The 144179-nt window shown below is 42.2% G+C and overlaps 5 protein-coding genes across 8 annotated transcripts in view; 2 read left to right on the top strand and 3 right to left on the bottom strand.

Annotated features, from left to right (window-relative positions):
* Window positions 1–866: 866 nt before the first annotated feature.
* LOC110515141 (myotubularin-related protein 11) lies at window positions 867–37361 on the bottom strand. Its single transcript, XM_021594161.3, has 17 exons — window positions 36108–37361; window positions 28498–28567; window positions 22733–22869; window positions 22420–22489; window positions 22041–22180; window positions 13467–13551; window positions 10788–10935; window positions 10473–10560; window positions 9887–9975; window positions 9397–9521; window positions 7482–7560; window positions 6934–7004; window positions 5105–5277; window positions 4763–4933; window positions 4242–4460; window positions 3585–3911; window positions 867–3242 (listed from the first exon to the last, which is right to left on the bottom strand). Exons 1-17 carry the CDS (start codon window positions 36162–36164, stop codon window positions 2820–2822), a joined length of 2472 nt encoding a protein of 823 aa, XP_021449836.3. The 5' UTR covers window positions 36165–37361; the 3' UTR covers window positions 867–2819.
* An 879-nt stretch (window positions 37362–38240) lies between these two features.
* Window positions 38241–72620, bottom strand: LOC110515154 (OTU domain-containing protein 7B). Of its 2 annotated transcripts, none has more exons than XM_021594163.3 (12): window positions 72187–72620; window positions 50662–50868; window positions 50195–50377; window positions 49718–49945; window positions 49425–49526; window positions 48882–49009; window positions 48675–48781; window positions 48330–48457; window positions 48044–48193; window positions 47206–47320; window positions 44498–44576; window positions 38241–43613 (listed from the first exon to the last, which is right to left on the bottom strand). In XM_021594163.3, the coding sequence occupies exons 2-12, from the start codon at window positions 50744–50746 to the stop codon at window positions 42150–42152; spliced, it is 2769 nt and encodes a 922-aa protein (XP_021449838.3). In that variant the 5' UTR covers window positions 50747–50868; window positions 72187–72620; the 3' UTR covers window positions 38241–42149. The 2 variants fall into 2 exon arrangements, with proteins under 2 accessions (XP_021449838.3, XP_090085213.1); XM_090229087.1 differs by having other exon boundaries at window positions 40741–43613; window positions 50207–50377; window positions 72187–72468.
* Window positions 72621–81533: 8913 nt separating this feature from the next.
* LOC100305168 (RNA binding motif protein 8A) lies at window positions 81534–88599 on the bottom strand. Of its 3 annotated transcripts, NM_001165072.1 has the most exon segments (7): window positions 81536–82001; window positions 82255–82272; window positions 82275–82391; window positions 87032–87168; window positions 87392–87469; window positions 87603–87662; window positions 88451–88539. In NM_001165072.1, coding segments are annotated over 7 exon segments (546 nt in total). In that variant the 5' UTR covers window positions 88518–88539; the 3' UTR covers window positions 81536–81932.
* A 2033-nt stretch (window positions 88600–90632) lies between these two features.
* Window positions 90633–92365, top strand: LOC110515164 (uncharacterized). Its single transcript, XM_021594172.3, has 4 exons — window positions 90633–90773; window positions 91127–91195; window positions 91496–91613; window positions 91953–92365. Exons 2-4 carry the CDS (start codon window positions 91150–91152, stop codon window positions 92230–92232), a joined length of 444 nt encoding a protein of 147 aa, XP_021449847.3. The 5' UTR covers window positions 90633–90773; window positions 91127–91149; the 3' UTR covers window positions 92233–92365.
* A 27773-nt stretch (window positions 92366–120138) lies between these two features.
* Window positions 120139–144179, top strand: part of LOC110503966 (high affinity nerve growth factor receptor) — a 30745-nt gene continuing 6704 nt past the window's right edge. The window contains exons 1-14 of the mRNA XM_036973032.2: window positions 120139–120538; window positions 125649–125723; window positions 126304–126375; window positions 131341–131409; window positions 131774–131928; window positions 132192–132334; window positions 132656–132794; window positions 139824–140156; window positions 140353–140373; window positions 140629–140687; window positions 140811–140913; window positions 141997–142149; window positions 142309–142439; window positions 142555–142727. Coding sequence (XP_036828927.2) covers window positions 120345–120538; window positions 125649–125723; window positions 126304–126375; window positions 131341–131409; window positions 131774–131928; window positions 132192–132334; window positions 132656–132794; window positions 139824–140156; window positions 140353–140373; window positions 140629–140687; window positions 140811–140913; window positions 141997–142149; window positions 142309–142439; window positions 142555–142727 — 1820 coding nt within the window. The 5' untranslated portion in view covers window positions 120139–120344. The remainder of the gene's footprint in view (window positions 120539–125648; window positions 125724–126303; window positions 126376–131340; window positions 131410–131773; window positions 131929–132191; window positions 132335–132655; window positions 132795–139823; window positions 140157–140352; window positions 140374–140628; window positions 140688–140810; window positions 140914–141996; window positions 142150–142308; window positions 142440–142554; window positions 142728–144179) is intronic.

Consider the following 144179-nt stretch of genomic DNA (forward strand, 5'->3'; position numbering starts at 1 on the left):
GACTTAACATGGTCAGCAACACCTTTTCTCCCTCAGGAGGCTGAAATGATTTGGCATGGCCCCTCAAACTTTTACAGCTGCATCATTTGAGAGCAGCCTGACTGTATCACCGTCTAGTATGGTAACTGCACAGCCCGCGACCGGAAGGCCCTCCAGAGGTTTGGTGCGGACAACACAGCGTATCACTGGGGGCGAGCTCCATGCCATCCAGGAAGTACATGCCAGGCGGAATCTGAGAAAGGCCCGAAAAATTGCCAGTCTCCAGCCACCCGAGACATGGACTGTTCTCCATGCTCCCATCTGGCAGACGGTACAGGTGCATCAAGGCTCAGACAGCTTCTATCCCCTGGCCATAAGGCTTAATGGCTAACTAACTGCTCTCCCACAGACTATCCACACGGACTCTATGCCTATTCACAGGTCTCTACTCTACCCACTGACAAAACCTATGCTAGAATGAGTATTGATTTGATGTATTACTCCATTACGCTGCTGTCCATTGACTATTGATTGCTATTACCATTAGTATTTATCTATTTATACTGCTACTGGTCACTATTACTCCTGTTTACATGTATATCCTACTACCAGTCACTTTTCATGTTTAAACCCACCTCAACCACTCCAGTACCCCTGCACATTGAATAAGGTAAATACTGTAAATACTTGCATTCTCCTGTTCTTCAGCTCTCGTCATAGTTCGAGGTTTTTATTCTTACTTGTATTTTTTAATTCCATTATCTACTGTATATTACTTTCATTGCATTGTTGGAAAGAGCTCTCAAGGTAAGAATTGAACTGTTCTGTTTTACACCTGTTGGATCCTGTGCACGTGGCGAATAAACTTTGAAACTTGAAAGCAACGATTTTATGAACTTATAATAGTTTATTAATCAGGATCCTAACATGCTGATACAAAAAATATGTACATCTGGCAAATCATTGTGTCATTCGTACCAAAACATTTAAATATATAATGGTGTAGAGACACAGGAAGTGGGGTTGCATGCTGAAAGGGACATTTCATTTTCTCTCTGTAGAGCCAATGCCATTAAGGAATGTGATGACCTTGTTTTTTCCATGGAAGACGAGAGCAAAAGTACTGGCATCAAATCCAAAAACACAAACAACCTGATATTCAGTAACTGATATCAGTGTGCTGTGATATTCAACAATGAATATTTACAGCCATTGAATAATTCAAAATGCTCTCGTACTGAGGCATAGGAATGACTGTAGGTAATACAGACCAATGTAAGTCACATACATTACCACCTTCAGCCTTTATAGTTCATAAACATAATGAGACATTTCAGTGAGAAATACATTGTATGCCAGCCAGAAACCCTTTCATCCTATGTCACACAATACAAGTACTTCTCGGTATGGAAATGCTAGTTTGGTATAAACACACAGTACATCCCTGTAGTCTTGAGTGTTACAGTATATGGAAATCATGCCAGTGTATTTGCTGCTTAATATCCACATCATGCAAACAACAATCTGGCTGGACTGAGTAGCCCAGTCCCAATAGCTCACTGGGTTTTGAATGAAATGACGCATTTAGAAGTCCTCGACCTGAATGCAAGCTGAATACGAAACTAGCAGTCAGGACAAGTCATGAAGAAATACACTATTGAAAAAAAAGTTGCTTACCTTAAAGCTACATCTAGAAGTACCAAATAAAAGTAAATTATAAATATGAACCATCAGAACTTATGGTTTGCACAATGACAGCATAAGGGGAAAAAAAAAGAGTAATACTCATCTTGGTCACGATCACTTAAAAATGTATCGTTACAATTTCTGAAATTCTTACGCAACCAAAGTTGGTCAATAATACTTCGAACTCTCAATAGAGATGCACAGACAATAGAAATATTAGCACTTTTATCCCAATCATGCACACTTACAGCAATATTAACTGACCATGGCCATATTCTGAAAAACAGGGTTATGATACAGAGTCACACAACTCAGCTTATGCCTCTCATTGTTCACTACTAGCATGCATGCAAGTATAAAGATATGGGAACGGCACCAAAATAGCTCCAGTGCCCTAAATTCCAGGTTAAATTTGCTGGACAAAATGCCTGGAGTTAAAACTGCATGTTTTTTGTGACGCCAATGTCTCTCCCTAGTGTTTACTTGGTGAGCAGCTCTCTGTATTTTTCCTCTCAAGGCTGAGTTGGTTTTGGAACTGGAGGTTGTAGTCACTCAAAAGGACTAAGAGACCGAGTCAGGACAACAGTCCTATTATAGCCGTCTGGTCAAGAATGAAGGTTGTCACTCCGTTGAAATCATGATTCTAAAAACAGCTGAAGTCTGATCAATAGAGGTATTTGATTCCATATTTCAGCCAACAGCTCATTATTTGTGCCCTTATGTCATTAGCTTATCAATCATCATCAGCCCTTATTCATTTTGGGTATTAGCTTGCTGCTTTTAAAAACACCAATACGTTCTCAGGGATGCTGACCAGAACCTTCAGTTTGGGTGTCATATTCAGTAAAACAGACAATTTGTTACAAGTTAAACAATCTTTCAAATACTATTTGTGCTTTGCACTGCTCAATGCATTATTACTGCAGTTTAGACTCTCCTCCCTGCTCAGTACATGACCCTCCTCGTCTTGTTATTGCCTCAAAGCCACTCAAACAGGCCTTGACAGGAAAATCACATCTGGTTCCACCCAGAGATCAGGTGTCAGGGAAGGAAATAGAGTCTTGGAGGGTGTGTATAGGTGATCTCATTCTAGAGTTCAGAGCCGGGGGAACAGTTTGTACCATTTGTGCTAACTGACAGGGGACACCCAGAGCTCAGGAACCCAGTGAAGGACCGTTGCTCTTGGGCAGCTTGGCATTATTATTGGGCGCGGGCAAGTAACGCTGGTCTGGACGGGACTCTGAAGAGGATGGGTGGCCAAATAGGAATGTGTGCTTGCTGCTGTCTCTGTGACCAGCTCTAGAACGAGCTGGAGGAACCCTGGGTTGGAGGTTTGAGATAGGGGGCGTGATTCTGGAGGCAACCGGCCCAGGGGGTCTGGAGGCTGGGAAGAGGAAGGTGCTATTGTTGGTGTTCTGGTTGAGGTTGGAATCTGTCCGACGGGGCTCCTGTGTCTTGGCTGGGACTGTGTTAGTGGGGCTGGAGGCCAACGTCAGCTTGTCTCTGAGCTGCTGGACCTCCCAGGCTAGCTGTTCCACTGGGTGCTGAGTGGATGAGGAGATGGGGTGGGAGAATGCCTGAGGACACAACATGGCCAGGGTTTCTGTTAGTTTATAACACCATCATGACTACAGTCATCCATGAGCAACTAAATGTAGTTTCTAATGTGACCAACAAAAATTAGGAGCTTTTCCAGTACAACATTGCACTATTCAGTTGAATAAAAATATGAATTTCAACTTCTTACTACATTTTTTTATGCAATACCTCTAGTTGAAATCCTTTTTCAGTTACCGAGTTCAAAGTTCATTTTGATCACCCACCCACATACCAGTAGAGTAGGCTATTATAAACATCCCCATGGCAACAGTGTTTTAGGCTCTGTATAGTAGTGAGAATGATAATCCTTCCCTATATACCTGAGCATGAAGAGCCCCACGGAGGTAGCAGTCCCTCCACACACCTAAGCAGGGCCCCAGGAGCAGGGGCAGCAGAGGCTCGTAGGAGTCCAGGGGCCCCTGGAGACCGGATGTGGTGGTGGTGTGGCCCTGAGGGAGCTCTGTGAGGGCCCAGGCCTTCAGAAGCCTCTCCAGGCCCGGCAGGTTCTCTGAGGAGGACCCCCCTCTCCGGTGGCTCTTCCGGTAGACGCCTGAGCCCCCTCCACTGCGCCAGGGCAGGAGGTTAGCAGAGCAGGAGAAGGAGCCCCTGGAGAGCAGGAACACAGAACCTGGTGCGCTGTCACTCAGCTGAAAGAGGGATGGAGAGGAGAGGAAGAGAGAGTAATATGTTTGACTATCCCTTTTCTGCATTAAGCATGTTGCAATACTGAGACCTACCACACGGAGGTGCAGTGGGCCTGTGTTCATCCCTCATCATGGTCGTTAATATTTAGTAAGTGGATTTATGTGTGTGTGTGAGCGGGGTGGCTTTTGTAAGACAGGAGCTCATTGAAATAGCATTTGAATTACTAAGTACCCTAACATGAATGATCAAATGCACGATTTGCATTTATATAGTGCTTTTTACACTCCTTGCGCCTGACTGTATCCCCCATAATATCATCCTCTCACTCCTACCATGTGTGCCTCAGGGTTGGTGTTGAGGTTGCCGTTGAGTAGGGGCTGTGGCAGGGTGAGCGGGGGCACTGGCTGGGTGAAACGTTCACGTCTCTGGCTGCTGTACTGCAGAGCCCAGTCCCACACAGGGGGCAGAGGGGGGTCTGAGGGGTCTGGGAAGGAGCCCCTGGGTACCAGGTCTCTCCAGCCATTCACTGGAGTGTAACTCTGGGATAGGTTCTGGGAGAGAGAGGAAGAAGAGGTGAGAGAACAGTGATTCGTCTGATTCAATCTGAGCTCATTCAAGAGTTATCGTTGAAGTCAATATGAGCTGATGCATGTGTGGGATTAAAAATGACGTGGACTCGCCTCGCAAATCAACCGCTTTAATCTGAGATGGTTTACAGAATTTATGACTTTCAAACTTTGATACAGGTATTTCCAACATTTTCCATGTTAGCCTACAGTAGCATACCTACAATGTATCTTCTCTAGTACTACAGCTTCAGCATTAGCGGTGGTGTTGCTGAACATTGGCCTACCTGTGAACGTTTGCACCTCTCCCTGTGGCAGTTGGCCAGGAAGCTGCTGAAGAGGGGCAGGTGGAAACTGTCATGGAGGGCCAGCAGGAAGTCCCCTGTCAGCTGGAAGCGGCATGGGTATTGGACCCAAAGCTGCCACACACAGTCCAGGAAGAGCAGGAACACTGGCGCCTAGTGGGGAGAAAAACACAGGGTTAAGAAAGATGGGAGAAAGAGCCCCAAAGACATATGACTGGCATTAAACACTGTGTCCTAATGCAAATAGTTTCCTTTCCTTGCCCCCCCCCCCCCCGTGACCACTGATAGGTGAATTTACTGATAGGTTGCAGCTTATCGTCTCACCTCTTCCTTATCGCTGTCCCTGTGGTAGTTGATGCGGCTGAGGAAGCGGTGTCCAGCCATCACCCACTCCTTCTGCACCAGACCCTGGAAGCCCACCCTGGTCCTGCAGTGGGGGTCACACATCACCTGGACCAGACTGGACACCACACAGGTCATGTCTCGGTCCTCCGCCTCTGCACACAACAGGAGGAAATAGACCATCAATAATCAATTGTAATTGAATACAGTAACAGTATGCATATTCAAGGCTCAGAGGATAAGAGACGTGTCCTTGAGTTTATCATCTACCCCAAAAACACACAAAATAAAAGATTTGAGAAGGGTAATGCCTTGTATAAAAAAACAACACAACATGACAATCCAAATGCTACAGTCTCACATCAGCCCTTTCATTCTCACAAAAAGTGCCCCCCCTCTGTGGACTTGAATAGAACTTCTCCCGAATCCCCACATCTGGTTGGCAGGTTTTTTCTAACCACAGGCAGTAGGGAGTGTTGTCTGGGCCTGTCTGAAAATGCCATTGGGTCATTTCTCCAGTCATTTACTTGTGTTTAGGACACAGTCAGCTCTGTGGTTTTATGGGGGTGATATACAACCCTCTTCTCCAAAAGGCCCACTTGAAACTGGCCAGGCAACACAACTCATACGGGGGAAGGGAAAATCACAGGGCAGTAGCAGCCATTGTTCATGTGACACAGATTCCTGTTGACTTTTCAGTCTGCGGTAGCTACCTTCGGTATCAACAGACTAGGACTGACTCTCACAGCCCAATTATATGTTTCAGTACATGGAGTCATGTAATAATAATGTATGAACATAGTTGTATTTAGTCAAGGATGTCTGTATGTTTGCCATAAGACTGTTCTCCCTATAATAGACCGTAATATTACACTTATCTCTCCAAGGCCGTGGTCTCCAGCCTGGGTGCCAGACTATTTATGTTCAACATCGCTAGTTCGCTGCGTCCTTGCCTTGTGTGGCAAGACAACCACAAGCTGGATAAAATAGAAACAGACAGACTGGCATCCACCTTGAACTTCCAACACACTCCTGTATACTTCCACAACTAAGTGAGCCAGTCAGCATGACAATATAGTACACTATCCTAACACAATCTCAACAGACACAATAGACTACCACCTGCTGTATTAGCTGTGGTGTAAAGTACTTAAGTAGTTTTTGGGGGAATCTGTACTCTACTTTACTATTTATATTTTTGACAACTTTTACTTTTACTCCAATACATTCTTAAAGAAAATAATCCACTTTCTAATCCCTACATTTTTCCTGACACCCAAAAGTACTCATTACATTTTGAATGCTTAGCAGGACAGGAAAATTGTCTAATTCACGCACTTATCAAGAGAATATCCCTGGTCATCCCTACTGTCTCTGACTTGGCAGACTCACTAAACACAAATGCTTCGTTTGTTAATTATGTCTGAGTGTTGGACCATGCCCCTGGCTATCCGTAATTTTAAAAAACAAGAAAATCCTGTCGTCTGGTTTGCTTAATATAAGACATTTTAAATCATTTATACTTATACTACATTTAAAACCAAATACTTTAAAGCTTTTACTCAAGTAGTATTTTCCTGGGTGACTTTTACTTGAGTCATTTCCTTTTAAGGTGTCTTTACTTTTACTCAAGTTGGAAAATTGGGTACTTTTTCCATCACTATGTATTGGTGTCCTAGTAGAGTAGTGCATCTACAGTAAGAGTCTCCTTCAGGGTAAGCCCTAACGCCGCTTTAATGAGGGACGCAGCGTGAATAATAAATGAACGGATTGAATATTCGGTGCTGCTTGGCCCTCGTCATGTGACTCACCTTGCAGCACCACGGTCAGGTGACCTCCGCGGAGCAGGCAGGCCACCTCAGCAGCTTTCCTCAGACAGCACCTGGGGAGGGAGCAGAGCAGCATGCGAATCAGGCTAATGCTATGCTACTATCACAGTTCTAGCTTGTTTCAGCACATAGACGCTTCAACATCCATGTGTGTAAGCCTGTAAAAAAAGCTATGCACTAGGTCTTGGTCTACTGTGTAGATATAGCAGGCTCACGTGTTGAATATATGAGAGCTACATTCAACATCCATGTGTGTAGGCCTATTATAACCTCATGCTAACGGTATGTTCTGTAACAGTATGTTAGAGCATTCTAAATCTGCTTACAGCTAATGTAACACAATAAAACCACATATTCAACCAGGGATAGGCTAATGTGCTATAATGGTACATTCATACTACATCAACATTGCGCTATTCACGATCATTGCTAGGTAGACATAAAAAAAAATCAGCCAAATCAATGTAGGCCCGGCACATTTATTACAGATGATTTATTGCTTTGATGAGAAGCCAATCAGGACCGCTCACCTGGTGTAGTCCAGCCAATGGGTGCTCTCCAGCGTAGACAGCCATTTGTCATCTGGCACCGACACAGATGTGGAGATGTCTGTGGACCAACACAGAAGACAAAGAAACCTTGTTCATGTTTTTGTCGAAGGAGCTTTATTGTACATAAATTAGAGTGGGGATTTGACAAGTTTTAAGATATACTATTGCACCTGAAATCTTTAAATAAGATCCATAGCTCTGCATATCAAATGAGTTTGGTTGTAAATAAATATCTTCTGAAACATATTGTTTTAGTCTTAAAAAAATATTTCACAATTGTTAAGGTAGTTGAAGCATGACATGATGAGTGAGGCCCATAGATGTGTGTGGTTGTTGTCTATCCAAATCCCTTGGCCTTGTGTAGAGGTATCACACAATAAACCAAACAATGTGAGCATTGTGTTGGCAATGTGTGAGCCAATGGGAGTCAGTGACCTGTGGTGTGCCCTGCCCTGTCCCTGTGAACTCCACATCAGCACAACAGAGAGGGTGTTGTCTAGGAAACTAGTTGTCTCCTAGTCTAGGAAACAGTCTCTCAAAGATGTTTGACATCTCACAGCATTAGAGGAAGAAGCGTCAGGAAAAACACGCCACCATCACATGGTGCTCACATATCGTAAAATAAGAGTAGTGTACGCCAGTGATCGGAAAAGTACCTCATTTTCATACTTGTAAAGTAAAGATACCTTCAAAGGAAATGGCTCCAGTAAAAGTGAAAGTCCCCCAGTAAAATACTACTTGAGTAAAAGTCTAAAAGCATTTGGTTTGAAATGTACTTAAGTATAAAAGGTAAAAGTATAAATCATTAAACATGTCTTATATTAAGCAAACCAGACGACATAATTCAATTTTTTTATTGACGGATAGCTAGGGGCACAGTTCAACACTCAAACATAGTTTACAAATGAAGCATTTGTGTTTAGTGAGTCTGCCAGATCAGAGGCAGTAGAGATGACCAGGGATGTTCTCTTGATAAGTGCGAGAATTAGACAAATTTCCTGTCCTCCTAAGCGTTCAAAATGTAATGAGTACTTTTGGGTGTCAGGGAAAATGTAAGGAGTAAAAAGTACATTATTCTATTTAGGAATGTAGTGGAGTAAAAGAAGTCAAAAATATAAATAGCAACTCCTTAAGTAGTCCTTTAAAGTATTTTTACTTAAGTACTTTACACCACTGGAGTACACTTATATGAGGGGGTATACATTCATTTATTGGGGATTTTGTCTTGAATCCAAATCCGTAATTTCAGGAGGTAAATTGGTGTCTGGGGTCTTGTCATCTGGATGTGATCTCTACTAGCCCACCATCTCTGTCTCAGTAGCATTGTAATGGGAAGCACATGGAAACAGATTAACACCACTTTATGTCCTCTATAAAATCTGCATGCCCACTGTCCCTCAGGGCTAGAGTGCCCCTCCATAGATGCGGCGTAAAACCTGTGCTAAAGCGAATTAATTTGTCAACAAATAAAAAAAGACGGCACGGGAGAGGCAAGGGGAGGGCTTGCCAATGAAACTGGCAACCCCACTCAAATGTCACTGGTTACAGGCTATCATGTGAAACTGGCAACCCCACTCAAATGTCACTGGTTACAGGCTATCATGTGAAACTGGCAACCCCACTCAAATGTCACTGGTTACAGGCTATCATGTGAAACTGGCAACCCCACTCAAATGTCACTGGTTACAGGCTATCATGTGAAACTGGCAACCCCACTCAAATGTCACTGGTTACAGGCTATCATGTGAAACGGAAACAGAATACACTCCTATGTTTAAATGCACTGTAGCAACATTTTGACCAACATTTTATCCAATGTGGGTCTTGGTCAGATACATTAAAACACAGACTAATACACTTGACTTTCCAAAAGGTGCAGAAGGTTTGTACTGACCTCCCAGACACAGAGCCCGTAGGCGGGTGTGTGCCAGCTGTATGTCTGTGGGTGAAGGCATCTCGTCTCCCAGCTCCACCACCACACATAGAGACTGGCCCCCAAACAGGATCAACTCCAGGTTCCTACAGTAACACCCCACAGGACAGACACACAGGGAGCCCTTAGCATTATTCTCTGTGATTAGACATGTCACATTCCATTACTTTGTAACCATAGCCCAGGGCTAGTAAACTGTCTTGCCCCCAGGCTAAGCTCTGTCTCAGACATGCACAAGGAATAGCATTTCACAAAAGCCTGCTAACCTGTCCCATCTCAAGAATGGACGGGTAACATGTACATGATTACAGGTTAGTTTTGACTTAAACATTCTGTTGAGAAGCAATAGCCTTTGCCATAAAAGCAATCAACAACACTATGACTATGTTTATCTCTATCTTCCTCTGTCTCTCTCTCTCTCACACACACACACACACACACACACACACACCTGATGTCATCCTTCTCATGATAGATGTTGTTCTGGAAGCTGGCCATCCGTAGCAGGTCACTGCCCCGAGGATGACGCCAACACCAGCGCTGGAGGACAACAGTCACACAGATTTAGACACAACGTGGTCTCAATAGTAATGGTTTTTGGATATGTTCTAAAATCCCTGTATGAGTTCTTAGTGACCAGGGCATGAGATTTTAACTGGGTTTTCTGACCTGACTGATATTGAGGGGTCATATGATGAGTGGTAAAGTTCTACTTACAGGAATGACTGATATTGATGAGTGGTAGAGTTCTACTTACAGGAATGACTGATATTGATGAGTGGTAGAGTTCTACTTACAGGAATGACTGATATTGATGAGTGGTAGAGTTCTACTTACAGGAATGACTGATATTGATGAGTGGTAGAGTTCTACTTACAGGAATGACTAATATTGATGAGTGGTAGAGTTCTACTTACAGGAATGACTGATATTGATGAGTGGTAGAGTTCTACTTACAGGAATGACTGATATTGATGAGTGGTAGAGTTCTACTTACAAGAATGACTAATATTGATGAGTGGTAGAGTTCTACTTACAGGAATGCGTCCCTCGTTGAAGTGGGCAAAGGTCTTCTTCAGCTCAGTGTCTAGAACTTTCTGAGGGACCACGTTGAACTTGGGCAGACTGACATGAAGTAGGATAAAATGACATTAACCATTGCAAGTTTAATGGGCATTTGGGCTAGGACACTGACTTTACACTAGGAGCACAGTGTGCGCAGGCTTCTGTTCCAGCCCAACACTAACAGGACCAGAGTGGGCAACTATATAACATATTTTATATTTTCCACTAATAAAGTTCCAAACAGGTGAACCACCAGGAAAGTTTCAGGTGGTGGGTGTATAGGCTACCTGGTGGACATCTCAAAGCGGTCATTGACAGAGCTGACCCTCCAGCCGCAGGCCCCGGTCCTCTCCAGCTCCTGCTCCCAGTCCGAAGAACTATCAAACCAGTTCATGTGGGAGTCACGCCTACGGTTGCTCAAGAACTGCTTCATCTCTGGGGGGAAGAGAGAGGGGGTGGTAGAGAGATTTAGCTTTCCTTGAGAAAAGCTACACTGAAATATTGGTTATGCTGATTTGATGTGGATCACCATTAACCTGTTAGATCTCTAGGGGCGCTATTTCATTTTTGGATAAAAAACGTTCCCGTTTTAAGCGCGATATTTTGTCACGAAAAGATGCTCGACTATGCATATTCTTGACAGTTTTGGAAAGAAAACACTCTGAAGTTTCAGAATCTGCAAAGATTTTGTCTGTAAATGCCCCAGAACTCATTCTACAGGCGAAACCAAGATGATGCATCAACCAGGAATTAGCAGAATTTCTGAAGCTCTGTTTTCCATTGTCTCCTTATATGGCTGTGATTGCGCAAGGAATGAGCCTACACTTTCTGTCGTTCGCCCAAGGTCTTAGCAGCATTGTGACGTATTTGTAGGCATATCATTGGAAGATTGACCATAAGAGACTACATTTTCCAAGTGTCCGCCTGGTGTCCTGCGTCGAATTCGGTGCGCAATTGCCAGCTGCTTCTACTTTACCATTTGATTCAGGGGAGAAAGCATGTGTCCAAGAACGATGTATCAATTAAGAGATATGTGAAAAACACCTTGATGATTGATTCTAAACAACGTTTGCCATGTTTTCAGTCGATATTATGGAGTTAATTTGGAAAAAAGTTCGCGTTTTGAGGACTGAATTTTCGGATTTTTTTTGGTAGCCAAATGTGATGTATAAAACGGAGCTATTTCTAATACACAAGGAATCTTTTTGGAAAAACTGAGCATCTGCTATCTAACTGAGAGTATCCTCATTGAAAACATCAGAAGTTCTTCAAAGGTAAATGATTTTATTTGAAGGCTTTTATGTTTTTGTTAATGTTGCGTGCTGGATGCCAACGCTAATGCTAACGCTAAATGCTAACGCTAAATGCTAACGCTAGCTAGCTACTTTTACACAAATGATTGTTTTCCTATGGTTGAGAAGCATATTTTGAAAATCTGAGATGACAGTGTTGTTTACAAAAGGCTAAGCTTGAGAGATGGCATATTTATTTCATTTCATTTGCGATTTTCATAAATAGTTAACGTTGTGTTATGCTAATGAGCTTGCTGATAGATTTACACAATCCTGGATACAGGGGTTTTTTCATAGCTAAACGTGACGCAGAAAACGGAGCGATTTGTCCTAAACAAATAATCTTTCAGGAAAAACTGAACATTTGCTATCTGAGAGTCTCCTCATTGAAAACATCTGAAGTTCTTCAAAGGTAAATGATTTTATTTGAATGCTTTTCTGTTTTTTTGTGTAAATGTTGCCAGCTGAATGCTAATGCTAAATGCTACGTTAGCCATCAATACTGTTACACAAATGCTTGTTTTGCAATGGTTGAGAAGCATATTTAGAAAATCTGAGATGACAGTGTTGTTAACAAAAGGCTAAGCATGAGAGCTAGCATATTTATTTCATTTCATTTGCGATTTTCATGAATAGTTAACGTTGCGTTATGGTAATGAGCTTGAGTCTGTATTCACGATCCCGGATCCGGGATGGGGAGATCAGAAAGGTTAATACATTTTTTTATATCACACTTAAAGCTGCATTATGTAACTTTTTAGGCAACCTGACCAAATTCACATAGAAATGTGTGTTATAGATCTGTCATTCTCATTTAAAAATAGTCTAAGAAACGGTATATCTGTTTTATGTATGCTATTTCTATGGTTCCCGTTCTTAAGTTTAGTTTTTGGTGTCTTTTACCTTGGGTTTTGTACACCAGCGTCAAACAGCTGAAAATACTAGATTTTTGCTTATGGGGAATATATTTCACATCGGTTTACATGGTACAGTATTTTCTACACTATACTTGCTTGTTTTGGCAGTACTGGCAGCTTCATAAAATACTACCCGCAAAACTCCAGTCTCAACGTCAACAGTGAAGAGGCGACTCAGGGATGCTTGCCTTCTAGGCAGAGTTCCTCTGTCCAGTGTCTGTGTTCTTTTGTCCATCTTAATCTTTTATTTTTATTGGCCAGTCTGATATATGGCTTTTTTTTTGTTGTGTATATATATATATTTTTTTTTTATATTTGATGACAAAGGCCCAACCTTCTTACCATTTAATACCAAACAAATACAGTAATACAGTTTCTAACTTGTCTGTTTAACAAACCCCTATAATGCTTTCATTATGTGAAGAGCTTCAGTGCACTGTATTAAAAACAGTATGTTCTTTATTTTTTTTGGGGGGGGGGGGGGGGGATCTTTGAGAGCCAGAGAGAATACCTGTAAGCTTGAGATCTTATCAAGGGCCTGCATGCAATAGCAATTATTTCCAGCCCCATAATCCTTCAGACAAAAACAGTTGTGTGTCTGTGTGTATTTGTTTGTGTGTGGATGTATGAATGACTCATAATGAAACGATTCCAAGTATCCCTATGACCTTTAAAATACTTTAGTTCTTTGTACTCAGAATGTACTCTCGTCAATGTGACTTTTTGAATAAAGTATTCCAGCGTGTGTGTGACTCACCAACGCTCCCCAGGGCTGCATTCTGGAACGCGAGGACAGTCCCTGGCTTCAGAGGCTGGTAGGTCTTGGCAATGGTGTACGTTATCTGAGGAGGAGGAACACGACTCATTCTGCTGATCAGCATGACAAAGTGCATCAGCTTTCAACATGGAGGGAGACCCTGTGTGCATGATCACAATGACCTAGCAGACACATCAGTTTCTCTACTCACAGGGTACATGCTGCATAATAGCCATTTGAAACTCAAATCACAACCGTCTGAAGTCAACCTTCAAATCAGGAGACGCTGGGCATGCTACATGGTAATTATTATATAGGTGCTGAATATGCTTTGAAGGTAATTTTGTATTTAATCACAAGGACCCAGTATACTAAAACATACACACACTTGCTGACAGTGAATTTGGAAAGTATTCAGACCCCTTGACTTTTCCCACATTTTGTTATGTTACAGCTTTATTCTAAAATTGATTAAATTAAATGTTTTCCTCATCAATCTACACACACTACCCCATAATAACAAATATATAAAAAACTAAATAAAAACGTATTTACATAAGTATTCAGACCCTTTGCTATGAGACTCGAAGTTGAGCTCAGGTGCATCTTGTTTCTATTGATCATCCTTGAGGTGTTTCTACCACTTGATTGGAGTCCACCTGTGGTAAATTCAATTGATTGGGCATGATTTGGAAAGGCATACCTGTCTATACAAGGTCCCACAGTTGACAGTGCATGTCAGAGCAAAAACCAAGCCATGAGGTCAAAGGAATTGCCCGAGGACCTCCGAGACAGGATTGTGTCGAGGCACAGATCTGGGGAAGGGTACCAAAATATTTATGCAGCATTGAAGGTCCCCAAGAACACAGTGGCCTCCATCATTCTTCAATGGAAAAAGTTTGGAACCACCAAGACTCATAGAGCTGGCCGCTCAGCCAAACTGAGCAATCGGGAGAGAAGGGCCTTGGTTAGAGATGTGCCCAAGAACCCATTGGTCACTCTGACAGAGCTCCAGAGTTCCTCTGTGGAGATGGGAGAACCTTCCGGAAGGAAAATCATCTCTGCAGCAATCAACCAATCAGGCCTTTATGGTAGAGTGGCCAGACGGAAGCCACTCCTCAGTAAAAGGCACATGACAGCCCCTTGGAGTTTGCCAAAAGGCACCTAAAGGGCTCTCAGACCATGAGACAGAAGATTCTCTGTTCTGATTAACCTAAGATTGAACTCTTGACGCGTGACTTGACCTTCGCCTCTCCCGAGCCCGTTGGGGAGTTGCAGCGATGAGACAAGATCATAATTGGATTGTCACGCTGGGGGGGGGGGGCTTTACTTGGCTCATCGTACTCTAGCGACTCCTTGTACCGGGCCGTGCGCCTGCAGGCTGACTTCTGTCTTCAGTTGAACAGTGTTTCCTCCGACACATTCTTCTGGGTTAAGCAGGCGGGTGTTAAGGAGCGTGGTTTGGCGGGTCATGTTTCAGAGGACGCGTGACTTGACCTTTGCCTCTCCCGAGCCCGTTGGGGAGTTGCAGCGATGAGTCAAGATCGTAATTGGATATGACGAAATTGGGGAGAAAAATAAGTCAAATGTAACAAATCACATATTAATAACTTATATGGACTCACTCTGTGTGAAATAATAGGGGTTGACATGATTTTTGAATAACTACCCCTTCCTCTGTCCCATACATACAACATCTATAAAGGTCCCTTAGTCAAGTATTGAATTTCAAGCACATATTCAACTAAAATGACCAGGGGACTTTTCGAAAGCCTCATAAAGAAGAGCAGTGATTGGTAGATGTGTAACAATAACAAATCAGACATGAAATATATCTTTAAGCACGGTCCAGTTAATAATTATGCTGTGGATGATGCATTAAACTACTTAGACACATCAAAGATGCAGTCTTCCTCCTGAACTGAGCTGCAGGACAGGAAATAAACTGCTTAGAGATGTCGCTATGAGGCCGTTGGTGATTTTAAAACAGCTGCAGAGTGGCTGTGATGGTAAAAAAAAAAATGAGGATGGATCAACAGCATTGTATTAACCTAATTGACAGAGTGAAAAAAATTGGGGAAATATGTAGACAGAAATATTCCAAAACATGCATATGTACGCAACACGACACTAAAGTAATACTGCAACAACAACAAAAATACTCTAAAGGAATAAACATTTTGGCCTAAATGCATGGTATGTGTATGCCTGACAATGACAAAGACTGGAGAGTTTTTCAGTATGAAAATTAATGTGATGGAGCTAAACACAGGCAAACTCCTAGAGAAAAAACTGCTTCAGTCTGCTTTACACCAGACTGGGAAAGGAATTCACCTTTCAACAGGACAATAACCTACTACACAAAGCCAAATCTACACTGGAGTTGCTTACCAAGAAGACAGTGGATGTTTCTGAGTGGCCAAGTTACAGTTTTGACTTAAATCTGCTTGGCAAGACTTGAAAATTGCTGTCTAGCTATGATACCCAAAACCTTGACAAAGCTGGAGGAATTGTGAAAAGAACAATGGGCATATATGGCACAATACAGGTGTGCAAAGCTCTTATGAGACTTACCCAAGAAGACTCACAGCTGTAATCGCTGCCAAAAGTGAGTCTAACATGTATTGACTCAGGAGGTGAATACTTATCTAATCAACGAATAGTAGTGTTTTATTTTTCATTCATCTTAAAAAATATATCACATTTTTCTTCCACTTGGATATTATAGTATTTCATGTAGATAGTTGCCAAAAAGGAAAATTAGTCTAAATCTTATTTTAATCCTACTTCGTAACACAATAAAATCTGAAGATATCCAAGGGGATTGTAGACTTTTATAGGCACTGTAGACATATAAATCAAATCAAATCTAATTTTATTGGTCACATACACATGGTTAGCAGATGTTAATGTGAGTGTAGCGAAATGCTTGTGCTTCTAGTTCCGACCATGCAGCAATATCTAACAAGTAATCTAACAATTTCACAACAACTACCTTTTACACACAAGTGTAAAGGAATGAATAAGAATATGTACATATAAATATATGGATGAGCGATGGCCGAACGGCATAGGCAAGATGCAGTAGATGGTATAGAGTACAGTATATACATATGAGATGAGTAATGTAGGGTATGTAAACATTATATAAAGTGGCATTGTTTAAAGTGACTAGTTATACATTTATTACATCCAATTTTTAATTATTAAAGTGGCTAGAGATTTGAGTCAGTATGTTGGCAGCAGCCACTCAATGTGATGGCAGTGATGGCTGTTTAACAGTCTGATGGCCTTGATGATCTTTTTGGCCTTCCTGTGACATCGGGTGGTGTAGGTGTCCTGGTCTAAATTCCAAGCGTCACATCTGGAGGAAACCTGGCACCATCCCTACAGTGAAGCATGGTGGTGGCATCATGCTGTGGGGATGTTTTTCAGCGGCAGGAACTGGGAGACTTGTCAGGATTGAGGGAAAGGTAAATGTAGAAAAGTATAGAGAGAGATCCTTGATGAAAACCTGCTCCAGAGTAGGGCTGTTACAGTGACCGTATTACTGCCACACCGGCAGTCAAGAGTTATGAAGGCAGTCAAATTCCACGTGACTGTTTAGTCACGGGAATTGGGTTTCTCCAAGCTCTAATGCTCCAAACTGCCTGGTACTCAGCACTCGATTGTCCCTCTAATTACTCTGACATCAATGTAAATGTAATCGAAAATCTAATCAAACACTTCATGAGAGCCCATGAGCTTATGTTTATGCAATTGCATGAGAAAACAGGGTGATGGCCTCTATTAAAAAGAGGAGGATCCTATCAGCTTTCTATAGGCTAAACCTACTATATTTTTTACTCAACATTACTAATATGAAGCACATTGCTTCTCTTTACAACAGGAGTATAGCCTACCTAACTGGCATGAAAATTAACTGTGGGAAAAGCTGCTCCCGTCGCTATTTAAGTGCATAGATTACATGTATTTTTTCCCTTTCCACTGTTTCGAGACAGGTGCAGGATAATGATCCATTCTAAATCAAAACAAATTTCACACATACAGTGCCTTGCGAAAGTATTTGGCCCCCTTGAACTTTGCGACCTTTTGCCACATTTCAGGCTTCAAACATAAAGATATAAAACTGTATTTTTTTGTGAAGAATCAACAACAAGTGGGACACAATCATGAAGTGGAACGACATTTATTGGATATTTCAAACTTTTTTAACAAATCAAAAACTGAAAAATTGGGCGTGCAAAATTATTCAGCCCCCTTAAGTTAATACTTTGTAGCGCCACCTTTTACTGCGATTACAGCTGTAAGTCGCTTGGGGTGTGTCTCTATCAGTTTTGCACATTGAGAGACTGACATTTTTTCCCATTCCTCCTTGCAAAACAGCTCGAGCTCAGTGAGGTTGGATGGAGAGCATTTGTGAACAGCAGTTTTCAGTTCTTTCCACAGATTCTCGACTGGATTCAGGTCTGGACTTTCACTTGGCCATTCTAACACCTGGATATGTTTTTTTGAACCATTCCATTGTAGATTTTGCTTTATGTTTTGGATCATTGTTTTGTTGGAAGACAAATCTCCGTCCCAGTCTCAGGTCTTTTGCAGACTCCATCAGGTTCTCTTCCAGAATGGTCCTGTATTTGTCTCCATCCATTTTCCCATCAATTTTAACCATCTTCCCTGTCCCTGCTGAAGAAAAGCAGGCCCAAACCATGATGCTGCCACCACCATGTTTGACAGTGGGGATGGTGTGTTCAGCTGTGTTGCTTTTACGCCAAACATAACGTTTTGCATTGTTGCCAAAAAGTTCAATTTTGGTTTCATCTGACCAGAGCACCTTCTTCCACATGTTTGGTGTGTCTCCCAGGTGGCTTGTGGCAAACTTTAAACAACACTTTTTATGGATATCTTTAAGAAATGGCTTTCTTCTTGCCACTCTTCCATAAAGGCCAGATTTGTGCAATATACGACTGATTGTTGGATTATGGACAGAGTCTCCCACCTCAGCTGTAGATCTCTGCAGTTCATCCAGAGGGAGCATGGGCCTCTTGGCTGCATCTCTGATCAGTCTTCTCCTTGTATGAGCTGAAAGTTTAGAGGGACGGCCAGGTCTTGGTAGATTTGCAGTGGTCTGATACTCCTTACATTTCAATATTATTCCTTCCATTTCAATATTATCGCTTGCACTGTGCTCCTTGGGATGTTTAAAGCTTGGGAAATCTTTTTGTATCCAAATCCGGCTTTAAACTTCTTCACAACAGTATCTCGGACCTGCCTGGTGTGTTCCTTGTTCTTCATGATGCTCTCCGCGCTTTTGACGGATCTCTGAGACTATCACAGTGCAGGTGCATTTATACGGAGACTTGATTACACACAGGTGGATTGTATTTATCATCATTAGTCAATTAGGTCAACATGGGATCATTCAGAGATCCTCACTGAACTTCTGGAGAGTTTGCTGCACTGAAAGTAAAGGGGCTGAATAATTTTGCACGCCCAATTTTTCAGTTTTTGATTTGTTAAAAAAGTTTGAAATATCCAATAAATGTCGTTCCACTTCATGATTGTGTCCCACTTGTTGTTGATTCTTCACAAAAAAATACATTTTTATATCTTTATGTTTGAAGCCTGAAATGTGGCAAAAGGTCGCAAAGTTCAAGGGGGCCGAATACTTTCGCAAGGCACTGTATATGTAAAGACAGGATTAAAATCAAGAATTGTCTGATGGGTGACAATATTAGCCAATAATATCACTTGTGAATTATATATTATCACTTGTGAATGATGCCCAGCTTAAGGCAAGTGTTACGTGTGCACTGAGAGTCGGGAAGCAAGTTCAGGGAATGAGTGTTTAAATAAATAAACATAACATACTCCAAAACACGAACAATGCACAGACATGAAACTGAAACACAAAACTTGACGCCCGGGGAAGAAACCATAGGGAAGGTAATCAGGGAAGTGATGGAGTCCAGGTGAGTCTGACGACACGTAGGTGTGCGCCATAATGAGCAGCCTAGTGACCTAGAGGCCGGAGAGGGAGCACATGGCAGTACCCCCTTCCTAACGCGCAGCTCCAGCCGCTGACCTAAATGACGATCCCGGGGATCAGGAGCAGACCAGTCACCTCTGCTGAGGTGCGGGAAACCTGTCAGTCTGGCTGAGATGCGAGAGCATGGCGACCTAGAGCGCCGGAGAGAGAGCATACGCCCCTCCCCGGCATGTTCAGCGCCAGCCGCAGGACGCAAACCAAAGGGACGATCCCGGGGATTAGGAGCGGACCGGTCACCCCTGCTGATGCGCGGGAACTTGTTACCGGCTGGGAAGCGGGAACCTGACAGACTGGTGATCCGGCTGAGGCATGAGAGCCTGACGAGCCGGTGGAAGCAGGGGAGCCTGAGTCCAGATGAGTCTGATGACACACAGGTGCACGTAATGATGGTGACAGGTTTGCGCCATAATGAGCAGCCTGGTGACCTAGAGGACGGAGAGGGAGCAGGTGACAGCAAGAAACAAAGCCTTTATTTTCAACTCATCGTCACACACCTCATGTAGCTTAGCCCATAGGCCTGTATGTTTTGAAAAGGTTTGTGCCAAATAACATCTTAAAATTAAGCACATTAATCCGCTTTACAAAGGGTGTAGAGCCTAACTGGCATACATAAGCAGTGCGTGAGTTTCACGTTTAGGGAAGATAATTTCCACCATAAAAATGTACCGTTATGATAAAAGCATTACATTTGCGGTGACTTTTGATAATGGTGTTTTCCCGCTAATGGAACATTCAAGCTTATAGCCTACTGCCATGTGCACATTTCTGCGCTTAGAAATAATAGTTTATCAAAATTTTAAGCTAAACGTTCTGATCTGTTGCGTCAGCCTCATTGCATAAAAAAGCATTTTTTTATGCTAGTGGTTGTATTAATTTGGGATCTATCGCATCCCACAACTGTCCAAGACTATGTTTGGAATATTTATTTCTCTCACAGAATATGTCAACTTTTGTACTATGGGGGATAGTAGATTGACATAGGCTAATGCTTTTGCTGTTCGTTAGGCCTACTCATCTTGTTGGCTGATGAAACGTAAATGTGAAAGTTCTTTCAATATCTTCAATATGGAACTCGGAATTGGATAAGGACACCCTCAGTTGCGTCTCCGTTGTGTCTGTCTTCACTTGTAGCCTGTGAGGAAGACCCGATCATGTGATGAGAGAAATGTGACTGAGAGGTGCTACGGAGCTTGCAGCACTCAGGGAGAAGGGGATTAGAATTATTATATTTAACCCAAGAGCACAACGACCACTGGGGCATTATGGCCACACAAAGGGGATGCCGCTGGGAAATTCTAGTGCTTGTCAAATTATCAGACTGATGAAGTGTGTACAGCCTTAGCAAATAACAAAGCAGAGCTCATGCCTTTCAAGCAACGTTTTTCAAATCATCATTAGAGTCGAGTCAGGTAGCCTTACAATTAATACAAATTCGAAATATATAGCCCAACATTTGTAGAACAACTGAAGTTAAATGAATAACTCTAAATTAGGCATATAGGAGTACCAATTTCTTTGTTAACCGCTCAACACAGAATAGCTGCATGTGCGCAGTTCCTCAAATAGTTTGGAGAAAATATCCTTTCTATTTTATTCAGCTTTGTTCAATTGTATTCTTCATACTATAAATTAATGGCACAGAATTCTAAGCAACTCTTGTCTGCTAAATGAACTAGCGTAGCCCACAGCCATATGGCATAGCCAGATCAGAACCTAACATAAGGACATACATGGATTTATTGTGAAGGAGTAAGCTATATTACATGGATTTATTAGACTTCATAAAATGTAGATGTATCGGTGGCTTGTAGGCAGTGTGGAAGCCCGGAGTTGCTAAATGTGTTTATGTTAATTAACAGTAAATTACCGTGAAACGGCAGTTATTTGCTTGACAATCACTGGATGACTAAATTTCGTGACCTCCACTGCCCTACTGCAGAGCGCTCAGGACTTCAGACTAGGGTGAAGGTTCACCTTCCAACAGGACAACGACCCTAAGCACATAGCCAAGACAACACAGGAGTATCTTCGGGACAGTCTCTGAATGTCCTTTGAGTGGCCCAGCCAGAGCCCGGACTTGAACCCGATCAAACATCTCTTGAGAGACCTGAAAATAGCTCTGCAGAGATGCTCCCCATCCAACCCGAAAAAGCTTGAGATCTGCAGACAAGAATGGGAGAAACTCCCCAAATACAGGTGCCAAGCTTGTAGTGTCATACCCAAGAAGACCCGAGTCTGTAATCGCTGCCAAAGCTGCTTCAACAAAGTACTGAGTAAAGGGTCTGAATACTTATGTAAATGTGATATTTCCATTTTAAAAACCTGGTTTTGCTTCGTCAATTTGGAGTATTGTGTGTAGATTGATGAGGAGTTTTAGAATAAGGCTGTAATGTAACAAAATGGGGAAAAAATCAAGGGGTCTGAATACTTTCTGAATGCACTGTATACACGCCAGCACTCATTCACACACGCACGCACACACGCACGCACACACACACACGCACACGCGCAGACACACGCACTACCTCCACAGCCTGTGTGTCGGGGGTGAGGCGGTCGAAGAGGAAGCAGAGAACACGCAGGTCCCGGCAGTACAACACCAGCTCCTCAGGAGTGAACTTCAGAGAGGAGCTAGCCGTCACCAGCTTGGTCCGGGATGGGCCCACTGCAGCACAGAGGTTACACAACCATCTTACAGTCAAAACCCAGGTACACAGAACACAGTACACCACTGATGGTTCACAGCTAAAGCTTCCTGTGTCAAGCCCATACTTGAATTGGGTTTAGGATATTACGATTGTTTATTATTTCATCATATTTTTTTACAAGTACATCTCGTGGCTCTCATAGCACAAAGGACTTTGGGAGCACTACAGCCTAGTAGAGTTGTAGAAGAAGCCTTACCAGCTACAACCTTCTCAATGGAGGCCAGGGCCACGTCATGATCCCCCAGGAGCACAGGGTCTGCGTTGTCCTACATAATGAGGGTTAGAGGGATGGTTCAAATATAGGTCAGTTTGTCTGATCAGGATTTTTTTACACCAATGAATGGATGGTCTGAAAACATTCTATATGATGTTGTTGATTGTGATGATGATGATGATTATGCCCACAAGCCTTCTTCTAGCAATAATAGGGCATCATTACTACTTTCCTACTACGATACCAGGCGAGCTGTCCTTCAACAGTCCATACTCAGAGCTAGTCCAGCACTCACGTCAGGTTTGGGGCTGTCCTGAGGCACAAAGGCCACTCTGAAGTGGGTACAGAAGAGAGTGCCAGACAGCCATCCACCCCCCTCCTTGGCAGTTAGCTTCTTCCTCACCAACAGAGCCCTCTGCAGCACACACTCTCCTGGGAAACACAGACAGGGGGTTTAGGCTGGAGCTTACTGAATAGAATACAACAACTATATTGTCCACAGAGTGTTTTAAATGGGGTTGATATTGAAAACAATTTTTAAAAAGTAGACAATTTTAGAACATCATGAGAGTTTCATCGTCAAGACTGAGCATTCCAAGGTAAAGTGATAAATTGTGGAAAATACCAGAATGATTGTGTGTTTGAGGGAGATGGTAACGTTGAATATTACATATAACAGAAATGTGAATGAAAGTAAACTTCTGCATGGAGTTTATCAAGGGTCTGGGAGGTGCTATTTTCTCAGCTATGTCAGCCACTGAACGATTGAGTCAAACAGATGTAGTTGCCTGGCATCCGGGTCCAGCTTGGCATTCGCCTCATATTTCCGATCACATTGACATTTCACATACACATGATAAAATACTGTGTGTGCAACGAATGTGATGACAGTTCTAGTGTACATAACATTTAGCTATGTTGTAAATAACAGACCTTACATATAAGACCTCTCTCATGTACTTTGATCCGCAATCACAATACATCAGCTTGTGATAAAATCAAAATCACTGAAAAGGTACTCAGACACTAATTTTCTCTCTAAAACGGCACGCAACATTCAACTCTCTGAATTAGTATCTATTTCTTTACCTTCATACAAATAGTTTAGCTCAGTCTGTCTACGTATCTATCAGTCTGTATCAAAATGGCAGCTGCTAATGTCTCAGTAGAGAAGGACCAATTCTCCTGTCCGATCAGGTCTGGATCTACTGAAAGATCCAGTGACTGCCTAGGGACACAGCTACTGTAAGGACCGTATTGAGAGCTACTGGGATCAGGATGATGAGAAGGTGGTCTACAGCAGCCCCCAGTGCAGACAGACCTTTATCCCAAGGCATTTTCTAAACAGAAATACCATCCTGGCTGATATGGTGGAGAAACTGAACAGATAATTCCAAAGTGTTTCCTTTTATGCTAGACCCGGAGATATGCAGTGTGACGTCTGCTCGGGGAGAAACCACAAAGCGGATACTTCCTGCCTGGTGTGTATGACCAGCTACTGTAGGACTGCCCTCCAGCATCACTATGAATCTTCTGCATCTAAGATGTACACGCTAGTCAAAGCCTTGCCAAAACTGCAGGAGAAGGTCTGCTCTCGTCATAACAAACTGCTGGACGAGTACTTCGAAAAACAGCAATGTTTCTGTTATCTGTGTAGGTGAATATAAAGGCCACGATAGAGTCTCAGCTGAAGCAGAAAGGAGTGTGAAAGAAATTAAGGTGAAAATACGGTGGGAAACATTCCAACTGAAGAGAAAAGAGAAGACATGGGAGATAGAACAGCTCAGAGGAGCTACGGCGTCACTCGAGAGCTCTGCACAGGCAGCAGCAGAGGACAGTGAGAGGATGTTTACTGAGCTGATCCACTCCATTGAGAGAAGGTGTTCTGAGGTGAAGGAGTCGATCAGAGCCCAGGAGGAGGCTGAAGTGAGTCGGGTTGAACTGCTCCTGAAGAGACTGGGGCAGGAGGTGGGTAAGCTCTGGATGAGAGAAGCTGAGCTGGAACAGCTCACACAAAATATCAAATATATTTCGTTCAGATGTACAAGGAACATTGTAACCCTGTCTCTGAAGATTTGCTGTGATTTTGGGGCGGTGAGGAAATCAGACACTGAACTCAAGAAAAAGTTGAAGAGCTACTAGAAGGGAGGGGTGGCGATAATACCATGGCAGTGAAAGCTGTCCAAATGCTAGTGCTACTCAAACATATTTAAAGCAAGTGAGGAATCATTCCGTCATCGCAATTGTTGATATCAGTGCAAACATTGTCGCAAATACAAAAAGCAGCATGATAACAGAGGCATGTCTGTGTCAATTATTACATTTTCCTATTTAGATTAATGGACAGTCCCCTGCCTTTTCTCACTGTGGTGTTTTGGCCTTAAATGAAGCTGCATGTATCAACGCCAGTCATATACTATTCCATCTCAGTCTCCAACTTTATCGCATCAATATACTGTACTTATGTATCCTCATTACACTTCAGATGCATTTTCCAATCCAAATGCATGACTTCCCTTCTGGGCAGGGATGCATTGGTGCATATTTACAGAGCCTTTTTTTATGTCAATAAAACTTGCAACTTAACCTGCTCTTGTCCCTTGGGATACAGGGCCAATATATTTTCCAGATTGATACAGCTTGGGCTCTACAGCTATCAATATTAGTCTATTACCATGTTATTATGCCATAAATGTGTTTAAATGCTTTGTTGGGAATTATGAATTTATGCAACATATTTTGAAATCTGTTTGTAATATTTAGTTCATGCTTGAAAATAAAAATTAGATTCCAGAACTCTAGAACTCTAGAACAAAGCTTCCAAAAACAAGCCCATTCACCCATACAGCTTTCTCACATCTAAACACACTGAGCACACAGACACACCTTATTTCACACAGCAGTGAGACAGCACATTTGTAATGCTCCCTGGCAGCAAAACAAAGCCTTTGCCAGCTAGACTTGGGTTTCCATGGCAACAGAGTCCAGGAGAGAGTAGAGGGGGAACATGGCCTTTTTGTCTCTTGCAAGGGAAGTGTTGGGCCAGACACCATCATGGTGGAGAGAATGTTTTCATTTTCAGTTTTTAGAACAATAAAAAGGATTTGGTGGGTTGTTAACAGGGCTGAATTCCTTCAAAACTAATTTTAAGGAACAACTGAATTCCTTCAAAATAACGTTTAAGGAAAACAAAAAATGAATAAGTCAAAAACATAACTGCACAAAGCATGCCATTTTTGGTACAGCTCAACCTCCTCAGATTAGACCTCAACCTCGGTTAAGAGAAGATTTTCAGGGATACCGAATTGCATAAAAAGAGAATTACAGGAAATCTTCATTTAACACATCAAATGCTTGTTTATCCTATAAGAAAGGGAAGTGTGGTTGTAATCACGGTCATCACAGCTAACACTCCAATACTTCGCCCATTGCGCAAGATTAACACCAAAGCCTGGCAAAAGCTACAAAGAAATCTTCAAAGGGTCCCTCAGCGAAGCCACAAGATCTTTGGGGTGTGTGAGCTGAAGACTGGAATCAAGCAAGGCACTGAGATTAGGCTACGTTTACACCGATTTCGGTCTCACGACGCAGGATCAAAGTCACAAACCCTCAGCACAAGTATTCCCTTTCTAAAGTCTCAGACATATAGCTACAAATTAAACTCTTGAACCAGGCGCCCTATGGACAATTTAGGTTGTAGGATTGCCTGTTACTCTGTGGCCAATCAGGCTCAGTGGGATTCGCGTGCTCCTTTTAATGGCTCCGTGGGTGCAACAGTGTTGAAGACATTTCTCAGGCATTGTGGCTCACAGATGTGAGAGAGGGGACAGGAAGTGTCTGTTTCTGGTTTGAGATCTGGACTGGAGAGTCTGCAGGTAGTTTACATTCCCACAGCATGGGAAGCTGAGGATCGAGTCACTCAATACTCTGTATACAGTGAAGCTGTTTATGAGACGACACTGGTAATTTAACATTTTAAACAGTTTTACTGTCGTCCTACAGAGTGCAGGCCCCACCCCCACCACACACACAACGCTCAAGTGCCTTTGGCGCTCTCTCTTTCTAACCCTCTCTCGCACACAAAAACACATGTACACACAGACTCACATATGCACGCAGACAAACACATACACATGCACAGACACTTTCATGCAAACACACATAAACACTGGAAAATCCCCACTGTGGCCATCTTTCTCTTTGTCCATTGGTGTTCTGCCAGTGGATTGAAAAACCTGAGAAATCGGCCAGAGAGAACACAGCTGCATGTGATATGAACCAAATGCTCCATTTTCAATTTCATTTGTGTCCAACCACATTTGTTCTCCATTTTGTTCCTATGTGTGTGCAGAGCAGACGTTTCTGGCCCTCTGCTAACCGATGGGAGAGATTAAGACAAATCGGTTGTACCAGAGCAGTGTCATGAGACGTCTGATGAAACAACACACAGCTTTGTTTTCCTGAACTTACAGGACGTTTTGGGGAATAGAAATGTATTCCCATTCAAAAATCCTATTCTCCCTAACCCTAAATAGAACCCTAGCTTCAACCCCAAAACTTAGCACTTAAGCCTAAAATAGCATTTTAACTAAATTCAGGACATGCAAAAAGTTCTGACCTTTCAAAATGTTTCTTGTTTTCCTTGTGGTCGAGATAATGTGGGAAAACATGTATACACATGCACACACAGAATGCACAGAGCTCTTCGCTACTTCTTTAGGTAGTGTGCTATCCAAACTGAGCTCATAAAGCATACAATTGTATATTCTTTCATTGATATTGACCTGCTCTTCTCTTGTCACTCAGCAAGGCCAGCAGTGACAGTCCAATGCTTGACACCAACCCAAATCCTGTGTAACATAAGCGCATGGATCAGGGGATTGTGGTTATGCTCTGAGGAGGGTCCTCAGAGGAGGGTCCTCAGGCCCCTCACATTCAAAAGGTACACAATCTATCTATCTATCTATCCACCCATAGCTGTTTGCGCTGCCCTGATCCATTCACCCCCTGGAGCCTGTTCTGGTTTCCCCTGTCCTGTGTCTGAGTGTTATCTGAGAATGTGATGAATGGCACGCAGGGTTGTATAGTATACAGTACACTGAGGCCTGGGACTGTTCTGACCGTCTGTGGGATGCTGCATCGTGAGCCCTTTCACCCTGTTTGCTTCCACAGATTTCCCATTCCCTTGCGTGGTGCCTCTGAAAGTGTGTGTAGCACATTTTTCAGAGCCGAAAGTCAGTTCTCCTTCGCAGAAACTGACAGTGTTTCCCATTCGGATGAACCCTTTCTGCCTTAATGTGAGGCAGGTTTCCATGACCAGCTGTGTTTCAAATCTTCCATGACATAGAAAATTGGTCAGAGAAAGGGAAGAAGAGGGATGTGAGAGCCGGAGAGAAAGAAAGACTGTCTGTCTGTCTGACGGACAGCATGTCACAGTCACACGATAAAAAAACAACAACTCAGAATGGGACCATAGTGATCCTCAGACAGACTGGGAGAGTCTGGAAAGAATGAGATAAAAACAGTTTCTGAATCAGACAGAAAAAGTGAATGAAGTGGAAAGTGAGAGAGGAGGGACGGGGAGGGCTGTGTCTAGGTCAGCGGTACAAGGTGGAAGTGAGAGCTGAAAGTGAAAGGGACAAGGAAACACACACACACTGCTCCCACAGAGGTGCTGTGAATAACTGCTGATATGAAACGGTAGAGATTAGCATGGCTCTGGAGGGGCCCTGGCCTGCCAACATTCCTGTTGGAAAGCTCATGCCACGCGGCGTGCTGCTGAAACTGAGATTATGACCAGGGGCAGAGGCCTACAGCACTGCTCTCCACAGCACACAGACACACTGTTCTCACAGAGGCTACATTACAGTAGCTTAGCACTAGGATTTAGTAAGAAAACAAGAGATATAGATGGGTGCAGTTTCAAAAGATGGACTTGCCTAAAGAGATGTGGCTGACACTGTGTTTTCAGACCCACATGTTATGATATGCGTATGGCTACTGTATTTCTGACATGGAAATAGCATCATATTCATCAGCGCTCTGCAGTCTGGGACTTACCTGGTAAGCAGCGCAGTCCAAACACATCTCTACCCCGTGCGTTGACACCACTGTGACTCAGCATCCTCTCCTGCGGGGGGGGGGGGGGGGGGCAGAAAACAGACCTGGTGTTATTACTGCAACCTTTCAAAAAATAATTAGAGAACAAACACTCATGTGATTTTGCTTCAACTCAAGATCTTCTTATTGACCACATTCCCCAAAACCATAGCCAATCCCACAATGCTCCATGTTGACTCTCAGTTTCCATGTTTTATTAGTTGTTTTGCTCTGTACTGTATGATTTGATGCGGTCTCGAAGTACTCCAGGCTGTTCTGCTAGCGGCATAATCCAATCCCATAGAACCACAGGTTGCTATTACCGGACTACTGGCTAGCTGCTAGAACATATGGGCCCATTTAGCCTGAGCTCCCACCCCCCACAGAAGACCATTTACACAGGGTAGAAATCACACAATGCACAAGACATAGGCCTAGGCATTGAAAAAGGAACTGTTTGTTCTGGTAATGACCACTCAGGCGGTCCAGTATAGAAACATGGAGATTGCTTTGGACTGAGGTCAAAGTATACAATGAATCCTTATGGTACTGACTACTCACTCAGCAATTCTTCACTGCCTACAAGGCCGCTATTCACAATCATGTTACATTTTTGCGCCAGTTTAGTCACATATTTCTTGGTAGAACGAACTAAAAACAACTTACTATAATGTGTGACAAATACTCTTAGGCTACTATAACTCTTGTGACACACACAATGTAGTGGTGAAGTGAACTGCGTGCTAACATGCTAATGAAAATGTATGGCACTCTTCTGGTTAACTTTAGATTGACAGTGGCTAAAACCTCACGAGAGTGTTAAAACAAAGATAACTGTTGCTCCATCAAAAGGTTGTAAGTTCCATTCATTCATAGCATAGCTGTTTGCCTTGTCTGTGAAACACATATGCCCAACCGACCATATCAACAGAGGCCTAAACTCACGAGCACTCCACTAACATTAGCATGATGCTAGCATCATTTGGTTTTCAGCTTCTTTCCCATCATCAAATCTCACAGCTTTTAAATTCTTGCCTCAGAATGCAAGTGACAATTCTCAAGTGAAGTCATGTGGTTAATACATTTTCCAAATTCATTGGCTGCAGTTAGTGTGAGAGAAACCCCCAACCCCAAACTGCCAACCCCCCCTAACAAATACCTCAGAAACGGGCTAACAATCCTTACTTTCTCAAAACAGAAGATGAAGTCCTGGGTCATACCAAGACATCCTGGACAGGGTTATTGTTCCACCAATTTTATTGACTCAATCCTCCTCCCAAGACCTGAGTTAGCAGAAGGGAATGGTGGAAAAACAAGCCTGTTTTTAAATTACAAGGGAGAACACTAAAACTTTACAAGGTTCTTGGTTTCTGCTTGCCAGCAGACCATTGTTCATTTTTGTTTTCATCTGGCTTTTCAAGTCATTTGTTTATCCATTGTTTCAGCACCAATTCCCCATGTATAACTAAAACATTCTGCATTCCGTGCTCTTTTTCAGAACTTATTTAGATATTTAGATCTTGTTTTATTTATTTTTTATCTGAAACTCAGTTTCTTGTATCAACCAATATTAACAAACGCTGTGTCTGTGCCTTGGGGTTGTGTTATATTCCGAAAGTTCAGTAAACATATTTGGATTCCAACAGCAGAAATTCTCCAAACTGCTCCACCAGCTAAAACTACATTGGAGGCTGAGGAAGAATAGAGCCCATCAAATAAACTACAACAAAATGTGTCATAACAGGAAGAGGAACTGCACTAGGCAAGTCAGTTAAGAACAAATTCTTATTTTCAACGACGGTCTAGGAACAGTGGGTTAACTGCCTTGTTCAGGGGCAGAAGAACAGATGTGTACTTTGTCAGCTCGGGGATTTGAACTTGCAACCTTTCCGTTCCATGCTCTAACCACTAGGCTACCTTGCCGCCCCAATAGGAGAGAAGGGCGAGGTGAAGTTGTCTAGATTAAAATGACTGGAACCCTAAATCAGTGAAGGAGAGGAAAAATCCCAAATTAGAGTCCCAAATCCAATTCACCCCCCAAAATGAATAACCACATGTCCAGGCTCTGTTTCTGCTGATGTTTCACTCCTTGACTCTGCCTTAAGTATCTGGCTTCTGCGTGTGTACTACTCAATCAACTCTTTCCCTCCCTCCCTTTCTCCTCAGGGAGTGCAGCCAAGGCCCATTGCAGTTTCCATTGCTCATGGCTTCCCCTTGCTACTGCGACCAGACTTCTTCTGCAGAGGAGAACATACCTCCTCTGCCCTGAAATAGACCAAACTTTACCGGAGGGAGGAAAGTGGCAGTCCAACACCACATAAACCTCACACTGTAGGGTTGAACAACGTCCCTCGCCAACAAGCACAACAAGGGGCCTGTGTGTAGCTCTGGTAGTTACATTTTTACTAGTTAGATCATTACAACACATTGTTTTAACATGTGGTGCTGCTGTAGAGGGAGGTTAGCCTGTCGGTTTATGTGGTATTGTCAATTTCCTCACATCAATAAGCAGGTTTATGGCATTGTCGTAGGGGCTCTAAAAATATAAACAAGGATGTGGGGTCTTTTCTCTAATCATGGACTCACTTTGAAGTGTTTTTACCTCTTGCCCCATTTGGAGCAACCCCTGAAACATAAACCAGACAAAAGTCGTCCTGAAACCCAAAACCGTTTCTGTCTAGCCGTGAGTTGTGGCTTTGCTTTAATGCCGCCTCTTTCTTTTGCTTTCAAGGAGCATCTACGACAGTGCAATACATTTCCTACAACATAGTCACATCACACACTTTATTATACAGAGAGAAGAAAACCCCAAAGACAAAACAACAAAAGAGAACCCACAATGGAATAGACTACTGAGAATTCCACCTCGGAATGTACAAAAAACAAGGAAGGAAAGTGATTTAAACATATAGGAGAAAATATGAATGTTTTTAATGAAACGTGAATTCATATGCCATTATCCACTTGCCCTGCTTAAAATGCAGCTTTGAACCACTAGCTTACTCTACAGCCTGCAGAAGCAGTACTATAACTCTCCCTGTGGAATCAAATGTGAAAAAAGTATTTGATCCCCTGCTGATTTTGTACGTTTGCCCACTGACAAAGAAATGATCCGTCAATCATTTTAATGGTAGGTTTATTTGAACAGTGAGAGACAGGATAACAAAAAAAAATCCAGAAAAACGCATGTCAAAAATGTTATAAATTGATTTGCATTTTAATGAGGGAAATAAATATTTGACCCCCTCTCAACCAGAAATATTTGTGGCTCCCAGGTGTCTTTTATACAGGTAACGAGCTGAGATTAGGAGCACACTCTTAAAGGGAGTGCTCCTAATCTCAGTTTGTTACCTGTATAAAAGACACCTGTCCACAGAAGCAATCAATCAATCAGATTACAAACTCTCCACCATGGCCAAGACCAAAGAGCTCTCCAAGGATGTCAGGGACAAGATTGTAGACCTACACAAGGCTGGAATGGGCTACAAGACCATCGCCAAGCATCTTGGTGACAACAGTTCATAGGCGATTATAGGCAAATGGAAGAAACACAAAATAACTGTCAATCTCCCTCGGCCTGGGGCTCCATGCAAGATCTCACCTCGTGGAGTTGCAATGATCATGAGACCGGTGAGGTATCAGCCCAGAACTACATGGGAGGATCTTGTCAATGATCTCAAGGCAGCTGGGACCATAGTCACCAAGAAAACAATTGGTAACACACTACGCCGCGAAGGACTGAAATCCTGCAGCGCCCGCAAGGTCCCCCTGCTCAAGAAAGCACATATACATGCCCGTCTGAAGTTTGCCAATGAACATCTGAATGATTCAGAGGACAACTGGGTGAAAGTGTTGTGGTCAGATGAGACCAAAATGGAGCTCTTTGGCATCAACTCAACTCACCGTGTTTGGAGGAGGAGGAATGCTGCCTATGACCCCAAGAACACCATCCCCACCGTCAAACATGGAGGTGGAAACATTATGCTTTGGGGGTGTTTTTCTGCTAAGGTGACAGGACAACTTCACCGCATCAAAGGGACGATGGACGGGTTCATGTACCGTCAAATCATGGGTGAGAACCTCCTTCCCTCAGCCAGGGCATTGAAAATGGGTCGTGGATGGGTATTCCAGCATGACAATGACCCAAAACACACAGCCAAGGCAATAAAGGAGTGGCTCGAGAAAAAGCACATTAAGGTCCGGGAGTGGCCTAGCCAGTCTCCAGACCTTAATCCCATAGAAAATCTGTGGAGGGAGCTGAAGGTTCGAGTTGCCAAACGTCAGCCTCGAAACCTTAATGACTTGGAGAAGATCTGCAAAGAGGAGTGGGACAAAATCCCTCCTGAGATGTGTGCAAACCTGGTGGCCAACTACAAGAAATGCCGGACCTCTGTGATTGCCAACAAGGGTTTTGCCACCAAGTACTAAGTCATGTTTTGCAGGGGGTCAAATACCTATTTCCCTCATTAAAATGCAAATCAATTTATAACATTTTTGACATGCATTTTTCTGATTTTTTTTGTTGTTATTCTGTCTCTCACTGTTCAAATAAACCTACCATTAAAATTATAGACTGATCATTTATTTGTCAGTGGGCAAACGTACAAAATCAGCAGGGGATCAAATACTTTTATCCCCTCACTGTAATGCCTATGGTGTCTTGGCCTTATATCATTATAACGACCTCCGTATAGACTTGGTCTGCAACAATCACTCGTTAACTGCCCTTAACGATAGTCGAAATGAGTTGTTCATGGTGGGATATTTTGTATTCTAATCCTCTTCTATATCCCTCTCCATTCAACTGTGTATAATCTAGTCCGAAGTAAACTGTTTGTGTACTCAGTGATGCACTCGCTGTGAAAGTAAGGTTCAAAGTTAAATCAGAGTGTGTGTGTGGCACGCGTGTGTCAGAGGGTGTATCTGGCGATACATATTTCAAGCTTCTATTTGTCACTGTGCATGTGCATGTGTCAGTACGTTGCTTAAGTATGTCTATTTGTAGACTGTAATAACAGGACAGGTTTCAATAACTCATGTTTTAAATGTGCTTCTTGTTTAACAAAAATGTGTGACTCTAGCAACTCATAAACATACAACTCCCACATTGGGTGTTGCCCAAAACAATCTAGACACTTGAAATGGACAGAAATAGGCTACTATCCTTGTTTCACGCTTTCCCTGGGGGATAGCAGTATTGGTTAATAATCACTCAATGGACGATCAATAAACCCTTGAAAACAAGCCTACATCTTGTTTACTAATGAGAGGCGGCATTGTTTTTGTTCAGTTTCTGCATGGGAAGCACCGCCAGTTCCATAGCTTGTTTCAGGATCTGAGGTCTTGGCCCTATGGGACTGGGTGTGTGAATACCATTTTGGCTCTCTTTTATGAGCCCTCCTGGATCTCCAGCCACTCTGAATAGAGCTGAGCCCGCCTCTTACATTTTCACTACTGTGGCACTTGCATTGTGTTGTGTGGCTGACTGACTGCTTCCAGATTCCAGCCCATAGACATATGTTCTAGCTAGCTGAGGAGCCAGCATGTGAACAATTCAGGGGAGGGGAAAGACAGAGTGTGGGAAAACAACCAGCCTGGAGTGTAATTATGAAAAGTAACATGCAAACCTCCTTATAACCCAATCAGTCTGCATGTGATGTGAAATGAATGGGAGAACTTTTCTGAACCTTATGTAATTTCTCAATGGTAGCCTACATACACAAGAGTTTCAACACTATTCCACAAATGTCATTTAGTTCAGTATTGGGGTGCTGTAGCCTACTTACTAAATACAAAATGAGAGCGACAAAGGTTTCAGATCCATAGACAACGCATTCCTAATTTCTATTCAGTGCGTTTCTAAACCTCAACACGTTAGTGGAAGTGAAACCAGAATGTGTAGGTGTATAATTTTCAGGACATCACCATGTGTTTCTCTACAGCCACATTGCAAACGTATATTTAAGATGGCTAAAATAAACTGCCGTCTCTGTTAGGCACTTATATTCATAATCAAATTCAAAACATCCTGCTCCTCAGGCTGTCGTTTCCATGGCAACGGGCAGATGTTGCACTAATCACCACCACTCCACGTGAGCAGAAATGCCTAAGGGTGGAGTTGAGGCATCTTTTATTGTTTCCCCCTGCGGCTTCTCAAAATAACCATGGAGGAAGAGCTAAGCAGCACAGGGCGCACAAGCATAACATTTAAAATTCAAAAGAATATCTAGGCTATGACATAAACCATCACTGTAATAATCAGTCCACCAATTTTCCCCGATTTAAATTGGTTTTAATTGTATTGGGCTTATAGACATGTCCCTCGCCCCGAATGTGCTCACATAGACACAGTCTTCCATGTAATGACGTCCAAAACTGTTGTCTCTCTTGTAAAGGAGGCAGCAATGCAGATTTACCAAGACTTCTCCAAAGACTGGCGTGACAAAGCACGTTGACTGACATACTGTAGGTAAAAGGTTGATTGATCCCTCTGTGGTGGTATAACAGAGTTGAAGGCATCAACAGTGTAGACAGACCCATACACCACAATGTGTAGTGTGCAACAACAAAAAATTCAAGGCCACAACACATGAAAGATCTCAGAAATAAACCTGAATGTTAAGAAACCACAGGGCTCTCTGCGGTTCATATATATATATATATATATATATATATATATATATATATATATATATTATATATACACATATATATTATATATACACACACACGCCTTTAGTGATAAACTGTGTGATGATAGCAGCTTCCTGGATGATTGCTTCCTGGCCACCCAAGCTTAGAATCACATGAGGTGCTGCTGAAGAGTAGTTATGAGTGGTTTAAGAAAACAGGCATCGCTCTATGCATGATGATCCAGGGTCTTAAATATGTAGCCTAATCACACTTGCTGAAGTCAATTAATATTCCCACATTTCATTCTTCTCATATAATACTGTACAGTATGCAACTGTACACTATGTGCCTGTAGTGTTTAAGTTTTGGTTTAGTCCATCAGCTACAAAATGTTTTTTTTCTTTCTCTAAATACATAAACCATATGGACATTCATAGCACATGCCATCATTTGGTATGGATAATAATTCATACAATCCAAGCAGGCAAAACTCAGTGCACACGTGCTGCCTGTCTACCATATAGAAACATTGTACATAAAACAAAGAATGCTACGATGAAAAGCTTGTATTTGTTGCTACATAAAAGGAAAACAACTCCCTCAGTCCCAGACAGTAAGAATTAAAGGCCTTCTGCCTGTGGAATGTAGGTTATCAAACCATGAAACTGTTTCCACAAGTAATACCGTCTTAAAATGTTTCATAAAATTCGATACAATGTGTCCAACTAATTCGACAATGTAACTAACCATTCTGAACACAGCTAAATATCTAGGTGGAATCTACACTCTACCTCTGTGTATATAGTCCACCAATGATCTAACAAAGTATTTCAGTTTATTATTCTCATTGGTACCTAAAAAGTTCAGCCAGGGCACGCTACATTTCAGGATATGAAGAAAATGAAACAGAATATTAAAACATTGCGTCGAAAGCCTACCTTTATATCTGGAACCATTTGCCTCACTTTGAACGTGGTTTTGGATCCCGTTAACATTTTGACGTCCAATATCCAACTCTCTCGGCACGAACTACAGAAAGTAAGCTATCAGACTTTAGTTAATTTACGTTTTTTCCGATGGCGAGAAGAAAAAATGCCTTTAATCGCTCCATGTCTTTTCCAGGAAAACATAAGAAACGGTCCACTTTCTTCGAATGTCAGCGAGTCCATGCATCACCGGTTTCGAGAACAGAAGTGGTCTCTGAATTACAAACTAATTTAGTTTCTTTCACGTTTATCATTGGCGAAAGCATCCATGTCTGTACGCTACTGTGTAGAGCACGCCACGCATAAATGTGCCGCCTGTCAGGAATATTTGCTTATAGGTTGTCAGTCACTGGTAAGGGGAATTAATGTATACCTCTGCTTGTCCCTCTTGCGTTCCATTTGTTGTTTCCCCTCACCATAGTTAAAACGACACACACCAGTGAAAACAAGCAAGTGCAGTAGAGCCTCTTAAAGGGCCAGCAGTGTAAAAAGCATCTAATAGGAATCCATTTTTTTGTTTTACCAGTAGTTTGTTCTTCACTAATGGTCCTGCAAATTAAGCCACAAGGTGTGCATGTTCGGTCTAGGAAAGGTGACCGTATGTAGAGCTTTTGAAGTAGGCCTAGTTTTATGAAAATGGTGATGGTTCAAATGGGCCAATTAATAAGTTGTTAAATACAGGCCTATACACAGATGCACATATATTTCTAAATACAAATGTTTTGCCTCCAATGCTACACTGTCATTTGTAATTGACAAACTGATTCACTGAAATTAGAACGTGATATCTTAGACAGTCTAGTCCCATTAACTCATATAGATACTTCACATCAGCCGCATTATAACATTTTACAGGATCATACATGCTTGTAAAATAGTTGTAAATCATTATACCCATGTTACTAATGCAGAATGAGTTGGATGCTGCATTTGTAGTATTCGGTAAAATGGCATTGTCACTAAGTGTTCAACTTCTCGCCTACCTTGAGAATTTCAAACAAGAATGGAAGCAACGATGTAAACATAAGAAAAAGCCATGAGGATGACTAAGCTTAAAGAGCACAGAAGCTATAAAAACAATACTTCAAAATCTACATAAATTACCAGTAGTTTCAACCAGCATACAACTACATACAAAATAATTATTGGGGCCCCAAGAAAAGGTACCCATTTGTAGGCGTTAGTCTTATTAGTCTTAACAAAGGCAAGTGATGGATGAGTGATACAGTACCTGCAGTTGATCCTTTGATAAATGGCTGCTCTGTCATCGGAACTGACAATGTAGAAAGGTAGTACTGCAGTAATGCAGACAGATGCTATTGGAAGAATATTCCAGTGGGAATGTACTGCATAAATTCCTTTCGATGAGCAAATAGAAATTCTAAATGGATGAAGTACAGTCTGTCCCTCCTAACAGCCAGGTGGGGAGACCGTGTCCTTGTGAACGAGCTATAAATCCAAACCTCGTTCGACCACATGGGACCCTATTCAATATTAAATAAGGGTCTCCAATTTCTCTAATACATAGAACAGCTTCAGGCAGTGTGGGCTGCATCATCTGGGTGAAAGTTACTTCTAATGTGTAACGCTGTGATGAGTTGTTTCTAATATGTAAAAACAGCTTTTGCTGTTAAGTCTCTCTTGCATGGTTGATTTGAGTGTTTCAACACAATTGATAATTGGACAATATAATCCAATAGTTTTACATTTAAATCCACTGGCTGGCATCAGATGTAGATGTATCGATGTACAAACTGACTCTAACAATGTAATTTCAGTTAACCCAGAACTAAAATCTGGTGTCATTTGGTCAGATGATCGATAAATGTACTGGACTACGGTACTATTTATGTTTACATCGTTTGGCCACGAAAGATTATAAATCAACGGTGTCACAATTACATCATCCTTAGATCAAGATAATACCAATTCTCACCTTTCATCCAACATTATTGTACATCCAATGAGCACATTGAAAAACAGAATCCCTTTTCTGTACATCTCTGGAATACCTACCATACATTTGTAAACCCCCCCCCCAAAAAAAGTCAGAAACAGAGTAAAACTTTTGGGATTGCCACCATGTTGTTGAAATACAATGAGAATTTATTCAAACAGTGCATCAACAAAAAAAAACACAAAAAAAAACAATTAAATCAGATGTTCTTTCCATCCAGATTGCACTGTCACAGCCTCTCCTCTCCAAACATGAAAAGATGAAAAAAACTGGTCACAAAACCAGGACTGCCCAAATCAGGTCAAAATAATGCACAAATTTGTTTAAATGGATAGTCATTTACATGCAACAATTCCAGTCCCATGCAACTAAAGTATCCCATGTTCATGTTGCTGATGACTATTCTGTCCCATAGAAATGAGAAAATGTACTATAGAAAAAAAAATGGGTCAGTTACTTAGTAAAACAAATTCAAAGCCATCTTATTCCGAGAGAGGGATTGCAGCAAGAGTATAGGTTGAAAACACCAACAATCAAGTATTGAATCATTGCTGTAATGTGTTAGCATTGCATGGATTGGTGGTGAGAAATAAAAAATAAAAAACGTAAAATTCAAATAAAAACAAACAAATAAAAGCCAGTCTGCTTGACACGTAGGAAAGATACTAAAAGTTTCTCAACTAAACATTCCAAAAGGAAGCTTCTGGAAAAAAAGAAAAAAAAAAAGATTCTCACTATAAATATATATTCTCAAATCATATCGTCAGGTCAGCAAGAAGGAAACTAGTTTGCTAATGAGAAACCTTTGAGTTTAGGAGGCTCTTTTGTGATCAACCTTGACAGCCAAACTGTCCATTCTGATGAATACTGACTCCTCCATAAACCCAGGCTATAAGCTTATCTTCCACTAATTTTAGCATCCGTCAATATAGATTATCTTTAAAAACATTGTAAAACTTTGGGTTTACAAAAATAACTTGAACATATACAACCTCAGTCATTTGTTTTTTATACAAAAATGTTTGCAGTCTAAGTCAAATGTTCAAGATGTTGTCTGTAAGCCATCCAATTCTTAAAAAAAAAAAAATTGTTGTTGATGTAAGCAAATATTATTACATTGGAAGGAGAGGAGAAAGCACACATACACCCATTTCTTAGTTAGCCATCATCTTTTCATTAAAGATGACCTGTTTGTGCCTTATGAGCTGCAATTTTTTGTTGCAAAATGGTTTCATACAGCGTAAGCGCACAAACACACGCGCGCGCACCCCCCACCCACCCACACCCACACACACACACAGAGAAATATTGTTTGGGATATAGCTTAATGGTATTGTGGGGAATGGTTGGTTCCAATTCAAGATGCACATGCCACCTCGAAGTCATGGAGCATTCCCTTGAAGGGTGACTATTTTGAGCCGCATGTTTGAACTGCCTCTCAAAAGACAAATGTTACTTAAAAAGAGAGAAGAGTCCCTCATACCCTTGGGCAAATGTTATTTTTTTAAATAAACTCAAATCTTAGTACCCATAAATTGTTCTCTTTTGTATTTTTGGTTAAGTCAAGCATGGAAACTTCCAGGAACATTGAATACAAATACAAGAGCGCCATCCATTGAGCAAGGCAGTGAATTGCATACAGATATTCTCTCGCTATTGTGCTTCAAGTGAAAAGACGTTTATAGAGTCAGGAAGATTAGTCTTCCTCATGATTCTACATGGCTCATTGGTAATAACACGGCTTGGATGAGAAAGTGTTAATACATTGGTGATGAGAAAAACAAATCAATTCCTAATCTGCAAATCATTGTGTAACACGAGACCAAAACGGTATCTAAAAAATGTGATATGTTCCAAACTCCAGAATTATTATGATACTGGGAGACATCTAAAAATGGTAGATATATATATATATATATATATATATGTGTATGTGTATGAGATGTGTGTGTATATATATATATATATATATATATATATATATATATATATATATATATATATATATATATATATATATATATATATATATATATATGTGTATGAGATGTGTGTGTGTATATATATATATATATATATATATATATATATATATATATATATATATATATATTACATTTGATCTCTAAATCACTTTGTTATGATCTTCGAAAATGACTCCATGTCTGGGTGCAAAATGAACATATTTAAAAACAGGGGATTTACACTGAGTAGGGTACAAAAATACTAGACGAGAAACTGCAGCAAAAACGAGTATTGTACACCTGATGCACATTTTGTAAAACATACAAACAAGATTGTAATGCCACAAGGACAAGAGACTGAAAAAAGGCAACTAGGAAATAGAGTTAAACCACAACACTGGCACCAAAAAGCTGTTCCCATGGTAACTGAATCCTTAGCAAAGGGGTTCTAGCCCATGCGTCTGCCTTCCTGCAAGTAGAGGTGCAGTGTCTACAGTTCTGACATGACCTAAGGACAACATAACAGTCAGATACCTTCAAAACGGTAACAAAATGTCTACGGACATTAGGAAAGTGCTTGAATTTGTGCAGAGAGGTTAAGCGACGGGGGTCAGTCACTTGTTTGGAATCAACACAATGCCCTCAATTAGGACTTGAAGGGGAGTTGGGTTAAATAATCCAACTTGTTTTTAATCGTATCAATGGGGTGTCCATGTCAGGAATTTGGGGTTTGCCATAAGTAGGTATTCACGAAAAGTTATTAATATTTAGACTAAAGTAACACAGCCCTATGGACAAGATTCCATAAAATACCTGTTACCTTTCTCAGCCACAAGAGAAGCAGAGTTACAATGTTACAATGGACAGTGTCTTTTTCAACCAAAATGTGAACGTTCATCAGTTTAGCATGTACTGATTACCTTGAGGTCTTGAGCTGAAAATGCGAGGGGAGTTGGTTTTGAATGCCAGTTTAGTAGTGTTGGATGACCCTAAATGTACCAGCATATTATTGAAATGCCTCATTTTCATGATGGATATAAAATGACAAAAACAAGCCAGGAACAGTAAGATTCTAGCAACCTTATTAAAAACTGTATATTAGCCATTTGGGAATATCTACCACAGTACTCCGCCATGTATGTTCTATAATTGATACTGGGAGACATCTAAACATGGTAGATGTATAAAAATGGACTTGACTGACATCTGGACACAGTGGTGAATTTAGATTGGATGGCTACTTTGCCATAAAAGGCATCTTAAGGGTGGATAGGACTATCTGTTTTGCTTGTTATATTTGAGATGAACTTGAATAGAGGTCTGTTGCATTCTGGAACATTAGCAGCACCATTGAAGCCAGAAAGAGCAACCACTGTAACATTATACTGTAGTTTCAATTTGCATTACAAGAGCGAGGACCAACGCAAAAGAAACCCAACTACTCATCAGGAAAGAGCACTGTTCATTCCCAAGTCATACATGAGCACCCGGTAACAGTAATGCCCTGGGCTAGTCCGTCTGCATACATCTCTAACCCTCTGGTTGAAAAGACTAACAAGACATTGAAGGGTTGATTCGTATGTTAAAATACCACCAATTTACAGGGCCAAATATAGGTCGTCTCCACATATGGAGAAGAGTGATAATCAAGAAGTTTCTGGTTGTGCTTGTGCAGTGTTAGTTTGTGTGTGTAATGTGAATGTCAGTGTGCGTGTATCGCCTGCCGTATACATTCTCTCCACCAGGAGGAGACAGCTGCAAGGCAACAAGGGGACAAAGTGGATGAGAGCTTGCAGTTCTCACACACACACACAGCCTGCATAAGAGCCACAACAAATGTAAGAGATGTGCACAGTCCTATTGTCTAACGCTCGCCGCAGCCCCCTTCTCTCCAGTCTCTGAAGTCACTGCACTGATCCTGTCCAGGACGCTCTCCACACACAGTGTTGCCTTTAGAAAAGGAAGTGATGCGATAAGAGGGCCAGGCTCTGTATCGTCCTATAGCAAGAAACCTCATCCATCAGTTTCCTTGTGGTTGGTGGCCACAAAGCCAGTTCTGGTCAGTCCGTCTGTTCAGAACCTGTGGATGGCTGGCTCCGTCTCCCTCCTCTTCAGCTCCTCTCGGTAGCAGCAGGAGCAGTAGTTGCCCGTCTCGGGGTGACCGTAGTAGTTGCAGCTGGGCGTCCGGCAGCGGCTGGACAGGCCTCCGGCGCTGCCCAGGGAGTAGTGTCTGACCGGGAGAGGCCCGCTGCGAGGAACATCCAGGGCAGCGCGCAAGTCCCGGAATCCGTTAGTGTAGCCCCCGCCTACAGGCTCTGAGGTGGGGTAGTCTGGAGTGTCGTGCTCTGGGAGGTATGAGGGTGCGAAAGAGGGGATGAGGCGAAAGGGGCTGAGGGGTACCGGTGCCTGCGGGGGGTGGTACTGGGGGTGAGGGGGGCCCTGCGCCATGGGGCAGTGGCGGGGGAGGGTGGCATAGGAAGGCAGCCCGGGATAAGACGAGGCTGGGGAGCCACCTGCAAGCTGGCGCCGCGTCTCCATGTAGCCGTGCATGTGTGGGTGCTGAGTGAGCGGGGCCGGGGAGGGCGGCTGGTCCATGAAGGTTGGCCGGGGGATGGGCACCACGCCGGAGTAGAGTGAGGGGTTGAATGAGGACGACTTGAGGTGGCTGAAGTTGGGCGGTGAGCTCTCAGTCGGCTCCTCTTTCGGTTCATAGGTGCGGTAGCCCACCTCTGTGCCTGCCGTTGCCTCCTTCTTGGGCTGCTGGATGCCGTTGGTGCTTCCTTTCCGCTCTGCCTCTCTCCGCTGCTGCTCCTGCTCTACCCGGAAGCGCTCCTCAGCGTCAGACAGGTAGCGCTGGATCATCTCCTCCTGGAAGGGCTGGCGGTTGCTGGTGATGAGCAGGCCAGCGAAGATGAACTTCCTCTCGCCCTGCATGGCCGCCCGCAGGATGCTCAGGCTCGCCTTCACGTCAGCACTGTACTTATACGGGTCACTCTCGCTGCTGCCACTGCCCGTGCCATTCTGACGCTCACTGCCCGACGACGGCGAGCCCTTCCCAGAGTCCTCAGAGGCGTGGGCCGAAGGCGAGCTGTCCTTGCTGCCCTTCCGCCCCCTCAGCGAACTTTTCTTCTTCTCTGTGCCCTCCTGCTTGGCCCCGCTGCCTCCTGCATTCTTCCCCGTCATCAGCCCGCCCACGTTCTTTTTAAGCTTGCTGCCCAGGCTCTTGCCGAAGCTGCCCAGCTTGTTGGCCACAGAGTCAGCCCTTTTCTTGTCTTTGTCTTTCTCCTTCTTGGGCTTTTCCTTTCCCCCTGTACCCGTCGTCAATGTTGCCGAGCTGTTACTGGACGAGCTGGAGGAGGAGGAGCTGTTCTTAGTCGACACACCTCCACCTACGCTGGCAGCCCCTGCTGTCATCATTGCATCACCGTTGGAGCTGCTGCTGACTGACTCCTTGTCGGATTCTCCTGAGTCGGGAGGGGTGCGGGCGTCCTCTCCTGCAGAGGCGGTGGGGGACTCGGGCTGAGCCAAAGGTGCCTGCTGAAAGAACAGACACACCGATGATGAATTATAGAGAAATAAAAAAGAAACAGGGAGCGTGTGATGCAGAGAGAAACAGAGAGATTAAGAGCAGGAGTGAGAGGTGCAGATGACTCGGTTCAGAAAGCTTCTTTGCCATTTCTATAGATTCTATTGGAAAATATACATGCTATAATTGGAGAGGGTGGGACCTACAATGAAGATAATGATGACACTAGTTCACACAATGGACAGTTATCAAAACGGTCCTTTCTGCCAAGCCCCATAACCGTGACAACCGAAGTGTTGTAACACCAACGTCCTCGTTTTTATTGGAAAGTCAGAATACCTCAGCTCTTCAACAGCGATCCGTCTATTGCTACTTCTCACTAGAGGTTAACGGTGAAATTGCCATGAGGTTGATATTCTTTCTAACTCCCAGCATTAGATTGGAATGCACAAAAAGGCCCCTCAAACCATTTAGTGTGAGGTCATTTTATGGGTGGCTTGTTTTCAACATGGGGTTTGTGAAGCAGAGGGAATGACTACAGACTAGAACAAAACATCAAATTACAACCCACATAATAACAGAAACCCACACAGTTATGTAACACAGTAAATAGCCTATCTACATTTTATATATCTCTCTTCATTTCAATTTAACCATCCAATACAACATGCTAAAAACGTAACCAGGTAGGTAACATATGATCTAAGCTTCACATTCACAAACAATTTAGAGGGGGTGTTCAGGTATGCTATTGTTACAAAATTATCTGCAACCAGGGCTGAATCCAAACCGACAACTCAAATGGTCACAGTCTCCCATTGACATCAATGCATGACTGAGGGAAGTGTGTTAAGAGTTAGGATTCCCCCTTAGCGAATGAGAACACGAAAGATACCTCACAGGGCAGGGGCAGCCAGGTGACAGTCATGTAGCTGTGTAGCAGCTGGAGCTTTGCCTCCAGGGACAGGGTCACACTGAGGGAGGAAGACAGACAGGTCAAAGTTCAAAATGGAGGGTGAAATCGCCTTGTCGTGCCCCCAACAGTAACACCATGTTGGGTGAAACGTTTAGAGAAAGGGCTGCTTCCCAGAATATTACATGCATCATTTAGAGAAAGGGAAATAAGAACTAGGCTACATAAGTGATGTCTGGAAACATGGCAGTTATTCAAACTAGGCTAATGGCGTGGCATCTGTTCAAGTCTTGAGGCCCAAACGGCTCACTTGAAACTATGTAACCTTTGATAATGGATAAATACTGTCAGAAATGTAGCCAACATGAATGCATAATTGTGTAGAGCTGAAATTCTAATTCCCCATAAAAATTGTTCTATAATCCATTTGACGAACTATGTGCAGGGCCTTCAGAAAGTATTCATACCCCTTGACTTATTCCACATTTTGTTGTGTTTCAGCCTGAATTCAAAATTGATAAAATAATCTCACCCATCTACACACAATACCCCAATGGTATACCCCACGTTTTTAGAAATGTTTGCTAATTTATTTCCGTAAAGTATTCACACCCGAGTCAATACATGTTAGAATCACCTTAGGCAGCGATTACATCCGTGAGTCTTTCTGGGTAGGTCTCTAAGAGCCTTGCACACCTGGATTGTACAATATTTGCACATTTTATCAGTTTATTCTTCAAGCTCTGTCAAGTTGGTTGTTGATCATTGATAGACAGCCTTTTTCAAGTCTTGCCATAGATATTCAAGCTGATTTAAGTCAAAACTGTAACTGACATTCAATGTTATCTTGGTAAGCAGCTCCAGTGTATATTTGGCCTTGTTTTAGGTTATTGTCCTGCTAAAAGGTGAATGCTAAAAGAGAAATGTGTCTACCAGTGTCTGTTGGAAAGCAAACTGAAGCAGGTTTTCCTTCCTCTAGGATTTTGCCTGTGCTTAGCTCTATTCTGTTTCTTTTTATCCTAAATAACTCAATAGTCCTTGCTGAATACCAGCATACCCATAACAGGATGCAGCCACCACCATGCTTGAAAATATGAAGAGCGGTACTCAGTGATGTGTTGTTGGATTTGCCCCAAACATAATGCTTCGAATTCAGGACATAAAGTTAATTTCTTTGCAGTTTTACTTTAGTGCCTTTTTGTAATATTTGTATTCTATATAGTCATCCTTCTTTTCACTCTGCCATTTAGTTTAGTATAGGGGAGTAGTGCTGAGAAATTAAATACAAGTTATTTTTTGTTTTTTAAAAGAACTAATCGTGTTGTTGGTTCAATTATTTGAAATCCATTTTTCCCCGTGAGCTCAATGCGCACATTGCAGTTTCTCTAGAGATAAATCTGATCCAGCCTGAACTGTGCGATGTAGTAGTGAGTTGTAGTTTCCAGCAGACAAATATTTTACATATTTTGGAACTTAAAATGTGGTAATTAACTACAATGACCATAATCCATTGCACATCTACTTTTCCGGACTTTCTTTTACGCCTGCTACAGAAGAGACACGAATATTTGATCGTGATTGGACATAACTAGCGAAGCAACAGCTGCTTTCTATCTCTACCTGAAAATACAGGAGTCATAAAAGTATGCCTTTGAAGAACTAAAACAAATTGGGATTTTGTCAGACAGCAGCTCTACAGAGATGAGGACTTCAAATGAAATAAAGCCATAAAACAAATGTAATATACACAACTGAAATATTATTAAAGTAATGTGAATAAATGATAAGCAGTAATGGACAGTCCACTACCATCATGGGACTTTTATTAATTGTTTTATTCAACCCAAATAATCAAGACGTGATTATTTTTCTATAATCAAACCAAAACGACCTACAAAAAAAGCACCAATCGCTCAGCACTACTGTGGAGTAACTACAATGTTGTTGATCCGTCCTCAGTTCTATCACAGCCATTAAACTTTAACTGTTTTAAAGTCACCATTGGCCTCCTAGTGAAATCCCTGAGCGGTTTCCTTCTTCTCTGGCAATGGAAAAGTCACTGGGTGTATTGACAAACCGTCCGAAGTGTAATTAATAACTTCACCATGCTCAAAGGGGTATTCAATGTATTCACTGCTCGGCTAAGAGACCTTAAAGATAATTGTATGTGTGGGGTAAAGATGAGGTAGTCATTCAAAAATCATGTTAAACACTTATTGCAACATGTTTCCTCCTGAACTTATTTAGGGTTGCCATAACAAAGGGGTTGAATACTTACTGGCCAAAGACATTTCAACTTTTCAGATTTTTTTTATTCATTAGTAAAAATGTATAAAAACATAATTCCGCTACAAAATGTGGAAAAAGTCAAGGAGTTTGAATGCTTTCTGAAGGCACTGTGTTAATTCCATTTAAGTTATTTTTGTACACCATTCCAGTTGAAACAGCAGCAAATCTTAATCCCGTGGAATAATTATCCAGTTATTTTTATTTCAGGCTATTTCTGTATTCCCCCTTGTTCCAATCATAGAAGGCATTTAGAGCTAATCTCACTGACTGACGAGCATTTCTCTAATCTGGAGCAGGGGCCAATACAGGATATTAGGTCCTACGAGGACATAGTGACTGCGTGTGTGTTTTTGGAGGGGGTAATGCAGACCCAATTTGAAGTGCAATGAGTCGGATCATACCTTGCCAACATGACATTGTCCGTGTCATCCTTGCCCCATTCCCAGTCCTTCCCAGGGTCCACTGCAAAGTGTACAGGCAGCATCTTGTGTTCTGAGTCAGTGAGAGGGATCACAACTGTGGGGGAGAGGGAGCAAAAATGTTCAAAGTAAAATTAAAAGCATTCTTCAATCCAGCAATTGTCATTCAACTGATGCAAAGTACTAATTAAAGAGGGACCGTAATGGCCAATTTCTGTGCCTCATTAACAATGCAACTGAAAAGACTAGATTCGTGTCTTGGAGGCGTACTTTGATGTTGGTCATGGGGTGAGTTCGTAAACACTGGCAATCTACTCCAATTAGTACTCTGGTTTGAGAGACCCAGAGTGCAGAATAATTGATGAATTTACAAATGACATACACCCAGTTGACATGTTTCAGTAAAGACTGGCTAAAAATGTTTTATTGTTACAGTCATTAACCCTTCTTGATAAGAGAAGTCTAACCAGCTTTTCTAGGGTGAGTAAAATGGTCAGAAGCTAGCCAACTTCTGCGTGAGTGTTTGACTGATGTTGTGAGATCAGAATGCTACTCTTCAGTCGGAGCGTCAAGTGAGTGATACTTTACAAACAAAACACTGTCAGTCAAGGGAATTACTTGAAACCAAAACCGAATCTTCAAATATTACAAAGAAATCAGATGTCACAGGTACCCGTTAGTCCATTTTGGGACTATGATTGATGTGCAGTTCCTCTAATTTCAACCTTGGTGAGGTATAGTCTATTCATGTGGTCCACTTCACTATGAAACATGTTGGTTGTGATAGGTAGTTAAGAGGATGATGAACACGTAACATTACCTTGCTCTTTCGAGCCGTCCTTCTGCTCCATGGAGACGAGGGCAGAGAAGTGGGCCTGGTCGTACGCCAGCACTAAAGGCGAGCGGTGGCACTTGGCAGCTGGCACCTCCAGGGGTAGATAGATCCCTCCAAATGGGATGGGGGCAAAAGCTGGTGAGGGAAGGAAGGAGGAGGAGAACAACATTCAGCATAAAACATCACAATCAGTTACAACACTAAAGTTCATAAAGCACAGCTTATGGATGTAAGGCGGCCAAATTGGTAATATCAAAATGTGTCACCTTACCCTCTCCTCCAGAGTCCCTGAGCATGGTGTCTGCCACCACTACTATGGGCCTCCTCAAGACATGGGCCAGGACGAACACATGGAACTCCTCCAGACTCTCGTACACAGGCTCCTCTGATGACTCCGTCCTGTACATAGGAAACGAACGGGGTCAGATCAGGAAACACACAGGAAGTGACATAGGTAGCCACTACCTAACATTTTCCTCTTACTATCTTAGTCTTTGTTCCAAAACAGAGGCTCATGATGGGCCACACCTCCATTTGGCATGCCTCAAACTTAATATAATAGTATACATACTTAAGATAAATAATGCGTGCGAGAGGTGTCCGAGACAGGTCTTACCCATTGCTGCCATTGGTGCTATAGTGTATCCTAGGTTCACTGGAGGCCAGTTTAAGCAGCTCATTCCACTCCTTCTGCCACTCCTCCTCTGTGTACACCAGACCAGACTGTGGACACACACACTTCAATACACTGAAATGGAAGTTTGGACTGTAAACAATCCCTTGGACTAAGTTTCACATGGATCCAACCTAGTGAATCCCCCACCTCTTTGTTCTGCAGGGTCTGCTGCCACCTCCACCTGCGTCTCAGCGACTCCCTCTCCTGGCCGTGGTCCATCAGTGCATACAGAGACTTCCGCAGCATCAGGTCGCGGTCATGAAAGCCCCACATACCTGCAAGGCCGTACAGGCACATAGTATAAACAACATCTCAAAGAAAGGAAAACCAGTGGTTACATCCAAACCTTACTCAAGGCAAAAGGCAAGTTGTTTGATGTGGGAGTTGTGTTCTTAATTAGCCTTGTGTGCCATTATGGGCTGTAGCTTCAGGAATATCACAAATGAAGTCCAATTTCTAAGGATGGATTACAAGGCATTTTAGCTACAATGCTTACACCTCAATTGGATCCTAATTAACTGCTCTGGGCTAAGCCTCTCCAGTAGGACACTGACGCTTAGCTATAATGTGTACCACAATTATTCAAGGGCTTACTTCAGCTAACAATGAAGCTCTCATCATTGATTGACATAGCAGAGTATGACCTAACACGTTAGATTTGGATCTTGTTTGAAAGGCTATGACACTCACCCAATGACGCTGCATGTAACAGGCAGTTTCCGTCCCCACTCGTCGCCAATGGCAATAGACTCTGACAGTTAGGTCCCACCCGTGTCCACCAATTGAGTCGGCCTTAATGTAAACAGAACAGGCACTCGCGATTTCATTCACACTAAAAACAATTCAGCATGCACGTCTAGTACTGAGAAGCTATGGTGTAGACGGTCACCTACACAACACAATTAACAAGATTGCCTTAGAAGTGAATAAAGTCATTTATTTGTAATTGGTGGCAGCAGTGGGACCCGTGCAGTTAAACTCACCGGCGTGCTCTAGGGCCACCATCATAGATTGCTCGATGAGGTCCCTCTCGATGAAGCCACGAAAGTCGTCCCGGTACACGGTGAGGTCGGGCAGCTGGAATGTGCACAGAGGCGTGTCCAGAAGGGGCTCACTACTACAGTTGCCCGTACTGGAGACGTGTGACCGTGCCAGGGACACAATGGTAGAGCTGGCATGGGAGATGCCTCTCGATAGACGCTTCTCTGTGGCTGCGGAGGGAGGTATCACAAGAGAGAAAGAGGAGTTTAGGTTAGTTGTGGGAAGGGGTAGGAAAGAGAAATTGGACAAGGGGAAAGTATACAAGGAAGGTTGACTTGAGAATTGACAAACATAAAAAGTGAACTAAAAAAACAAAAGGAGAGGGTTATAGTTCATCACAATGAGGAGAACAAGAGGACAACAGATAAGTGGTTGTAAATAAGTGACATTATGCCCAAAATATATATATTTTTACTTACCACTGTTCTCACCTTGCAGCACCTCCTCTTGACGGTGAAGAAGGGGCCGCCCCACTCTGGCCATCTCCTTCTCCGGGCCTGGGTACGTCCTCTCCTCAGCAAAAGAGTATGACAGGTTCCCAGCATGCACTTGTCGCAGCTGTTCAAAGTCACTGAGGGCAGCGGTGAGATCCCAGTTCTTCCCTGCAAATGGAAAGGACAAGTCAAACCTGACCGAAAAAGCCAACGCATTCTATAAAAGTCAGATCCACTCAACAGTCATTAGTATAAATATTTACCATACGTCAGAATCATAGCGACTGTTATGTAAAGGCCACTGACACATTCCATTGCTTGAGTAAATATTTGAATTTTGAGCACGTCTTGTCTCTCACCACCGTATAGCTACTGCACTGCTCAATGTATACCCCTCACTAGCAGTTGACCATAAAACCATCTATTTTACCCCAGAATGCCTTGCAACTCACCCTCTAGCAGGTCTCTGGCTAGTCCTGGCTCGGCTCCAGTGGAACGGACAAAGTCGGACAGGACTGCGTCCATATCCAAGGTCATGTGATCATGAATTTACAGGGCGGCATCAGGGTAGGAAAAAAAACAGGGGATCTGCCCTCCCCTACAACACTGGACCAAGGGGAAGGGGGACTCTTCAACTTGCCTTACACGTCCAGCCAAACCTAAATAGAATCAAAAAGAAGCAAAAACGGATGAAAATGTAAACCTGAATTGGCATCAAACTATGATCCATTTGTACAGCAGGCAGGTACTGTGAAATGTAACGTTATAGGACCAGGAAAAATGATTCAAGTGTGTTAAATGTAATCTTAACAGCTAACACACCAAAAAAAAGATGGACCATAACCCCACTGACCCTTTCATAGTGCCCATGTGGAAGCCTGTTTTTGTAAAGGGCAACACCTCTGTGGAAAATTATTTTCCAGTTGACCCTTCTGCCTGGCCACGTCTCACTCACCCATGACCCCTGTTGTGGTAGGCTGCTCACAGAGCCGCTACACAAAGGTGTTCACATTTGCATTGAATCATGGCAACAAGATAACATGTTGGGATGACGCAGATGGGTCTCTGTTTTCTACCTACACAGCAACACTCCTAATAGCAAATCTTTACTTGTGCTATTGTGCACAGCCACAGATTCAGTTAACTGGCCGTCACTCCTATCACGATGGGCAATAAAGAATGCTTTACAAAAAGCACCACAGAAAAATGCTCATTGCAAAAAGTAATAACATTGAATTCGGGAACCTTGACAGCACAATTATAAAGTTGGCAAACATTTAAGGCCAGACATAAGACAGAAAATCTCTACACAAGGACATTATTGAACTCGCCTTCAGTTGGAGGCGAGCCTTCCCTTTAAGAAACCATTCTGACTATAAACATGGCTCAGTCAGTGAACCTCCAAACTACAGGGCACAAAGAAGTCTCAAACAATGACCAGGGTTTAGAAAAAGTCAAAAACTGCAGCATTCCATGGGTAATAGAAATCACATTACTGAAAAGAGGCATTGCTGGATCAGGCAACATGTCATTTTACTATGGTAAGTGTGATAGGTTTTCAGTGTAGAAAATAGCAATGATGACCCCCAATCGAGACTGGGGAACAATACATTTTCTACAGATGGGCTATTGAAAGGAGAGATGCAGAGGGCAATCAATACAAGTGCAAGGATGACTGGAAATGTCCCTGACAGAAATAAGATGGGCTTCTAGTGTCAACATCAGTCCATAAGGTAGCCTAGTGTTTGGCTGTAAGCACTGTGCCAATGTGACCTATAATACATTTAGCAAATATATAAAACACACAACATGCAAACTGTTGGTCCCATGTTTCATGGGCTGAAATAAAAATCCCAGAAAAGTTCCATACAAAAACCTTATTTCTCTAAGAGTTTATGCACAAATTTGTTCACTTCACTGTTTGTGAGCATTTCCCCTTAGCCAAGATAATCCATCCACCCAGCAGGTGTGGCATATCAAGAACATAATGCCACACACTCAAGTTGAGGGAGCGTGCAATTAGCATGCTGACTGCAGGAATGTCCACAAGAGCTGTTGCCTGAGAATTGAATGTTCATTTCTCTACCATAAGCTGCCTCCAATGTCGTTTTAGAAAAGTTGGTAGTATGTCCAGGCAGCTTAACAACTGCAGGACCTCCACATTTGGCTTCTTCACCTGCGGGATTGCCTGACGGAGGTGCTTAAGAGTATTTCTGGCTGTAATAATGCCATTTTGTGGGGGGAAACAAATTCTGATTGACTGGGCCTGGCTCCCCCCCATGGCTACACCCCTGCCCAGTCATGTGAAATCCATAGACTTTGGCCAAATGTATTGATTTTCAATTGACTGATTTCCTTATATGACCTGTAACTCTGTAAAACCTTTGAAATGTTTACATGTTGCGTTTATATTTTTCGTTCAGTATAGATATCTGAATTGAGATTATGCTCTCTTTGAGCATACACTGCCTAAAGCAGTAATTCAAATTCCTTTGGTACCCTAGTGTACATCTTAGAGTCTAAAACCCCATTTCCCTTCTATCCTCCTAAATGGTCAAATGTTCCACCTCTCATGTTATGTTATGAATTTGAGATAGTGAAGTTCAAGCTTCAAGCTGTGACTGGACTACTGTCCTTGTTACCTGCAGTCATCTAGCCCCACCCATGCCTCAGTGAACTCTTCACCACCGCACCTGATGAATCAGGAGTTCTCTTTCTTTCTTTTTTACACCCATCCCTCTCTCACTCTCTTGACCCAGCCTCACTCGCTCTCCCCTCCTTACAACAAAGGCACACTGGCAGGCAAGATAAGAAAGGTAACAGGACAAAAGGTCTTTCTAAACCAGTGAATTTACAGTGCCCTCGTTCCAAATTCGGCCACAAAAAAAAAAAAAAAAGAGAAAGACTTCTCTCTGCAGGGTCTCCAACACACTTGCGGTGTAGCAATTCACTGATGTTCACATCTCTTGTAATAGTCTTTTCCCAAAGCCGCTGTAACACACAGCTAGGAGCTGTGGATAGGGGCCAGCCTACCCTTCAACAAAACTATACAGTGCCTTCGGAAAATATTCAGACCCCTTGACTTTTCCACATTTTGCTACGTTACAGTCTTATTCTAAAATCGATTAAACATTTTTTAAATTTTACTCAATCTACACACAATACCCAATAATGACAAACCAAAACCAGGTTTTTAGAAATGTTTGCTAATGTATAAAATATATTAAACTGAAATAACACATTAACATAAGTATTCAGACCCTTTACTCAGCACTTTTGGCAGTGATTACAGCACTGAGTCTTCTTGGTATGATGCTACAAGCTTGGCACACATGTATTTTGGGAGTATCTAAACACTCTTCTCTGCAGATCCTCTCAAGCGTTCAGGTTGAATGGGGAGAGTTGCTGCACAGCTATTTTCAGCTCTCTCCAGAGATGTTGATCGGGTTCAAGTCCAGGCTCTGGCTACTCAAGCTACTTCTGCATTGTCTTGGCTGTGTGCTTAGGGTTGTTGTCCTGTTGGAAGGTGAACCTTCCAACTCGATCTCCCAGTCCATGCCACTGAAAAATATCCCCACAGCATGGGGATATCCATGATGCACTGTAGGGATTGTGCCATGTTTCCTCCAGACGTGACGCTTGGCATTCAGGACAAAGAGTTCAATCTTGGTTTCATCAAACCAGAGAATGTTGTTTCTCATGGTCTGAGAGTCTTTAGGTGCCTTTTGGCAAACTCAAAGCGGGTTTTCATGTGCCTTTTAGAGCAGGGTGGCTTCCGTCTGGCCACTCTACCATAAAGGCCTGATTTGTGGAGGGCTACAGAGATGGTTGTCCTTCTGGAAGGTTTTCCCATCTGCACAGAGGAACTCTGGAGCTCTGTCAGAATGACCATCGGATTCTTGGTCACAATCCCTGACCAAGGCCCTTCTCCCCTGACTGCTCAGTTTGACCGGGCGACTAGCTCTAGGAAGTCTTGGTGGTTCCAAACTTCTTCCATTTAAGAATGATGGAGGCCACTGTGTTCTTGTGGATCTTCAATGTTGCAGACATTTTTTGGTACCCTTCCCCAGATCTGTGCCTCGACACAATCCTGGCTAGGAGCTCTATGGACAATTTCTTCGGCATCATAGCTTGGTTTTTGTTCAGACATGCACTGTCAACTTTGGGACCTTATATATAGTCAGGTGTGTGCCCTTCCAAATCAATAGAATTTATCACAGGTGGACTCCAAGTTGTAGAAGCATCTCAAGGATGATCAATGGAAAAAGGATGCACCTGAGCTCAATTTCGAGTCTCATAGCAAAGGGTCTGAATATTTACATATATAAAAGGATTCTAAAAACCTGTTTTCACTTTGTCATCATTGGGTATTTTGAGTAGATTGCTGAGGATTTTTTTTTTTAAATCAATTTTAGAATAAGACTTTAACGTAACAAAACGTGGAAAAAGGGGTCTGAATACTTTCAGAAGGCACTGTTGACAAGAGGCCTGTGTGAGTATACCCATAATTCAAAAGAGATAGGTGTTGAGTTGAGTGGACAAGTACTTCTGGCCCTGGAGGTAGGTTAGTGTTTACACTAGTGAGAGAAGCAGAAGCCAGCAACACAATATCTTCCTAGGGCCTGGCTGCCATACAAAGCCTCTTGTTGTGTTGACTTTACTGCATCTCATAAAGATAATTTTATGACCTGATTGGTGTGAGACACTATTACACCTACTGCTGGGAGTTGAGCAAACTAAGTCCTGCAAATAATGATGTATCAACGGACAAGCTAGTGCCAATGCCTGTTGGTAATGTGTCGCTCTGTGGACAGAATGTACGCTGACAGACCAGTGAAAGGACTTTGTTATTCCCAGCCTCTAACATCAGCCATTCCTGTGGACGCACTCAGCTTCTGACGCATCAACCAGCAGGAGCTCCTGACAATGGGGTGAGATCCACAAAACTAGGGAAGGGTCCCACTAAATTATTCGTTGACAGCTGCTAGGGGTGATAAACCGACAAAGACAACAAATTAATGTCAATGTTGTGTCTGCAAGTATTGACAGCAATGTAAGCGATCCGGGGTTGAAACTGTCAGAATTTCCCAAAAATAGTTTAATTCAAGTTTAGGTTTTGTGAGAGACACACCTAAGCGATGGCCTGACTAGCATAATGGCCGTGTTGCCAGCACAGAGCAGTCAGTTGTGTGTGTGCAGGCCAGCCATGCTTTTGTCTGAAAGGTTACATAATGGGGGGTGCTGAGCCTGGGTGAGGCCTGGTACACTGAAGCAGACATGGTCACCACGGCCTGCTGCAGCCATTGTGGGCCCCTGGAAGATTCATGGAGGTAAACAAGGGATGTAGAGACAACCTCCATTACAGTATAGGCTTCCAGCAGTGAAACAACTGCAGGCTAACCAAAACAGAGACTTTCACAAGACTGAGAAGTCTAATTTAAGCATGTGAAGAACAGGCCTACTGCAAGTGATTTAGGAGAAACGAGAGTTGTGTAAGCACAGTCAATGCAGTGCTAATCTGACTTGGGCTAACAGGTTAGTACAAAGTTAAATGTCAGCAAACCAGAATCTCTGGCCAGCTACTCCATTAGGTTCTGGGTGTAGGACGGGGAGATGTTGGACTAGTGCGAGAAACAGATCCTGTTTGGTAGCTTCCCACCCCCACTATCTCGCTCTGCAAGCCTATGGGCCAAATATACCCTCCTGTTCCGAAATTCAAAATAATGTATGGTCTGGTGTAGGTGAACCCTTTCAAAAATCGTGATTCTTCCAAATAAACCATTTCACAAAACAGGCGCAACAGAAGAAATGTTCCACACTATCCTTCATATCCCAGTCTCCTGACAGACATTTTAATGTTTTTTTTGTTGTCACAAGAGACTAGTAGAAACCTAAAAATCAAACACGGAATCAATTGAAAATAGAAAAAAAGGATAGTGCTGCCTGCCACAATTTGAATGATAAATTGGACCCAAAAGAGGCATGGCCTGAAATCATGACACTAAATTATTAGTCACTGAAACAGCGGAGGCCTCCTTGGCATGTAGTTTGGGGCCATGTTGGTCTAACACATAGCTACAGAACCTGGGGTGGTGAGCCAGCTAAAACCAGAGAGCTGCTACCACAGCAGCTAAGAGCCACAGAAGAATACTAGTTATATCATTCTGAACAGGAATAGGTATATAGAACCACTGCTTTAAACTGAGTCAGATATGATAGGAAGTAATCTAGCCTAAGATAAATGTTTAGCACAACAAGACAGAGAGACTAGGCTATAGTCTACTTATTAAGGGTGGGACTGCTCCAAATGCTTTGCCATGTCACATTGTGCATTCATGTAAGGTCACTCAATATGCCCTACATTACTTAAGTAGGCTTACCCCAAGCCCTAGATGTGTTTTTTGCACTTGCTCCACTATAGGTCCATCACTTAGAAAACCTTGCCTATCAAGGCCTACAAGACATCCTGCTCCAACTTCCATCAAGCCTGGACAATAAATTAGGTCCAGCTGTACCAGGCACTCTTTCATGATAAATCTGCATAGCCTGTGGTAGTGCACATAGGGAGTATCAAGTATCCACAAGGCAGTCATAAACTGGTAGGCCTACTGCTAAGATGGATGCACAGGTCTGGAATGACCAATATTTCAGAATTTGTGACCTCTGCCAACCCTTTACATAGACGTAATCAGAACCTCGTTAAGCAAACAGACCCCATTTTGGGGCGACTATTAAAGGGAGTTCAACTTCCTGATTTGGCTTTGTTTAGCGACTTGGTCATTACATGCAACGGCCATGACTGAAGCCAAAGTAGAGTTGCCTTGGTGGGTGGTTTAATGTGGGTGGTTTAGTGTTCTCACGTGGCAGGCATTTGTACATAACTTAAAACAGTTTAACCAGGTCGTGTCTTGAAGTTGCCTAGGTTAGTTATTGACTAAACAAGTTGGCTAGCACTAAGCAGGCTGGTGTGAACTGTGGCAATGTTGGTTTGACATTGGATAGTTCATATCTGGGGCTAGTTAGGCACCGTCAATAGATTACACAATGTAAATGGGACAATATTTTCATGTTGCACATCTTTTAGTTGTCTCATTTAATGCCTCAATATTTGTATATGCATTTTTATACAAAGTTCATTTGAGGTTAAGTCATTAAAATTGGGAGCTACTGACATTTTAAAATAATTGTCCCATGTAGGCCTACGTTATGTAATTTACTGATATCCCTATGGTGTTAATTGGGGACTATCGAATGTCAAACCAAATTGACCATGGGCTTTACGAAGGGGGCTCGAGCAGCTACACGTACCTAATTGATGATTGCTTGTGTCCTGCCAGCTGTGTACAGGATTGAAATAAACTCAACCCAAGGAAAACTGTTACAGTACCCTTTATTCTGTGACATACCATTTTTTCCTTTAAAATCTCAGCTTTGGACCAGATTGACTTTATGACCAAATTAAAATGGGCTTTTTAGGGGCAGTCACTTTTTAAAGTGAGCCCTCTATGCATCCTTACAAAATGAGAGTGATCTGCACTTCCAGTGAAGGGGGAGCAGGGTTGTTGCCTGTCACTAGTACACAGCAGAAGGACTTGCCATTTCATGTTTAGCCCACTAAGTCATTCATCATGTGAAACATGAACCTCACTTTCCAGTCGAGAGGGAGAGTAAGCTAGAGCCTGAGGCCCAATATGAAAACGGTAAGGTAAGCCACTATACCTGAAGATACTCAGGCTTTACAATTATATTGTTCCATTATCATCAACATATAGTCTAAAGTCAGCATTTTCCAAAGATTGATAATTGTGTTGTTCAATTCCCATTTCATGCTCAAGATGATGGATGACCACACCTCTAAATGAATCAGTTCTATTTTAGTTTAATCAAAGTTTCCCTGTGATCTCAGTGAGTGTGTAACACCCTCACACCACTGCTAAAACATGAGTGATGATATAGAAGGGCTGATAAGACAACCGAGGCTGTGTGAGTTGCGCCAGTGATGATAAATGTTGCCCAGTGGTAGGCCCATACCTCTGGGCTGGAGGAAAGGTGGAGAGGGGTTAGGAAATGGCACAGTAGTCCGAGGCACAGCAGCTCAGAGATGGCCATAAACGCTGGAACAACAGCTTAAGCTATTTGGTTTGACTGATTTATGAACTTTATGAAGTTGCATACTAGACCGTCGACTATAATCAGATAAGCTACATGGAACATGGAAAACTTTTAGAGCATTTAAGGCTAGCCTAATCATTGGAATAATTCTGATAAACCACAGCTTTAAATATATATATATTATCTGCAATAGCCCCAAGCCTTCCTTGTTTTGTACTAATAGTCCCTCATTCTGAGCAAGTCAAATGTACCAGGGATCAGTCAGAAACAGGATCAAGAGATCATAAAGTGACTAAACAGAGTACAGACACTTCACAACTAGAGGAATTTAAACAATGTGGTGATTACTGACTGAAGCTGAGCCCACTTGCTCATTACATAACTGCACCGCTACGTCTGAGGCGGCCGAGTTTGTCTGGCGGAGGAATGAAGTAAAATCAAGCCCATTTACCCAGTTCCTCCTGAGCTTCAGAACCCTGCAACTACAGCTAAGCATACCGCACAGCAGCAACGGTCTTGTTGTACAAGTCAGCATAACGCATCTCAACTGAAGTAGCCTACTTCTTGCTTTGCATAGCTGCAGAAACGTAAAAAGGCAGGAGGCCTGGACAAAGAAGCCCAAGCAAAGATTACAGGTTACACACTGCAAGGCAACGAATCGCAGGACATCATAAGAGACATAGCTGCCCAACATAATGCTACACAACGTAACACCATGGTAGTCAACACAATGCAAATCATTGCGTGCCCATTCAACACTGGCGCAGGAACACAGCAATGTCTGTGTCCAGTCAGGAGCCGAGAAAGCACTACTGCCCATACGCTCCTGTTCCACATCTTGCCTTTACAGGGGGGGGGAAGAAATATTTATTTTTTTAAATACTCCTGTTCTGCAAGCAAATTGGTGTGTTGATAATTGTACCGTTAATGTTTTGTCCGTTTGGTTGAGTAAATGTGCTTAGTTCAGGTGGCGAGACTAATGTCTCCGGTTTTCAATGCCTTCCAGCTCTTAGCCAAATCAATATACACTGCTCAAAAAAAATAAATGGAACACTAAAATAACACATCCTAGATCTGAATGAATTAAATATTCTTATTAAATACATTTTTCTTTACATAGGTGAATGTGCTGACAACAAAATCACACAAAAATTATCAATGGAATCAAATTTATCAACCCATGGAGGTCTGGATTTGGAGTCACACTCAAAAGTAAAGTGGGAAAAAAAACACACTACAGGCACACTACAACTTTGATGTAATGTCCTTAAAACAAGTCAAAATGAGGCTCAGTAGTGTGTGTGGCCTCCACGTACCTGTATGACATCCCTACAACGCCTGGGCATGCTCCTGATGAAGTGGCGGATGGTCTCCTGAGGGATCTCCTCCCAGACCTGGACTAAAGCATCCGCCAACTCCTGGAAAGTCTGGTGCAACGTGGCGTTGGTGGATGGAGCGAGACATGATGTCCCACATGTGCTCAATTGGATTCAGGTCTGGAGAACGGGCGCGCCAGTCCATAGCATCAATGCCTTCCTCTTGCAGGAACTGCTGACACACTCCAGCCACATGAGGTCTAGCATTGTCTTGCATTAGGAGGAACCCAGGGCCAACTGCACCAGCATAGGGGGTCTGAGGATCTCATCTCGGTACCTAATGGCAGTCAGGCTACCTCTGGCGAGCACATGGAGGGCTGTGCGGCCCCCCAAAGAAATGCCACCCCACACCATGACTGACCCACCGCCAAACCGGTCATGCTGGAGGATGTTGCAGGCAGCAGAACGTTCTCCACGGTGTCTCCAGACTCTGTCACGTCTGTCTCGTGCTCAGTGTGAACCTGCTTTCATCTGTGAAGAGCACAGGGTGCCAGTGGCGAATTTGCCAATCTTGGTGTTCTCTGGCAAATGCCAAACGTCCTGCACGGTGTTGGGCTGTAAGCACAAGCCACATCTGTGGACGTCGGGCCCTCATACCACCCTCATGGAGTCTGTTTCTGACCGTTTAAGCAGACACATGCACATTTGTGGCCTGCTGGAGGTCATTTTGCAGGGCTCTGGCAGTGCTCCTCCTGTTCCTCCTCGCACAAAGGCGGAGGTAGCGGTCCTGCTGCTGGGTTGTTTCCCTCCTACGGCCTCCTCCACGTCTCCTGATGTACTGGCCTGTCTCCTGGTAGCGCGTCCATGCTCTGGACACTACGCTGACAGAGACAGCAAACCTTCTTGCCACAGCTCGCATTGATGTGCCATCCTGGATGAGCTGCACTACCTGAGCCACTTGTGTGGGTTGTAGACTCCGTCTCATGCTACCACTAGAGTGAAAGCACCGCCAGCATTCAAAAGTGACCAAAACATCAGCCAGGAAGCATAGGAACCGAGAAGTGGTCTGTGGTCACCACCTGCAGAACCACTCCTTTATTGGGGGTGTCTTGCTAATTGCCTATAATTTCCGCCTGTTGTCTATTCCATTTGCACAACAGCATGTGAAATTTGTCAATCAGTGTTGCTTCCTAAGTAGACAGTTTGATTTCACAGAAGTGTGATTGACTTGGAGTTACATTGTGTTGTTTAAGTGTTCCCTTTATCTTTTTGAGCAGTGTATTTAATTGGATTTGGACCATTTTCCCTGGTCAAATAACATTTGTTTAAGCTGGTCATTGGAGAAAAATCTATGAAATGCACAACTTAAGCCTAGAACATTTTCTGAGATGTCAGCTAATTGAACCATGAAAACCACTGACTTGAGTTTTAGTGAAAAATTGGTTTTCCATAGCGAAACAAGCTTTAGTTTGGTGTCAATGGCACAAACAGCCATTCTGTTACCAAACTTTTCATCTTCTCTGTTCTCCCTTCTCCAAATACGGTAACGCAACACAGGTGCAAGAGTTTGGTGAAACAAAGGATTGTTACTGGTTTCCCCTTTGAATTAGGCCTGGTCTTTTGGTCATCTTCTATTCATTCATGAACTCGGAGATTCCAGTCTTGAACAAGGCTTGGACACCAGCTGAGGTTAGTAGTGTCACTGAATACAAAGACACTGCTCATGCGCTAACCAAAAGAGAAAGGGGGAGAAAGAGCTGATGTCAGAGATTCCATGGGATGACCACCCTCCGAGGGGGCATGTTGCTGGAGCCAGGGCTTAGAGATGTCCAGTCATCACCCAAAAATCTGACCCTTTCACCCTTCCCAGGAATGGGAAGTTAAGGCCGGGAATTTTACTTAAATTCATTAAAAAAAAGTTACCTTATAACAGTGAACCTTTTTTGTGGGATACACATAGGGCAATTCTAGGGCTTGTAGCATATTTTGGTTAAACTATCCCCAATTCAATAGAATTGCCTGCACAGTGCATTCTTCCATCACATGTGCAGTGCAGTGCACTCTTCCATCACATGTGTGCAAGATCTTGAGAATCAGCTGTACTAATGAGATGCTATTGAGCCCACACTACTACACTGTCTGAGTCAAGGACTACGTGCTTTCTGGTAAACTTTGATTACAATACTGGGTGGGGTGAATATATTTTATATGACATGATTTTTTTGTTAACTAGTAAATAGTAGCCTACAGCAAAGTGTGTTTAAATCATTTCTAACAATTTCTGCTAGTTAGTTTTTGCTACCATGTGGGTTTTAGCTTTCTTGAGCCTGCTAACTGAGGAGTGTTAACGCACCTGTTTCCATACATGTTTAATTTTAAAACATGTATCTTACAAAGGAGGTATTTAATCTAACTGCTTAACTATTTATCTCTACATGAAATTGTATTTGGGGGTTTTTGTCTTTTTTTTCTAATATTTACAGGAAAATGCCACGGGCACTATCTGATGTGTGGAAACATTTCATTGCAGCTAATGTAGAAGGAATAGCTGTGTACATTTGCAAATACTGTGCCAAATCATATGTGAAGAATGCAACAAAAGATGCAGAATCATCTGGCCAAGTGCATAAAGTTCCCTCAGCGCTCACAAAAAGCAACCTCTGATAAAAGTCCCTCTACTTCTATTCAAGGTGAAAATTATAAATCAGATACCTTATCGATAGCAACAGCTCATAGTCCTCCTGGAATCAGAAGTTTTTTTTGACTCAATGGAGGAATGCTGATGGATGTCTTGTTCAAGCTGTGTATGCAACTGGTGCACCTCTGATGGTCACAAGCAATGTGTATTGGAAGAGATTTCTGAATGGAGCGGTGTATGCAGGGCGAAGAACAACCAGACATGCTTTATCTACTAATTTGCTGGATGCAGAGTTCAACGGCTCAAGTGAAGGTCAAGCAAATCATAGAGAATGCAGTCTATAATGCAATCATCTCTGGTGGGTGGTTGAATGTTCTTGGAATAATTAACTACATTATCTCCACACCTAAACCAGCAATCTCCACACCTAAACCAGCATTCTACAAGAGCACAGACACAAGGGACAACAGACACACCGGTCTCTACATTGCAGATGAGCTGAAGGCAGTAATGAATGACCTTGGACCACAGAAGGTATTTGCACTGGTGACAGACTATGCAGCGAACATGAAAGCTGCTTGGTCTAAAGTGGAGGAGTCTTAACCTCACATCATACCCATTTGCTGTGCTGCCAATGCATTGAATCTGCTCCTCAAGGACATCATTGCACTGAAAACAATGGATACACTCTATAAGAGCCAAGGAAATGGTTAGTTATGTGAAGGGTCATCAAGTTATAGCAGCAATCTACCTCACCAAGCAAAGTGAGAAGAATAAGAGCACCACATTGAAGCTTCCCAGCAACACCCGTTGGGGTGGTGTTGTCATGTTTGACAGTCTCCTGGAGGGGAAGGAGTCTCTCCAGGAAATGGCCATATCACAGTCTGCTGATATGGACAGCCCCATCAAGAGGATCCTCCTGGATTATGTATTTTGGGAGAGAGTGGTAAGCAGCCTGAAACTCCTGAAACCTATAGCAGTAGCCATTGCACGGATTGAGGGAGACAATGCCATCCTGTCTGATGTTCAGACTCCGCATGCAGATGCAAGAAGAAATCCGTACTGCCCTGCCCACTTCATTGTTGCTCCAAGCAGAGGAAACTGCAGTTCTGAAATACATCAAAAAGCGTTAAGACTTCTGCTTGAAGCCCATACACGCCCCAGTGTACATGTTGGACCCCAAGTATGCTGGCAAGAGCATCCTGTCTGGTATAGAGATCAACAAGGCCTATGGTGTCATCACTACCGTGTCTCACCACCTTGGCCTGGATGAAGGCAAGGTTCTGGCAAAGTACACTTCCAAGCAAGGGCTTTGGGGTGGAAATGCAATATGGTAGTCGTGCAAACATATCTCATCAGCCACCTGGTGGAAGGGACTTTGTGGATCTGAGGCTCTTTCCCCTGTTGCCTCCATCATCCTCCAAAACCCAACAACATCAGCAGCCTCAGAGCACAACTGGTCCTTGTTTGGGAACACACACCAAAGCACACAGCATACAGACCAATACAAGGGTTGAAAAATTATGGACAAAATTGTGGCAAATTTGAGGCTTTTTGAGCCTGCAATGAGCCATCCCCAACAAGGATGGAAAGTGAAGTGCAGATGAGGCCTCAGTCTGATGTTCAAGAGGTGGACATTGAGGTTTAGGAAGAAGACATGGAAACCTGAGAGTAAGACAACCAAAGCTTTAGTTTCTACACTATCATTTTACAGATGTACGTTGAAAATGTTTTGGGGAGATGCGATGGCTCATTCAATATTCCCTTTTGTTGTTCAGTGAAATCATCCCATGTGAAGAGTCAAGTCATTTAATTTGAGTTCAGTTTGTAACAAAAAAAATAATAATCTATTGGAAGGATTTAATAATTTGCAATTATGATAAGGTAAAATGGTTATGTTTCTGTCTCTATATGATATGGTAAATATATCCAATGCAAAAAAACATTACATTTAAATGGTATTAACATTCATTTGCATATATTCCTGTTAATTCCCACAGAAAGTTTCCACCTCTGAATATTCCCCAAAATGTGAAACCCCTAACATCCCATCCGAAGGAGGCTATAAAACAAAGTGGCATCAAACATTGAATGGCATAAGGGGATCCCACGTGTTGTCTAAGCCTGCTGTAAGCATTCAGTGACGCTTGTTCCCAGTCTTCCCTCACTCCTTAAATACTCAAGCTTCTAATTCCATGTGATAGCAAACTGTCAACCCTGTAAGTTGTACAGTGAAAAAAGGAGACTTTACATTTGTACAGTTTGTTACCATAGCTACCATAGCTAGAAATGCATACAGAATGCCAGCCCCTCATCTGCAAGGTGTCAAAATTAAAACAGACTTTTCACAGCCTAAAAATACCACTCCATGAACCAAATATAGCACCTCCCCTCAGTGCAAAGTTTTTAAACAGCAGACAACTGAAAGAAAACAGGCGGGAAACAGACAAAACGTTCTGGCGAGCAAACAAGACAGCTAAGCTATGTCTGCAAGTGTCATGGCTCGGGAAGCTTGTCTACAACGACCACAAAGCATCCCTGATAGGCTACTGCTCTTTCTCTCTGGTGTATCTGCTGAACTTCAATGGGAAAATGGGTTATGCCACCAATAAGGTGTGCAGTGTTCTCTGACAGTGTAGGACTAGCTACTGCAGGCTTTTCACTAGCAACTGACAGTGTAGGCTAACTCCAGTAGGGTAAGAAGTTAGGGGGCCTGGTAGTCAGTCACTCTTTTTGGCAGCTAGAGGCCCGATTTCCTCTTGTTGACATGCACAGCGGCGTGGTAGCAACTGCCAAGTTCAAGCAGTTAAAAATGGGCAGAGTAATAGTTTTCCAGAGAACTGTTTATCAAGTGTCTGAGAGCCGATGTCATGGCTAAGCCAAGCATTTTGTGGCCAAGGTCTCAACGAAGTTTCATTTACCCACAAACTTGTCTTTCTCAAGTGAGGAAAAGGATGTCTCGGTTCACAATTGGTGGTGTGGGTCATGTGCATGGAGTATTTCTGAGCAGCCTGTTCTCTCCTCTCCTGTCACCATGCTCCATTGGGCACTTTATTAGAGCTGACCAGTACCTGGCTTCAGAGGTAACCCTGCCCTGTGCCCAGGGTCTGTCGTTGTAGTCACACCCAGTCATCAACAGTCAAGCGGTGATAATTAACAGCCACTCATAGCAGACGGCTTCAGATGGAGATGTGGGGTGCCGAGGCAGCTGCCAACAGTACTGACACCTCCGACCAGTGCTGTGTGCCATGCAGTGCCGTGCCATGCTGTGTCATGCCACACCGTGAACGGTGGTGCTGACCCATGCCATATTGTGCCTTGCTGTGCCATGTAGCAACGTAAGAGGACACACGGGTAGTTCACAGAGAATGGTTGCAGAAAGGGAGTAACAGGACAATTTACGAGGGCATGTTTCATTTGTGTGTGTTTTGTAATGAGACTAGGCCTACACTTTGTGCCCATCTGCATACATGTCAATGCTCTTCAATGCTGTGGATAATCAAAATAATAGAGCTTGATTCTGTCAGCTGCAGTGTGCGAGCAGAGTGCTGCTATGTCAATGAAGGACTGCAGCACAGAGATATGCAGCAGAAGTGTTTTTGTTGGACTCAGGGAACAATCTGCCCTGGTTTCAGTATTCCCGGAGCACTGCCAACCTAAACTCAGCACACCGTGGGCGGGAACTCCTCATACGGCACAAGCAGATTTTTATTGATGTCTTGTCTTTGAGCAGAAATGCCAGCTTCTGCATCTGCACAGCTAGCCTATTTGGATGAAATGTGCAATCAATATGAAATTAAGCAGTAAGACACGAGAGGGTGTGGTATATGCCCAATATACACAGCTATGGGCTGTTCTCAGACACGACGCATCGCAGAGTGCCTGGACACAGCCCTTAGCGTGGTGTATTGGCCATATACCACAAATCCCCAAGGTGCCTTATTGCTATTATAAACTGGTTATAAAAGCAATTAGAGCAGTAAAACTAAACGCTGTCATACCCGTGGAATGCGGTCTGATATACCCCGGCTGTCAGCCAATCAGCATTCAGGCCTCTAACCACCCAGTTTATAAAAACAACTAAAACACTATGGACAGTAAAACCTGAGGGCAGTAAGAGGAATGAGCCTGAATTCAAACATGTGTACCAACATTTGCTTTCCCCAGTAGCTCAATATGCAAAGGCCATCAATGTCTTGTGGATGCCAATGAGACTTCACAAAACAATGAGCTAGGGCTTACATAACTCACATTTAAAAGAAGGGTGGGAGTTCGCTTTTGCAGTAATTTATGCATTACTCCTTCACGGATATCAGAAATTTCTTAGACGCAAACCTGCATCTTTGGCTGCACTGATCTGTGGAAACAACCACAAGACTAAGCAATAACAGTACACATCCTAACCATGTTACAAAACTTGTAAATTAAGTCTTAAAGTAAAAATCCTATGAAAGATTTATGGTATATATATATATATATATATATATATATATTTTTTTTTTTTAAGGAGGCAACAATAGCCTTCTTGTAGAAAAACACTGAAAACAAAAAGGTCTATATTTGCAATTGTTTAAAGACCTACCATTATGATCAGAATGGGCAATATTGAACTTGATATCTTGAATGTTAAGACTCTCATTGAAATTAGCCTAAATGAATGATGATTAATGCAGAGTTGCGCCTGTGGATCTCAAGTCAGAATACCGTCAGCCCAAATTGAATTGTAAATGGTCTATTTTGCAGTTATAGAATTAGCCTTGCACTCCGAAAACACACATAAAATAACTGATTTTCAACATCAGGTAGGCCATCCTATGTATGTGCAAGGCCTACCGAACCTGTATGCAGTCCGTGGCTAGGCTAACAGCAGTGGTTAAACGAGCATTAGCAGCAACAGGCCTGGGCACTAATGCTCATGCAAATCCCCACGTGGTGCTGGCTTGGCAGTCAACGCAGTGAGGTGGCTTTACATGCCCAGGGCGAGAGGCTCCTCTCCTGCGGGGACAGGATTACTGCGGTCCTGGATCTAGAGTGGAGAGAGTGGGAAGGACTGCTGTTATGTAGTAACGGCATGGTGAGGAGCCAGCAGCCATGTGATCTTACCATGGCTTTCTTCCGGTAGAGGGCCCAGTCAAGGGGGATTGTGGAGCTTTTTTTACGTGAGAGAGCAAAAGGATAGCCTCCATTCACCCCTCTATTAGGCTTTACCCATCAACCGTTTAACCCGGTTGGCCCATCCGTAGAGCGATGCTGAGATAATATTGGGCATGCTTCAGAATGGAAAAAAATCGGGAGCATGTGTCCCACTGTTTTATATCAGTCGAAATCAATGTATTCAACATCCTACAATCAGTGATGCATCTGTGAAAAGAGTTGGCATAGCAAAGTTGAGTACAAAAACACGTCATAAAATTATAAAATAACTAGTCAGAGTATCCCAAAGCATTGGGCACACTCACCCAGTCTCTGGTTGAACACAAAGGAAGTAGGTACTAGGTAGGGCCGAGGTGCAATTGCTGATGCTTGGTTTTGAAGGCCTCGTCACCCTGACACAAACAGCCCTGGGCCCTGGCTGCTGTGTCAAAGGGCTGGCAGGCATCCAGGCATGCAGGGGAGGGTGGGGCTGAACAGGGTTTTATGAGTCGCTGTCTGTGTGCACAGGCTCTCAGAGACAAGCTTCCTATTGATTGCCCCTCTGCTGAGGAATCATGGGGATGTTTTTTTCTTCCAAAGCACATCTGGTACATTCTTGTTTTGACCATGCTGTATGCTGGCAAACAAGGATGCAGGGGTGCATGGTGGTGGAATTCTAGATGCCATGGTGATAAAGTCTTATGAAAATGTATGGAGTAGACTATATGTTCTGTGTAAAGCAGTAAATTGTGACCAACAGAAATAGTCTGAAGAATAAATCTTTGCCTAGTTAGAGAATTTCTTCAGAGGCTAGCAGGATGTTTCCATTCATGTTAACGTTTACATTACATTTGACATTTTAGTAATTTAGCAGACACTTATCCAGAGCGACTTAAAGTTAGTGCATTCATCTTAAGGTAGCTAGGTGAGATAACCACATACAGTATCACAGTCACTGTAAGCAACAAGGCCCAAGCAATCTCGGTTAACCCAGAACTAAAGTCTTGCGGAATTGGTCAGCTGCTCAATTAAGTTCTCCCAACATGATGAAATGCCCATGTAGGCCACCTCTACCCTGTTATTTTCAGGAGTCCAGGTTAACTTTGACCTTCCTGATGAAAGCAATGAAATGCCTCTGTTGGCTAGAACATTAAGCTGGAAACAACTAGGGTTGAAGGGATGATTCCTGCATGCATGGGCCTACTAAAAGCCTAGATATGCATTGCATTCCCTTCCCTGTAGCATATGGTCGTGGTAGGACAAATTACAATCCTTGAACACAGACTAGATAGAGGCAATAAGACACGTATGGTCATGCAGTTGTCCCACTAACCTGGAGAAGCACTCAACTATTTACTTATTAATCTGACCTTGTTTTCAGGGGTAAAGGGATCCTATGGAGATAGTTTTAATCTACATGGGCCTGGCACTGAAGCTGACACTGGATCCTTGAAACACACTTACTGAACAGCTGTTTGGGGGAGCCCAGCGAGAGACCACTAAAATTGTATCTCTAGATTAGGCGTTGCTGCGGAAGCAGGGTTCCACACTGAAATATAATATTCAGTCTACTACCACACAGAGACAGTCAAGATGGCTAAAGCCAACCAACACAATGGTAGGCTAAATGGCTTTGTGTGAGAGATAGAGGGTTTAGGCTTAACTCATAACTTCACGTAGGTAGGGCTTGATCATTTATAAACTGTACAGTGACACACCATTTAGACTAGAGCTTGGAGAGTGCTAGTTGAAGAGAGTGGAAAGAGGGAAAGGATCCTGAAGGACAAATGGATGGACTCTGGGGGTTTTTCTCCAAAGAACTGTCCGAATAAGACTTGAGTGCTCACAAAGGAACTGCACACAGATCAGTCATGTGTGGATGACTTCACTGTGTGTCACACATAAGCTAAAGGACACCAATAAATTAGCCAAGCACACCCTGAAAACTTCCACAATGCTCAACTGGTGATAAAACCGAAGCGAATTATGACGTCAATAGGATAATCCCTTGCCTTGATGGATTATGGCGATAATGCTCTCTGTCATCAGTGTCATGTTTCTCCCACCTGTGATTCAGCCAGCCATCCTGTTTGACATAGTGTAGTGTTTATACATCGCAGGGCTTCTTTAGAGGCAAAAAAACAAACCATTTGAATGTTGGTGGAGAAGCATGAAAAGTTGCAAATTAAGCACAGGTTTGCCATGTTTCATTGTGAAGAGTCAAAGGGCTCTACGCAAAACAATTAGTGATCACTGTCAAACAAATGCCATCCGAACACCATTTTGTTCTATGTGATAGTCATTTTTAATAGTTATTTTTTTGTGTAATGTTGGGGATTACCCTGGGGGTCGGTGTGGGGCTACACCAGTGCCATGATTACTGTATATATGTGATAACCTTTGTATGCCTGCAATGCGCAATGATGGAAAAGTACTGGGTAAATGGAGATGTACTGCTTTAGTTCTCAGGCTGAGAATTGTCTGCACCTGCTGATAGTCACCCAGCCTCAAGGCCGAGATAGTAAAGTGAGAATCCACAGTCTAGACATGTTTTTCTCATCTTAGATACTTTGTATCTAATCCAATGCAACAATATTAAGATATGATTGACGATAGGGCCTGTGGTCGCCTGTTTCGCCACACAGATCTTTACTATAGACTACTGAGGTATTCTGTATGTGAATCTCTGTCTGCAATTGCATTTTATTACTAAATAGTTTTATACCAAGGTTCCTGTGTCTGTGTCAGCTATCTGGAAGACTGATTGTTAAAGGAAACTGACATCACACCATGCAAAGGACCACCCAACAGTAACATATTTGACATTTACTGCTGGATAATTTACAAAAAACAGTCATTCACAGTGTCTTGGTTGTACTAGAGAATCTCAATATCACAGAGGGACACTATACAGGCTCCCCAAAAGATGACCTCAAGGTGTTCTGTGTGACGCTGCATGGATCAATGCGTTCCTTGAAAAAGGGAAGACTTGCGTAACAATGCAAACTTGCACTCACACCCTAGCAGTCTGCTCACTGAGGAACACTCCTCTTGCCAGTTAGCCCTTCCAGTTTGCCTTTCCAGCATCCCCCTGCATTGTCATTGAAATTTGTAGAGGTAGGAGGGATAGATGCATTTCTTCCTCCCACTGCAAAAATAGATCCCTCAGAATTCCACTGTGCTTGTGCGCTCCCTCTGAATTCTACTTGTACTAATATTAAGGCATTTGCTGCATTTGTCCCTTTTGTTCTCTCTCCTCAAGTGGTAGGCTCGATCGACTAATGTTTTAATGCAAATGGTCACAACTTGAATGACACCACAATCACATGGTCTTAAGTGAAAATGTCCTGCCAAATCACAGATATAACAAATCCCAAAATGATGCTTAATCTGTTACATGCATCATGTTATAATGCATAGTGTACTTGTAGTGGGAGCAAGACAAGCATGGGTTCAGGTTCAAGTGCATACAAACAGCAGTCAGAAAGCTACAGGGAAGGTAGAGTTGATAAGGGTTAGTCTTCTTCATCTTCTAACAATGTGCCTTCTTTACATAATGAAAAAGAGAAAAGGCCCTGTATGCCTAAGCAGTGAAGAGCCTGTCGCTCTGTCCTACTTTTATGTTGCAGGTTGTCTGCCTATACTAGACTACAAGCAAACAAAATAAATTGTAAATAAAGAGCTGAATAATTCAAGTGTAATGATACCCTTTCATTGTAGTGGTGTTGGCAATGGCGCAACGCATAGTTTACATAATGACGAGGTCTTTAAATAAACCCACTGTGGAGCTGTCAAAGCCTATATCACTCGTTTCAATCATCCAGGGAAGAATATTAGTGACCTAAGAGTGTCATTGAAATGTATTATCAATGTTTTACAATTAACTAAGCAATAGCCTAAATACGGGCAAGTATTAAACTCTCTGGGGTAAATAACTATAAAGCAGGAGTCCTTTGCATTGATATAACGTTTACTTTAAACGTTAATTATAGCAAGCAACAGGGCTACGACTTGCTGAATATTTCACCAACAATTGACTGGCAGAGGCCTCCCGTTTGAAGTTGCTCATTCCTCAAATGGATTCATAGGCCTAACGTTAGATGGGGAAAGGATGATACCAGGAGATAGTAGAATGGCTAACTAGTCAGCTAACTCAACATACCGTTAGTTAGCCCAATAATGTAACGTTAAAGGATCCGACTGATGTGTGTATATCGTCTATGAATGGGATAAGCGTTAGTTAGCTAACTAAGCATAGTACATTTGCGTCCTATCCTTTCCTGGCTAACTAGGCAGATGAGCAATAGAGAGAACTAGCCAGCTAGTTAACGTTAATGTTAGCAAAGTTATCCTGAACGTCGTTAACTAACGTTAGCTAGCAAGGCATAGTAACCGAAGCGACATTGTTAACGCGACTCGAATTAAATTGGAAGCTAACGTTATAGCTATCTATCCCGTTAATAAGTTACGGTAACAAGTCTAGCTAGCTTGTAGCTAAATTAGTTAGCTAGCTGGGCTGACTAGCTAACATCAGCTAGGTAACTTAGTTAGCTAGTTGGTCAATCGAACCAGCTCTGTTTCATGTCTTAGCCGTCTAGGAGTCTCCCACTTAAAACTTCCCATTTAATGAGTTAGCGAGCTAGTTCCTTCCAACTCATTAAAAAGGTTCATACAAAGCCAGCTACGGGTCGTCCTGTCCAAAATGTTTCCAGCTAGCTATAATGTTACAAGCTAAAGTCGCTAGCTAGCTAGCAGTTGAGTGTCCCTTGTCTGCTTACCTTGAGCGGCCTCGCAGACATTTCTTTCATCGTCCCATAATGGTCCTCCCTCTTGACAAATACTGTGAAAACCTCCACCTTTATTAGACCAGTTTTTCCTGACTTTGAGCCAATCCAGAGGTTGCAGTCTACTGTAAATCCAAAACAGGACTCAACGACAAAGTAGTTTCTTACTTACAACAACAACAATGTCAACCAAGGCGCTTCTGAGTCGAGCCAGCTGAGGTAGCCAAATTATGTCGCCTGCCAATCGCAAAACAGACAGAAGTTGACTGCCAATCTAAAACACCAATGACCACACGATACTTTTTGACTGAAATATCCCAGTGTAGCTAACGTCAAATGGAAACGGGAGAGGGGGAAACCTTCATACCCCGATTGGCTGCAGAGAAAAGAGAGGCAGGCAATCGATTCAAGGCTATGGATGGGACGGGAACTGTTCCTTCGATGAGGTCATCTGAGTGATGTTGCTAATGTGCAAACTTGTGCTTTCAGAAAGTATTCATACCCCTTGACCTATTCCACATGTTGTTGTGTTACAGCATGAACTCAAAACGGATGACATTTTAATTTTTCTCACCCATCTACACACAATACCCAATAATGACCATTTCTAAAAACTGTTTTTAGAAATGTGTGCAAATGTATTGAAAATGAAATACATTCATATCTAATTTACACAAGTATTCACACCCCTTTTCTATGACACTCCAAATTGAGCTCAGGTGCATCTAATTTCCTTTGATTGTCCTTGAGATATCACTACAACTTGATTGGAGTCTACCTGTAGCCAATTCAATTGTTTGGACATAATTTAGAAAGAAACACCCCTGTCTGTATAAGGTCTCACAGTTGACAGTGAATGTCAGAAGATTTTGAGACAAGACAAGGGTTTCCACCAGGCGCTGAGTCGAGATGACCTGTAAAATGGTGGACAGGAAAGAAAGGAGGAAAGTGGAACATATTATGAGTAAATATGGAGTGGGGGATTTCACAAGCCTTCTGGAAGATATGATGAAGGAGAAGATGGAGGGTGAAGAAGGAAAAAAAGGAGAAAGGTGTAACATGTTTTGAGGATCACACAGAACTTTTGGAGGAGCTACAGAAGAAATTGAACGTGACAAGAGTGAGGATTAATTCAATGTGGTGGCAGGTGCAGTGGTAACTGCCGAAAAGGAACTGAGTGAGAGAGTGAGGGTGAAGCACCTGCGGCGAAGTTCGTTCCTCGTCCCGATGATGACAGGGATGGTTCTGTTCCAGTGGGAGTGAGATTTGTGGAGAGAATGGATCCTTGTATTCTAGCTGATCCATATGTGGTGTCAGGTCGGGTGGAGAAGAGGTTGGTGAAAGTAACTCGAAGTGGACTTTATTATGTTTCTTCTTTCCAGAAGGAGTGGGCGCCCTGGACTACGGTACTAGGGACAATAACTGTGACTTGAAAGGAGTGATAACGTGGGTAGCATTAAGTGTTGAGGAAGATCAGCTTTAATGGAAGATTCCTAGTGTCTGTGACGCCCGTCGTTTCGTGCGACGTAGACCCGGTGGAGAGCATGGGGAAACAGAAGACGTTGTCTGACTGAGTTTTTAGGCAGTCTTTGCCTGACAAGGTCAAGTTAGGATGTGCTAGTTATCTCGTGAGAGCATTTATTCCAAAAATAGTACAGTGTTTTAGGTGACAAGCTTATGGTCATGTTGAAGCAGTGTATAGGAGGGAGATTCCTAGATGTAAGAAGGGTGCAGTAGGTAATGAGATAAAGGAATGTGAAGTATCGGTGGAGAAAGTAATGTATGCAAGCTGTGGGGGTGCCCATGGGGCTGGTGATCAGATGTGTCCGGTGAGAGAAAGATAGGTTGAGGTTGCCAGGTTCAGAGTTGTACAGACTGTGTGTGTGCACGCTGAAGCAGCGAAAACAGTGGTAGAGGAAGATGGGTACAGGGTGAGGGATCCTGAAAGGACCCAATCAAGAGAGGGCTGGGAATAATATGTGCTTCAGTAAGGTGGGTTTCTAAGCATTCATAACCATGGTTGTCAACTGTACTGCATAAATGGAACGTAAGTCACAGAAAATAGAGGTTGTGTGGTGGCAGCTGCAGAGAAGTACTTGGGATAAGAACCTCTCCCTCAACATGATCAAGACAAAGGAGATGATTGTGGACTACTGGAAAAGGAGGACCGAGCACGGCCCCATTCTCATCGAGGGGGCTGCAGTGGAGCAGGATGAGAGCTTCAAGTTCCTTGAAACTAGAATGGTCCAAACACACCAAGACAGTTGTGAAGAGGGCACAACAAATTTGTCATGGGTCCTCAGATCCTCAAAAGGTTCTACAGCTGCTACATCGAGCGCATCCTGACTGGTTGCATCACTGCCTGGTACGGCAACTGCCCAGCCTCCGACCGCAAGGCACTACAGAGGGTAGTGCGTACGGCCTAGTACATCACTGGGGCTAAGATGCTTGGCAACCAGGACCTTCTATACCAAGAGGTGTCAGAGGAAGGCCTTAAAAATTGTCAAAGACAACAGAGGAAGGCACCTAAAAGTTGGATGCGACCTGCCAACCCAATCCCAAAGACGAAGAAGAAGAAGAAGAAGAAGCGCAAATCAGATCAGTAACTATACCATAAAGTTCAAGGAACTGTCTGTAGATGTCCAACATAGAATTGTGATGAGGCCAGTGGCGACCCGTCATTCAGGGCAGGTGAGTTAATAAAGCCGCATACAAACACTGTCTCTTTTTTGCTTTCTTGAGTAAGGCAGCTCCAAAACACAGGTGTTTCAGCCTAGCTCAGTGCTTTCTGTGGTGGTGGGGCAGCCAGCAGAAAATACGAAGTGTAGGAGTTGGTAATGTTCTCTAGTTGCGCCGTGTTTGGCTCAGTGTTCTGTCACTCATGGGGACACCATGTCGCTGCAAAATCTACAGGTGGAGCTCAAAAATTCAAGCCCCTTGGTTGCTGCCATAGAGTTACATTAGAAGTGCCCATCCAAGAAGGCTCAAGGTCATTGGCCACAGATACAATTATGTCAAATAAAGTTATATCTACCGTAGCTTTGATTGGACTGATCATGTCAACATCATACTTTAAAAAAATGTATCGGTGCTCATCGGCCATTGGACATAAACACTACACAACAAGTTGGAAATCGCAAATTCAACGAGTGGTTTGGAAGGAATCAGTGGCTAACTGCAAGCATTGCAATGCAATCACTAGCCTGCTATTCATGGAAGTGGGTGTGTGGTCCAAGTCTGGGTTTAAGGGTCTCTTTTCCAAGCTTAAAATTATAAACATTCAACATTGGCCATGCTGTCAATCCATCAAAACAACTGGAAACTCTCAACTGGAAACTCGGAAGAAAATGAGTACAGACTGGAAAAATGCGTTTCGAACGGTCATCCAACTCGAAATTGCAAGTCGGGAACTCGGGCCTCTTTCTAGAGCTCTGACCTGAAGATCACTGACATCATCATGTTTCAACCTTGTTTTTTTTCCAGAGTTCCCAGTTGTCTTGAAAGCACCATAAATCCAGAGAATGCCAGATATTGATGACAAAGTTTGATGACAAAATTTGCCCACGATGGACTGCCGCGCCACCTTCCTGTTCAAGTGAGCACAGCATAACAAGGTGAGTCCAAAAATATATTATATGTTGCTGCTTAAGTGATGTAATATGCCAGGGAGATATGTATACTGTAGCTAAGAAATTAATACTAAGTGTATTTTGTGTAGTAAGCTGTTAGTAGCCCATGTATCCCACCCTAATAATTTGGTACCTTTTCCCCCTCACAACTTAGCCTACTGTTCAGACTTGTTGCTGCACATTTTTTCTATAGCCTGTTGTATAGATATGTCATTGAATAGTGTAAGAGTTTCATTGTCTGCTTATATGCCCCCTTTATTTATCCTACGGTTCTGGCTTGGTGTACAGGGAGGATAGGGCCCATGTGCTGAATTCGGTCACTGTACATTTAAAAGTGCTGAACAAATAGTTATATCGACTACGTCCGTCCTAGCTCACTCATTGTCTTAATCGAAATGACGGATTGCTTCTTATCCTCTCGTCGTCCCCTTATGCCATAGTTTGTACTTCTCTATTGTGAGTAGAAACCACATTTTATTTAAGCAAGTCAGCCATATCAGCTATGTTTTTTTTAAAGGTAGTAAATGAGGCTGAATGAACTGTTTCACTGCCAGACAAGGCTCGGCTGATAGCCAGGTGTAGCAATGGAAAGGTGTTTGGACCCTGCTGTTGGGACAGCTTTATATCGGCCCTAACAGTTTGTGGGCACCGTTTGTCACCATTACAGTGCAATTAATGTATTGTTTAGTGTTGTGTAGTGGCTTTGCTGGCATACATCTAAAAGAAAATGTGGTTTGCCCCACAAAGATTGACAAGGATAAGGCATATAACTGGGGATGGGTATAAAACAACAGTGGTCTCCTTCATTGGAAATGGAACAAATATGGAACTACCCAGACTCTGCCTAGAGCAGGCCATCAGACCAGACTGAGCAACCAGGCAAGACCTGCCTTGGTGAGGGAGGTGACCAAGAACCCAATGTCCACTCTGACAGAACTACAGAGTTCATTGGCTGAGATGGGAGAACCTGCCAGAAGGACAACCGTCTCTACAGTACTTCACCAATCTGGGCTTTATGGGAGAGCGGCCAGATGGAAAGTCTCCTGAGAAAAAGACACATGACAGCACGCCAGGGGCCTCATTAATATACTGTGCATACTGTATGTACAACATTTGCAAACCTCCATGCAAATTTGGAAAGTAAGTATTTTGTGCAAATGTGGGATATGATAAAGCTTTTTAAAAAAGGGGTTTAACCGATTAACAAGAAAGCAACCATTCTTGTTTAAGATTTTATTTTTAGAATCTAAAATGATTATAGAGCAATATTGTCCTTATTTATTTTATTTTCACAACCATTGAAAAGATATTCCTCACTTTCTCTGGCCATGATGGGTTCATATTCCCGAAGGACCCATACAACAAATTACCATGTGCATCTCTGATGTAATTTGACCTAGTAGCCTAGTAAATATATAGGCTATATAGGCTATATAGTTTTGCAATATCATATGCAGTGCGGTTTATAATGCCGGTATACAGTTGAATTTAATATTTTACATTGAAGTAGGCCCATGTATCAAGTTTATATTGTCATGTGCAGAAGTACATTGAAAGGCCTTTCTTGCTTGCTCTTTCCCAACGATGCAGTAATGAATATCAATAGTAGGCCTACTATATAATATAAATAAAAAAGTAAACTAGAACAAAAACACACGAGTTCATCCTATTTTATTTAGGTTTGGTGGAAAAGTCGATGCAAAACATTGTTGAAATCCAACGATCTGCTGACAGGTCCACAACAATTTGCCATGTTTTTCACTTTAAGAAACGCATGCATTCCTTTTCCAGATACAGTGTAAATTACTGATAAAGATTAAAACATTCTGCCAACACAGTAAATAGGCCGATAGTTTATGTAACATACTGTATTTGACAGTATGGGCTGCAGTATTGCTGTGCCGTTTCATCTAACTAATGCTAGTGCACGCACAGTTTTATTATAAAGGAAACATGCCTATGTATGGTGTGTGCCAAGTTTTATAAATGTCAATATTTGTATCTGCACTGACTTTTCAAAAATGGCGCAAGCACATATTTAGTGTGACATTTACATAACTGTTATGAGGCCCCTGGAGTTTGAAAAAAGGCACTCGAAAGACTTTGATCGTAAGACAAATTGAACTCTTTGACCTGAATGCAAAGCACTATGTCTGGAGAAAACCAGGCACAGCTCATCACCTGTCTAACACCATCCCTACCGTGAAGCATGGTGGTAGCATCATCAAGCTGTGGGGATGTTTTTCAGTGGCAGGGACTAGGGGACTGGTTAGGGTAGAGGGAACAATGAATGAAGCCAAATACAGGCAAATCCTTGATGAGAACCTGCTTCAGAGTGCAAACGACCTTAGACTGGGGCAAAGATTTGCATCTCAACAGGACAATGACCACACAGCCAAAGCAATGCTGGATTGGCTAAAGAACAAGAATGTGAGTTCTGGAGTGGCCCAGCCAAAACCTAAACGTGGATCCCATTGAAAGTCTTGAAGACTGCTGTTCACCGCCACCCCCCATTTAACTTAACAGAGCTGGAGAAAATCTGCAAGGAAGAGTGGGAGAAAATCCATTCTAGATGTGCAAATCTGATAGACATACCCAAGACAACTCAAAGATGTAATCGCCACCAAAGGTGCTTCAACAAACTATTGACCAGGGGAGTGAGTACTTAAATTAGCAAAGATTTCTAAACCATGTCTCCAATTTGTCATTATGGGGTATTGTGTATAGATGGGTGAGGAGAAAAAAAAATATTATTTTGAATTCAGGCTGTAACAAAATGTGGAATAACTCAAGGGGTATGAATACTTTCTTAAGGCAATGTACCTGTACATTTCATTACCTTGCATAAAGGTTGATAGGTTTATATACATATACTGTACATACATACCCCACAGGAGGCTGCTGGGGGGAGAATGGCTCATAATAATGGCCGGAACGGAGCAAATTGAATGACAAACACCTGGAAACCATGTGTTTGATACCATTCCACTAATTCTGCTCCAGTAATTATCACAAGTGCCACCAACCTCCTGTGAAAAACGTACGCAATAATTTAAATTTTTTTTTACCTTTATTTAACTAGGCAAGTCAGTTAAGAACAAATTCTTATTTTCAATGACGGCCTAGGAACAGTGGGTTAACTGCCTGTTCAGGGGCAGAACGACAGATTTGTACCTTGTCAGCTTGGGGATTTGAACTTGCAACCTTTCGGTTACTAGCCCAACACTCTAACCACTAGGCTACCCTGCCGCCCCAGGGCACGAGGGGGTGTGGTATATGGCCAATATACCACACACCCCCGAGGTGCCTCATTGCTATTATAAACTGGTTACCAATGTAATTAGAGCAGTTAAAAATACATGTTTTGTCAGGGCTCGAACCACCCAGTTTCTAAATGTACATACACTGCTCAAAAAAATAAAGGGAACACTAAAATAACACATCCTAGATCTAAATGAATGAAATATTCTTATTAAATACTTTTTTCTTTACATAGTTGAATGTGCTGACAACAAAATCACACAAAAATTATCAATGGAAATCAAATTTATCAACCCATGGAGGTCTGGATTTGGAGTCGCACTCAAAATTAAAGTGGAAAACCACACTACAGGCTGATCCAACTTTGATGTAATGTCCTTAAAACATGTCAAAATGAGGCTCAATAGTGTGTGTGGCCTCCACGTGCCTGTATGACCTCCCTACAACGCCTGGGCATGCTCCTGATGAAGTGGCGGATGGTCTCCTGAGGGATCTCCTCCCAGACCTGGACTAAAGCATCCGCCAACTCCTGGACAGTCTGTGGTGCAACGTGGCGTTGGTGGATGAAGCGAGACATGATGTCCCAGATGTGCTCAATTGGATTCAGGTCTGGGGAACGGGCGGGCCAGTCCATAGCATCAATGCCTTCCTCTTGCAGGAACTGCTGACACACTCCAGCCACATGAGGTCTAGCATTGTCTTGCATTAGGAGGAACCCAGGGCCAACCGCACCAGCATATGGTCTCACAAGGGGTCTGAGGATCTCATCTCGGTACATAATGGCAGTCAGGCTACCTCTGGCGAGCACATGGAGGGCTGTGCGGCCCCCCAAAGAAATGCCACCCCACACCATGACTGACCCACCGCCAAACCGGTCATGCTGGAGGATGTTGCAGGCAGCAGAACGTTCTCCACGGCATCTCCAGATTCTGTCACGTCTGTCACATGTGCTCAGTGTGGACCTGCTTTCTTTCAGCTGTGAAGAGCACAGGGCGCCAGTGGCGAATTTGCCAATCTTGGTGTTCTCTGGCAAATGCCAAACGTCCTGCACGGTGTTGGGCTGTAAGCACAACCCCCACATGTGGACGCCGGGCTCTCATACCACCCTCATGGAGTCTGTTTATGACCGTTTGAGCAGACACATGCACATTTGTGGCCTGCTGGAGGTCATTTTGCAGGGCTCTGGCAGTGCTCCTCCTTGCACAAAGGCGGAGGTAGCGGTCCTGCTGCTGGGTTGTTGCCCTCCTACACATCTCCTGATGTACTGGCCTGTCTCCTGGTAGCGCCTCCATGCTCTGGACACTACACTGACAGACACAGCAAACCTTCTTGCCACAGCTCGCATTGATGTGCCGCACTACCTGAGCCACTTGTGTGGGTTGTAGACTCCGTCTCATGCTACCACTAGAGTGAAAGCACCGCCAGCATTCAAAAGTGACCAAAACATCAGCCAGGAAGCATAGGAACCGAGGAGTGGTCTGTGGTCACCACCTGCAGAACCACTCCTTTATTGGGGGTGTCTTACTAATTGCCTATAATTTCCACTTGTCTATTCCATTTGCACAACAGCATGTGAAATTTGTCAATCAGTGTTGCTTCCTAAGTGGACAGTTTGATTTCACAGAAGTGTGATTGACTTGAAGTTATATTGTGTTGTTTAAATGTTCCCTTTATTTTTTTGAGCAGTGTACAAACTGAACAAAAATATAAACGCAACATACAATGACTTACAGTTCATATAAGGACATCAGTCAAAATAAATAAGACTCAAATCTATAAATTTCACATGGGAATACAGATTTTATTTAACCTTTAACGAGGCAAGTCAGTTTAAGAACAAATTCTTATTTACAATGACAGCCTACCCCGGCCAACGCTGGGCCAATTGTGCGCCACCCTATGGGACTCCCAATCACAGCCAGATGTGATACAGCCTGGATTCAAACAAGGGACTTTAGTAACGCCTACACATATGTTGGTCACAGATATCTTTAAAAATAGGTTGGACACACTGCCAAATTCTCTAACAACATTGGAGCTGCTTATGGTAGAAATTAACATTAAATTGTCTGGCAACATTCTTGCAGTCGGCATGCTAATTGCACACTACCTCAACTTGAGACATCTGTGGTGTTGTGTGACAAAACTGCATATTTTAGAGTGACCTTCTGTCCCCAGCACAAGGTGCATCTGTGTAATGATCATGCTGTTTAATCAGCTTCTTGATACACCCCACCTTTCAGGTGGATGGATTATCTTGGCAAGAAAAATATTGTGCATAACATTGAGAAATACATTTTGTGCAAATGGACAGTTTCTGGGATCTTTAAATTCAGATCATGGAACCAACACTTTACATGTTGCGTTTATACTTTTGTTCAGTGTACACACATATATAGAAATTAAAACATTTGTAACATCGTAACAAAACAATGACCATGGCACACATGATTCACTTAAAAATGTTTTATTCCCATGTAATACATTAAAAAAAAGGCCACACAAATGCACAGATTTCCAAAAGCATCTTAAGGCTAAGTTCATCATGAAAACCAAGGATCCTATGGTTCTAACAATGAACAGAATAGAGGGATCCATAAGAAAACACATACCACTACTTTAAAACAGTTTGTTGTTGATGCAAACAAAGTTTCACCGATCAGTGTATTTGGTGTTTGTTTCAGTAAAAAAAAAAAATGGCAACCCTGTCATTTTGCTGGAACAACTAATAATTTTGGCTCTAAAGCACACTTGTCAGGGCCATTTGCAATTAAACAGTTAATTACCATAGACATCAGTAAAGTTAACGCTATTACAGAACGCAAATGTAATGAAATAAAAAGAAGCCTTTCAAGAGCAGATGTGGGGAATCAACGTCGTCTCCTGTCTGGACTCCTGCTGCGTCTCCGTCCACCACCCCTGTGGGGAACAGAGGGAGGGTTAACTCAACAAAATCATTTACAACACGTCAAATTTGAAATCAGTCATTTCTCTTTTTCCCCCCATTCAAGTCATGCCTCTACACCCATTCTGTCCCCCTCTTCATATTAGACCCAAACAAGTCATCTCATACTTAAAATGTGAAATGGGTTTTTGTTTCAAATGTTCTCACAGCTCTAAACCCCTACAGTTACCCTCCACAGTAGACTACTGCTCACTCTACGACACTCACCTCCTCTTGCTCTTGGGTGGTCCCCTGACAAAGCCCCAGTCCACACTGATAGGCTGGCCCATCATGTCCTGGCCATTCAACCCTTCCATGGCTGCCTGGGCTTCTTTGTATGTCTCATACTCCACCAGCGCATAACCCTGTGAAAAGAATTGATGAGCAAATCCATGAGAAAGTCAAATTCTAGTCTTAATATTACGACGAGAAGGGCTTACCCTTGTCGTAACGGTCGCATGTCAACACGAGTACCTCTGTCAACCCAGACTAAAAAGGACAGGAAAACATACTGCAACACAGAAATGGCAGGTGTTGCTGTATTCCTAATTATCCCACAATGTAAAACGGCAGATCAAGGTGATCGAAATGCAGCTAGTTCTTAATTAAACTGACTTTTGCGTCACCATGCTAGGTAGCTAATGCGGCCCATTGGATTCCCCGAACGTGTGATGCCAAAGGTGGAGATGTGCAGCTGCAAGTGTTGGGGAATTCAATGTCCTGCTATAGTCCAACAACACCATACTTAAAAACCAGTTAATGACTGTACAGATACTGGAATGGCAAAAATGGATGAGGAGAATGCACGTCAAATCCTAAATTAAACAGTGCTTCAATTGATTAACAACAATAACAGAATTCCAGTGATGGAAAAAGTACTCAATTGTCACACTTGGGAAAAAGTAAAGATATCTTAATAGAAAATGACTCAAGTAAAAGTCACCCAGTAAAATACTACTTCAGTAAGTCTAAACGTCTCTTGTTTTAAAATGTACACTAGTGGGAAAAGTACATAATTATCATACTTCAGTAAAAGTAAATAAAATAAAATCAAATTTTATTTGTCACATACACATGGTTAGCAGATGTTAATGCGAGTGTAGCGAAATGCTTGTGCTTCTAGTTCCGACAATGCAGTAATAACCAACAAGTAATCTAACTAACAATTCCAAAACTACTGTCTTGTACACAGTGTGAGGGGATAAAGAATATGTACATAAGGATATATGAATGAGTGATGGTACAGAGCAGCATAGGCAAGATACAGTAGATGGTATCGAGTACAGTATATACATATGAGATGAGTATGTAAACAAAGTGGCATAGTTAAAGTGGCTAGTGATACATGTATTACATAAGGATTCAGTCGATGATATAGAGTACAGTATGCATATGAGATGAATAATGTAGGGTAAGTAACATTATATAAGGTAGCATTGTTTAAAGTGGCTAGTGATATATTTACATCATTTCCCATTATTGAAGTGGCTGGAGTTGAGTCAGTGTCAGTGTGTTGGCAGCAGCCACTCAATGTTAGTGGTGGCTGTTTAACAGTCTGATGGCCTTGAGATAGAAGCTGTTTTTCAGTCTCTCGGTCCCAGCTTTGAAGCACCTGTACTGACCTAGCCTTCTGGATGATAGCGGGGTGAACAGGCAGTGGCTCGGGTGGTTGATGTCCTTGATGATCTTTATGGCCTTCCTGTGACATCGGGTGGTGTAGGTGTCCTGGAGGGCAGGTAGTTTGCCCCCGGTGATGCGTTGTGCAGACCTCACTACCCTCTGGAGAGCCTTACGGTTGAGGGCGGAGCAGTTGCCGTACCAGGCGGTGATACAGCCCGCCAGGATGCTCTCGATTGTGCATCTGTAGAAGTTTGTGAGTGCTTTTGGTGACAAGCCGAATTTCTTCAGCCTCCTGAGGTTGAAGAGGCGCTGCTGCGCCTTCTTCACAATGCTGTCTGTGTGAGTGGACCAATTCAGTTTGTCTGTGATGTGTATGCCGAGGAACTTAAAACTTGCTACCCTCTCCACTACTGTTCCATCGATGTGGATAGGGGGGTGTTCCCTCTGCTGTTTCCTGAAGTCCACAATCATCTCCTTAGTTTTGTTGACGTTGAGTGTGAGGTTATTTTCCTGACACCACACTCCGAGGGCCCTCACCTCCTCCCTGTAGGCCGTCTCGTCGTTGTTGGTAATCAAGCCTACCACTGTTGTGTCGTCCACAAACTTGATGATTGAGTTGGAGGCGTGCGTGGCCACGCAGTCGTGGGTGAACAGGGAGTACAGGAGAGGGCTCAGAACACACCCTTGTGGGGCCCCTGTGTTGAGGATCAGCGGGGAGGAGATGTTGTTGCCTACCCTCACCACCTGGGGGCGGCCCGTCAGGAAGTCCAGTACCCAGTTGCACAGGGCGGGGTCGAGACCCAGGGTCTCGAGCTTGGAGGGTACTATGGTGTTGAATGCCGAGCTGTAGTCAATGAACAGCATTCTCACATAGGTATTCCTCTTGTCCAGATGGGTTAGGGCAGTGTGCAGTGTGGTTGAGATTGCATCGTCTGTGGACCTATTTGGGCGGTAAGCAAATTGGAGTGGGTCTAGGGTGTCAGGTAGGGTGGAGGTGATATGGTCCTTGACTAGTCTCTCAAAGCACTTCATGATGACGGAAGTGAGTGCTACGGGGCGGTAGTCGTTTAGCTCAGTTACCTTAGCTTTCTTGGGAACAGGAACAATGGTGGCCCTCTTGAAGCATGTGGGAACAGCAGACTGGTATAGGGATTGATTGAATATGTCCGTAAACACACCGGCCAGCTGGTCTGCGCATGCTCTGAGGGCGCGGCTGGGGATGCCGTCTGGGCCTGCAGCCTTGCGAGGGTTAACACGTTTAAATGTCTAACTCACCTCGGCTGCAGTGAAGGAGAGACCGCATGTTTTCGTTGCAGGCCGTGTCAATGGCACTGTATTGTCCTCAAAGCGGGCAAAAAAGTTATTTAGTCTGCCTGGGAGCAGGACATCCTGGTCCGTGACTGGGCTGGATTTCATCCTGTAGTCCGTGATTGACTGTAGACCCTGCCACATGCCTCTTGTGTCTGAGCCGTTGAATTGAGATTCTACTTTGTCTCTGTACTGACGCTTAGCTTGTTTGATAGCCTTGCGGAGGGAATAGCTGCACTGTTTGTATTCGGTCATGTTACCAGACACCTTGCCCTGATTAAAAGCAGTGGTTTGCGCTTTCAGTTTCACGCGAATGCTGCCATCAATCCACGGTTTCTGGTTAGGGAATGTTTTAATCGTTGCTATGGGAACGACATCTTCAACGCACGTTCTAATGAACTCGCACACCGAATCAGCGTATTCGTCAATGTTGTTGTCTGACGCAATACGAAACATGTCCCAGTCCACGTGATGGAAGCAGTCTTGGAGTGTGGAGTCAGCTTGGTCGGACCAGCGTTGGACAGACCTCAGCGTGGGAGCCTCTTGTTTTAATTTCTGTCTGTAGGCAGGGATCAACAAAATGGAGTCGTGGTCAGCTTTTCCGAGGGGCTTATATGCGTCGCAGGGCCTTATATGCGTCGCGGAAGTTAGAGTAACAATGATCCAAGGTCTTTCCACCCCTGGTTGCGCAATCGATATGCTGATAAAATTTAGGGAGTCTTGTTTTCAGATTAGCCTTGTTAAAATCCCCAGCTACAATGAATGCAGCCTCCGGATAAATGGTTTCCAGTTTGCAAAGAGTCAAATAAAGTTCATTCAGAGCCAACGATGTGTCTGCTTGGGGGGGGGATATATACGGCTGTGATTATAATCGAAGAGAATTCTCTTGGTAGATAATGCGGTCTACATTTGATTGTGAGGAATTCTAAATCAGGTGAACAGAAGGATTTGAGTTCCTGTATGTTTCTTTCATCACACCATGTCACGTTAGTCATAAGGCATACGCGCCCGCCCCTCTTCTTACCAGAAAGATGTTTGTTTCTGTCTGCGCGATGCGTGGAGAAACCTGTTGGCTGCACCGCCTCGGATAGCGTCTCTCCAGTAAGCCACGTTTCCGTGAAGCAAAGAATGTTACAGTCTCTGATGTCCCTCTGGAATGCTACCCTTGCTCGGATTTCATCAACCTTGTTGTCAAGAGACTGGACATTGGCAAGAAGAATGCTAGGGAATGGTGCACGGTGTGCCCGTCTCCGGAGTCTGACCAGAAGACCGCCTCGTTTCCCTCTTTTTCGGAGTCGTTTTTTTGGGTCGCTGCATGGGATCCACTCCGTTGTCCTGTTTGTAAGGCAGAACACAGGATCCGCGTCGCGAAAAACATTCTTGGTCGTACTGATGGTGAGTTGACGCTGATCTTATATTCAGCAGTTCTTCTCGACTGTATGTAATGAAACCTAAGATGACCTGGGGTACTAATGTAAGAAATAACACATAAAAAAACAAAAAACTGCATAGTTTCCTAGGAACGCGAAGCGAGGCGGCCATCTCTGTCGGCGCCGGAAATGCTATACATCAAGACTGCGCTTTTTTTTCTCTCGGAGCAAAACCAGACTTAAATTTACAAATGCAGTATGTGTGTTTAGTGAGTTCGCCAGATGAGAGGCGGTAGTGGTGACGCGTTATTATTGATAGCTGTGTGAATTGGACCATAAATCGGTCCAGCTTGAGCATTCGAAATGTAGCAAATACTTGTGTCAAGGAAAATGTACATATTTTCTTTAGGAATGTAGTGGAGTAAAAGTGGTCAAAAATATAAAGACACCGCCCAAAAACCTACTTTACTCCACCCTATAATTGTGTCTGCTTTGCAGTAAAGAAAGTAACAATTTCAACAAAAACACACATTGTCATTTGTCCATGTTCAGTGTAATGCTGCCACCTTGTGGCTTAAGAGCAGTGCACAACAAATTACACAATTATGAAACTTAATATTAGCCAGGAAAATTAACCCTGGCAAAACTGGCCAAGCAACAAACCCCAAATTAAAATGTGTTGTGTAAACATGGGGATTTGGCCTAACCTTGAGGTAACCTGTTCTTCGGTCCAGGTTCAGATGTAAGTTCTTGATCTCTCCAAACTCTGCAAACTTGTCGTGGATGTCCTCCTCAGTTGCCTCTTCATGTACCCCAGTCACGAAAAGGATCCAACCCTCCACAGCTGAGAGAATAAAAAAACAAACATGTCTGTGTTAATTAAATAACTGCTTCTATGGATAACTAGGGCTACCATCTGCTATAACACAATATTTAAATTAAACTCGTATTGTTATCAGCATTTTAAAACTTGGAAAGATGTACAAAAACACAGTTTCAAATCAACCCCCCCCATTCAGAAGTGACTGACAAAAGAATGTCCACCCTAAATTCATTATGGCACTTACATCTCTGAGGACCTGGCTCGTCTCCATCCTGCTCCACTGTATCATAGTCCTCTCTCACTCTGGACCTCGCTCCCTCCTCTAGCACAGCAGAGAACAAAGGGAATCATGCATCCCACCCCAAACATACAATTGTACACTGTCATACACTATTGAAAAATCGGAGAAGAAGAATACAGCCAGGTTAGGAGTCAGAACTGCAGTGGTAACTCACCTGAACCAAAACCTCGTCCCTTTCTCCTCTTTGCCTTTTCTTTTAACTTGTGGATGCTGTCTGGGGAATGAAGACATTACAGACACACATTAGTGAACTGAAAGTACAGACACACTGACTTAAAAACGCGTTGGGCTATTCATTAGTTAAGACAGCTAGCTACAGTAGCTAACTCGACCGAAATAAATATCTAATAACTACGTTAGTTGACAAGTTATTACCTTGACCTCACAGTTGACAAACAAATGAATTAGCTAGCTTGGTCACATACAAGTTGAAAGGGTGTTAGCTAACGTTAATGTTAGCTATCATACGTTAATTTTAGAATGGTGTAACGTTAGCTAGTAAATTAGCTAAGCTAGTTTAGCTAACGTTCAGTAGCTCACACGCTCATCGCCATCGGGTTACAATAGTCGACAGAAGAAATGCTGATTATGTAGTTGGTGAGTTATTAACACTGATCTCGCAGTTTCCAAACAAATGAACTGCCTACCTAGCTACCACTTGTGTTAGCCAGATAGCTTGCTAATGCGTTAGCGCAACCTACTCGCCATCTCTTAACAATGCCAAACAAACATTCATTGCAGTAACTGGAAGAGTGGCAACTGTACACATTCACTAGCTAACACCTATTTTTCAAACGACATAAGCACAATTCAAAAAGGTATTACACTACATAAGCCAACCAGCATGTTTGAATGGTTGCAACTAGGCCCAACAGTCAACACGCATCCACGATTTACGGATACTATTCACTCAGTTAGTCGAAAACTCCCCAAATACGCTATATTAGCGAGTCCATAGCAAGCACACAAAAAAACACAGAACTACTGTTTCATAAATTTTACCATCACCATCCTCATCCATAGCAAAGTCCTCGCCTCCCGCTTCATGAAGATCTAGTACGTCCGCCATGTTGTTAGCTCCTGTTTTTTGCGCTAATGCGCGTGAACGTTGATGATATCCGGGAAGCATCCCTGCCTGGTGTGTATTCATTAGTTAGATTACGATTTCAAAACGTTTCGTCTTTTGCTAAACGTTTTGCAACGGAAATGAGAGTTTCTATATGACAAATGCAGGTTGGTCCCTTTCTGTTTGTTATGTTTGTTTCCCTTTGGTTTCTAGAGTAAACAGTAAACGCTTTCTGTTAACGGAATCCTACTAATGAATAGACTGTTATCAGAGACGCTATAGAAAGCGTATAAATATACTCCAATATATTATAACTAGAAATGTGAAATAAATTAATACATGGGTATGGGCGTGTATTGTTCACATCGAATTATTTGTGTCAGTTAGTTTCAATTGATTAGTTGAATTTCACAGATTTAAATGGCAGGTAGCCTAGCGGTTAAGAGTATTGAGCCAGTAAATGAGCTAACTGGCTGAACACATTTCGTTGTGCTCTTGAGCAAGGCACTTAACCCCAATTGCTCCTGTAAGTCGCACTGTGTAAGAGCATCTGCTGAATGACTTAAATGTAAATTATTTGAGCAGAGACAGCACAGCACACAGCACAGCACCTTGGGAAAAGGTCATCATAAAAATTCAAACATCACATAACCTTGTGATGTTAGGTTACTTGGCTATGCTGAATGCGTCCACGATCCACCAAGCTGCCAGATGCCTAGAGAGAGAGATCTTCCTCAACAAAATAGGCTATGCCTTTCTGTAAAAAAAAGTTGCTGAAAGTACCTCAGCACAATCTTTTCCCAATTCCCTGTGGTGAATCATAGACTCCATACAAAGAAAGATGCAGAGAGATGCAGAGAAAAATAATGAAAGAACTTTGAAATACAAAAAGTACTTAATCCACGAGTCGGAGTGTGATATTTATGAGAAATTGCTCAATCAACATCTAGGGTACATGTCACATTGGGATCTCTGGTCCAGCCAATCTAATTTGCTGAGATAATTACATTCCTAGGAGAGATTCAAAATAATGAATGAAGTCATATTACATATTTTCTGTCTTAATGATGGGTCTTTCTATATTCATTCATGCAATGTGCAATTTATTTACAGTATGTCAGAGGATCATTCTTGCTGTATGTATGAATGATAATATGTATCATCATTACTTTAGATTACCCAGTAGAGAAAAAAAATCCAACAGTACAGAAAAAACTGGACATTGACCACATTAAACTATTAAGCATGCGACTATAGGAGCACATGCCAGTATCTATGTTCTCAATCTACAAACTGAATAGGAAATGTCAGCTCTTTTGCTGACTCTAACTGATTGTAACCCAACCATAAAACAATGCAATTACCATTAGTTTCACATTTATTACTGAAATATATGTCCTCAGCAATAACAAGTTCATATACAAGCAATGTATCTACCATTCCCCTGATGTGATGGGTTTATCTGAGGCCCTATATGTTTCTGGCTGATACTGTAACACTAGTAATGTGCAGTGAGGCAATGGCTGATGGAACGTCCAACCTGGAAAGTAGAAAAGGTGTTGTCAGTCGTGTTACCATCAGTCTTTTTCTAATGTGCGTTTTAAAGGCTGTGTAATAAAGACTAGCTCTTCAGAAGAGGTCAATTCAAATTGAAGTCAGTCAATTCAGGAAGTGATTTGAATTTAAAATCCCCAAACCTTTTGACATAAACAGCATCCCCTTTTCAGTTTATTGAGAACTCATTGACAACAGAGGCCCTTTTTCAATTGTTGTGAATTGGAATTTCAGTTTACTGGTATTAGCCAGACTAGAACTTATAGCCTTCAATTCGAATGGACCCCAACCCTGGTTAACACGCACACTACCAAGCTTTTCTAATTTGTGTTGTTGAGAGTTACTTCCCCCAAATCAACGTTATTTTTCTATAAAAATGCTAGCTCTGCCAATCCTTAAGAAAATAAGTTAATAAAACCCCAAAACATTGGAAACAAATGAGGGAAAATGAAATGATGCAACTTAAGCACCTTATCTCGAACCCAATCAGTACCCACACTTGGACTTTGTGTCTTTATTGGGACAGGCACCACATCAAGGTTCATCAGCCAACGCTACACATTTGCACATTCCACCTCAGGTCACTCCCTTACATGTTGTAGCCAATAAGATTTGGGCCAGGCCCCTTTTGTCCACCAGGAGCTATAAAAAACCCTTGGCCCCAGACACAAGGTACGTTAGGTCCAAGAACCCCCAGAAGTAAAGGTAAGTCTTCCATGGTTTTCTCTGTCTGATCCCAATGCCTCAGTATATTGGTTTAACACTTAAAGATTAGCCTCATATTTATTGTGTGTATTTTTGTTAGTGTAGTAACCTCAAGAGAGATTCATCAAAGTACTGTAAAGTTTTCATTATGACTACATGGTTAAATATGACGCCAATTTCTACTGCGATCTTAATGTGGTCAGAGTTTCATCACATTTACCTGGTTTCACCAAGGATAAGTGCAACTTCTGAAGGTGAACAGAATATCTTTTGAGTGTCAATCGTCATGTAGTGTACGATGTTGCATCTGAAACTCCCTGTTGTCGTCCTAATCCTCGTCTCCTCTTCTGTAGATCCACCTTGCCCATCAGCAATCATGAAATTCTCTCTCGTCGCTGCCCTTGTTGTTGTGCTGGCCATTGGTAAGAATCCATTACATAAATTGTTCCGCAACAAAGAAAAATCTTTATGACTTTCTATCTTATCTGCATATATACTTAATACTACTCATGAATAGTAATTGAGTAACACATAACTGATAAACAAGGTAATTCAGAGGATAAATATTTATTTGAAAATCAAGCCCTTTACTCCTCTGCTAATCTATAACCTCTTTAATCATAACTACATCCATCCTTGTTTTCAGATTGAATTAATACTGTGGTTTTAAACACAATACTGTGTGTGTAACTAAGTGTGTTTTCTGTGTGTGCGTATGACAGGCTGTGAGTCCGGTTCCCTGGTGAAGCGTGACATCCCTGCTGAGATCGAGACTCTCACAAAGTACTTCCAGGACGCCATTGAGACAGTGAAGTCTCATGAGCTGATCAGCCAGGCTCAGTACGTCACTGACCACCACAATCTTCCAATATAATATAAAATAATAGAATACTTCTCTTGAGGGGAGATTCTATTGCAGATCAACAAAATAAGTACCATCAACTCTGTATGGAGTTGAATCTCTTCACGTTTAAGATATGAAGTCATTCTAAATAGAACACTCATTCAAATGGTTACTATTCATTTTATTTATTCGTAACATTGTACTTGACAGGGATATTACATCTTAAACATGTCTGTTTTCACATCAGTACCGTACAGTCGGCTTTAAAGCTAACTTGCTCCCTGAGCCTACAGCTGTTGGAAAACGTCTCTCTAAGTGTGTCTCTCTACCCATAGGGGTTACCTGGAGGAGGGTAAGACTCAGATCACACCTCTGACCGACAAGATCCAGGAGCATGCTGAGAAGATCCAGGAGCAGATGAAGCCCTTCGTCAGTGACATCGAGAAGCAGGTGCGTCCCATGGCTGATAACCTGCAGGCCCAGTTCATGCCTCTGGTTGACAAGATGCAGGCCCAGTTCAAGCCTCTGGCTGATGACCTGCAGGCCCAGATGGAGCAGCTCTTCCAGACCGTGGTTGACCAAACCAAGGCACTCCTCCCCCCCCAGTCAAGCTAACGTTACATCCCCATAGAAAGGAAAAACCATCTCCACTCTGTCTGTTTCACCTGGGTCAAGTCCAGCTCACTCCTTCTCTTGACATCATCTTGAAATGAAGCTGAAATTTCACCAATAAAGGGCTTGAAAGGTGGCCATTTTGTCTGTGATTATTTTCTAGGGTAGCCTAGTGGTTAGAGCGTTGGACTAGTAACCAGAAGGTTGCAAGTTCAAACCCCCGAGCTGACAAGGTACAAATCTGTTGTTCTGCCCCTGAACAGGCCACCGTTCCTAGGCCGCCATTGAAGATAAGAATTTGTTCTTAACTGACTTGCCTAGTTAAATAAAAGTAAAAAAATAAATAAAAAAACATGGGCACATTGCAGATTAAATTAATACACTGTGTACTGCTGTGTAATTTAATGAAGGTTAAAGGTCAAATTATGGGGTTGAAATTAGATACATTTCTGGGTGGAATTTGATGGGAAGTGCTTATTGAAGTGCGAGTTAATATTTGTTTTGATATACTGACCTTTGGGCCACTCTATCATATAGCCTATAAGCAGAGTTGGGTAGTTTAGTTACTAAATATAATCAGTTACAGTTACTAGTTACCTGTCCAAAATTGTAATCAGTCATTTTGGATTACCCATACTCAGTAATGTAATCTTATTAATTTCAGTTACTTTTAGATTACTTTCCCCTTAAGAGGCATTAGAAGCCAAAAAGGATCCATCAAACGCATTTGGTGTGTCATCATAGTGGTCTCTAATTTGTGGTCAGACTCGCTCAGGTGGAACAAACTAAATTTGCCCTTTTTTTCAAGGCTGAATTGAATGTCATTGAGGAAAGGAAAAGTGTTAATGTATTTTGTCGCAAGCAAGTAATCCAAGGAGTAATCATCTAGTTTTTCAAAGTATCTGTAACCTGATTACACAATTCTAGCTGGAACTACTTTTTTTGTAATCAGATTACATGTACATGATTACATGCAATCAGTTTCTCTCCAACCTTGCCTAGGAGCCCGAGTTGTTAATATTCTTAAATAGTTGTTTGTATTGGATGGAGTTTAGCATCAGCTAAATTTAGATTGTTATATTCAGATATAGTCATGTCATTGATTGTAACCTTGTCATCCTACACACACTCATTAATGCATAGAATAGAATGTTTTAAAGATGACAATAAAAATCTGATCTGACTGACTAGATAAGTGATGAAGTAGTATTGCTTGTCCTTTGTCTTGATGATATCATAGTTCTGCTGAATTGCCTGGGCAATAGAGACATGCAGGGACTACAAAGTGCATAGAAAAAGAAAAGGTTACACAAAGTCAGAAAAAGGCACTAACATACAGTCACGATTACACATTTAATAGGCTATAACTGATTTACACTGTGGACAGGGACTTGAGCCAAGCCCCTCGATGTCGCGGAAACCATCATCTATGATCTGATCCATGCACTCACGGCAGAAGTGGTGTCCGCAGGGATGGCGCCAAAGTCTCCAGTGTTGAATGAGACCACAACGCTGACAGCCGCGCAGCATAGTTGTGTATCCGAGAAGCCTGACATGAGTGACTTCCGAGGAATAGCCTACCACGTAACTGAAGGGGGTCAAAATAATAATATATATATATATTTTTTTTATAGTGCAATTCATAGGCCTAATCATCATCACGACATCTCCATTACATTCTTAAACTCTAATCCCACAGAGCTCGACAGTTTGTAGTCCTAAAAAACAGAAATGATTTACATCTGGTTCGTTCAGCCATTACTATGGGCAAAATTAATGGGGAAAGTATAGGGTTTTGGAATAAATAACGAAAATAAGGTATGTGGTTAAAACAGGTTTATGAGATTTTATACGTTTTGTTCTATGAGGTATCAGTCAGTTATCATGAACTTTATGAATTACAAATCCGTTATGTGCGTTATGTTTTTTGAAGTTACATAAATGTTTAAAAATTCACAAAAAGTGATGTAAGCTGATTAAGATGACCTCGTAGAACAAAACTGTATAAGATCTCCTCAGCCTGTGTTTACCACATATCTTATTTTCGGTGTTTATCCAAAAACCCTACAAAAACTCCATTCATTTTCCCATAGGCTTTGTTCAACGAACCATGGCAGAGTTAATGCCTACAAAAAGACGTCATCACTGTTGCTTTCTATATCGCCACCACCACCTTCTTCTTCATCATCATCGTCGTCGTCGTAAACAAATGCTCTCCTTTCAACCAATCAGCGTGCCGGAATGGACATTTGGGACGCTGATCCCTCCCACTTCAGGTAGACTAGACTAGAGTGTTGTCCGTGCATCCGTAATGTAAGTTTATGGTTTCATATTCATCATCATTGATACAATAGCCTAGATAAAAACGGTTGCAGTTTTAAACGGAAAGTTTATTGAAGTTTACCTAATTTAAATTTGGTGTAGGCCTACCTGTCTTTCGAATTTTGTCCTCTCAACTGGCAGCGCGGGAAGATGGAAAACATCACTCTCAAAAATCTCTGCAGTCCCTTCCATACCCTCATTGCTTTGGAAAGTCAATGGAAAAGGGTGAACGGGTCTGAAAATGAACGAGACAAAGAGTTAAGGAATGAGGCAGTGGTGTTTGTTCAGCCCAGGCTACAGCTTCCCAGATATTGTAACTTGAATTTAGGCCTGCCTACATACAGATATCTCCATTTTAAATAGCCAACAAAAAAACGACAGTACATTATAATGGAGAGATGGTTGCAATCTGGAGAAAGTTGTACATCCTTTAAAAATAACTATTAAATAAGTGTTGATATGGGACCTGCTTATTAGGGGTTTTTGTCTCAAAGCAATGAGGTAGACCATGACTTGTTGTCAATTTTGACACATAACAACAAAATCACTAGTCTTCCACACAGCTATGGACCCTTAAGATGAGAGGCTGCATGCTTTATTGGTTTTAGAAGACAAAACTCACATAGAGACACATTGGGTGTGCTGTAGCAACCCAAAGAATCAAATAATCATTAATCAAGTCAACGTTGAGTCTGATTTGGGAAAGAATAATATGTGTACTTTATCTCCTTATAATCTCATTATTAGCATGATGGCAGTGCATCTAAGTGTAAACAATAAGTAGGCCTATGCCCCCCTTGAATACACTATGCTCAGTCATTTGATAGCATGATCTCATCTAGCTTCACTTTACTGTACCCTTGCCTATTCAGTTGCCAGGCTACAAGATGTACTCAAGGTGGCCTCCTTTAGCTAATGTTTAAAGGACTGAAGCATATTTTCAGGGAAACTCAGCCTCCTTCCAGCTGAACTAATCTCTATACATCACAACAACCTTCAGGCTGAAGGCTAAAGGCATTTGAACGAGGTAATGCCAGTTCTAGGTGACCTTCTCCTTGTAATAGAAGATTTAATGAAGACAACTTATCAAGTGCCCTTACTTGCAATCAAAGAAGCACATGACAGAAAGTAAAAAATAAAAATGACATTATACGTTTTATACCTCTGCTCATTTTGATATGGCCAGATGTCTTGTCAGTTCTGCAACGTTGCCTCCTTGTCGTGAACATAAAATAAAATCTATGAACCATATTAAACCTAATTCAAATCTTGACTATGGGGTAACCAGGGATTGCCTCTGAGCTGTTTGTATAAAATATGTCCACCATATGTCTGTCTGACTTCTGTACTCATAACAAACGTATCATCAGTCAACATCAGATATCAAATGTTCTAGCGACCACTGTTACGAAGCAGCAGCAGCAGGACAGATGTTTATCAGACCATTAACTAATGACTGCATGTCTCATCGTGGTGCATCACATCATTTTTCATAAACGTTTAGAACTGCTTAATACATTTGGTAACACAGGCTTCATATCAGAGGGTTATGAAGGCGTATGAGGGACAGATGTTATTTCCGTAGTGTTAAAGAGACAGTTGATGGTGGTGCCACCTTGTTCTACAGCCTCTAAGACCCTGGGGTGGTAGTGGAAGGACAAGGCCAGGGTGATGTAGATGGGCACACCAGCTGGATGGAGAGCCAGTGATAACTGGGTATCAGGGCACACTGTGTGCCACAAAGGTTGGCACATGCAGTTTCTGCCCTGTAAGTTAGGCATAGAGAGAACCCCTAAAGATAAGCTGTGTCTTTGAGGTTCCCTTTGAATTGATCTGTTTCAATAACGTGTCCATAATGCTGGATTTGAATTGATCTGTTTCAATAACGTGTCCATAATGTTGGATTTGAATTGATCTGTTTCAATAACGTGTCCATAATGTTGGATTTGAATTGATCTGTTTCAATAACGTGTCCATAATGTTGGATTTGAATTGATCTGTTTCAATAATGTGTCCATAATGTTGGATTTGAATTGATCTGTTTCAATAACGTGTCCATAATGTTGGATTTGAATTGATCTGTTTCAATAACGTGTCCATAATGTTGGATTTGAATTGATCTGTTTCAATAACGTGTCCATAATGTTGGATTTGAATTGTATTTTTGAGCTCCAATTCAGTTTTTTATACTGGAAATATAGACATGAATAGCATAACACAAGCAAATGGTCATGTTTGTGCAATGATGTGATGATTAATCCATTTATTTGACTATGTTCTGTCAATTATTAATAACTATTAGAATCACAACAACATGTATTTTCTTCCCTTAACTCTTGTTGTCGCCCACTGAATATTTGCAACATCAAGGTATTGTGTAGTATGTACATATTGTATTATTCCCCCCAAAAAATCTCTGTTACTGTAGGCTGGTGAGTGATTTGGAAAAAGACTCCCTGCGGTGCAAAATTCATTTCCAGAATGTCGAGGGTATATGTAATCACGCAGCTGACCAAATTACACAATATTTACGTTCTGGGTTAACCAAGATAAATGTTTTTGGCATCTGAAGTCTGTTTGTGAGGTATGAAATATTGTGTGACATTTGTAGCTGGTATGTGGCCGTTATGTTACTGTTTGGACTCCAATAACACATGTATTGATATTTACACATTAAACACATGTAGTTAATGCCTAAAAACTATTTTAGCTATTTCAAAGTTATTGCCTATTCTATACTGGCATAGGCTTTCATCTAATGCATATTCTCCTCTGCATATTAAAGGCTATACTGCATGTGCATTATATTTATAGGGGTTTCCATCATATGTACAAGTCCTGCATGGTAACTTGATTGTCACGGACATGACAGGAAACACAGTTACAGTCAATGTTGTGTCCAGTTTGAGCCTGTATAACAAAAATAAATAGATTGGTATAATTTCACTACACAAGGAGTGTTGTGTGTGTGTGTGTGTGTGTGTGTGCGTGTGTGTGTGTGTGTGAGTGTGAGTGTGAGTGTGTGCCTTTGATAACATGCTCTGTGTGTCTATAGTCTTTAGGAAAATTGTATGCCAATGATGTCCATGCACTCTTCCTTAATAATCAAAGGAGAGCTAGTTAGACATGCAGATTTTTATCTAACAAATCCAATGAGTATAAGCTGAAGGATACTAGATAACCCAGAAGCATATAGTGTATATAGAGATATAATGCACTGGCTCAGAGACAAACCATAATTGACTTTGATTATGCAGGTAGAGAGCAGGTTAACATGATCCAATGTACCATTTAAAATCATGACATGTCAAGATCATAAATCATACATACATCTGTATGCACCCACATAATGACAGGACTACATTCTGCCCATTAGCAAAATGGAAGGTACTCACCATGTTTCAATTTAGGCACCTAGAAGGGTCATCCAGACGGCTTGATCTGCGTGTGGAAAACAGCGAACCCTGACAGAAAAGAAACGGTGGGCTATTATGAGAGCCTGAAAAGCACTTAAGAATTGGACAAAAATTTTAGAAAAGAGAGGAAAATAAGAAAGCACTACATGGAAGCCACACTTCAAGATGGTTTTGGGCTGTTAAAAGTGGGGGCCAATCCAATATCTACAGTTCCAAACGCCTTGTCTTTAAGAAGAGTGCTGTATGCTTTGGTCTCTAAGGAGTAAGGACACAGGCTGTCTCAATGGGCAGTGGGGAATACTGATGGATATGTTTTTGCTGGCATGGGTTATGTTTTTTACTCAAAGCTGACAGACAGACAACCCCCATGCACACAGGTGCTAGCCTATTCAAGGGAATTGTGTAAAAATGACATCACTGAAAATCTGCTCTGAAAGCCTTTCAACATAAAAGTCCTTCCTTCCACTTTAAGTTGCTCTACAGTACATTATTTTCTTTCTTTCTTTCTTTTTCTTTCTTTCTTTCTTTCTTTCTTTCTTTCTTTCTTTCTTTCTTTCTTTCTTTCTTTCTTTCTTTCTTTCTTTCTTTCTTTCTTTAATAATGTAATGCAATACTATACAGTACATATGTAGCAGCATTATGCATTTTCACACATATATAGTCACCATGCAAAAATGCAGAATATTTGTTTTCACAGTAGTTGCCATTTTCTGTGAATTTCTTCAGAAACAAATGACCAACTGAAACTTATTTTTCCCAATTGTCTGATCCTCCTGTTATTTTCGGTCTCTTCAATGCTGAAATACCACTTTGTGAAATTACAGTACCATTTTGAAAAGTAGACACAGGCAGCCAGCAATGTAGAAATAGAATGAATAGAACAAGGTTGGTAGCTCTAAACCTGGTCAACTCAAGGGTAGACTCGCAATGGCTGCTTGGTATTGTGATGCAATAATTCCCATGGTAATTTGTAATGTTTTATGAACTGATGCTTGATTGCCATAGTAATCTAGAATGTTCATTTAAATTATGCTGACTGATGAGGCTCATGCAATGGAATGTATTTGTTGTAATGTCAGTTGAGTTGACTCAACAAATGACAGCATAGATTGAAAGGTACACTTCCTGTTTTCACTTCCTGGCATGGGTCTAGGTTGAAGATGACAAAGGTAAGACAAGATGGTTCTAATATCTATTTGCAACAATGGGGCCAGCTACTGTATGCTAGTAAACAACGGTCTGGTAGCCTAGCGGTTAGAGCTTTTGGGCCAGTAACAGAAAGGTCGTTGGTTTGCATTTCTTAGCCGACATGGTGAAAAATCTGTTAATGTGCCCTTGAGCAAGGTATTTAACCCAAGTTTGTTACAGGTGTGCCATACTACTTTGGCAAAAAAAAAATATATATATATATAATAAAATAAAGTCATAACTTGTCCTCCTAACCTTCTATATTCAACCTAGGCATGGGTATACTCAAAAGGGCTGCCAGTCCACCGGTTATTCCATAATTGACTTGAATAGGGATGTGCGTTCTGTTCATTCTATTTCTATGGTTGGCAATTCATGTGCATAGCCTCAGCAACAATGGAGTGCTGGCCTTGGTGATGGTTGCTAGGCAATGGAGGAAATACAATGGCCTCCTTGGAAACCAAAGGCCCTTAAGTGGACTAAAAGGAATGAAATAACACAAAAAATATATTGATGAGGAAAACAGTGATGCTGTGCACCTTAGAGAAGACATAGAACAACATATTGCTGTGTTGTAGCACATGGGGAGACAGGAAATAGTAGGTACCCCTGAAACGTACGTTGGACTTGAATTCTAGTTCCACGCAGAGCCTTATGGCTTTGGTTCCATGTTGGCTAGACTTATCAATCAATCAATCAAACATACTAATCAATCTAATAATCATTAAATGTCTGGCTTGTTCTTGTGTTCTGTTTGTCTGTGATTCATGTAAGATGTCTCTTGTTTGACTAACATTTCTTAGTCTAGATGTGGTTACTGTAATAACAACAATCACAGTACAAATAGGGGCTACCCGTGTAAGTTTACACAAAATATGGAGTTTGTTGTCACTGTTGTATAATCGGTTACTTCCTCTATCAGATCACATCAGACCTTTACACGATTAAGACATTCTGTGTAAGATGAGGACTGGATGAACCAATTGATTAATTTTGATTGATTTTTGATTAATTAATAATAATAATAATAATAATTGATTCATTAATTATTTTTGATTGATTTTTGATTAATGATCCTTGTGTATTTTAGACAGGCATTGACGAAGTGTACGTGCGAAGGGGCTGAGGCTAGAGCGTAGCAGGCTTTACACATATAGATGTTGGGTTTGGCTACAAAATGGAAGCAAATTAGAGAGCGGTCTTAAAAACAGCAGCAGTCCACTTGGGCTTGACAATAGTGCTTCTGCTGTACAATATTGTTCTTTTGTGTGGCTAGATGAAACAGGTGCACTTTGCAAGTGGTTGACAGCAGGAAAAGAGAATTCCTAGCCTGTATTTTTAAGAGCTAGTTTGTTAGGAGCTAGTCCGACTAATGAAAATATGGGGAGTTCTCTCATTTAATGAAGGTTTATGCAACTGCATAATAACCCCATTATATGTCCATTGTCACGAATATATCGAGATGCCTCAATTGCAATCAAACATGAATTATTATCACACAACAAAGCCGACAGGGTTTCTTCTTTGATCAAAAGGAGCTTAGGTGGTGAGCTAGGCAGGAGGCGTGGCAATGGGTGTGGTTGCAATTTTAAAGCTAATTTCCTGCGATTTAACATATTCTACCTTGGAGCTGAAAGTATTTTTCTGTTTTAAATCAAATTTCCTGCATTTCTATGCATTTTTGCCATGGCTAATGCTGTGTTCTTATGCTCACACATAATAACAAAATCTATACTCCTGAATTCATAGTTTTGGGAATTTTCGATTCTCCCTGACTGTCTAGCTTTCATTTCGATGAGTTAGCTCTCAAAGACTATATAATGCAAAATATATAGGTCCATTATCGTTTCTACATACATTATATCTGGTTTTAGTCGCTTAAGTTCACACTGAAAGCGTTTTTCCATCTAGATGTTTTTCTTCTAAAAGCAGTGTTTGGTCCTAGACGGCTCGAAAAAAAACACTTAGGTGGCTCGCCCAATCATTTTCTATGCAGAAAAATCCCTGTCCAGCGGGAAAAAAGTAAAACAATTCAAATTAGATTTCAAGTTCCGATGACTAAATTGTTTTTTAGTCCACAACCAGACTGCATTATATGCACTGCACATTTGACACCTAACGTGATAAATTGTAGACGTCTGTAGGCATTAACAAGGTAAACACACTAAAATGAAGGAACCCACTGACCTTCTAAGACCAAACCATAAACTCAACTCAAAGATTCTAAGAGCCATGATGTCCTATTTCTCTGAAAATGCTCCTCCTCCTCTCAAATGAAATGTCATCTCTCTCCCAGCTCTGTGCAGTCTGTTGTGGAGAAACTGAAGCACCCACTCCAAAACAACACTATTATTTGCTCCTCCTGGGGCCGACCCCTGAAGTGTTCTACTCAGTTAGAGCTCCTAATGCAGATTCCATTTCAGTAGCTATTAGGCATCCTCCCTATCTACCAGACCCCCCACCCCATCCCTCCATCCCACCCCTGGGAAGCCCTGCAAACTGCTTATTCAAAAATCGCATAAATATATGTAATGACATTTCGGAGGCAAAGAGGCCTGTGTGGTTTTTAATTCATACTTAATGGCTGTCAGGCTAAATAGCGGGCCCACTATCCTAAATGGGAGCTGCTCTGCCACTCCCCTCCACTTAGGACTGATAGTTGTCTGCTTTGCTGCTCCTCGTGGCGCTCTCTCTTCCATCCTTGTTCTCTAGTTGAAACAGAGTAGTACACTCTTAGAAAAAACGATTACAAAAGGGTTCTTCGGCTGTCCCCATAGGAGAACCCGTTTTGGTTCCAAGTAAAACCCTTTCCGGTTCCAGGTAGAACTCTTTTGTGTTCCATGTAGAACCAAAATGGTTCTACCGGGAACCAAAAAGGGTTCTTCATAGGGTTCTCCTGTGGGGACAGCTGAAAAACTCTTTAATGTTCAAGATATAACCTTTTTTTCTGTAGCATGTTCCCTTACTTAGGTTGTTAAAAACAGCCATCTGAGTAGATCAGCCTGAGAAGTGAGGATGGCAAAAATGACCATTGTAACTGAAAAATGACCGTTGTAACTGATTCTATACTACTGATAGGACAGTTGAATAAACGTGACCATCCTCAGACAATGTAAAAGTGTACTTCATAACATCATAGAAAATATACACAAATAACTCAATGTGCAGACAGTCTGTGGACAGAAAAAATCTCCCCAAAATAGTTTTTCTTTATTTAACTAGGCAAGTCAGTTAAGAACAAATTCCTATTTACAATGACAGCTTACCGCGGGCCAATTCCCTATGGTACTCTCAATCACGGTCTGTTGTGATACAGCCTGGAATCAAACCAGGGTATGTAGTGATGCCTCTAGCACTGAGATGCAGTATCTTAGACCGCTGTGCCACTTGCTGAAGACAAATACAAGAAGACAGCAGGAAATAATCGGTAGCAAATTTTTAGATGTCCAGATAATGTACCTATTCTGACGACATTGACAAATAGAAGTAGGCCTACATTACTTTGCTCAGGCCTCTGAGTACAGCCAATGACTGATCAGTGCAACAATACGCACTGTGAAATAAAACGGTACCCAAAAGCCAAGAATAGCATTGAGTCATCACAAACAAAGAGGAGGGGTGGGTTAAAAAAACATAATCATAATTACTACTACAAATATTGATGCCCGTCCAGCTTCTTCTTCTTTTTTTTCCAGAGTTGGGCTGAAATGTAAATAAATCTATCAGGGCAAGGAGCTGGAGGCTCGTGTTACCACTACTAACAGTCAAGAGCCTTTTCATGCTGCCCAGGAGGGCCATTCCTGTAACGCTAGCACACTAGAGAGGCCCACAAATCATCTCTCTCTCTCTCTACTTCTCTCTCGTCTTTCTCCCACTCTACCCTCTGTATCTTGCTTTCTCACTTTCTGTTTCTCTCGCTCTCCTCTTTCATCCCTTTTTTGTTTCTATTCAGTTCTTGTTTGTATTAATCTTCACCCCATTCCCGGCCCATGCCCCTTCTACTATCTTATTCTCCTCCTCTTTCTTCACTCTCTCTTTATCCTCTCCACTCTTACACAGCTGCTTACATGCCTGAGAATAACACAATGGACCAAAGACAACCATAAGAAATGTAGTATTGTGTAGTACACATGCATGTAGAAAGAAGGGGTCGGGGTTGTGCTCTGTCCCTCATCATACACTATTCTCTTATCGTCATGTCCCTTATCTCAACAAACAGGTTAAAGCTGATCATTGATGAGCGATGATACTATCTCTGTCCCTGATCAATGCTGGGCTCAGCCTCTATCGATCTGTCTGCATGGCGGGATAGAGCTTTTCTAGTTCTGACCCACACAGGCCAAGTGGGTCACATGGGTCGCGACCACTGTTTGGACAGATCCTAGGAGAGGTTAATAACCATGGCAGAACAACAACACACAATAGGGAAGGGTTATGTCAATGTTCATTCAATATGTTTCTTCATTATTTCTTCAGCGGATGGTGAGATATCATTTTCTTTTACATTGACCTACAAACTGAAGAGCTTTGAGAAAACATCAAGACTGTGTGATAATACGTCACATTTTATATTTTATAAGAAATTGTGCAAAATATGACTTTATCTGATTTCATTTATGTCGAGCAGTCAGTCCTCAGCTTTACACAGTAGCAGTGTCCTAAGTACTCATAGATGAGGGGTAGCACTTCCCTTTTTTGGCCCAATTCCAAACCACACCCTAGCCCCTATTCCAGACCCTTGGTAATTCCCTCCTGTCAGATCCATGACAGGGAATCAACATGGGGCCCTAAGGGTATGGGGCTGGAGATTGGTTTGGTATTGGGCCTTTATCTCTGACATCTCCTGTCTCAGGATCAGTTAGTAGCACACTCAACAGTCATACACTTGCTGTTCCCATTGCCGAGTCCAGGTGCCTTTTTTCTGTATTGCTTTCCTTCTATGATTGTGTTTGTTTTTCACTGTGGCAGATCTCCATCTGATGTTTGGAGTTGACTTAGCTCCTGAATCAGAGCATCAATCAACGGTAATTACTGTCAGGCTTCCGGTAGGCCAACCCTCACACCCATATGGACCCGGTCTATCCATCCTGGCCAGTTGGCAGCTTTATAGGCTGGGGCCTGTGTGAAAGTGGGACTCTAACAATGAAACACATTTGACATGTGATTGAGGCATTGAGCCCCAGGGTTTGGCACTCCATTCAACGCCTCACTGCCAGAGCCAATTTACAGTATTCACAGTCTGCCACTCATTTTGTCTACTGTGGATTATCTGCTGTCTGCTTCTTCCTCTATTATAGTGTCATCACTATCAGAGTGTATGAGTGATCCCATAGATAGAACCATTCATAATGAATCAATGATAAGGCAAAAGAGAGTTTGAACAGGTGCTTTACAATATACATCATGCTGAATGATTCATCAATATTCTCCGTTCTTATGTTGATCAGAAGCCTCATTGTATCGTGATAGGGTTAATGGAACTACACGAGTGCATGGGATGTGTGTTTTTGTCAAGACCAGGAGAAAGCAATGTGAAGCCTCAGTGAGCGGCCATCCCAGGTGACTCCAGTCTGTTCCTGCCAGTTCCATAAGGATGCTTGGTGCGTAACTTGGAATGAGCTGCATGTGCATTCATGAGTGCTGTAGGTCTCACCTTGTGTCTAATTCAGTTATAGAGTGTGCTGCTGCTCACCCCAGGGCACAACTATCCAGATAAAATACATTAGTAATGATGCTCCCAAAGATAGAGCTGGAGATCTGGGCCGAGGAATCAATAGAATGAGGGGAAAATGCATAACAAACTGTAAGGAGAGCACTTATGTCTAATTGAATATATGCAGTAACTATCAGAGGAGTCCGGTGGGTTGTGATTTTGCTAGGTTAAAAAATATTAGGGAATAGGTTAAAAGTATATATAGCAGGACAAAAACACAATATTGGATTGAGATGGAAATACTTTAGATGGTAAGATTATCAGTGTTTGATTACTTCGTTCTTGGGACATAACAGGTCTCTCTTGTAAAATAGATTTTCAATGTGAAACGGAACATCTGTATGAAGAAATGATAAACGATTTGGTTCTTAGCAAAAAAATGTATTTTCAGAATAGATTAGAATGGGTTGAAAACATCTGTGTTGATTTGAAAGCAGCACCGAGGTTCATCAGTGAGAGGAACATATTGTCTGTCGATGGGGGCAATTGGCCTTGGACCTAAAAATGTGAGTTTATATCAAATAAAACATAATTGTATTTGTCACATGCTTTGTAAAAAAACAGGTGTAGACTAACAGTGAAATTCTTACTTTACCAACAATCCAGAGAGAATGAAAACAGAGAAATAATAGGAAAGTAAATCATGTAATAATAAATGTTGTAATAAATACACAATGAGTAATGACAATTTAGCTATATACACGGGGTACCAGTACCAGAGTCGATATGTAGGGGTAAGAGGTAATTGAGGTAGATATGTACATATAACTAGGATTATTACCTGATCATCTACCTATACTCAAAGCCCACCCAAATATGTTACCTTCCATTTATTTCATTTGATGTCAGCTACCAACTTTGTGTCAGTACACAATACATTTTTTTCACTGCAAATTCACTTTACTGTTGGTAAAAAAGGGGGGTAAAAACTGTTGAGAAGCCTTTTGGTCCTAGACTTGGCACTCCGGTACCGCTTGCCATGTGGTAGCGGAGAGAACAGCCTATGACTGGGGTGGCTGGGATCTTTGACAATTTTTAGGGCCTTCCTCTGACACCGCCTGGTGTAGAGGTCCTGGATGGCAGGCAGCTTAGCCCCAGTGATGTACTGGGCTGTACACACTACCCTCTGTAGTGCCTTGCGGTCGGAGGCCGAGCAATTGCCATCCCAGGCAGTGATGCAGCCAGTCAGGATGTTCTCGATGTTGCAGCTGTAGAACCTTTTGAGGATCTCTCGAAACTGAATCTTTTTAGTTTCCTGGGGGGGAATAGGCTTTGTCGTGCCCTCTTCCTGACTGTCTTGGTGTGTTTGGACCATTCTAGTTTGTTGGTGATGTGGCAACCAAGGAACTTGAAGCCCCCAACCTGCTCTACTACAGCCCCGTTGATGAGAATGGGGGCGTGCTCGGTCCTCCTTTTCCTGTAGTCCACAATCATCTCCTTAGTCTTGGTTACGTTGAGGGATAGGTTGTTATTCTGGCACCACCCGGCCAGGTCTCTGACCTCCTCCCTATAGGCTGTCTCGTCATTGTCGGTTATCAGGCCTAGCCCTGTTGTGTCATCTGCAAACTTAATGATAGTGTTGGAGTAGTGCCTGGCCATGCATTCGTGGGTGAACAGGGAGTACAGGAGGGGACTGAGCACGCACCCCTGGGGGGCTCCAGTGTTAAGGATCAGCATGGTAGATGTGTTGCTACCTACCCTCACCACCTGGGGGCGGCCCGTCAGGAAGTTCAGGATCCAGTTGCAGAGGAAGGTTTTTAGTCCCAGGATCCTTAGCTTAGTGATGAGCTTTGAGGGTACTATGGTGTTGAACGCTGAGCTGTAGTCAATGAATAGCATTCTCAGATCCCTTATCTTGCTTGATCCTTGTACTGATGTATATAAAATGAATAAGAGGGGTCAAAGCAACGACTTGTACAGACAATGGCCATTTATTATAATTTTTCAATCTGCTAATCTGCTATAACTTTTTGTTTATCCCTGTAAACATTTGAATATTAGCTGTGAATAACGTCATAGGTAAGAGAGAGAGAAAGAGGAGGTGGAGAAGGGGCTGGAGAGAGTGAAAGTGAGAAAGAAAACAGTAAGGGATTTTTGTTCAAAGTTTTGATAAATTGTATATTCCATCTATTGTACCTTAGTCCAAACATTAAACCTGGGCCTGTGCTGTATGTCCAAGAGGTGCCAGAGACAAATAATGAATGATACAGGGCAACAAATGTGTGAAGCAGAGAGAGAGAGAGACAATGGAATGAGAGAGAAAACTAGAACGAAAGAGAGATAGAGGGAGAGAGGGAGAGAGAGAGAAAGTGAAAGGGAAAGAGAGGGGGGAGCGACAAATAGAGGAAAGAAAGAGAGAATAGCGAGACGTGTGTTCATTAGTCCTGGAGCTAACTGCTCCTCTCTCATATAGCTCCTTGAGTTTCAGCTCATCTGCATGAGACAGCCAGGGCCTCTGCTGTCCCTGGTCGGCCAGAGCCCTGGTCTTAATGAGAGGGAGAGGGGGATTTGGGTTACACTCCCCCTTACCTTGCCCTGCTCCAGCCTGGGTATCGATTCTGGGTTTACCCATGTGAGTTTCACTCATACACACACTGGCGAGGGCAGGGTACTAATGTCTGGCTGGGTGGGTGTTGATGCTGGGCCGCTACCATGGAGAGATGCAAATGGGAAATAGGATAATATGGCTAGGATAGAGAGAGGAAGAAAAAAAGAGGAGAGGAGTGATGAATTTGAGACGGCTACACACATCGATCGGAGGAGAGACTTTGTCCAACCAGAGCAGTGATGTCGATGGTGTTGTTCCCGCTACCCTCAGATCTGGAGATAAAGATATAACCATGTTTTCAGAGTCCATGTCTCAGGCTGTGCATTCTGATCTAACAGTAAGATACTGGCAATGAGGCTTCACATAACAACCGGTTGAGCTGGGGGAAAATAATCAATAACAATAATTTCTTAAGAGGAATGAAATGAACATTTAAATTGGATTCTTGGAGGAGCAAGGACAGGACATACAGTATCTGGGTAGGATGTCCCTGAAGGAAGTTTTAGAATAGAACAATCCCTTCCCCTGTTGATCAAACCAAGGACGCATTTCTCAAGCTACACAGGGGAGACAGATTGTGGGCATTCTATAAAACCTAGTCAGAGGAGGGAGAGGAGAATACAAGTGGAATTGAGAGTGGGTGGTCTAGTACTGAAGGTAATGAAGTACTGTCCAGGGCACTTTCACGACCTAAGTGCAGTTATGCTGCCTTTCTCTGAGTTTTCTCTGTTCCACTCAACCAGTAGCATTAAGCAATTTAAAATCCTACCCTATATGCTGCTTCAGTGTAATTACTCATTAGTGCCAATCAAAAATCCATATGCTCCATTTTCCTTTTCAGAATCCTGCATTTCAAGCTCCTCGTATCAAGGATAGGGTTGGAAAACTACCAGTAATTTACCAAAGTTATCAGAATTGTCTGTCATTTTGGTAATGAACATACTTTTTGGCAACCTATGGAAATGTTGGTATTTTAAACATGAATAACTTTTTAAAAATCATATAAAAATAAAAATGTTCTAAATCTTGCGTCCATATTGTCCATGAGTTTCTAGTCTATATGTTTCAAGAGAATATAGCGTAATTAATGAAAAAAGCATCTAATCAACAATGACAACAGTTTGGCCTCAAAGGTTTTTACCACGAAGACATATAGACATAAATAAATCAAAGTGTGTTAAAATATAAAGGATATCCAACGCTGAAACCCTCATATTGAACACAAACCGTATTCATTAAGTTGATGGCTTGGATTTAGGATACTATTTTACAGCATATTTATTTATCTTGTTTTATTGTTTTATACCTTTTACATGTTATTCACATGTTGTTTACATGTAATTACCTAAACTCCTTAAAAGTTTCCCAAAATTCTGTACTTTACTGGTATATTTCTAAAGTTACCAGTAACATTCCCTCCCTTTGCAACCCTAATTGAGGAGGAAAAAAGGAACATATGGACAATTTACTGTCAATGTCTTGGCTGGAAGGCCTAAGCTACGCCTCTCAGGTTTCTTTGCCTGACATCTGTGCGATGCTGTTATTGGCCATTTTGTTGGTGGACTGTATGTGAGTGGGTCAATGTACAGCAACTGTAGTGTAGCAATGCAGGCTGGACATGGGCACTGTGTGCATTAACCACTCTCGGTGTAAAAGCCTTTCCTTGTACCTGGTCCAAAATAGCTTTTACTCACTCTCTCTCTTTACTCTGCGCTCACTCTCTAGCTCCCTTCCTCACGCGCTCCGACTATAGGACATTAAAATGAAGTGGATTGGCTGTTGTTTTAATGTTTGACAGGTATAGCCTCTCTTAGCCTACTCTTTCCTCTCTCGATCTTTCTCCCTCTCTTTCTCTGTTTCTCCCTTTCTCTCTCTCTTTCTTTCTCTCTCGCTCTCCCTTTCTCTATCTCTCTGCCCTCCATTTCAACAGCCGGGAATTCATCTGTGCTTCGGTAAAGTTTCAGAGGATGCATGGGATTGCTTTAATAACCCAGGAGAGATCAAGATATAATAATGGATTACAGCTGCATATTAATAGTTAATATACTGTATATTGCCATACCTTTCATTGCTTTTAATTATTGTTGCTTATGGTTATGTCTTGGATCGTGGCTATTCATTTAAGTTTCAAGACAATTAGCTAATGCTTCCCGAAGAATATGCAAAAGCTTTGGTAAAACTCTCATTTACATGAGAGCACTTAATTAGCAGGTGTGAGCCTGTGAGGCTTTCAAGGAGCAAGCATTTCATAATGTAATTGAATCTAATGGAATAGTAATTTGTAGAATAATGGTAAAAAGCTAGAGGGAGAAAGAGTGTGTGAGAGAGACAGAGTGGGGCTGTTCAGGGATGGTCTAACTACACATGGTTTCATGGATAAGGTGATGGTTGGTCTAGACCTGGGGCCAAACCTACAATATGCACCACAGTGACCAAGTCCATTTTGAATGAGTGATGTCCAAACCACTGTGGTTATGTTTGACATGACAGGAGGAAGATGGATTCATGGGAGTGAAGGCAGCCATTAATACATCTCTGACCATCGATCTTCATGATGCATGAACATAGTAATTTAATCTAATAGTATATTATTAAAAAATATGTAGGTTATTATAAAAAATACATGTAGGTTATTAATAACCTTTTCTTACCTAAAAGTGACCACCTATTTCTAATTGATAAGAACATGAGGAATAAACCTCTTCCACTTTTTTATAAATTGAAATTAATATACACTACTGAGATGAATAAAACGAGTTCAAACAGGTCAATGACAGACCCAGGAACAAAAGTGTGTTGTTAGGACGTCCCCAGAACGTTCTGAAATGGTCGCCAAAAGTTGTCAGGATGTTGTGTCATGAACCACTGTATTTCCCTCGTTCCAGGCGTGTCTCGTGGACGTCCCCGGGATGTTTTAGGACGTTCGCAGGACCTTGTATCATGGTCCCCTGCAAGTCTTTCCTTCGTTTACTACAGTATGAAGGGACCAATCAGAGAGCACGGTTATGAAGATTTCATTATGAAGTGACCAAATGGGGACAAGGTCAATCTTTTCTTGTGACCAAGCCAGGACCTGTATTAAAAGTCCCCTTATGGTCCTGAGGTAAACGTCATGTTTTAAAGGCCCAGTGCATTGGGCCTTAAAAACATCATGTTTTATATACACTCAGTGGCCAGTTTATTAGGATTGCCATATAAAGCAGGCAGACAGGCATTGAGGCATTCAGTTACTATTCAATTGAACGATAGAATGGGTAAAACAAGTGACCTAAGAGACTTTGAGTGTGGCATGATCGTCGGTACCAGGCGTGCTGGTTCTAGTATCTCAGAAACGGCCGGGCTCCTGGGCTTTTCAGGCTCAACAAACAAAACACATCCAGTCATCAGCAGTCCTGTGGGCAAAAACAGCTAGTTGATGAGAGAGAATGGCAAGAAACCTTTCAAGTTAAAAGGCAGGTCACAAACATGCAAATAACGGCGCACTACAACAATGCGCACTACAACAGTGGTGTGGAGAACGTCATCCTGGAATGCACAACTCGTCCGCCCTTGTCACGGATGGGCTATAGTCTGGCACAGTGGACTCGTTATAATACCCATAAAACCCAGAGGTAAAACCCGGTAATGGTTGCAATCGTTTTTTCCCCATTAATTTTTACATCTGGAATTTTGGAACTACTTCATATAAGGTCTGTGTTTCATGTAAGCTTACCCTGGTGTGACATTTTGATAGCCATGTAATTCTCTCTCGGACAAGGTGAGTTTTCTCAATATACAGTGGGGCAAAAAATGTCAAGTTCTTTCAAAATCGAACCCAGAAGCAGACAAGGAGAGTAGGAAGAAGGTGAGTATTTATTTACAAGTGAATGTGAATGGGTAGATATATCCAGGTGGCGTAGCGGGCAGCGGTGGTGAGTTGATGGGAGTAAATGGGTGGATCCAATGGGGTAGCGGAATCCTCCGACGACCAGGCGGGAATGGGGTAAATGATCCGGGTGAGTAACTGAAGACAGAACAAACGGAGGTAAGTTTAAGGCAAGCAATACGTAAAAAAACAGCAAAACAAATTCTATCCAACTTGAGGCTGATACTATGGCACAACATTCTGTTCATGGCTAACGATCCGGCAGGGAATGGATGTCAGGTCCGGGCTTATGAAGAGGAGAGATGATGATCAGGACCAGGTGTGCAGATAGCTGATGGGATACAGGTGCGGGTAATCAGAACTCCCAACTGGCTACATTACCCGGAAACCAGACAGGGTGCGTTCCAGGACGCCGGAAAAAACACTCCAGGACAGAACACAGGCAAAAACCAGACTCAGGAAACGGGATTCGTGACAAAAAAGTATTTAGTCAGCCACCAATTGTGCAAGTTCTCCCACTTAAAAAGATGAGAGAGGCCTGTAATTTTCATCATAGGTACACTTCAACTATGACAGACAAAATGAGAAAGGAAATCCAGAAAATCACATTGTAGGATTTTTAATGAATTTATTTGCAAATTATGGTGGAAAATAAGTATTTGGTCACCTACAAACAAGCAAGATTTCTGGCTCTCCCAGACCTGTAACTTCTTCTTTAAGAGGCTCCTCTGTCCTCCACTCGTTACCTGTATTAATGGAACCTGTTTGAACTTGTTATCAGTATAAAAGACACCTGTCCACAACCTCAAACAGTCACACTCCAAACTCCACTATGGCCAAGACGAAAGAGCTGTCAAAGGACACCAGAAACAAAATTGTAGACCTGCACCAGGCTGGGAAGACTGAATCTGCAATAGGTAAGCAGCTTGGTTTGAAGAAATCAACTGTGGGAGCAATTATTAGGAAATGGAAGACATACAAGACCACTGATAATCTCCCTCGATCTGGGGCTCCACGCAAGATCTCAAAATGATCACAAGAAGGGTGAGCAAAAATCCCAGAACCACATGGGGGGACCTAGTGAATGACCTGCAGAGAGCTGGGACCAAAGTAACAAAGCCTACCATCAGTAACACACTACGCCGCCAGGGACTCAAATCCTGCAGTGCCAGACATGTCCCCCTGCTTAAGCCAGTACATGTCCAGGCCCATCTGAAGTTTGCTAGAGAGTATTTGGATGATCCAGAAGAAGATTGGGAGAATGTCATATGGTCAGATGAAACCAAAATATAACTTTTTGGTAAAAACTCAACTCGTCGTGTTTGGAGGACAAAGAATGCTGAGTTGCATCCAAAGAACACCATACCTACTGTGAAGCATGGGGGTGGAAACATCATGCTTTGGGGCTGTTTTTCAGCAAAGGGACCCGGACGACTGATCCGTGTAAAGGAAAGAATTAATGGGGCCATGTATCTTGAGATTTTGAGTGAGAACCTCCTTCCATCAGCAAGGGCATTGAAGATGAAACGTGGCTGGGTCTTTCAGCATGACAATGATCCCAAACACACCACCCGGGCAACGAAGGAGTGGCTTCGTAAGAAGCATTTCAAGGGTCCTGGAGTGGCCTAGCCAGTCTCCAGATCTCAACCCCATAGAAAATCTTTGGAGGGAGTTGAAAGTCCATGTTGCCCAGCAACAGCCCCAAAACATCACTGCTCTAGAGGAGATCTGCATGGAGGAATGAGCCAAAATACCAGCAACAGTGTGTGAAAACCTTGTGAAGACTTACAGAAAACATTTGACCTCTGTCATTGCCAACAAAGGGTATATAACAAAGTATTGAGATAAACTTTTGTTATTGACCAAATACTTATTTTCCACCATAATTTGCAAATAAATTCATTAAAAATCCTACAATGTGATTTTCTGGATTTGTTTTTCTCATTTTGTCGGTCATAGTTGAAGTGTACCTATGATGAAAATTACAGGCCTCTCTCATCTTTTTAAGTGGGAGAACTTGCACAATTGGTGGCTGACTAAATACTTTTTTGCCCCACTGTATTCCCTTCAATTTACTCTCAAAAATTTGAAACAGAGAAGACCTCAGCAAGACTACAGATTCCTGAAGGAAGCTCCAAAGCTCCTGCACGTCATCTCTAGCCGACACTGTCAGCTACCGTTCAACAGCAAAATCAGAGACCTTTTTTACCCAAAGACCTTATGTGCCCAATCCATGAACTGAAGTCCCCTTTTCTCTGTCTTAGCTAGCCACTGACTACACTTTCGCTAGCTAGTTAGCAGAGCAGTAGATCAAATAAATTCTACTTTGCCTAGATTATTGTTTGTACAGTATGTCGACTTCTATGTCTATTTCAGACCTTAGGGCATTTTTCAAGGATGAGCATAAGAGCATTAAAAGGGGAGAAGACCACTATAAGTCTGGCCATGTGGAGAAGTGCAGCTATTGTGAGAGACAACTTACCGGTTTGGTCAGGGCCAGCATGAGGGCTCAAGTTTATCCTGTGTCTGTGAGTTTAGCTATTAAGTTAAGTTTGAGCATCTTAGCAATCCAATGTGTTCTATAAACCTGTCAACATTCTACAACGAAAGAGCCACCTAATCAGTGATAAAATCATTAACCAGGTTACCCCGGATACCAGACTTCGATGAGTGATAGCTCAGTTCTAGAATGTTGTCATTGATGAAAAAAAAGCTATTGATATTCAAAATGGACTTTGTCTAAACATCTAGCCTGTATTATAGTTTCATAACCAGAGGCAAATCTTCAAAGGCACAGTATTTACAGTTGAAGTCGGAAGTTTATGTACACTTAGGTTGAAGTCATTAAAACTAATTTTTCAACCACTCCACAAATGTCTTGTTAACAAACTATAGTTTTGGCAAGTCGGTTAGGACATCTACTTTGTGCATGACACAAGTCCTTTTCCAACAGTTGTTGACATACAGATTATATCACTTAAAATTCACTGTATCACAATTCCAGTAGGTCAGAAGTTTACATATATTAAGTTGACTGTGCCTTTAAACAGATTGGAAAATTCAAGAAAAGGATGTCATGGCTTTAGGAGCTTCTGATAGGCTAATTGACATCATTTGAGTCAATTGGAGGTGTACCTGTGGATGTATTACAAGGCCTACCTTCAAACTCAGTGCCTCTTTGCTTGACATCATGGGAAAATCAAAAGAAATCAGCCAAGACCTCAAAAAAAAATTGTAGGCCTCCACAAGTCTGGTTCATCCTTTGGAGAAATTTCCAAACGCTTGAAGGTACCACGTTCATCTGCACAACCAACAGCACGCAAGTATTAACACCATGGGACCACGCAGCTGTCATTGCCGCTCAGGAAGGAGACATGTTCTGTCTCCTAGAGATGAACGTACTTTGGTCGGAAAAGTGCAAATCAATCCCAGAACAACAGCAAAGGATCTTGTGAAGATGCTGGAGGAAACAAGTACAAAAGTATCTATATCCAAAATAAAATAAAAAAAAGTCCTATATTGACATAACCTGAAAGGCTGCTCAGCAAGGAAGAAGCCACTCCTCCAAAACCGCCATAAAAAAAGCCAGACTACGGTTTGCAACTGCACATGGGGACAAAGATCGTACTTTTTTGAGAAATGTCCTCTGGTCTGATGAATCAAAAATAGAACTGTTTGGCCATAATGACCATCATTATGTTTGCAGGAAAAAGGGAGAGGCTTGCAAGCCGAAGAACACCATCCCAACCGTGATGCACGGGGGTGGCAGCATCATGTTGTGGGGGTGCTTTGCTGCAGGAGGGACTGGTACATTTCACAAAATAGATGGCATCATGAGGTAGGAAAATCATGTGGATATATTGAAGCATCATCTCATTACATCAGTCAGGAAGTTAAAGCTTGGTCGCAAATGGGTCTTCCAAATGGACAATGACACCAAGCATACTTCCAAAGTTGTGTCAAAATGGCTTAAGGACAACAGAGTCAAGGTATTGGAGTGGCCATCACAAAGCCCTGACCTCAAGCCTATAGAAAATCTGTGGGCAGAACTGAAAAAGCGTGTGCGAGCAAGGAGGCCTACAAACCTGACTCAGTTACACCAGCTCTGTCAGGAGGAATGGGCCAAAATTCACCCAACGTATTGTGGGAAGGTTGTGGAAGGCTACCCGAAACGTTTGACCCAAGTTAAACAATTTAAAGGCAATGCTACCAAATACTAATGTGTATGTAAACGTCTGACCCACTGGGAATGTGATGAAAGTAATAAAAGCTGAAATAAATCATTCTCTCTACTATTGTTCTGACATTTCACATTCTTAAAATAAAGCGGTGATCCTAACTGACATAAGACAGGGCATTTTTACTGGGATTAAATGTCAGAAATTGTGAAAAACTGAGTTTAAATGCATTTGGCTAAGGTGTATGTAAACTTCTGACTTCAACTGTATTAATTTGAGGGGTACATGCATTCACACCGTCTTGATTTATAGGATCCCACTATATGATTGATATGTCAAGTGATAAAATCCCAAGTTATCAATTAAAAGTTTATGGAAAAAATGCACAAAATTACAGTTTATTAAAATTTCTAGAGCTGTAATGTCATCAATCAAATCAAACTTTATTTATATGGCACATTTCTTACATCTAGTGCATTTCAAGGTGTTCATAGTCATTGGATGGGGTGTTGTCTGTAAAGTGGGGCTCAGATAACGAAGAGGAGGACATCAAGGAATTCAAAATGGCTACAGGGATGGATATGCAGGAGTCAGGTCTTTAGGTCACAGGGTCTGGGATCCTGGGTGCCTCAGTGGATGGTCTGGTGGGCATCACAGCAGTAGTGGAGGTCAAGTGCATGGTGCAAGGTGCAAGGGACCTTACCATTGAAGAGGCAGTGAAGTCAAGTAGGGAGGGTCTTACATCCTCCGTGAAGACCATCCTTACTTGCAACAGGTCCAAGGTCAACTCCACATCACTGGAAGGGACACCTGCTTCTTTCGTTGCGTGGACCACCAAGCCTCCATCACTATCCCCATCCAGCGTGACGACCTCTGACAGACTCGTAATGATCCTCCTGTCAGTACCTAGTTTTCACGGGAATATTCCACATAGTTCATACACACACACACTAGGCTCCCAGAATAGGTTATATTACATACAGGTTTTGCTCAAAGCAGCCAACTAAAGTAATGTAGTTAACATAAGTTTAATAAATAAGGCTGGTCTGTGTGCATTTTTAAACAGTCATTATCCTAGCCTATGCTGGTTTTCTTTTTACTTGTAAGGAAGGTAATGGGCATTGAACAACTACAGCTGGTGGGTATCTAGCTAATTTTCATAAGAACCTAGCTAACTACAGATCTTTGTCCTAACCAAAATTGATTGTTAGCAGCTAGCAAACAAGGCTTACCTTATCACATGGCTCCAGCGACACCTCTCGCTTACAGAGCTTGGAAAACGGTAAAATGCACATGTGCTTATCGGAGTAGTGGTTACAATCCGGTACATAGCACAGAACCATCCTTGCTTCCGATCGACAGAGAGACCCTAAGGTTAGCTAGTTCGCTACAAAGGCCAGAGAGTAATTAAAAGGTCATTTGAAAATGCTAAACAAGAATACAAATCAAATCAAATTTATTTATATAGCCCTTCGTACATCAGCTGATATCTCAAAGTGCTGTACAGAAACCCAGCCTAAAACCCCAAACAGCACACGAGAAACACTATTAATTATTTACACAAGAAACTAAAAAGGCTATAATATCTACTTACTAGGATACTTGCTACTTGTCGAAGAGTTTGCATTGAGAGATGATGTCAAAGCTTGCGTCAAGATGTGTAGTTCTGTATGCTAGCCACATTGGAGGCTAATTAGCATTTCAATTTGTGGGGTAATTACAGGCAAATATATTGATAAACGTTACCTGGTCCGAAAGAGATTTGCATGGATATCAAAACGTCATGCCAGGGTAAACACGAAACACTGACCTTATATGAAGTAGTTCTAAAATCACCAACAAAAAAATGATTGGAACTACTTCTGGGTTTTACCGCTAGGCTTTATGGGTATTATGACTCATACTGTGGTACTCAATTGCAGCAGATGACCACACAGGGTCCCAATCCTATCAGCTAAAAACATGTTGCATCATGCTGATGGCAGAGTCAGGATTTGGTGTAAGCAGCATAAGTTCATGGCCCCATCATACCTGGTGTCAATGGTACAGGCTGATGGTGGTGGTGTAGTGGTGTGGGGATTGTTTTCCTGGCACACATTAGGTCCCTTGATTCCAATTGAGCAATGTTTCCTTGCCCCAAAGATTTTAGGCTGTTCTGAAGGCCAAGGTAGGTCTGACCTAGTACTAGATGGGTGTAACCTAATAAACGGGGCCAGTGAGCGTATATTTCCACACTATGAGGTTGGAATAATACTGTGAAAATGATGATAATACCCTTTAAGTGTAAGAGCTGTTTGAAAAGACCGCCCTTACATTTCTGCCTGTTTTGGTGGGATGGAGTTTTGGCTTTCCATGGTGACATCACCATGTGGTAAATTAGTTAATATATCAATGAGAAAGAGAATTCCAAACCTCTCTGCCAATAACAGCTAGTTTTCAGTTTCCCCCTTCCCACTCAGACCGCTCCCAGACTGTCCTAGCAAAATTATTGATTGAGAAATTGTCCTTTGCTAAGAAGCAATTTTTGCTTCTTTTTGACCATTTTAATTGAAAACAGTCACAAAAGGTATTTAATTGTTACCCAGAAATGATTTGATATTGAGATTAAAACGGCTGCATTGGAGCTTTAATGTTCCTAGAACGTTTTCAGAACTTCAGTTAGATAACATCACACTGAAACCTCAAAGGGATCCAACGGGAATGTTACCTAACATCCTTAGGACGTCCTCTGTGATGCTTTGAGGTCCTTGATGAGGTTTCAGCATGGTGAATATTGGCGATTTGTCCTTAATTTGATAACCCGTTGTTCTGATTGGCTGTTTTATTCAGTATACCCTGCACTGCCCTTGATTATTGGAGACTTCCTATCCCTAACTCCATCATAGATTTGGAACATTAGCTCAAACAGAAATAAGAAACTATATGTATTCTCTATATTTTCTTATGTTCAGAGAATATGGAATATGATGCATAAGCATTCCTTTGCATAAGCATTCCTCATTTCAATGCAAACAGACATGTACGCTGCCACACAAACTGCCACTTAAAAGAAAATAAACCAAACCACTGTTGAAAAACATTAACTCATTCAATTAAGTTTCGCTTGAAGTCTTCTTCACTTTGGTATCAATCCATGCATTAATAATGGTTGGTACAAAGCATTCTGTATGCTCAATGTCATATTTCACACATCAAACACTATGCTACACATTTATCTACTCCACTAGAACACTTCCGTGGTGAAGAAGCTTCTTGCCTTCCCATCTTACTAGCTGAGCTCAGTAAAAGTATGGAGAGTAGGGAGGAAGTACTGAGCCATCACTATCTCCTGACTACTGCAGCAGAAATGGCAATTCAGCTTATAGCTGGTAATTGTGGTCAGGACACTATGACCTTATTCATGTGTATGGTGACTAAGAGGGATGGGGGTGGGGCATACTATTTGTCCCTGGGGTAAGAATTGGCTCCGTCTCATAGACGCCAAGAGATGGAGGGCCACAAGTAATGCTAATTCTACATGATGTCTCTGCGCGATTGCAGTGAGCTATTTTAGCCTTCCTTGAGTAACATTCTGACGAGAAATATTTGAGCCATGATGTCATCTTTACAAATGATATTCCGACATGAGGTTTACAGCTAATCATGCTAACCCTGTCTTATGACCATGTCACAAGGTAGAAAAGTGACAGGTTCTGGGTCTGGGTTGAGCAGGCAGTGTGAAAGCAGAGGCAAACAACAAAAGGAACGGTTAAACCCATTTATTTTAAGGATTGGTGTTTGCCACGGTTTAAGCACACAGTTTTTTCAATTCAATTCGATTTCTTCGCCTCCATATTTCATTTACATAAACATCCTTTTCTCTTACGTTTAGCTTATCATCATACAACTTACAAACCAAAGAAAAGGGACACAAGCAGCAACACAAGCCAGCAGGCAGGAGTCCATTATCACTTAGTCATACAGCACACAGTACATTTGCCATGTGCTCTAATGAAACATTTCAGCCTTAAGCTCTGTTGCAACATGGATCCACCATGCCTCTGGACTGCATCACTTTCTGTGGGAGTCCGCCTGGAACACAAAAACAAGGGGCTTTTAATATACAATTAAAAATCACATTATACATTAATCGTCCAATAGGAATGCTTGATTAGTAATGTAACAATTACCCCTTCGTAAATGAATGAAATAATTACATGAAATAATAACCCTGTCAAAAAGTGATTGACCGCCTCATAGCCTGTTGTGTTGACTAGGGTTTCCTAGTATTGTATCTTCCCCGATTTGTCCACAATCACCACTAAATCCCTTATTAGCTCTGATCTCACAAACCTACAAGGGAAGTAACCTCATTCATAAACCCATGCAGATAGATGGATTTACCATTTGCAACCATCTTCACTGCATGAGACTGGTTGGTACCCAAGAGTCCTGACTTCTTAGTTGTCTCACACCTGCAACCACTGGTGGGACAGGAGACATCTCACTCAGAGGCAGAAGATCATATCACCATCATCCCATCTCATCTCTTTGTCTGGTGACAGTGGCTCTCCCACACAGTCAACTAATGGCCTGCCTTGCCCCTCCCTCCGAGAGAGAGAAAGAGAGAGAATGAGAGAGAGACAGAGAGAGAGGGAGAAGGGGGTGAGGGTGGGGAGGCTGAGTCTACCAGCATCCCCAGGGTCCCTTGCCTGCCTTGCTCCTGCTGCTAGCTGCTCCTGTGGCTCAGTACCAGAGTCTCCTGGCTGGGATCACAACCCTGCGAGTCAGCCCAGAGAAGATCTGCTGTGTGTGGAACCTCCCAGTCTATTCTCCTGTTTAGTCCTACTCTGTCTCAGTCTGCACTTATAACTCTCGGAGCTGCTCTTCCACCATCTCCATCATCATGGCTGTGGGTTCTGCTCCATGGGCAGCCCCACTGGCCCCGGTACTACTGGCAATCACTCTGGCGGTGCCAGCCCTGGGAGGGTGCCCATCCGCCTGCCGGTGCTCCTTCGCCATGCTACAGTGCCTGGAGCCCAATGGCATTGCCACTATACCCATGTTGGCACTGCAGGAGAGCGAGAACGTCACGGAAATGTGAGTGCAGTTGGTTGCATGGATGGTTGGTTGGTTGGTTGATTGGTTCTGCTGGGTTTGTTGTGTGTGTTTGTCAAGTGCTCATGTTTTGCTTATCTATCTGTTGGCTCCGTCTTGGATGGGATGTCTGGTAGTGTGAATAATGAGTTGGGTTGGCATAATGGTTAATCCATTGCTTTGCTGATCTGATGTTGGTTGCGTGACCGGCTTGAGCTGCTTGAAGCAATGCTGGGCATGGAACAACCAATACATGTCTTAATAGGAGATGGTGAATATAGTCCAGTATAGAGTTTAATCAAGGTGATTGGTTTCCATTCATTTTCAAGGAGAGGGGAGTTACTTGACCCTATGGATGGAGTACATTTTGTAAAGCCACCGGCCTTCAGTGTGTGTTAGTATGGTGATGAGCTGGTTAGATAACGGACTTCATTTGAAATGGTGTTCTTGCTTTGATGATTGCTTCTGCAAATTAGATTGGTAAAAGACACTCTGTGCAGGCACTTCCTGTGAAGTTTCACAGGACTGTTATTACAATTATTAAAGATGAAAAGTCCATGAGATTCAAAGAGTATGTATCAAAGTATTCAGAGATGATCCGTCTCACATCTTATCAGACACCTCTACTCCTAGTCCTCTTTCCATGATTTGCACAACTGGAGTTTCTCAATTTCTGTTTCCAGTGAACAAATTCCACTCCATGAACTCATCAAATTGAACTCCCCCGTTTTGAGTTGGGGTTACAGAGGCTGTTTGATCTTGTGTCTGGTGGTTTCACACGGGCTGTACTGGGGCGCGATGCGCTGTAAGAGAACACTGTCGATAAGAGCAGAGTTGGTGGTAGTGGAGTGATCAGGTCTGTGGGATTGTGCTGATATTGACACTGCTTCACTGATACTCTGCCTTGGTGACTGCAAACAGTCTCTTCCCCATCATGTATCATAGAGGAACTATAGCAGCAAGGTATTCAGATACATACATCCTTGCCTGGTGAGGGTCATCCTCACAAACCCATTGAGAACATGTGGTTGTGCAGGAGGCTTGTGGTTCCCTGAAGGACTATTAACCAACAGATTATACATACTTAAGTAAAACTGCATAGAAGAGACACATATAATATTTTAAAGGGTACACAGTACACTCCACATAAAGAGGCGCTACGGGATCCAGATTCATATGGCATGAATTGGATTTGTTACATGTCACACAAATTGCACCATTCAGATGATATCCCACAAAATGGATGACATAGGACACAATTGGATGATGTAGTACACACAAAAACAGGGACCACTTTTAGCTCATGAGCACCACTTTCAAAACTGGCTGAAACTATACAAAAGTTGGAAAATTGATCTTTAAGCAATTATCTGTTACTTTACAGTACACAGCTCTATCCACTCTTTTCAGAGAATTGGAAAATGGCTGTTATACTTAGGCTATACAGTACTGAAAATGTAACACAGAACTAAATGCTGTTTGCTGCAATCTCATGCTGTTCTGTCTTTGTTCCTCTCTACTGCTCTCAACAATTAACACTCCATCTAGCTCGTTAAGGGAGAGACTGCATCTGCAGCATGTCCAGCTAGTACTGAACTTTCTCCCTCTATGCCTCTACTCCTCTCTCTCTCTCTATATATATATATACAGTGCCTTGCGAAAGTATTTGGCCCCCTTGAACTTTGCGACCTTTTACCACATTTCAGGCTTCAAATATAAAGATGTAAAACTGTATTTTTTTTGTGAAGAATCAACAACAAGTGGGACACAAACATGAAGTGGAATGACATTTATTGGATATTTCAAACTTTTTTAACAAATCTAAAACTGAAAAATTGGGCGTGCAAAATTATTCAGCCCCTTTACTTTCAGTGCAGCAAACTCTCTCCAGAAGTTCAGTGAGGATCTCTGAATGATCCAATGTTGACCTAAATGACTAATGATGATAAATACAATCCACCTGTGTGTAATCAAGTCTCCGTATAAATGCACCTGCACTGTGATAGTCTCAGAGGTCAGTTAAAAGCGCAGAGAGCGTCATGAAGAACAAGGAACACACCAGGCAGGTCCGAGATACTGTTGTGAAGAAGTTTAAAGCCGGATTTGGATATAAAAAGATTTCCCAAGCTTTAAACATCCCAAGGAGCACTGTGCAAGTGATAATATTGAAATGGAAGGAGTATCAGACCACTGCAAATCTACCAAGACCTGGCCGTCCCTCTAAACTTTCAGCTCATACAAGGAGAAGACTGATCAGAGATGCAGCCAAGAGGCCCATGATCACTCTGGATGAACTGCAGAGATCTACAGCTGAGGTGGGAGACTCTGTCCATAGGACAACAATCAGTCGTATATTGCACAAATCTGGCCTTTATGGAAGAGTGGCAAGAAGAAAGCCATTTCTTAAAGATATCCATAAAAAGTGTCGTTTAAAGTTTGCCACAAGCCACCTGGGAGACACACCAAACATGTGAAAGAAGGTGCTCTGGTCAGATGAAACCAAAATGGAACTTTTTGGCAACAATGCACAACGTTATGTTTGGCGTAAAAGCAACACAGGTCGTCACCCTGAACACACCATCCCCACTGTCAAACATGGTGGTGGCAGCATCATGGTTTGGGCCTGCTTTTCTTCAGCAGGGACAGGGAAGATGGTTAAAATTGATGGGAAGATGGATGGAGCCAAATACAGAACCATTCTGGAAGAAAACCTGATGGAGTCTGCAAAAGACCTGAGACTTGGTACGGAGATTTGTCTTGGAATGGTTCAAAAATAAACATATCCAGGTGTTAGAATGGCCAAGTCAAAGTCCAGACCTGAATCCAATCGAGAATCTGTGGAAAGAACTGAAAACTGCTGTTCACAAATGCTCTCCATCCAACCTCACTGAGCTCGAGCTGTTTTGCAAGGAGGAATGGGAAAAAATTTCAGTCTCTCGATGTGCAAAACTGATAGAGACATACCCCAAGCGACTTACAGCTGTAATCGCAGCAAAAGGTGGCGCTACAAAGTATTAACTTAAGGGGGCTGAATAATTTTGCACGCCCAATTTTTCAGTTTTTGATTTGTTAAAAAAGTTTGAAATATCCAATAAATGTCGTTCCACTTCATGATTGTGTCCCACTTATTGTTGATTCTTCACAAAAAAATACAGTTTTATATCTTTATGTCTGAAGCCTGAAATGTGGCAAAAGGTCGCAAAGATCAAGGGGGCCGAATACTTTCGCAAGGCACTGTATATATCAGTACCTGTGGCTTAACTTGTGACTTAGAACTCCAGCAGAGTTCTAAGCAATTCAATCAATAACCAAGAGCTGCTCTTTCGGCATGTGTTTCAGGGGAACAAACAAGAAACCATTAACTGTGGAACAGGGGCCCAAATTCATCATGCACTAAGTTATAAATTACATTTTGCCAATTGTCAGCGGATGCCCGTCTGAGAACGCTAGATGAAATATGACCCACTTGGCTCAATCCAATAAGCATAGGGGCGATTGGTGATTCTCATTCCACCTGTCCTGCAATTACATTACTGCTCCGTGGGTGAAATAAATATCTGTGTTGCGTAGTGACAGACTGAATCAGTAGTGCCTCACTGTTAAAGAAGGAAATATTTGGTGATGGAGATGTTTGGGGCACTGCCCAGCGGGCAAAACTGGCTGCAATGATGTCTGGCTGATGTCTTTAGTGATGTCATGGTCAGGTTGTATACTGACTGTAAAAGGACATTTTTAGTGATCAGAAAGAGAGGTCTTCACCTGGTTGTAATCTGGTTATCGGTTGTCATGTCAACCAGATACCAATGACAATATATGACAAATTTCCCAGGTGTTGAAAAAGGGTTGGGTACTGTTTTTTAAGCTATCATATTTGGCTATACTGTATGTGAAAAAGCTTGGATTTTTTCTTGATAAAATTGTTGAAGTAGAGGAAAATGTTTCCCCCTTGTTCCTTTTATGCTGCTTTACCTTTGGTTATTGATACAGTAATATCATAAATATCATATATAACAGTCCATATAAAATGTACAATTTCTGGCCACATCGTGTACAAATGTAGGATCTTAACCTGTTGCAGGATAACCTTTCTGCAATGCAGGAGGTCTAAAAAGGCTTCCGACGTTTGTAATCACATTTAGACATTTCAGACTTGATTTTCCCTTATGGAAAATGTATCAACCCCCACAAAAATGTCCAATAATTATAATCTGCATAATAATTCACATTTCCTTTTGCTGCAAGAGGATTTTCCTGCTGTAACAAACTGGCTCAAATTATGATCCTACATCTGTACAGTACACTCTTAGAAAAATAGGATTCCAAAGGGATTCTTCGGCTGTCCCATAGGAGAACCCTTTTGGTTTTCATGTAGAACCCTCTGTGTAGTGGTTCTACACGGAACCGCAAAAAGGGTCTTACCTGGAACCAGAAAGGGTTCTTCAAAGGGTTATACTGTATACTATGGGGACAGACAAATAACCCTTTTATGTTCTAGATAGCACATTTTTGTTCTAAGATGGAATATACAAAGAGGTTCAAGATACTGTAGTTCAAGAGTAGGGCAAAGTGACCTTGTGTTAAATGAGTGTTGAGTTGACATACTGTCCCCTCGTGAAATAATAGGTGCGTCTGGAAATGTGGAAAATGACTCATTGAAGAGAATTTACCATCAGCAATGTCAAATGAGTGTCTCGCAAGAAGACAAATGGTTTTTTCCAAGTCTTCTCTACAGTAGATTTAGTTTTCTTTGCATCTGCGTTGGTCTGGTTATGCTATCAGTTGTCAGGCTCTAGCCCACAAAGGCCCATGGTTTGGACAATGCACTCATGAATTTCACTATGAAATATAACACTCAGTGCTGTACTGTGTCAATTCAGTACCTTTTTAGGGCTTTCATCACATTTAATACATGTACAACCTTTTGTATTGGTCGTTACATTAACTGTCCTGCTCTGCCTGGATTGCTGTGGGTAAAAATTATAATAAGCCTATGAAGCTCATACAGTATTTTAGTATTTTACTTTTCAGTAGATTTTTTTTGTTGCTTTACATTTTTTTTAAACTCAAATCAACTCTGAATGTCATTGTATTTCTTTTTTGTTTCTTTACCCAGTTACATCGAAAATCAAGCCGACCTGGAGAACATTACAGAAGTAGACCTTGCCAACTATAGAGAGTTGAAGAATCTGTGAGTAACCCTGCATAATATGTCATATGTACAGAATTTCTCTAATGTTGTATGATAATATATTTGTAGATGTCTATTGGTATTACTGCATGAAATACATACATATGCGAAATGTGCTACAATACACCTAGCAGTTGATTTGATTGACTTGGCTTTAAATGTTTGGTTGGTCCTGTCATTGATGGAGGGGTCTTCTCCACACTCCACCCTCCCTATTCACCCTCTCCAATATACCCTCTACCTTGTTATAGCAATCTGCAGTACTAAACTTTACAACTCAACATTTCATTTCCTTTATGGCTCTTTCAATCAAGGGGGTAAACCTCCTGTGTTGCACATTAGCCATTATTCTGAGCAGAGACCTGCAGTCCTGTACAGTGATTTCATTTAAATCCTTCTTCTGAGTACCTTACCACTAGCGTATTCAAAGAAAGGATATGGTCTGGAGCTAGCTAACACAGCTAATACAGACTGGCTAACTTACACACTATGGATTTACTGTGGCTAACTAGTAGCATAATCAGTGATTCACACTTCCTGTTCTGTCTTTTGTTTGTCTGTCGTGTTTCTACCCCCCCAGCACGGTCACGTTCTGCAGGCTGGCCTACATCTCGGCGAATGCTTTCCAACACAACCTCAAGCTCCAATATGTGTAAGTGTCCTTGGCTTTACAGAGGGATTGTCTTTCCTTGTCATGTCTCGACCCATGTTTGGGTCAGGCTCTTTGTTGCTGTCAATTAAGGGGAAGTCCCCCGAGCCTTGAGTTCTTGAGTTTATTATTCAAAAAAATATATAAACTGCAGAACAATAGATTTAGGCTGGAATACAAATTCAAATTACTGAAATGTAATCATAATTAATTTGATACCATTTTATTCAACAGTAAAACTGTGTAATTTATTTAGGCACAGAATGTATTGGTGTACTATCAGAGGCTCAACAGTAGTGGGTCATGTGGGACAGATTCTGACCTCTGATCTAACAGCGTGTTAAATTTGTTTTACAAGAAATATGCCATTTCAATTGAAAGTTAACAGGATTGGGTTGACACAATGTAGACCAACCTGTTTTTACAAGTGTAGTCACAATCAACGTACAACATATTGGACCACGTTTAGCATATTGAAATGAAATGGATTCCACTTGTTAAAAAGTTTGAATCAACTTTATTAGAAAAAGAAACACTGATGGATGAATCGTAGATTACTTTTCTGATGTTTGTGTTTCTAACACTGTGATCCAAACTTTCTCACAAATGGAATCCTTCAACTACCCTCTAAAGGCACGTTGTACAGCACACTAGAAACTAGCAAACTAGCATCAGTGTTGCACGTATGTAATGTTGGGAAGTAGTGCACTACATATTGTACAACTAGTAATTTAACTACATTTTGCACTTGGTTGTAGATTAACTACAGTTGAAGTCGGAAGTTTACATACACCTTAGCCAAATACATTTCAACTCAGTTTTTCACAATTCCTAACATTTAATCCTGGCAAAAAGTCTCTGTCTTAGGTCAGTTAGGATCACCACTTTATATTAAGAATGTGAAATGTCAGAATAATAGCAGAGAGAATTATTTATTTCAGCTTTTATTTCTTTCATCACATTCCCAGTGGGTCAGACATTTACATACACTCAATTAGTATTTGGTAGCATTGCCTTTAAATTGTTTTACTTGGGTCAAACGTTTCAGGTAGCCTTCCACAAGCTTCCCACAATAAGTTGGGTGAATTTTGGCCCATTCCTCCTGACAGAGCTGGTGTAACTGAGTCAGGTTTGTCGGCCTCCTTGCTCACACACACTTTTTCAGTTCTAGCCACAGATTTTCCATAGGGTTGAGGTCAGGGCTTTGTGATGGCCACTCCAATACCTTGACTCTGTCGTCCTTAAGTCATTTTGCCACAACTTTGGAAGTATGCTTAGTGTCATTGTCCATTTGGAAGACCCATTTGCAACCAAGCTTTAACTTCCTGACTGATGTAATGAGATGAGATGATGCTTCAATATTTCCAATATATCCACCCTTCACAGTTGGGATGGTGTTCTTTGGCTTGCAAGCCTCCCCCTTTTTCCTCCAAACATAACGATGGTCATTATGGCCAAACAGCTCTATTTTTGTTTCATCAGACCAGAGGACATTTCTCCAAAAAGTACGGTCTTTGTCCCTATGTGCAGTTGCAAACCGTAGTCTGGCTTTTTTTATGGCGGTTTTGGAGCAGTCTTCTTTGTTCTGGGATTGATTTTCACTTTTCACACCAATGTACGTTTGTCTCTAGGAGACAGAACGAGTCTCCTTCTTGAGCGGTATGATGGCTGCGTGGCCCCATGGTGTTTATACTTGCGTACTATTGCCTTGAAATACATCCACAGGTTCATCTCCAATTTACTTAAATCAGAAGTTTCTAAAGCTTGACATTTTCCAAGCTGTTTAAAGGTACAGTAAACTCACAGTCAGTGTGTGTAAACTTCTGACCCACTGGAATTGTGATACAGTGAATTATAAGTGAAATAATCTGTCTGTAAACAATTGTTGGAAACATTACTTGTGTCATGCACAAAGTAGATGTCAAAACTGACTTGCCAAAACTATAGTTTGTTAACAAGAAATGTGTGGAGTGGTTGAAAAGCAAGTTTTAATGACTCCAACCTAAGTTTCTCATGATGTAGCGGTTTAGCTAACTACTGGAAATACACACTACTTTTTTTTTTATAAAATAAAATAAATATGGTTGAAGTAGGCAAGAATTTACTTACTTTTTCGTCATCAGACTTGCCTAATATTCACACAAAACATCATTTTTGTTTTCAATAGGAGAAATGACAAATTCTGTTAACAACTGACTCCAGATTGATCTGTTCTTGCAAATTGCAGTCTGTGACATTTCAGATTTAGATATGTTAATTTTCACATAAAGTAGTTTGGATGAAGTGAACTACTTTTTCAAAGTAACTTTAGTTAAACAAACAATGTTTTTCTTGACGGTAGCTTTAGTGTAGCTTAACTTCTTACAGTGTGAGGTAATTGGTAGCTTACCCAATACTGCCCGTATCCATGCCAATCATCCCTCCGTCAGTAGCTGACCCTTGTCTCCACCATCTTGTCCTCATTATCTTACTAAACATGTGTGACATGTCCGATGTTGTTTATCTGAAAGACAGGCGGTTTGGGAGGAGGAGGAGGGGGTGTAGAGGGAAGGGTACTGAATGGGGTTCAGGGATGGTGGGGTGGGGATGGGGTCTGGTGAAATCGGAGAAGACTTCCACCAGTCACCATTTACTCGCTCACTTTGGTGGATTATCGACAACTGCTGCATAATAAATACACTCCACTAAGGGTCCATTATCGCTTAATCAATATTTAGAGGACGGGGGTTGTGGGGTGTAACAGATGTGTCTCTTAGATTGGGAACGCCACCCAAAATGGGTGAGAACATGGGAGGGGCTCTGATACTATACTTGGGGGGCAACTTCTCAAGACATACCAGGATATTTTCTCCTCCACCCCCTTCCTTGTTCCTTAAGATATTTAGGTGTGGTATATGGTCAATATACCACTGCTAAGGGTTGTTCTATATTGGTCAAATATCACAAACGCCTGAGATGTCTTATTGTTATTATAAACTGCTTACCAACGTAACTAGAGCAGTAAAAATACATGTTTTTTCATACCCATGGTATACGGTCTGATATACCACGGCTGTCAGCCAATCAGCATTCACAGCTCGAACCACCCAGTTCATAAATGAAGATACTGTGCGTGAGCACAGCTAGGAGCAGCTGCCATTCCCGGCCATCCTCCCTTCCCTTGTGGCCCGGGAGGAATCGAGCTGGTAATAGATAAGCCCCAATGGCTAACCCATCTGACATGAACTTTTGGGAGCAAGGAAAACAAATAATTGAACCCCTGCTGGCCCCCATTGGCCCTGCCAGAGTGAATATGTATCGGTTGCAGGAGGTGCCTCCCCAGTGTGGTCCGCTGTCATCTTCTGAGAGGTTTTATTTACACCCTCTGCCAGCACAGAAGCGTTTCAGAGCAGTCATGGTGATCTGCAGCACGTTTAAAGAGATACACTAGGGATACATAGGGGATAACATATCTAAGCAGTGATATGCCTCAGAAATACAAATTTTCTTTTGATTTACAATCTGAATGTAGGTCTACCAAAGCTACATCTGCCAATCGCCCACAATATTATTTATTTTTTTGTTGAATTTTTACCCCTTTTTCTCCCCAATTTCATGGTATCCAATTGTTTAGTAGCTACTATCTTGTCTCATCGCTACAACTCCCGTACGGGCTCGGGAGACATGAAGGTTGAAAGTCATGCATCCTCCGATACACAACTCAACGAAGCCGCACAGCGCCATCCAACCCGGAAGCCAGCCGCACCAATGTGTCGGAGGAAACACCGTGCAACCTTGGTTAGCGCGCACTGCGCCCAGCCCGCCACAGGGGTCGCTGGTGCGCGATGAGACAAGGATTTTCCTACCGGCCAAACCCTCCCTAACCCTCCCTAACCCGGGCGTCGCCCCACGGACCTCCCTGTCACGACAGAGCCTGGGCGCGAACCCAGAGTCTTTGGTGGCACAGCTGGCGCTGCAGCACCCTTAACCACCCTTAACCACTGCGCCACCCAGGAGGCCCCAATCGCCCACAATATTTAAGCTTTTTTTATCAAATGAATTAACCTCATACTCCTAATACACAATATTTGATATAGTAAAATTCTGTTCTCCTTTCTCCTCATACAAGTAGAAGCAGCATCATCAGGCTAATATAACTTGAGCACTCTAGTAGTGTTCGATGACCATGCATTATGACCACCGTCTCAGAGAAGTGTTTGGGCTAAGCACCTAATGTACAGAACAGTGAGACAACAGCGAGAGGTGCGCCAATGATGTTTGTGAATGTAGCACTTGATGTAAAAGACTTGCCTGGGTAATTAAGCAGAGTACATCTGGAGGCACCAATGTGTCCACGCAGAGAGTAATTCTAAGCAGGTCCGCATTGTTCTGCACTGAGTGGTCATATCTTGGGATCAGTTCAGTATGATTTATTTCAACAACATTAAAACATACATTTTTACAAAACCATCTCTCCAGATGAATGTTTATTTACTTCATCCCAAAAATGATTATAGATAACGCAAAAAAAAGTATATTACAGACTTGGATTTTTTTGTCCTCATTATGGCAGCATTTGAGAATACAACATGTGTCAGACACACGGTGGAACAGAAAAACTCATTTGAATAGATATAGCAAATACCTGTGTGAACGTAACAAACAGAAAGGCTGTAATGACTGCTGATTGTTTGTGTGTGAATGTGAGGACTCTTAATACGCTGGACACCTAAAGACGAGCATATGGAAACAGTGCAAAAACAAAACGATCCCTTTTATACTGGTAATTGTTTTAAATATTGAGTTGTTTGCCGTGCACAGACCATTCTTATGCAAAACTCAACATGTGTGAAAGGAGGGAGGGGGGGAGGGGGGGGGGGATCATAGGCTCAACAACACATTGTATAATACTGTATTTTATTTTTTTGCCATTTATATGCTGAATGTCCTGTTGAATGGATGTTGATGTTGCCACATTGTATCACACAGAAACCTGGCATCTAACTCCCTGGAGCATATCAGTTGGAAGGTGTTCCATTTTCTTCCCCTGCTCAACCTGTGAGTAAAACACCCCTCAGAACACCACTTCTGTACTCTCTTCAACTAGTCAACCTGTGACTGAAATATCAACTCAAAGATGGTCACTTTGTATGAGCAACATAGACCCCTTTCAATCTGTTTTGGAACTGATTGCAGAGAATTTTCAACACATATTTCACTGATGAATTATTTTCCATGTTGAGTTTTTACTCTCTATTCACTCCCCTCTTTCTTAAATTCTAGAATGTTCTATTTGCAGTGTGCGTCTTTGGTAATAACTACCTTGAATACTTTGTATAGTCCTTTAGAAAGAAGAAGAAGGTTTCACGATTGGGAGAACTTTCAGATTTAACAGACCAATTTTCTCTGTGTTCCCTTTCAGGGTTTTGAGGGACAACCCCCTTGAGTGCTCCTGTGATATCCATTGGCTGCAGCAATGGCAGCTTAACGACCACAGTGACCTTGACAACCAACCGCTACACTGCCTCTCCAATGGCCATGCCCGACGGTTGGACTCCTTAGTGATGGAGAATTGCAGTGAGTTGAATTGCTAGATTTTTACTCAGTTCAGAGATAAAAAAAAAATATGTTTTTACTTTATTATTACTAAGTAATATATGCATGAATAGCATATACACGTATAGTTCAATCACTGTAGAAGTAGTCTGACAAGGCTTTATTAGACTGTATTGCATTAGTGGCATTGCTGATTGGATTACTATTAAACACCATTATCAATATTAAGTACCCCGGTCCAGACCATAGATTTTCCAACCCATTCTTGGTCCATTGTTTTGCAGCTGTACCGGATGTCGCCATTGTCCATGCCAACACCAAGGTCCAGGAGGGGGGCAACCTGACATTTGTGTGTCAGGTGACAGGAGTGCCCGTGCCTGTAGTGAGGTGGCGCACGAATAAACTGCTATCTCGCTATACTGTACAGGTACTGAGTGATGATGTCACCTGGACATACTGATTGGGGAAAACCAGCTAGAATCAGTGTTTTTTTCTGAGATATTGCACAATGCACTTTTTGTTCCCCTTAATATGTCTAACATCTGTTAAAAGACAAACTCGAGTAACATGATCAGGGTCACAAAGGAAGGAAGGAAATATTCAGAACTACAAATAAAATAGTATTATGGTGTATTTAGGTTTCCTTATTGTGTACATTGTCATAACCCTTCAGACTCTCCTTGCATCTCAAATGTCTCCATGATTGTTGTGAACCCCTGTTGTCCTCTGCGTCTTGTTCCATCTGCAGGAGAGGTTCTGGGGCTCCACTTTGGAGCTGGAGCTGCAGCTGTGGAATATGTCTTCAGAAGACAACCTGCACAACTTGACCTGTGAGGCGGAGAACCGGGCCGGGCCTGGGGAAGAGAAAGTGACGTTGGACATTGAATGTAAGTGCCAATGAACTATTAAAGCTGTCAGGGTGTTGAAAGCTGAAAGACTCAGTGAGAGCTGTCATACTGCAATGAAAGCAGGAGAGGTAGAGAAAAATGGTGTCAATTTTCCTCTCGCAGCAATGTGTATAGCCAGAGATTTTTCCCCCAGAATGAAATACTTAGTATTAATAATTGTGGCAAAAAGTAAGCCCATCTTGTCACTTTGCTTTAACATGCCACAGGTCTTTCGTTTTGATGATTATTATCAGCTGTCACTCAATAATACATTAGTACAGTGTCAATTTTAGCATGTAAATCTTGGTAGAGCAATTTTTTTATTTTAAAAAAAATTAAGCATACCAGCAAAGCCACTACACAACAGTAAACAATACATTACTTTCACTATAACGGGGACAAACGATACCAACAAAATGTCTTCTGTCCAAACAGCAGAATTGTCTTTCCAGCGCAATGGAGTGAATCCTTACCCCACTACACCTGGCTATCAGCAGAGCCTTGTCTGGCAGCAAAATAATTAATTCAGCCTCATTTACTGACTTTTTAAAACCATAGCTGTTGTGGCTGACTTGCTTGAAAACTAATGTGGTTTCTACTGACAATTGAGATGTACAAACTATGGCATAAAGGGACGACAAGCGGATAAGAGGCCATCCATAAATTTGATTAAGACATTAACAAGCCAGCTAAGACGGACGTTGTCAACATAACTATTTGTTCAGCACTTTTGAAATGTACAGCGACAGAATTCAGAACATGGGTAGTTCTTAGAGTATTCTCTCTGTACAACAACTCAGAACAGTAGGATACATAAACGGGACATATGCATGTGCATTCTGAAAGTATTCAGACACCTTTACTTTTTCCACATTTTGTTACATTACAGCCTTAGTCTAAAATTGACTTTACTCATCAATCTACACACAATATTTTATTTATTTATTTAACCTATATTTAACTAGACAAGTCAGTTAAAGAACAAATTCATATTTACAATGACGGCCTAGGAACAGTGGGTTAACTGCCTTGTTCAGGGGTAGAACGACAGATTCTTACCTTGTCAGCTCAGGGATTCAATCTAGCAAACTTTCAGATACTGGCCCAAGGCTCTAACCACTAGGCTACCTGCCTCCCCATAATAGCCCATAATGACAGAGCAAAAACGGTTTTACATTTTTGCACATTTATAAAAAGAAAATAACTGAAATATCACATTTACATAAGTATTCGGACCCTTTACTCAGTACATTGTTGAAGCACATTTGGCAGAGATTACAGCCTCAGGTCTTCTTGGGTATGAAGCTACAATCGTGACACCCCTTGTATTTGGGGAGTTTCTCCCATTCTTCTCTGCAGATCTTCTCAAGCTCTGTCAGGTTGGATGGATAGTGTCGCTGCACAGCTTCTTTCAGGTCTCCAGAGATGTTTGATTGGGTTCAAGTCTGGGCTCTGGCTGGGTCACTCAAGGACATTCAGAGACTTGTCCCGAAGTCACTCCAGCATTGTCTTGGCTGTGCCCCAGTCTGAAGTCCTGAGCACTCTGGAACAGGCTTTCTGTACATTGCTCCATTCATCTTTCCCTCGATCCTGACGAGTCTCCCAGTCCCTACTGCTGAAAAACATCCCCACAGCATGATGCTGCCACCACCATGCTTCACCGTAGGGATGGTGCAGGTTTCCTCGGGATGTGATGCTTGGAATTCAAGCCAAAGTGTTCAATCTTGGTAACATCAGACCAGAGAATCTTGTTTCTCATGGTCAGAGTCCTTTTGGTGCCTCTTGGCAAACTCCAAGCGGGCTGTCCTGCATTCTACTGAGGAGGGCTTTCATATGGCCACTCTACCATAAAGGCCTGGTTGGTGGAGTGCTACAGAGATGGTTGTCCTTCTGGAAGGTTCTCCCATCTCCACAGAGGAACTCTGGAGCTATGTCAGAGTGATCATCAGGTTTTTGGTCACCTCCCTGACCAAGGCCCTTCTCCACTGATTGCTCAGTTTGGCAGGGCGGCCAGCTCTAGGAAGAGTCTTGGAGGTTCCAAACTTCTTCCATTTAAGAATGATGGATGCCACTGTGTCCTTGTGGATCTTCAATGCTGTAGAAATGATTTTGGTACTCCTTCCCAGATCTGTGCCTCAACAAAATCCTGTCTTGAACCTCTAAGGACAATTCCTTTGACCTCATGGCTTGGTTTTTGCTGAAATATAAATACATATAAGTCAGAAGTTTACATACACTTAGGTTGGAGTCATTAAAACTTGTTTTTCAGCCACTCCACACATTTCTTGTTAACAAACTATAGTTTTGGCAATTCGGTTAGGATATCTACTTTGTGCATGACACAAGTAATTTTTCCAACAATTGTTGACAGACAGATTATTTCACTTATACTTCACTGTATCACAATTCCAATGGGTCAGAATATTACATACACTAAGTTGACTGTGCCTTTAAACAGCTTGGAAAATTCGAGAAAATTATGTCATGGCTTTAGATGCTTCTGATAGGCTAATTGACATAAATTGAATCAATTGGAGGTGTACCTCTGGATGTATTTCAAGGCCTACCTTCAACCGCTGTGCCTCTTTGCTTGACATCATGGGAAAATCAAAAGAAATCAGCCAAAAAACATTTTAGACCTCCACAAGTCTGGTTCATCCTTGGGAGAAATGTCCAAACGCCTGAAGTTATCACGTTCATCTGTACAAACAATAGTATGCAAGTATAAACACCATAGGACCACGCAGCCGTCATACCGGTCAGGAAGGAGACGCGTTCTGTCTCCTAAAGATGAACGTACTTTGGTGTGAAAAGTGCAAATCAATTCCAGAACAACAACAAAAGACCTTGTGAAGATGATGGAAGAAGCGAGTACAAAAGCATCTATATACACAGTGAAATGAGTCCTATATCGACATAACCTGAAAGGCCGCTCAGCAAGGAAGAAGTCACTGCTCCAAAACAGCCATAAAAATGCCAGACTACAGTTTGCAACTGCAAATGGGGACAAAGATCGTACTTTTTGGAGAAAAGTCCTCTGGTCTGATGATACAAAAATAGAACTGTTTGGCCATAATGACCATCGTTATGTTTGGAGGAAAAAGGGGGAGGCTTGCAAGCCGAAGAACACCATCCCAACCGTGAAGCATGGGGGTGGCAGCATCATGTTGTGGGGGTGCTTTGCTGCAGGAGGGACTGGTGCACTTCACAAAATAGATGGCATCATGAGGTAGGAAAATTATGTGTATATATTGAAGCAACATCTCAAGACATCAGTCAGGAAGTTAAAGCTTGGTCGCAAATGGGTTTTCCAAATGAACAATGACCCCAAGCATACTTCCAAAGTTGTTGCAAAATGGCTTAAGGACATCAAAGTCAAGGTATTGGAGTGGCCATCACAAAGCCCTGACCTCAATCCTATAGAAAGTTTGTGGGCAAAACTGAAAAAGCGTGTGCGCGCAAGGAGGCCTACAAGCCTGACTCAGTTACACCAGCTATGTCGGGAGGAATGGGCCAAAATTCACCCAACTTATTGTGGGAAGCTTGTGGAAGACTACCTGAAACGTTTGCCCTAAGTAAAACAATTTAAAGGCAATGCTACCAAATACTAATTGAGTGTATGTAAACTTCTGACCCACTGGGAATGTGATGAAAGAGATAAAAACTTTTAAAAATCATTCTCTCTAATATTATTCTGACATTTCACACAGGGAATTTTTACTGGGATTAAATGTCAGGAATTGTGAAAAACTGAGTTTGAATGTATTTGGCTAAGTTCTATGTAAACTTCTGACTTCAACTGTACATATATATACAGTACCAGTCAAAAGTTTGGATACACCTACTCATTCCAGAGTTTTTCTTTATTTTTACTATTTTCTACATTGTAGAATAATAGTGAAGACATCTTAAGTATGAAAAAACACATATGGAATCATGTAGTAACCAAGAAATTATTAAACAAATCCAAATATATTTTATATTTGAGATTCTTCAAAGTAGCCACCCTTTGCCTTGATGACAGCTTTGCACACCCTTATCACTTTCTCAACCAGCTTCATGAGGTAGTCACCTGGAATTTGTTTCAATGAACAGGTGTGCCTTGTTAAAAGTTAATTTCTTTCCTTCTTAATGCGTTTGAGCAAATCAGTTGTGTTGTGGCAAGGCAGGGGTGGTATACAGAAGATAGCCCTATTTGCTAAAAGACCAAGTCCGTATTATGGCAAGAACAGCTCAGATAAGCAAAGAGAAACAACAGTCCATCATTACTTTAAGACATGTAGGTCAGTCAATACGGAACATTTCAAAAACGTTTAAAGTTTCTTCAAGGACTGTCGCAAAACCCATCAAGCGCAATGATGAAACTGGCTCTCATAAGGACCGCCACAGGAAAGGAAGACCCAGAGTTACCTCTGCTGCAGATGATAATTTCATTAGAGTTACCAACCCCAGAAATTGCAGCCCAAATAAATGCTTCACAGAGCTCAAGTAACAGACACATCTCAACATCAACTGTTCAGAGGAGACTGTGTGAATCAGGCCTTCATGGTCGAATTGCTGCAAAGCAACCACTACTAAAGGACACCAATAAGAAGAAGATACTTGCATTGGCCAAGTAACATGAGCAATGGACAATAGACTGGTGGAAATCTGTTCCATCCTCCGTGTCTTTGTGAGATGCAGAGCAGGTGAACAGATGATCTCCTCGTGTGTGGTTCCTACCATTAAGCATTGATGAGGAGGTGTAATGGTGTAGGAGTGCTTTGCTGGTGACACTGTCTTTGATTTACTTAGAATGTAAGGCATACTTAACCAGCATGGCTACCACACCATTCTGCAGTGATACACCTTCCCATCTGGTTTGGGCTTAGTGAGACTATTACTTGTTTTTCAACAGGACAATGATCCAACACACCTCAAAGGCTGTGTAAGGGCTATTTGACCAAGAAGAGGGATGGAGTTCTGCATCAGATGACCTGGCCTCCACAATCACCTGACCTCAACCCAATTGAGATGGTTTGGGATGAGTTGGACCGCAGAGTGAAGGAAAAGCAGCCAACAAGTGCTCAGCATATATGGGAATTCCTTCAAGACTGTTGGGAAAGCATTCCAGGTGAAGCTGGTTGAGAGAATGCCAAGAGTGTGCAAAGCTGTCATCCAAGCAAAGGGTGGCTACTTTGAAGAATCTCAGATCTAAAATATATTTTGCACTTTTTTTGGTTATTACATGATTCCATATGTGTTATTTCATAGTTTTGATATCTTCACTATTATTCTACAATGTAGAAAATAGTAGAAATAAAGAAAAACCCTTGAATGAGTAGGTGTGTCCAAACTTTTGACTGGTACTGTATATGTATATATTTCTTTGTTAAACAGGTGGGGCTCAAAACTGGTGACTCTGCCCCACCTTCCCTGAATGATGGATAGCCACTGCATTAGTTATACATCACTGTAACGTTACATTAGTGATGCGTTATATTTATTGTCCCATTTTTCTCATGTATCAACCATACATGGACAAAGACCTCAAACAGATGACAGTACAAAACAGACATCTGATTATAGAAGATACATTATACTGTCAGAGACTGTGGTTTTGCCTTAGCCCAGCTTTTCTACTGAAAAATATCTGAATTGCAGCAAACTGTGGTCCCACAGAAGAGAGTGCGTCAATGCATTAGCAATACATTACAGAAAATATTGGCCAAACAATATCATTTCACCAACTCAGTGACACTCGTTGGAAAATAAAGCCCAAAAAGAGTTGCAGCCAAGTGCATGAGCATCGAGGGACAGTTAATGAATGTAGGGAGGAAAATAGGTTGATAAGCGTGGTAAGATTCGATAAGAGCCCCGGCTAATGGACTTCTCCCTCCTACTCCGGAACACAGTATTGGTCCGGAGTGATTGGCAGCATGTAAGTGCGTTAGCGCGGCTAATCTATCAACATCAGTCCCCCTGGTGGATGGACACTCATTAACCGCTAGCCTTTAATTACCCTTAATTAGCTCCCCGATCAGCAGGGTGTTTACAGCCAGGGCTCTGCTCTGCTGAGTGGCTGGTCTGACCACTTCCTGGGATTCAAGCGATTGGTGCTGCAGAGGCAGCATCCGTTCAGTAATATATATCGAATTAACTTGCTTGGGAAAAGGTTTTTCAAAATGAAAATATAGACTACACCCTAGAAATCGATAGCAAGAATCAATCAAACAAGTCTAATCTACGAAGAAAACGTTGAACAGTTAACTATAATTTAGTCTTTCATTTCAGACAGAGTTCAACAAAACTCATATTGTGCTCTTTTCTAACCCACAATAAAGAAATGGACATTAAATCATACCTGATGGGTTGTGGTAATTGTGCTGAGTGTGCAAATGTTTGCCATCCATGACTGTCTTTAGCATCCCTTTTCAGAGATAATCTAGAGGAAAGAGACAAATGCCTCGGTATCCCCTTAGCACAGCATTTTCTGCAGTAGGGTCATAGGTTAAAAGCAGTGGAATGGTCGGTGTAAATTGTCAGAGAGAGGGGTCTCTCTGCATTAGCATAGTCTTCGATCTAAAGAAGCCATTTCCTGTAGCTTCTTGTCGGCTCCGTGCTTCCAGGTAGCTCTTGTGGTTAGGGGCCCTAACAAAACCTGGATTCATTATTCATACCAGGTCAACAGGTTGACAGTGTAGATGGAGAACATCGATTCATGGAAACGCATAGGAGGAACCTATAGGTCACTTGGATGAGGCTGTACCTTCTATTGACCAACCAATAACTTTGTCTGAAACAGGTTGGATGTGGTAAACTGAAAATTCAGCACAAATAAATAATTTATGTGTAGATAACTAGGGTTATAGCTTTGTGTATAATTATTTCAGCTAAACGTGATCTCATTCTAATATCATGTTCAATAATTTACACACATTTTATTGTAAACATTTTTGAGGTTCTGAATTAAGAAATAGCCTTTGTTTCACCTTGTCTCCTTACCCATTCACACAACCTAACGGACCACATCTCATGTCTTCCATCCAGTTCCAGCCAAAATCATATTCCTGCACAACGCCGAGCAACAGCACCACTGGTGCTTCCCCTTTAAGGTGGACGGGAACCCTGAGCCAACCATCCGCTGGCTTTTCAACGGCTCCGACCTGACCGAGGGCCTCTACACCTACACACAGTTCATTCCTGACTCGGACGACGGCTCTGTGAAGCACGGTTGTCTATTTCTCAACAAGCCCACGCACCTGAACAACGGCCTCTACACCATCATCGTGGGGAACAGACTGGGCGTGGACCAAGCCACGGCCACCGGAAAGTTCATGGACAACCCCTTTGACCCCTTTGATCCTGAGGGCATCATCCCAGGTGATTGTCTGAAATGAAAGGTCATAGAATTAGGAATTATAATAATAATAGTAATTTAATAGGATCTCTATGATACTGATCCTCACTATTCACCAACTCGTGTTATATTAGATACAGTCTCATGTGCTTGCATGTACAGTATGTACTGTGTACTTAGTCTAAATTTGTCATCCTCTCCTCTTTTTCTTCATGCCAGTCCTTGAAGAAAGTGATCCACGTAAGCCTCTTGAATGTTATTTTGACAGCGATTATTACCTGGTAGAAACAGATAACTTCCTAAACTGTACCTAACGAGAACAAAAAATAGTTATCACGAGTAGTAGAGTGTAAATTACCCAGGATTTTGCTTTCATATACTCCACTTTTCTTTTAATACACTGTGTGTCAGTGTCTTGCATACTTTATGTGTGGTTATCATGGCGATTTGTGAGCAACGATCCATCATTAATGATTCCCTTTCTGCTCCCTCCAGTTCCCACCAACAAATCTAATGAGGATGTCACTGAGAACCTGGAGAGCAGAGTGTTTGGGGTGAGACGCCATTCAATGGGTCTGAAACATAGTAATAATATAACATACACTATGGAAAGCTAATGTTTTAGCAAATGTTATGTTATGCTAGGCTATGTTGATGCTAATTATGTTTATGTGCAGGTGTCGGTGGCAGTGGGTCTGGCTGTGTTTGCTTGCACCTTCCTCCTCATTATGGTACTGGTCATCAACAAGTGTGGCCAGCAGTCCAAGTTTGGTATTCACCGTAAGTGACACACTCTATTATGCGCTGTGTTTCAAATACCACAGTCGTGTCTGTTATTTTGCACAAAGTATAATCTCCTATGCTCACAGGGGTAATAGTAAGCAACACGTTACCTTGGTTTTCATAGAAGACAGCTATGAAACAACCTGAGATGGGTTTGCTGTTCTCAAAACCCCTCAATTGTTAGAAAGTGAAGGGTTGAGACTGAATTCTGACATGTCCCTGTCTGGAGCATTCAATACGAGACAACCCCAGGAGAAAATGACATTTTGCCAACGGTAAAGACTCTGAAAACGCATATCCATTCCAAACTGAAACAACCAAAAGCCAGCGACAATGCCAACTCATTTTTTTCATTATCACTTTGGAATGGCCAATAGTTCCGCAGCAAGCATTGTATTCCTCTCTGAAAGTGATTCACATGAGGCCAGGCAATATAGGGTTTCCTCCAGGCTGTAACTTTGCACACTGTCAGCCCAACAGCTCGGTTAGAGTGCCTTAATTACAGCAGTGAACGGTGTCAGGAGCCCCTAGCTGCAGCGTTGGCCATTAAAGAAGACTGATGGAGGCCAGCTAGGCATGATAGGTCCTCTCGGACCCCCCCCAGAAAGTGCCTAAGTGGACCTGATTGCCTAAGTGGGCCCCCCTACTGGCCAACTCGTTTCCCCTCCACCATTTTCTATCAAGGGCTCTGGGGGTTCTGTGGTTTTCTCGTTGAGTGGGTTTTGCAATTGTTAATACTGTCTGCAGAAAATACAGTAGTTGCTTACTGTTCTGATGTCCATTTTCCAACATTTTCTTTGTTGCTGAACAATGCATCCATAAATTGCTGAAAAATAAATGGTTGCACCACATTCACGTCTCTCTCTCTCTCTCTCTCTCTCTCTCTCTCTCTCTCTCTCTCTCTCTCTCTCTCTCTCTCTCTCTCTCTCTCTCTCTCTCTCTCTCTCTCTCTCTCTCTCTCTCTCTCTCTCTCTCTCTCTCTCTCTCTCTCTCTCTCTCTCTCTCTCTCTCTCTCTCTCTCTCTCTCTCTCTCTCTCTCTCTCTCTCTCTCTCTCTCTCTCTCTCTCTCTCTCTCTCTAGGTTCATCTGTCTTGGGAACAGAGGATGATCTTGCTGTTTCACTGCGTTTCATGAACTTAGGGGCGAGCCCTCCTTCCTCTGATGACTCTGGGATGTCCAGCTTTGTGGAGAACCCCCAGTACTTCTGTGGCATTTTCAAAGACAAAGACATGTGTGAGTGTAATCGGAATACAACTAGGGAGTGGATGTGTGCTAACTTCATTATGATTGCATTTAACATGCTGTGTCTACCATGTTTTCCCATAGATAAAGTTGTTAATCCTACACTGTTTTACAAGGCCCAATGTTGAAAGCCTTTCTCTGTGTGTACAGGTGTGCAGCACATCAAAAGACAGGACATAGTTCTGAAGTGGGAACTGGGTGAGGGGGCGTTTGGCAAAGTCTACCTGGCAGAGTGTGCCAACCTCAGTCCGGACAGTGACAAAATGCTGGTGGCCATCAAGGTATGCATGAGACGGCCATCCATTTACACACTTTCAGAGGTGCATTACGTTAAGTTTAGACCTCCTAAACATGACGATGCCATATCCTCCCATGACTGTGTTTCTCTGTGGTCAGACTCTGAAGGATGCCAACGAGTCGACCCGGCAGGACTTCCAGAGAGAGGCTGAGCTGCTCACAGTCCTCCAGCACCAGAACATCGTTCGCTTCTATGGAGTGTGTACAGATGGCGAGCCACTGGCGATGGTGTTTGAATACATGAGACATGGAGACCTCAACCGCTTCCTCAGGTATGGAAAAGAAACACAACCACATACTTAAACCCCACAGGGATAACCTCCATGCCTACCTTTCCCTGTTAGCCTTTATTCCTTAGCTTCAGCATGGTAACTATTTAGAAGCTGAGGGTTTTGTTCTGACATCACTGCGTAGTTGTGTCCACTGCTCTTCAGCAAAGCCACTTAATTTATCTTGATGAGCCACACAAATACAACCTTTTCTAAGCCAAGCCACACTTGTAGACACCATCGTCCTCACCGCTCTGCAGTGTTGTGTTCCCAAGACAACAACCCACTTGGGGTGGACCACATGGACCAATAGTGTGTTGCAGTGGTTAAGGACACTTAGTTGTGGGAGTGCCAAATCATTTCTGTGATCTGGGACGACTGAATATGTGATCTTAGATGCATTTTGGATACCACATAATTGATGATGTCCACGTCGACCGCAGAACCTATCGTAGCCTGTCGACACTCTGAAGTTCTAAAGGCAAGTCTGCGCCGACATGGATGCGGGAGAGATGTTCACTGAGCACTCAGATAGAGCATCATGTTGATACTGTAGATGACCGCTCATGCTGCACCTGGGACGTACTCTGAGACACCATTGGAACAGACATAGACAGTGTATGTCTGCCACTGCCAGGTGTCCAGTGGGGCCAGACTGGGAATGGAGACTCGATGCGCACACAGACACAGCCCACACTATCCATATTCATGGATAGATGGAAATTGCATTTCCAAGCAGACAGAATGGATGTGTGTCTCTTGGCCTATGAGGCAGCTGCTCGTCTACCCTACCACCTGCCTGTTAAACTAATAGTGAAAGAATAGATAACTTCCTGCATGTGACACATTTCTATTAGGATTGATGGACACATCGAGGAGCTTATTGGGAGTGAGCTACAAGTCAGAGTGGGTGGGGTGGATGTGATATTGAGAGAAACTGTGGAACGTTTGAAGAATACAGCTAGAATAAGGCTAATCAAATTATTCGAAATGAATGCAAGGCATATAACAAGCCTTATGTTTCCTATTAACCATCTTGTTAAGTTGTTTTGGTATGGCTTGGTCTCTAGCTGACGGCCTCTATTACACTTAAAGGATCTCATATACAGTGGGGAGAACAAGTATTTGATACACTGCCGATTTTGCAGGTTTTCCTACTTACAAAGCATGTAGAGGTCTGTAACTTTTATCATAGGTACACTTCAACTGTGAGAGACGGAATCTAAAACAAAAATCCAAAAAATCACATTGTATGATTTTTAAGTAATTAATTTGCATTTTATTGCATGACATAAGTATTTGATAAATCAGAAAAGCAGAACTTAATATTTGGAACATAAATCTTTGTTTGCAATTACAGAGATCATACGTTTCCTGTAGTTCTTGCTCACACTGCAGCAGGGATTTTGGCCCACTCCTCCATACAGACCTTCTTCAGATCCTTCAGGTTTTGAG

Source organism: Oncorhynchus mykiss, chromosome 3, assembly GCF_057628025.1.
Source record: "Oncorhynchus mykiss isolate SJ-2025 chromosome 3, ASM5762802v1, whole genome shotgun sequence".
In the NCBI taxonomy this organism is placed as follows: Eukaryota; Metazoa; Chordata; class Actinopteri; order Salmoniformes; family Salmonidae; genus Oncorhynchus; species Oncorhynchus mykiss.

Excerpts from the sequence above, each read along its gene's own strand:
- LOC110515141 (XM_021594161.3), bottom strand. The coding sequence starts at position 36,164 with ATGTTAACGGGATCCAAAACCACGTTCAAAGTGAGGCAAATGGTTCCA. Across the intron at positions 22,870-28,497 it reads TGGACTGCGCTGCTTACCAG|GAGAGTGTGTGCTGCAGAGG; the intron begins GTAAGTCCCAGA and ends TGTGTTTCCCAG. Across the intron at positions 4,934-5,104 it reads GGGACAGCGATAAGGAAGAG|GCGCCAGTGTTCCTGCTCTT; the intron begins GTGAGACGATAA and ends TCTCCCCACTAG.
- LOC110515154 (XM_021594163.3), bottom strand. The coding sequence starts at position 50,746 with ATGACCTTGGATATGGACGCAGTCCTGTCCGACTTTGTCCGTTCCACT. Across the intron at positions 48,782-48,881 it reads AGACCCTGCAGAACAAAGAG|TCTGGTCTGGTGTACACAGA; the intron begins GTGGGGGATTCA and ends GTGTGTCCACAG. Across the intron at positions 44,577-47,205 it reads GACAATGTCATGTTGGCAAG|TGTGACCCTGTCCCTGGAGG; the intron begins GTATGATCCGAC and ends TTCCTCCCTCAG.
- LOC100305168 (XM_021581795.3), bottom strand. The coding sequence starts at position 88,598 with ATGAATACACACCAGGCAGGGATGCTTCCCGGATATCATCAACGTTCA. Across the intron at positions 87,663-88,450 it reads TATGGATGAGGATGGTGATG|ACAGCATCCACAAGTTAAAA; the intron begins GTAAAATTTATG and ends TTCATTCCCCAG. Across the intron at positions 82,002-82,254 it reads CCACCCAAGAGCAAGAGGAG|GGGTGGTGGACGGAGACGCA; the intron begins GTGAGTGTCGTA and ends TGTTCCCCACAG.
- LOC110515164 (XM_021594172.3), top strand. The coding sequence starts at position 91,150 with ATGAAATTCTCTCTCGTCGCTGCCCTTGTTGTTGTGCTGGCCATTG. Across the intron at positions 91,196-91,495 it reads TGTTGTTGTGCTGGCCATTG|GCTGTGAGTCCGGTTCCCTG; the intron begins GTAAGAATCCAT and ends TGCGTATGACAG. Across the intron at positions 91,614-91,952 it reads GAGCTGATCAGCCAGGCTCA|GGGTTACCTGGAGGAGGGTA; the intron begins GTACGTCACTGA and ends CTCTACCCATAG.